The following is a 130,580-nucleotide window of genomic DNA, read 5'->3' on the forward strand; positions in this document are numbered from 1 at the left end:
TGGCAGCACTTTTGAAAATGGACTTTCTTAATATATGACTTTTTTTTTTCTTTCTCCAAGCACGGTGCGTACCGTCTCTCCAACAAAAGGAGCCTTTATTTTCTCTTCTCTTTATTTCCTCCGCTCTCTCTCCCCCAGTGGAGGGGAAAGTTTGAATCGAAGGAGGAGACAAAAGGCCCAAGCACACAGAGGCCACCCTGAACCACAGACAGGAAGAGGGATAATAATGGGAAGAGAAGTCTGGGGCACCTCGCCTGTGACAGTGCTCCGACAGACAGGCCGTTTCCTCTTTTTATTAGCCTTAATAAAAGCATTCAGAGATTTGACTCCCAGGGAGGAAGACGAAGGATTCGGAGGGAGGAACAACAGAGAATGTGAAGACAGGTGGAGATGTTGATGACAAAGAAACAGACATTCACGCAGCAGTGCATCCAATGCTGTGTTTTCTTAAGTGTACTGGTGTTACTATATTCTCTACTGTGGACAAATGTAATTACTTTCATGATAAATTTGTGTTATTAATAATAAAATGAATATACCTAATTATCTGCTGTGCTTATTAGCGCCACAATCAGTGAGGTACTCAAGAGAGCAGACAATGTAAGCATAAGTGGTGAGAAACAACAAAGGCTAGAGGCTGAGGAACCATTTAAAATGCTTCAAAACACATAGGCCTATAAAGCCCTGAATCAGAAGCTAAATGCTAAATTCAATATCTGGGGGAAAAAAATGAATTCATAAATAGAGGAAACATTTTCTTCTTTTGTAGGTCAAACTCTTTAACCTTCCTCTTGTAAACACTTTCAGTACACTTGTATTGAGATGCCGGGCAGTTTGATACAATTCAATTCAAACCACAACACACACCACACCGGCATATTGTTAAGATACAGTGCAAGACTATTAGACTACAAGGCCAGTTTAGGGGCACGACCTATGCAACAGTGAAGCAAAATACGATATCAGTTAACAGAACAGAGTTTAAAAAGTTTACACTTTGCCCTGACTCTTGAATTGGCCTTAGAGTTTCTGCTATATTCATCCCCGCCACCTTTTGTGCTCGCCGTGTCTTTAAGTATCCTCTACTGGCAAGTTTCTCAGTCCGGGAGAAACGACACCTTTGCCCAGGTACTGCAGACGAATAGACTCTTACGTTCCAGAGTGTGCTGTGCATGTGCAAATGTGGCATTTGAAAAATGGGATGGAGAGGGAATACGTAAATGAACCTTACATCTCAGCTGTAAAGAGAGAGAGAGAGATGGAGAGAGAGAGAGAGAGAGAGAGAGGAATGGAGAAAATGGAGAATGTGACAGTTGAGCTGCCTGGCAACAATGCCTTTTCTGTCTGAGCGCTCCCAGGAAAATCGTGGCATGTCGCCGGCAGACGACCCATTACTGAGCGAGAGTGGTTCAGTGAGTTAGGCTACATCAGAATTTCAGCTCCAGTAGATTCCCATTTAGATTGTAACACTAATACAGAAGATGCCCCATATGGTGCCTTTCAAGCATCATGAGTAGGTGAATATATGAACACAGGGAAGAATACATTCACTCACAGGCACACAGGTGGGTTGTGGTAGAACAGCAACCCGTAGATTTACAATCATTCTATTCAACATTCCTCTTATCTTTACTCTTTCTCTCTCTCTCTCTCTCTCACACACACACACACACACACACACACACACACACACACACACACACACACACACACACACACACACACACACACACACAGAGATCATTATCCAAGACATAAGTGTAGCAACATTCAGGTTCTGAAAATGCTGGTATACTAAGGGGGGGAAGGGAGCGTCTTTTTAGCTTTCCTTCCATTTTTTCCCACTCCACGGTTATTGTCTCTCATATTGGGGGTCTGTGACGACTGAGACAGGAGCAAGCTGCAATGTACGGAAACAAAACGCCTGTTAAGTCGGGAGGAGCCAGAGGGATTAAACGCTAACGCAATCAACTGCGCCACCCCGGGCTGCCACACTGTCACCGAGCCTGCGCTTTCATCCCAGACATCCGCCGCGTGTCCCTGTCAGCCGTCGAGCCACATCAGTGCAATCACACACCCTTCCCTATCCCACCCCAAACACATACATGACAGGCGGTGACAAATGTGCTGCGTGCTCACCAAAAAGTAAAAAAAATAAAAATCTTGGGGGTACTTACAAAGAAAGTTTGTTGCCACCTTTGAAGGGTGGCAGGTGTGTGATGCGTGCATTTTTTTTTTTTTGCACAATGTCCTCATCAGACGCCGCAGCCAAATATGGAGTCTCTGACAACAATGCTGGGATCACAGGCCTCACAAACACAAATATCTCAGCGGAAATGGAGTTGGCTGGAGTGGCTGGGCTGTTTGTCGACTAAACGCTCAGGGGTGAACTCGAGGGTGCTGCCTGTCACGTTCATACTATAATTTCACATGAACAACTCTCCACTAAGGCGTGCAGGAACTATAGCCGGTAAAAAGACAGGTCCCAAATGTGCCTTTTACTCCAAGATGTTATGAAGAGACAAAAAAACATTTGAATTACAGTGCAATGTCAGTGCCAATAAATAGCCTACATGTTGCAGAGTAAAATAGCCTACTAAAAGGATTTTCTTTTGCCACTATGTGTGCAGTTTGCCTTTATAAATTGTTTATTATACATTGTATTATTGTCAATTCATGAATATCTCTAAGTGGTAAAGTGGTAAGATTTGTCAAAAGTAAATTGATAGCACCAGCTATGCCAATATCTCTAGCGTGGAGCAAGTAAAACAATCCGGTGCTGCACCGCGATGTTAGAATAGTTTTGTCTGTGGTAGTGGTTAAAAGTTATCATGCATTATTTATTTCCCTTCTTAACTGTTGATGTGTTATGATATGCCTATGACTTAAGACTGCAATAGATGCATGCATAGGCTACAACCTGTCCCAAGCAGAGGCCGACATCTGTTCAGTAAGTAAAGTAAAGTATTTTATCCAACGATTTAGAAAACCAGTTCATTCTATAGCAGCCAACCAGGTAGATCAGTGATATCATGTGTGTTTTACTTTTACTTTCTGGACCTACCTTTCAGCAGCCCAGAATGGACAACAATGTGCAGGACTCTCCAAATAACCGTGACTAGCGCCTGTGTGATTTGCTGTAGAGTAGCCTACTGACACCAAGAACTCAAGTTTGTCACGGCCGGTAGCCTACATTAGGGTTATCAAATAGCCTAGCAGCTGAAGCTAGAATTAAACTGATGAACAGCTAAATGGGGCAGAGACCGATAAGATAACAATTACGGTAGCTAAAGAACCTAATATGTTTCCCCATGTATTCTCAGGTTAGGTGTGTAAGGTGGTAAGATAAAGGCATCCTATACGAGTTTTTACTTGATATAACAGCTTTGAAATCATTTTTGTCATGGTACTGTAAACAAACGCACCTATGCCAGCGCCCCAGTGACATGACATCTCGTGAAAATCGTTCAACATTAGGCCTACCTGGCTCTTTGGTGAGTGTCTTCTGCTAGTCCTCTCCCAAACAAATAGGCCTGCATGCCGGTGTCCAGGGGGGAAGGGCTCAATCTGTGAAAAGTAGTAGGCCTAGCCTACAGTATGGAAGGTAAAATATGAATACCCTGCGACTCTAGGGGGAGCGCGTTAAAAATAAATAATAATTAAAAAAAAAAAAAAAAAAAAAAAGCATTTGCTTTACAAATTATGCTACCAACAACAACAGTTAACTGTTAGCTATGTTAGCTGTATTTGCAAGAAAACAAGGTTGAATTCACAATGAGGAGGTCAGACTACTTAGGGACCAAAGATTTGCTGGTTGAATTGAGAAATGCTGGTTGTTGGATCTTGTTGACATTGTAGGCTATATGCAAGTCTTCTAGGCCTATATGCTCACAGCACAGCCCAGATGAATTTTGCAAATCAGTGTGCAAATCAGTGTGCTGCCTAATCTTTAATGTAAACTGCCAGCGGAGTAGGCCTAATACAATTTGGAGTTAATACCATTGCTAGTTAATACCATTGAATGGTGAACCCAGCAGGTTCCCCTGTGCTTTTCGGAAAGCCTTCTGGCATTTCAGGTCTTTCTAGTTTAATAAATAAATGATTGATTTTCTAATTATTTTTGTTTGATGTGTGCATTTTTCCTCTGCAGCCCTTAGTTATATGCTTGCTCCCTAAATTGGTACTTCGTCATCAAAACTTTTAGAGCCCCTGGTGTGAGGTAGGCTAACAACTACAGTACCTGCATGGACAAGAAATCACAAATGGTCTGTGAGTCTGAGTTATAATAACGAGGGATATGAAAAGAGGATCATTATTCTAGGTCTAGCTCATGGAGCTTGATCTTTATCATGATGGTGAATGGAATTCTACACTCATGGCCCTCCAGTGTGACTGACTTCACCAGCATGGCCAACTGCCTTCCATAGTCTAGCAATTTGAACAATTTGGTCATAATACTACAGTACAATCATCCTGACAGTCAACGTCCATTCGACATTTATAAAGATATTTATAAAGATATAAACACTTTTGAAGCATTTATGAAGCAAGTACTGAATAACTATTTAATACGCAACCGTATATGCATGAAAACACATTGTCAACATAACATGGTAAATGATTCATGAAATAATCAGCATTTCATTGACTCCTCAAATATATGCATGCTAGGCCTATACCCTTAACATCTTAGTCAGTACATATGCTACAAATAGCAGCCTACCCTCCAGATAAAATGTTACCACGTACAGTATCATTGCCACCTTCTTTTGAGAAGAGTGGCTTATGATAAATGGTAGGCTATGCCAAGGCCTTTCAATGTCTTTATACAGGAAATAAGAAGCATAACATTCTCACTAACATTGGGATATACTATTTTACTGTGCCCTCTTAAGATACAATCATCTCTTTAAGCATGTTTAATTTTTGACAAACTCTTCAATGCATCTTTAATGGGATTTGGGGCTTGCATTCAGTCTGATTTAACAGAATTGGCTTGATTTGTTCTTCAAATGTTTTTAACATTTGTAAATGGATGATGGAACATTTAACACTGTTCTCCTCTATGCTTAGATTAAAATGGGATTTGATTCTGTGCAATTGACAAAGGTGGGAATTTCTGCTAATTCAAAGGCTGTAAAAATGTATGGGGACTATGTAACATGCTGTAAAATGTTCCTTAAACCACTGGGATCACTTACAAATGAAAAAAAAAACACATTTGTAATTCTCTCTTGTGTCTGTCCACCTTCATGAATATCTGTAAAGCTATGCCTGATGATTAGGAAAAGAGGCTGTCGGAGGGTGGCTGTTTTGTAAACTATTATATTTGACATTCACTCAGTATTAATACAGTACAGTCACTCATGAATAAGCTTTAGACAGCAATGAGACATTTTGGATTTTAATTATTCCAGTAAGTTTTCTGCTTCAATGCACATATTTTTGAACTATTGCCTTCTGTTCAATCATATTATCCCCATGTAGCCATATTTCACCAACAAACTAACTTCTGGTGTGGCGAAACATTGCGAAATTAATGCAGATTACAGAAAAACATTATGAGCCAAGCATTTTGTTAATTACCATTCAATTAACTGACCCTTTTGTGAAGCGCAAACGATATTTGGCAAAAGTAAAAGAAAACGATTAAGAAAGTGCTGAACACAAAGGAAAGAAAACTCTACTGATTTAAAGGACGCATGGACTTATTGCAATTAACCCACTGAGTAACCCTTTCGTTTTTTTCACATGGCTACTCCCCTCCATGATCACTAATTACTTCCCCCTTAAGTCACATGGAGTAAGCTGTTGGTCATTACAGTGCAAACAAAAGGTGCTTTTGAAAATAGATTGTTGGCTTTTAATTAAGTATAGGTGAAAAAACGGACGACATGACTTTGACTTTGATTAGTACCACATTATGGAAGTATAAGTTTGGACTAATTGCTTAGTGCATCGTTTCCCAACTTAAGGGACCGGGACCCCATGTGGGTCGCTGGGAATTCAAATGGGGTGGGAATCTTACAATTTACCAGTGCATTACATTAGATCAAGTTGCGAAAAAATAAAGATGGCGTGCATTACATGTTTGATTGATGGGGTTATGCTTGACCAATGTGCGAAACAAAGCAGCACAACAACCATGCGCACAAGGACATTTGGGGAAAATCAAAGTGTCGCTTTCATCCGGATGTTACAGCAGAAATGAGTTGCACTCGCTCTCTCATGTGAATGATTGTGGGCTCTAACATATTGTGACATCAAAATAGAGTCACCTGCCAAAAAAGGTTGGGAGCCCTGGCTTAGTGCCTTCAGTTGTATGTGTTTTATTTTGTCATGCCATGTTTCATGGAACATGAAATCTACCCTGATGCAGCATATTACTCCATATTGGTACCCACATGACTGAAATATATGAGCAATGGCTTGAAATTCTGTAAATCTCTCACTTTTCACCAGGGGGTGTCATTAAGGACCTCTTGCAATGAATGAATTCCATGGCCTATAATGGAGTGTATTTCCACTCTCATGTGCCACTCACAATGATGGATACAAAGCCATCATCCAAGAGCAAGCATGAAAATGTGCTGGGAGCAGTTTTTCTCATTTGAAAGATGGCTTAGTTTAAATCTGTCATCTGCTTTGTAGATGCGTAGCCTGGGCTTATTATTATGAAAATTCCCAAAATGGTGATGGTTAACTGCAGCAGCAACTCAAGCTGCCAGTCCTGCTAACTTGTTCAGTCTTCCGGTGCTGTGGTAGGCCTAATAAATGTGTCCAATGTATCAAAGTCACTCAACCTCAGAGGAACTGCAATTATTGATTAGCTCAAGCAGATCAGTCAGTTGTTAATGGTTAGTGCAACTGAAGCCGTCACACTGTTGTCCACAGAGTAAAAATGCGCTTACCTTAGATAAACTGAGCAGTAATGGCTCCATCCAATTATTGCTTAACCATTTGCTCCGGGACCAAACCGCAACATGTGTCACTGTGTGGCAGATAGGGTCTGTGTGTGCTTTAATTACCAGGTTTCCTTTGATGTTTTCGCTTTGAAAGGCAAGGCTTGCTTAAGAAACAATCTCCAAGCCAATATCTGTTTCTGGTTCTACATGAATGAGCAACTTCAGTCTGCGTGTGAGATGGGAGACAGAGAGAGAAGATGAGGGAAATGTGGGGAAGAGGCAGAAGGGGGGAGGTCTGCATATATAAGCAGCAGAGGGAGGAAATAAATAAAGTGAGAGCATGCAATGCGGGCTCAGAGCTCCAGAGCTGGGGTGCATTTCCTTCACTTCTTGCCTTTTTTTAAAAAGCTGAAATCTACCCCCATCTACAACTGTTAACTGCATTCTCCACTCCATTCCCTATCTGACTGAGTCCCTGCACCATGCTGTCACAGAATGCACCGATTGGTAGCTGCTCGGGAGTTGCCCACAAGCGCGAGCCAGAAAGTACATGACTGCCACCTATAGAGCACAGCACGTACTGCGTACCCTCTGTCAAACATTAATTAGCCGTCTCTTCCTCTGCGCCTGCACAAACATTGCAACAACAAGCACAGTCGTCAGAACCAATTACTCTCACATCACAGACCCTAAAACTGTTCAATGATATCTAATTACCTGTAAACCCTCACAACTGGGGTGAATATTACAGACACAGAGTAATGGGAGCAACTGAACGTCATAAAAGATTTCCAACCTTGTGAGGATGAATGAGGGATGCTTCTCCCATACATTATTAAAAGGATGTTTGAAAAGGATATACTGCACATGGTGATAAAAAAGAGAAAAATATTAATACTATATCAGCCTCTAACTGAGTCTGTTTTGTCTGCACTATTCATTTCAAGGTCCTCTCATAAAAGTAAAAAGGTGATCTTAGTATAGCCTATTGGATGACCTCTGATACCCACAGTCTGGCTACCTGTCAGATTTTCTGTGAAGATAAAACACAATCATCTGACTGGACAATAACAAACTCTTCTTTTTACCAATAAGGCCTCTCCAGGCCCCCGTAATGAACTGTAATTTGAGGTCACTCTGGCATAGGTCTAATAAAGTGGTGCGAACAATTGGCTTATCACCAGATGGGAGCTGATTCTGGTGGTGGCTGGCTGGCTGACTGGCTGGCTCTTGAGGCCTTGAGGAAAGTGACAGATAGTGTTGAGGAAACACTCAGATAAGGATGGTTTGATTTTTATCTCACTACTGTCCCAGGTAGGAATGCACTCTCAGCAGTAAAAACATTATTTTTTTTATCGTGCATTATCATGGGCTCTCTAAATTTATATACCTAATCGGTGAAAAAAAACTAATCAGTCGTTGAACTCTTGAAAACAACTTCCGTCAGTGGAAGCAACTTCCGTCAGTATAGCCTGTGATTTTGCCACGGAGGAATGTACCTTAGGGCCATAGTAGCTTTATCTATGACGCCATGCCACCGTAGAAATTGAAATTAAAGCTGCATATCTTATCTCCTGTGGAAAATTACGATGGTGTTATGGCTTCCTCTTCATACAACCACATGCTGTGATGAGGCTATTTACAGATCGAGAGCTCTATTTCAATACGAGGTACCTTTGAGTGTATATGGGTTGGTTGAAGAGGAATATGAATAGAAGTGTATGGCCTATCAAAATCCTGCGTAGTCAGTCATAGACCTGGAGAGGACTCTTGCACAAAGTGTGGCAGTCTACATCCCTGGAGCCAAGGCTTGGAAAAAGACCAACAACTCTGTCATTTCTGTTTGACCTTTCGTCAAGTACAAATGGAAGCCAACAGGCCCATTGGATTATTGCAGTCAGCTTCTGTAAAGCCTCCCTAGAAGGAAGAAACATTTCCACCTCAATCCATATTACCGGTATCCTTTTGGCGGACTGCTTGCCTGCTACATGAAATTCAATTATGCTACCATGAATTATGATGCCTTTTCCATGTATCCACCTTCCTCTTCAAATAAAACGATAAACACATAATTTTCACCCTGGCAAAAGTTCAGCTTAAGTGTGAGGGCCTCGGGGAGGCATAAATATGTTGACATCGCATCATGTCGCCCCCCCCCCCACCATCCACCCCTCCATCCCACCCCTCCATCTCCATGGGTAATGAAGCACATCTGTGGTGCTCCACCAAACAGCGTCACGGCGGTCTCCTCATCTCCTTCAGAATCATCCCCCCGCTGTTGGATGTTTTCCTTTTTGGCAGATGCTGATGTCGAACATATGCACACACCCTTTCACTGTTGCCCGTGTGTTGCTTCTCTCCAGACACGGAGTATAGCTTTTCATCATTCCTTTAGTTGTTGTTTCCCCCCCCCCCCCCCCCTTGTTCTTGCCCCCAAACTCCCAGGATAGTGGTGATGATAGCAGCTTCTTAGAGTTTCATCAGAATGCTACACCTGCAGGTGTGACATGAAAGAATTGATCAAAGTTTTTTTGATCGCATAGTAGAAAAACTCAAAACCCACTATGTTCCTCCTCTATTCATGAGGTTACACAGATTCTTTATTGAAGTAAATGAAGATGTTTTAGGTAGAATTTTATGTGAGAAGGGCTGTAATTAACAACTTTTTCACGTCCAAGAACTTCCAGGAAGCATCAGCAAACATGAAGTATATTTTCAAATTAGAAGATTCAGTGAGTATATTCAAGTTATGTTTCAGTCTCATAAATTATTACATCGCTAGACTTGTCTCATTTCCTTGTTATTGGAAAACATGGTGGTTCTGCATATTTTCTCATTTTGACCACATACATTTATGCGATTAGAATTTGGAATAAAGCAAACTGATATAGTGCATCTGTTTTCTGTGTGTTTGTTTGTTTGTTTGTTTTGAAGATAGGGACAAACATGGGAATAGAATATCAACATGAGGAAAAATCAACAGTCAAGATTCTAAGATAAATGGTCTGTATGATGTCATCGGAATAAAGTAGCAGATACTACAAGTACATTGTTATTTCATTTAAAACAAATGTATGGCTAAAAATGTGGTAAAAGTTTATGACAAATCAATGATGGCACCATTAACGGTGCTCTAAGGGATGTCACACGGTTTCTAAGCTAAAACATTTTTTGTCACATATAGCAAACATCACCATCCGCTAGCTGCCTGTGCCCTAAATACACTGTAAGAATGCAGTCTCTGTAGACAGCCCAGCTCCAAAAACAACCTGGTCCAGCCTGGACCATAAAAACATAACAAATTGTTTCCGGCGAATCACCAACAAGATTCACGTTTAGGAGAGTTCCAATTGCATGGGAGGGAGGGGGAGGCAGTAGCAAGCTATAGCTCTGTGTTTTGTTTGAACTCTAACATCACTTAGAGTACCTTTAATTGGACTATTTTAAGCTGGAGCACCTGTCTTAAAAGACTCTCTTCTCTAATCCTATCAACAACAATGCAAGTGAGATAATTATGCAGATGAGCATTGTAGAGTGTGATCATGCAACCTATTTGTTTCTGTCCTGCAGCTGCTTATCCCTGAAAAAGTGTCAACCCAAACAGTTAAGCATGGTGCTGAGATGTGTGTTCTCAACACACATTCTCATGTTTTATTGTTTCTGCAGGATCGCAAATGGGGGAAGTGATGCTTGCAGAAAATCACACTCCATAGTAGATGTCATAAGTCAACAATCAACAAATAAACAAACATCAGTGGATGGCTTAACAAGTGCAAACAACGACTTGAGAACAAATTAAAGCTACAATATGACCTTAAATTAACCCCATCCAAAATCTGTAATGTGAAATCTCCTTTGTCAACAGACAGTTAACAGATAATTTGCTGATTGTGTGATGGTGTCCCAGTACATTATCTTTGTTACTAAAGCCTATAGCTTATCACAGATACGTGCGGTAGTATGAATGGATTACTACCTGACCAACACCCCACACAGCAAGTAGAAGCCTTCAAATGTTATACCACACTACTCTAATCCCCCAAAAAGAATGATAGGAATTGTATAGTATTTTGAGACAAAATATTATAGTAATGTTATAGGAATACTATAGACGTAGGAATATTTTAGTATACATTTTCTATTTGTAGTGTTTATAGTATATAGTATTTTGGGACATAGTGTAAGTACTATAAGATTGTACTATAGGAACACTATAGAGGTTATATTATCAAGGTCTTGCAGAGCATCATAGAAGTACTGTTTTCCGTAAAGGAAATCACTTCCTATAAGGCAGCTAAAAGTGTTTGAGAACATTTCATGAGATTCTTAAGTCAAAACAGAAGGTTAATGGTTTTGTCTCAGTAATGACAGTTCTTCATACCAAAACTAATCATCGCATCAGACACATCAGAGTGGTTCTGTGGTTTGTAAAGAAAAGCAGCAAAGAATTCAGCATCAAGGCTGATCAAATAAGCTATTAACACACACTTGCAAGTGATAAGTAAGGTACATGAACCCATTTATGAGGTCAAAAGTGTTTGACGTTGACCTTTGCCCTTTTGTGACGTTACCTAACTGCTGCAGATCAATGGTAACGGATTAGGGGCTTTTCCACTGCATGGCATCAGCTCGACTCGACTGGCAAAAACTGGTACCTGGTACTATTTTTGGTATCACGTCCGTTGAGGTTCCAAGCGAGCTAAGCCGGTACCAAAAGGTGATGTTAATGACATTACAGTTGTTTTCTTCAGCGTTGCTGTGGCAATCGGCTAGCTCATGGGGGTACTTTGTTGCAGTGGAAAACGAACACCCGGTACCAAAATCGAGTATAGAGTCCAGTCGAGTTGAGCTGTTACCATGCAGTGTAAAAGCTCCATATGATAAGTACAGTCCTGGGGCCTGTCACGTAGGCCCAATCAAGAGATGGGGAAGTGGAGCCATTCCATCAGTTGTGTTGGTTAAGCTTAGCTTTGTGCAATCACACACACACACACACAGGCACACCAACACACACAGACACACACAGACACACACACACACACACATACACACACACACACATACACACACACACACACACACACACACACACACACACACACACACACACACACATTACATTACCGCAAAGGCTTTGCACTGTATTGCTGAAGACATCAAAAAAGATTCTCCATGAACCAAAGATTGACCAAAGGGACTACTAAAAGACATGACCCTGGGCCAGGAGACAGGCAGAAAAAGAGAGGCTTCCATTCTGCCCCTCCATAACTTGACACGTCCCTGTAAATCTGCCCGATCGATACACCAGCACACGTGGCAGCATGCCCTAATAGAGCACAAAGGGCTAGCAGAGTGTGCAGCCACCTCCCAAAGCCCACTGCGGCCCTGTGCGCACCCACACAAACCCCCAACAGTCCAATCACTCACACACGCAATCGCACACACCATTACATACCCTTTTAAAGTACACACACACACACACACACACACACACACACCAATCACAAACATGCACAACAGACACCAAATTACACCAAATGGCCCGGGTGGGTGTTGAGGAGACAGGCATTTTTGCTTGATCCCCCTCGCCTGCCCGCCCCACCTCACACACCCGAGACCCATGTGTCACCTCGGCCAGACAGCTGTGTCCATTAAGCTCACCTCCATTGCCGGGCAGCAGGGAGCGAGCGAGACCGGGGAGAGAGAGAGAGAGATCGCGCTGCGTTCATACCGACAGTCAGTCGCCGGCAGCCCCCCCCCCCCTCCCCCCAACCCCCAGCCTCCCCCTGTATTAGCAAAGCCTGATGACCCGCCGCATGACGGACGGCTGCATAGAGGAACAGAGCTGATGTATTTCTGCACTTTTCCTACGCCCCCCCCTTTTCCCCGTCCCTCTCCCCCCCCTCCGCCCGATGCCACAGCGGAGAGATTTATGCCAGGAACATGAGTACATTGCCCCGGCAAAAGCGGGGCCCTGGAACGCCGCCACACAGCAGCGGGGGGCCATTTGTCTGCGGTTAGCTGTGCGGATTGTGGGAGAGGTTCGGCTCAGTGCATCAATACCTGTCGCCATGGCTATGACCCCGAGTCCCGGGCTTGCACCAATCAGATTAGTTAGGCGGCACAGTAGCAGGGCTCCATCATATGGTTTGTCTCAGTTTGGAGCTGGGTACTAAATCAGCGCTGACTGCTGCCCCCTAGGGGACAGCAAAACTCTTCAGAAAGTCCTTTGATGAGCGTTGACCCTCAATCTGGAATATTCCACACAGGTTGCTTAGGACGGTGGGTGACTGAGAAGAAAAGGTGTGACGTCGAGAGGGTGTGTCCACCTTCCAGGTCTCCTGCAGGTAGAGGGCTGCGTCTCATAAAGGGGCCGCAGACAGTCAGTCTGACATTTGGACTCGTACACAAACAGAGGTCACTCACGTTCCCCAACACACAGCCACAGCTCGAGATCAGACCAGCTCAACCATACAGAGATGCTGAAATCTTTCTGCTCGCAATCCCTGGTAAGTGTCTCTACTTTACGGGCCTGCTTCAAGGTTTTTCTGATAGAAGATTTTAGCTCAAAATGTTTTAAATAGTTTAAGACTAAGCCCACACCGTTCCAAACTGTAAGTCCTTCTTGTGAAATATAATTCCTAGATCACAATGATACTTTAATACAACTGTGTTATTAAAGTTACGATAAATAATAGGAGATATCAGTTGTAGATTCTGAAATATAAGATGTACAGTACATAGTGTTCAGTAATGGGATACAGCAGTTCTCTCTCTTTTACTTTTTCTATCTACGTGTGTCTTTGTCTGTGTGTGTGTGTGTGTGTGTGTGTGTGTGTGTGTGTGTGTGTGTGTGTGTGTGTGTGTGTGTGTGTGTGTGTGTGTGAATGTGTTTGTATGTGTTTGCTGGCGCGTGTGTGCGTGCGTATTTGCATTGAACTCTGCCCACAGCACTGTGGAGAGAAAATAGAGGTGTCCATGTTTTCTCCCGGTCTTTATTGCATACATGTACACACACTGACCCGCTCCTGTGATTTACAAAGACAACAGTGCAGAGCCTGGTAAATCCCCCAGCATGTGCAGTTGGCCTCAGGGGCTCCTGTTGAAACCCTGTTCCATTTTTTTGTATTGTGAGGTTTTTTTTTTGCTATTTGTCCCTTATTTACCAGATAAGAACAGATGGCGAAAAAAGCCTTAAATTAAGCCCAGCTTTAACGCCACGAATGATCAGATTAATGGAGGGGAAAACGCTCGTGACACTGATCCCTTGCTTGGCGTGGAGGGGAGATTCAAAGCCGCAGCCAAACTTGTAGATTTTGGGGCCTTGATACGGAGACGGTCTAATTGCTGATCTTCATTTGTTTCACAGTTGACTGTCTTTATCTTATACGCTTGCTTAGTGTTTTGTGTGGGGGGGAAGGGTTTGTGTGAGTAAGTGATAGCGGTGATTCCAGTGAAGTACTGTAAGTGGCCGTTTTATCTAAACAGATAATAGCCGGAGTAATGTTTGGTCTTCTTGAACCTGTGAGTACTCCACTGTCGCAGTACACAGATATTACTTCAGAAGACTTACTTCAAAGCAATGCATTAGATCAGATTGTTAGAACTCCTTCCAAGATGGTTGTCTCTCTCGTTCAGATTAGGGTGACACCGAGAAGTGTGATTAGATTGATAGATATGAATGCTACTTGATTGCTTGATCACATTAGCTGCTTTGATCACCTAATGAACCAGAGTGTGTGAACAGGATTAAGGGATTTGGTTTAGGCTATAGTAGGAGCACTGTGGGGACTCTGGGATAGAAGAGGGGCGTTTAGGTTTTGCTAATGTTCTTCTTTTGAGTTGTTAGTTCTTCTAAAAGTGTGCATACCAGGAGGAATAATGAAAGTGGGGTAATTAAACTCATAACAATGCAGTCGTGACTTCAGATTGTGTAAGTATCATGCAAAAAATGATTGGCCATTACTCATGGTGCCAGTCTAACAAAGGATGACTAATGTCTTGTCAAGTCTTGTGCTTAGTCATATTTCTTTCCCATGCCTTACAAATGCTGTTATACACAATGTTGCTGCCGACCCAGGTTTATCTATGGAAACAATTTTTGGACAACAATTAAAACAGAGTTTTAATTCTCATAGCGGCCATGTCGTGTGTGTGTGTGTGTGTGTGTGTGTGTGTGTGTGTGTGTGTGTGTGTGTGTGTGTGTGTGTGTGTGTGTGTGTTGGGGGTTCTGTTTCTGTTTCATAATGGGTTGTTCATTAGGGCATTTAAAGAGCACAATCCATCTGATAACTCTGTAGTCCTCCCCTGAGTAGACTCTCTCTCTCTCTCTCTCTCTCTCTCTCTCTCTCTCTCTCTCTCTCTCTCTCTCTCTCTCTCTCTCTCCGCTGATCTGTGTGAGCACAGCACAGCCAGAAGCACTAGGAGAAAGAATGGAGGCAACGCAAGTTCACTGGCAAGCATCCACCTCGCCATGTCAGCCTCCCGTCTGCTGCCAAGAGAGACATATTGTGGCTCTAAATGAGCTGGATTGCTGACTGTGTGATGGGCTGGAGCGTCTGTCTCTGTCCATCCATAACAGCCCCCCACCACTCCACTCTGTCTGCATGGCAAATGGGCAGCGCAGTTTGTGTAAATTTGCTCAGTATGGTGGTGTTTGCTGCCTGGGCGAGTAAGGTGTGTGTTTTGGGTGGGGGTGGGAGGTCTGTGTGTGTGTGTGTGTTTGGGGGGTTGGGTTGGTGGCGTCTCGCCAACCCTTAAACCTTTCCCTCCCACTTATACACTTCTCACTTATCCTCAAGCAGCCATTTTTACCGACGTGATTCACGATATGGATTATACGCTTGGACTGAGGAGGCCCTAATGTGCCCCAACAGAACGGTGTGTGAGGGGGCCGGTGAGAGAGATGGAGAGAGTGAGAGAGAGAGAGAGATCAGTTCATATAAGTGAAAAACAAAGCTTTGCTGCCGATCCATACTGGAGGCCATTTGCAAGCCGTTCCCCAAGGGGCCCACAAAGCACACAGCCCTGTACATTCAAAGCTGCGAGTGTTCACTGAAGGAGGGATTTATCTCTTATGGCTACATCCGCTTCAGGATCTCTGAAATCTACCCTCTCACACTCCCCCCTCCCGCTACCCTCGCCTTGCCCCCCGCCGCGGAGAGTTACAAACATGTCTCTCAGGGGTGATGGATGTGTGTTTTCTCTTTACTACTGGACCATAAAGGGAACAGACTCTCGCACAAACCCATTACTGGGTCCCCGCTGCAGTAGAGACCTCACAGGCAAATCAAGGGTATTAGCCGAAAGGTTTTAGGGCCTATCCCATTTCCTGGTACACAGACCTCCAGTGGCACGGGAGGAGGAGAGAAAAATCAAAACAGAGAGAAAGACAGACATAGAGAGAGATACAGAGAGAGAGAGAGAGAGAGGAACGAGGGAGTAGTCATCTTCCAGTTTTGGTCCACCCTGTTGTAACAGGTTAATTGCTCTGAATGCCACTGCAGGAGAGAGGGAGATTCTGGAGGGAGAAGATGAAACAGAGAAGCTGTGATTTTGAGTAATCGTTGTACCCTGGCTGCTAGGGCCTTCAATTCATCAAGCCTCTCCACACCTCCTGCCTTGTCTTTCAGGTCAACCTCTTCCGAGAGGTGAAGGCCCCGTCCTACAGGTTGGTCCGCGGGGACGACGATGACGACGACGATGACGACGAGGAGGACTTCCACATCCTGGAGCTGGATGACATGGAGAGGCTGCAGGGCTCCCTAGAGAGCGCCAGCTCCCCCTGGGACGCTGCCCCCCAGCCACCACGCCGGAACAGGGCCACCTCCTTTGAGATCACGGTGGCCGACCAGAGCCAGCTGTTCCGCATCGATCACGTCCAGCAGGTATACAGGCGTTATCGTAATTTCTCAACTATTAGCCGCAGCTTATGCATTGATTTTGTACAATTTCTTCAGCAATGAGGGTAATAAACAGGGGCAGTGAACATGGTATTAATATGTTTTTTTGACTGGCATAAAATACTGTCCTGCGGCTTATACACAATGCAGCTAATACACAGGAAATTGCTGTATAAACAACTTGAGGCATCGAGCATTGGCCCGACAGACAGGGTTGTGCTGATTCTGAACAGTCGTGGAACTCAGTGCAGAATGCCAGTGGCTCTTTGGATGTTGACTTTCTGGTTGTGGTGAGACCATTCAAGGCCATAGCTAAATGAGAGGGAAATCATTTGAAACAAATTGGTGGAATTGAAATCTGGATGTTTTTGAACTTTAAAGGTATCCAATGCAGTTTTTGAAGGGAGGGGGAGTTGCTTCTAGGCTCCCTCCGCAGTTGCGGAGAATTTGTAGTTCACACAACTGTTGTAAAATATCACTCATGGCTCATGCCCTTCCCCCGGGACACAGTACCGGCGGATTTGTTTACAAACCGTCAAAGATAATCTTCGAAGAGCCATATCGACTGAGAAGGTAACAGTAAACGATTTCATACAAATAAAAGGCTATTACAACTGCCATAAAGCAAGTTGTGATTCGAAGTGGCAGAAGGGCAAGTTGCAAGGCTGGTTCTCTGTAAACGGGAAGGGGTACGGCTGTGGAAGGCTCACAATCATGACTGTTGTTGTCTCTGTGTGACTCTGTGTGTTGTTGTCTCTGTGTGTCAGATCTCTAGACACCTTCCTGTGGCTCTGACGGTGTGCAAGTGGTCACTGGTCTACAGCACTTACAGACACGGTCGAAGTCTTGGCACGCTGTACAGGAACATGGCGAAGTGGGACTGCTGCATGCTGATCTTCATCAGGGACAACCGTGGACAGGTAGGACAGCAGACTACAGGTCCAGACTCTTGGTCAACTGCTTGGTTATGCTATGGCCTTATTACACATCGTTGTTCATACTTGTTGAATGTATGAATAAGTGTACAATTAGTGAGATAATTGTGTTTCTAACCCTCTCTCTCTCTCTCTGCGACCCCCCCTCCCTCTCTCTCCTGTGTGTGTGTGTGTGTGTGTGTGTGTGTGTGTGTGTGTGTGTGTGTGTGTGTGTGTGTGTGTGTGTGTGTGTGTGTGTGTGTGTGTGTGTGTGTGTGTGTGTGTGTGTGTGTGTGTGGCTGTGTGCTTCTTTCCCAGGTGTTTGGTGCTTTCTGCACGTCTCCTCTCAAAGTCAGCTCCTCCTTCTATGGCACAGGCCAAGGTTTCCTGTTCTCCTTTGGTCCACGCCTGCAGGTGATTCTCCCTAATTAGAGTTCTGTGACACAGCCTATGAGGTGGTGGAACTGTTCTCCCGCAAGGGACCACCTTAGAGGATGTCACGTTTTGTGACTTAATCAGATTGAAATGTGTGTTTTAAACGTTCATTTTATTTTCAACATAAAAGTTAAAAACCCTATGGAGCATTTGACTAAATTGCTTTTCCTTTTACAGGTTTACAGATGGACCTATGCCAACTCCTACTTTATAAACGGCGGCAAGGAATTCCTAGCATTTGGTGGAGGAGGGTGAGCCAGACATTGTCACACTGTGTTCTGATGTCTCAAAGAATCTGTGAAATATTGTCCACGGCTCTGCTGAGCGCCATGCCATTAGTGGCTCATTGTGAATAACGTTTTCGCATTTGTCTTTCTCAGGGGTCGCTTCGGTCTCTGGCTTTGCGGGGACTTGATCCGCGGACGGAGCCAGAGGTGCGAAACGTTCGATAATGATCTCCTGTCGTCCGCCGAAGACTTCTTTATTGATGAGCTCGAAGTCTGGGCCCTTGTCTGACCCCGACGGATGATGAAATGGCACAACAACGCGCCCGCCATGAGACGCTGGCGACGACGACGGGAGTCGGGAAGCAAAGCAGGCAGCATCAAGGCCTGCCGCTTTCAGACGGTGATTATGAGATTCGCCGCTTCCACTGATAAATGGAACGGCGCTCGCTGATAGATGGCTTTCTGCTGAATCCTCAGACATGTTAAATTTGCTGGGAAAGTAGTTTCACCTAAGCAAGCAAGCCAGTCTTGGCGAGACTAGTGAGGATGGAGAGCTTTGTGTGTGGGACAATACTGCCTCCTTCTGGTTTAAACTGAAAATGATCCATCAGCAGAGTAGGAGGCACTGGGAGAGTGAATCACCACTAGAGAGAGCCCTTATCTCATGCTAGGCATGAGGTGCGTGTGTGTGTGTGTGTGTGTGTGTGTGTGTGTGTGTGTGTGTGTGCGCGCATCTGGCTACTCTTGTGGCTCCTGTGCTCTGCTTCACTGTGATATTCTCTGGATCAACACCCACTCACACGAGGGGGCCTGAGGATTTGTCATTGTGCATTAATCCACTGTGGAGAGCTGAAGGCTCGACGCTTCGAACGAGTCAACACCACTATCATACACTCATACATAATAACCAGCATTACCGTACAAGCAGCACAAACATATATCATTATCTCTCCAACACCCATCTGTTTTTTTTTTATTTAAACACACATTCCTGCGTGCTTGCGCTTACGGATACTCTCACACACCCTCTCGATCTCGTACACACCACGCATGTCATCCAACTAGTGGCGTTAACCTAGGAGTTTTGTTGCCAGGGAAACCAAGCTGCAGTTACTGCATGTGCAGTCACAGTTAAGATTTTTTTTTTTTCTAAATGTCACATGGCAGGACTACAGCATGTTTACACTTTAAACAGAACAGTGTTTGCTTCCTTGCAATATGAGCAGATGGAGACCAACTGTAAACTGCCATTTTAGATTCTGTTCCTTGTTATGCTTACCATTTACGTATGTAAAGTACATAAATTGTGATTAAGGAAAGCAGATGGCTAAGACCGACTGCCCCAGGGGAAGCTATTATTCTAGGGCTAGCTAGGTTATATCATGTGAAAAGCTAAATACTGAGAGGTCAGAGATTTGAAGCATCTGTTGCTATAGATATTGTGAAGTGCCATGGATACACTCCGCAGAAGACATAGAGAGTGCACGAATGCATCACAAGCCTCAGATTTGCCCCTCTGAACATTGAGACCGCAGAGGGGTACTGAATTTCAGGGGAGGCCGTGCTCACGCCCAGTTTCTCTGCCTCTTCATTGCTATTGTAGATAGTGTAATCAATATGATTTGTTACATCCTCGATGAGAAGTCAATAAGGAGACTGTCCCTCTGTCAAGTTCATAAAACCTCCATCTGTAGGAGAATAAATTGCTGTCATAAAAAGCCTCGTATGGTGTGGAGAGGTACTTCTCTGAAATGAGCTGGAATGGCATTCAGAATTTAAACGGAGGACTATTCAAAATACAATGAGTATGTGCTGGTATATTCAAATAAAACTGGGTCCTGCGCCTATGTCAATATTTCCTGGTTAGTACGAGGCAAGTAAAAGCATAACACATCTTTTGCATTTATGTACACAAAAGGGAATGGTATGAGATAAGAGAGAATAATGTGAAGGAGCGAAAGAAGAAACAGAGTAAAGAGAGAAGGAGGAGAGGAAGAGATGGAATGCTGAGCACCATCCAATCTCATTGACTTGTTGTCCCTCTGCTGAAGCAAACCAGCCATGCAATACAATCTGCCGACAGGAATGTTTCATTTAGAGCCATGCACAGTACCATTTCTCTGAAAGATTTATTCAGGTGTGATAATTGTACAATCAGGTATTCTATTTTTACCTGCACAGAGGTAAACACACACACTCTCACACACACAGACACAGACACACACACACACACACACACACACACACACACACACACACACACACACACACACACACACGCTGACACTCACACACACACACACACACACACACACACACACACACACACACAGGGGGAAGCATTATTCCCATTTTAGTCAAGTGGCTTCCCTTTTTTCTAAACCTAGAGGTGCTGAGAAAAAAATATATCACTCTTGAACATACAAAAAGACTTGAATTAGTGGTAATTCTTAGAGTTAAAGTCCAATTAGCGTCACTGGTGATTAATTTGGTTCATTGTGTTATGATGTGCTCGTAAACACATGCTTTCACTGTGCCTAATCTCCAAAACATACTGTAAATTTACATGTTGACAAAACAAAAGGGAACATTATTGATTCCCTCAGAGAGTGTCCTAAGAGTTTAAAAGAGCAATACATTGTCTTCTGTCTGCAAACACAACAATACTATAATTCACTATGACTTGTAACAAGTGGCAATATTCCTGTGCATTGTGAATCCTACATCTTTCTGTATGTATGTATGTTTTAAAAAATATGTACTGGAAATAAAAAATACTCCAAGAATGCAAGAAAATATTGGTAAATTTGATCTTCTTCAAATGACATCATTATGGTTGCTCCCACTAGAGTTTCAATTATGAACCAAAAAAACAACACATCAAACCTTTACTCCCTTGTAACTCCCCAAAGAACACGCAATGAGCTCCTCCACTATCCCAGCTCATTATGAAGTTGTCTGCTCAGTCCTACACACCTCTCCGTGTCACACACACACACACACACACACACACACACACACACACACACACGCACACACACACACGCACAGACACACACACACAAACACACGCACTCTCACACACACACACACACACTCGAAACACAGGTTGAGGCTCCTTCTGTGGCTCTTCAACGTCACTGGTGCAGCTCGGGGAGTTGTTAGTGCCCCCCTCTCTCATTAACATTTCTCAGTGAGTGTGGATAACATGGCAGGTGAGCCACACCATGCCACACAGGATGCCCAGGGCCAACTGGTTTAGCGTGCCATGCGGGCCGCAAATGACTTTCACAGCATCATCTGAGAAGAGCACAGGCACAAGCATCTCTCCCCGCTGAGAGCGAGCTTTTCTATTTTGGACCAGATGTTTACTGACACCACCGTTATTTTAATTCATCCGAGGACAGCTCCGCGATATGATTAGCCTCCCGTTACAAGAGGTGTTTCATTTGAACAGCACATGACATCTATGGCATCTGTGTTTCCGAACTGCTACAAGCTGCAAGCCTGGCCTGAAGATTGTCAGGTTTTCTATTTAGCAGAGTACATGGTAAGTAACGTATGATGTGCTCACATGTTGTGGAATCTAACATCAAGCACATGCAACATTTGCTCAGTCACAAACCGATCTCTGAGAGCACATTAATGGAGAGTGCACATTAATACAAAAGTGAGGAAGAATGTCTGCATGTGTCCTGCGGGTCAGTGCTAGAGACCACGGTAACATGCGGCGCTGAGCCAGGGCATCTTTCACAACCAATGAAAAATTAGAAGACAAGATACGTTATTAATTAGTACTTGGAATGGATGGCTATAATTTAATGCCATTTCAGTGGTCTAACTTCAATATTCTCATAGAGTCCTCTCATTAATATGAAAGGACAGATTTCTGACAGGAGTGCGCAGCATGGTGATGCGATATGTCTCATCTTTTTAACCCAAATAGGAAGACTCTCCCCAGTCAGCCCCTATTAGAGCTTGTGCCAAGGAGATAGAAACACTATGGAAGAAGCTATTATTTTGGTTGTAATACTAGAGTTTGATCTCTCTGTTGTAGCAGGGTGCTGTCAATTAGCATATGGTACTGGCATTGGTACCATTTTTGTTTATATTATTATTTCAAAATGTAAATGCATGTACACTGATATACAACACACATGTTCACCCAGGACTGTATCTACCTTGTGTAAAATAAAGGGTATTTTGTTAAGAGTCCATGACATCTATTTGAGAGTAAAGAGTAGAGCATACATGCATATTGTCATGTATGCAAGGAAGAATACATTTGGCTTTTGGAAGAAAAGAAATACTGTCAAATATTCTGAATACAGCTTGATGCAAAGTATTTGGCTGTTTGTGTTCAGCTGTACATAGATTTCTATCTGTTTCTGTCGCTACATATGAAAAATATAGTAATATGTACAGTGCAGTATATAAAATATACAGTATGTACATACACATAGACATAAACACTAATGCAGTGAGCTATACGGACTTCCTGCGTGAGCGGGGGTACTCCCTGAAGCTGTGGGCGGGGGAGAGAGTACTACCTGGGGAAGAGAGCCCCGTGTTGTCCCTGGGGCTGGGGGTCCCACTCTGGATCCTGTAGGAGATGGAGTTGTAATAGACAGAGTTGATGTGTCCCCCCGTGTGCTCGTGCGGCGAGGGCAGGGGGCTGTCGCACGCCCCCAGCTTGTAGCACAGGCAGGAGCAGAGGGAGCCCAGGCCTGAGCGACTCCGGGCCCGCGGGAGAGTCAACGGCGGGGGCCGCGATGGCGTGTGGTGGTGGTGGAGGTGGTGGTGGTGGTGGTACAGGTGGAGGCGCTGGACGTGCTCGGCGTCGTCCTGCTCCTCGGCCGGAGAGGGGATGAGGTTGATCCGGCTGGTGCCCTCCTCCATGGGCAGGAAGAGGGTGCTGTGGCTGCGGGCGGCGTGTCCGTCCCGGCTGCCGCCTCCTCCTCCTCCGCCTCCGCTCCCCGCGGGGGGGCCCATGTCCCCCTGGCGGCCCCTCTTGAGGGAGGCGCGCTCCCTGGCGTCGCGGCGCTCGTCCTCGGTGTTCATGGTGAGGAAGCGCAGCACCACCAGGTTGAGGAAGGCCCCGATGACCGTCAGCCCCACCAGGATGTACATGAAGCTGAAGGCCACGTAGGGCGTCTTCTCCTGCAGGTCGCCCTTCTTCTGCAGCGCCACGAAGTCGCCGAAGCCGATGGTGGTCAGCGTGATGAAGCAGTAGTAGTAGGCGTGGAAGAAGGTCCAGCCCTCGAAGTAGGAGAAGGCGGCGGCGCCGAAACACAGCGTGCCCAGGCACGACAGGAAGCCCACGAACACCATGTTCTCCATGGAGACCTCGGTGCGGCGCAGGCCCAGGCAGCGCTTGAGCCGGCTCAGCAGGTAGCGCACGAAGGTGTTCATGCGCTCGCCCAGGCTCTGGAACATCACCAGGGTGAGCGGGATGCCCAGCACGGCGTAGAACATGCAGAAGACCTTCCCCGCGTCGGTGCCCGGGGCCGCGTGGCCGTAACCTGCAGAGAGATGGATCACCAAGGAAACAACGCGTTCAGCTCTCGCGCTTGGCTGGGGGCCACATGTCAAAAGCCAAGGGATCATGTATCAGACAAGCCAGTGAGACATCCTAGAAGGAGGGACCTCTTATGGACAGAGCAAGCATACCAATATGATTACAGTTGTTGTCGACGTAGAAACATATTTTCCCATTATCACATGCATAACACTTGTATTGCACAAAACATATGTTAATCGTTTACAGTAAGTAGGCCTACTTTATATTTATTGCCAATAACTGAAAAGTCAATGAATTGGACACATATGTTATATCATGATTGTGAACTGCTGTTAATTACATTACTTCAGTTAAAATAACCATTCAAAGAACACACTTGCCTATGGTTGTGATCACGGTTATAGCAAAATAAAAGGATCCAGCAAATTTCCACTGCCTGCCTGCGCGGTGAGGCTCAGCCTGCAGAACCACTCGTTCAATCTCCCGGTAGTCATCCTCGGAAAAGCGATACTTCCTCTTCATTTCGCTGCGTTTCTGTTCCAAGATACGCTTCCTGGAGCTCTCCGACTCGGACTCCAGCGCGTCGAACACCGCAGCCCCCACGAGCAGGTAAGAGAACATGCACAGGATCAAAGACAGGGTCCGAACGTTCTGCTTCTTCATCGTGCGCTCAGGGACGCTTGGAGTGCATGCGGAGAGGAGGAACGAAACAAATTTAAAACAAAAAGGCTGGAGTTATACTCGAAACAGGTGGTGCAATTCACTGCATCACTGCCCCTGACGCGTTCAAGCTGCCACGGGGACTACTCTCAGTGGCGTGGACAGGCGAGGAGAAGACACAGGTGATGTCAGAAAATAAGCAGCAAAACGGAATTCATTCTTACGCGATTTTCGGTGCCTAGGATGTCAGACAAAAAGACAAATGTCAGAGTTTAGAGCGAACTAACAGAAGGGGTGGTGATTTACGTTCAATCAGATATCATGGTGCAATGCCACTTGTTGTACTCACGCTGAACTACGCCACTCCTCCATGTAGTTGTCCCTTGTAGTGGTCTGAGAAGTAGCCTATCACAGACTGGTCCAATATCCGATGTTTTAAAAGCTAAACTTCAATTCGAGAAAGTACTGAGATTTTCCTTGTTTGCTACTCCTGTGAAATATAATAAGCGGAATCATTGTTCAAAAGAAGGATTACTTAGTTTTATGCAAAAACCTTACTGCACAAACCAGCTTCTTAATAGGGCTAGAAAAACACCCCCCTTTAGAACAAAGGTCTTGTTTGGTCCCCAGTTTTGGTCCCTTCCTTTTATTAACTCTTCCTTTTACATATCATCTAATTTTCCCAGCAATGCTACATAACTCATTAGATAATCGAGGCTAATTATCTAATGAGTTAATATCCACACAAGTAATATGCAAGAATGGTGTTTCTTAACGCTAGTCAACCTTTTCCAATGTCCACTCTATGTATTCGGATTGCACAAATACCGTTAAATATGCATTTCTAGTTAGTCAAGCTCATCCTTGTCTTCGTTTTTTGAACAGAAACATGTCAGACATTGCAGGTGGTGTCTGCAAAGCCAGTGCGCACCCGTGTGCTCAAGGCGACTGCGCGCCTTCATGTGTCGCTGACCATGGTGCTGATAATTCTCACATGGTGGGTTCGTCAATATTGAGTGCAAGCAGTCATGTGGCAGCTCATTAACTCAGCCTTTTTATGTATCGTGGTCGACTGAGGAGTTATGTAACTCTTTTCTCCGTGGATATTTAGGGTCACCTAAAGGCCAGCTGGGTTAACGACTGGTGAATGAATGTTTTAGTTTAGTTCTCAGGTTTGAAATGAAATAATATATTTTATCAGAGCAACAGTTGCTCACTTGGCCATATCATAGAACATGACTTTATTACTGAAAGAGAACTGTTGCTATAATTTTGCATGGTGTAGCTGACATGGTGGGCGACAAAGTCCTAGACATTTCTCTTCAAAATGTCTTTCAGAGGTAGAAATTGTAATCCTCTTAAACCTTACAAAAATCTCCATGCCTACCCCATCCTACTGACTCCAACACACATCAGTGGCAACCTACCATTAATCCTTTCTTTAAATGTACACATGGTGCCATGGATTTCCTTCAAATGTTAATCTGGCTCACCTATGAAAATTTGACAAGAGGCTCATTTATCTGCAAGGTGACACATTTTGCATGCCTTTATGTCAGGCTATGCCAACACTATTTATAAAATGGTGCAAATCAGCATTGAGATAGGATGAAACAGGTGGTTGAATCCTTTACCTTCTACTGTACCTCCTACTGTATATTGGGCTGAAAGTGAGTAATAGTTCACAGCCAAATGGATAGAAAGATGGGTAGAGATATGTAGTTCTACTCTGCAATATTGATGTAAGTTGTTAAAGATATTTTTCTCCACATGCTACTTTTTTAGATACTGAAACATTGAGTTAATATTTAAGGTGCTTGAAAGGTTGTTCCATTGCTCTCGTAGTTATATTATGATTTTGAACTAGTTTTCCATATAGGACAGACAACAAGTTACCTACACTGAGAGCCACTGGCAGTGCTATTTTAGAACTTGAGGACATCCTCATCATCCTACTTAAAGACAGGGTACAGAAATACTGAAAAAAAGTCTGTGAGAATAAAAATAGATTGTGCTAAAATTCAGAAAGACATGCTATGTCAAGCTTCAGTTTTAGCTTCATATCTGGGTCTCACAGCTAGTTACACACAGTCTCAAACACACACACACACACACACACACACACACACACACACACACACACACACACACACACACACACACACTACTTAGGAACCCATTGTTAACTGCAATATCTCTTTGTGGTGTCAATAATGAACTGGAGTGTAATGTTCACAGACCTAAGCTATCAGTGTCTGCTGTGTTGCCTAACCTTATAAAAAACAAGGTCTCTATCTTGAAATTGTCATTCAGAGGAAGTGCTAAATTTATATCCCAGCAGGCATTTTTGGCTAAGATAGATGTGGAAAAAAGTAAATGTAAGACTTCCATTATCGATAGATGTTAAATTGTTTTTGAAAATTGTCACCAGCTTTAATCCCTCGGCAAGGCTCTTCCAGGGAGATGGCATCTGGGATTGTTCTTCTGTCTCCTTTTGAGTACAGCTCTCGAGCACCGCCTAATCCTCTCCTGGGCTTTTTATGTTCCGTGCTTAAGTGCCTAATGATGAGCACTCGGGCCTGTGCCGTGATCCAAACCAGCGCCGACTAAATCAATTACATCTCGACTGATAACTGGCGCTACCTGCCACAGTAATGGCCATCCATCAATGCCCCCCTCCCCCCTTCCCCCCTTCCTCAATCCACTTCTGTGGGCCTGTGAACTGGATAGACAGAGCCGTAAGCGAGTGCGAATAAGAGCTCATCTGTCCACAGGCCAACAGGAGCACCGGAGAGAGAGAGTCGTGAGGAGGGAGGTTGTGTGGGGGCTGGAAGAATCAAAGTGTCATTAAAACAGAGACGCTCCATCAAACAGGCACAAAACCGAAGGGGCCTGCCAGCAGCCGCAAACCTGGACTGGTTGTGCTCGTGCCCCGTAAACGATCAAAAGCCAATCGATGGACTAACTGCGCCTGTTTGTTTAATGAGAAGCCAGGTAGAGGAAGAGCAACAGGAGAAGAAGAGGTTATTGTGCCCAGCCACAGGTAGAACAGAACACTTTGCACTCCCAGCGGGTCCAATAGATCCTTCCGCTGTTTTTGTATCATGCCTCATGGTCATCAGGCTTAGCTCAGATGCAGTTATTCAAACTTTAATAAAGCTTTCCTCACAGACAAGGACGCACAAAGTCTTTCCGTGCCATCCATTACATATGGATCACAACCAATCAAGTGCCTCCCTCAAGTTCCATTCTCTGAGTTGAAAACAGCAAAGACTGTGATGATGAACACACTCTATATAGTGGTCATTTATAAGTAAACACAATATGAATGTTTCACATTTAAAATCCTACCAAATTCAAACATTCATATCGGTATTATTTTTTTTAATTATGTGGTGCTATGTCTAAAACAATTACATTTCATGTTTTCATTTTGGAGATGAATTACAAAATGAGTTACTCTGCAGTATTTTCAGTGAATGCCCTCTGAAGGCACAGCTGATCCAGCGAATTGCAACACGTCATGCTTTCTCCCCTCAACCCACACACACACACACACACACACACACACACACACACACACACACACACACACACACACACACACACACAAGAGATAAGAGTCCATTGGCACCAGACACACAGGAGGGTGAGAAGCGCAGCATTATTTTCCTCCGAGCAAAGCTGATCCATCAACCTTGGATAGAAATGCAAATTTCACGCAGAAGAAAGTGCTTTGAAAATTAAGCCCCCTCAGAGCAGTCTACCCAAATTAGAATGTAGAGTGGAGGAGGATAGGTGGAATAGCCACATCTCACCAGAAAGAAAGAAAGGGAAAGCGAGAGAGAGAGAAACTGACAGAGAGAGAGAGAGGAGAGAGGAGAGAGAGAGTGTGTTATGGAGACACAGAGAGAGAGACAGAGGAGAGAACTCAGACCAAGCTGCTTTTGCACATGCCTCTTATGACTCATGTCCTGTAATTACCAGGTTCTACTAACATATCTGTCTCTCTCACACACACGTCCACCGCTGTGGCAGACTGAGGGGACTGTGGGGGGAGATGAGACGGCGTGTGGGCATATTGACTTTGATTTGTTATGACGTGTGTGTCGTTAAAACCAATAAGCCACGGGGCTGCTTTTGCCATTAGATGGCATTTTTAGCACCATCCGAGTCTTATGCAGAATAAACTCTTGACCTCATATTTATCTGGCGTGGCACATACAGCATGGTCACACTACACACCTTAGCACTGGGTGTCAAAAGGATGATGTGGTCAGGCAGAATCAGATGTGAACACATACTGTGTACACTCATAATTCTGAAGTTCCGCTTTATTCAAAGGAGCAACATTGTTCCTCAGACAAGCCACATTTTCCCTCTGTGACCACACAAAATAGACTGAGATCAGACTGGTTTACTGTGTTATACAACTGCAGGGTCATAAGTGTAGCCATACATGTTGCATTTTCCCAATCCTAGTTTTTTGCATTGCATTGGCCTCTATTCCTGAGGTACTGTAACACAAACTGTGGTCATCACTGCTGTCTCTGCCATGGGAGATAACTGAAATAGCAATCCCAAAATGTAATAAATATTTTAGATTTTTCTCATAGAGCCATATATTTGTCCTGAGGACTTGGAACACATTTTTCTGTGATTTGTAAAGGAGTTTAATTTAGCAGCTGTCATACTGGCAGAAAAGACCTCCCTGACGTGCACACACACACACACACACACACACACACACACACACACACACACACACACACACACACACACACACACACACACACACACACACACACACACACACAAGCTTTAACATGACAACTGCAAAGGGCATTAAAATAGCACTCACTTCACCTTTTGGTTGTGTGCCTATTCACACAGCCTATACTACGTAGGTAGTTATCTTTTATGCCATGGTCTTTGTAGTTTCTCCTCAGTTCAACTGAACCAGTACCCCTCTGGTTGCCATGGAGACCGAGAAATGTATAGTTTTAAGTCACATAAATGTCATTACACATGCTCTGGGTACAGATAAGGTTAATGAGCAGAGATTTCTGTGATGCTTTGGGATTTATTCTGTTCCAAGGCATAACTGACTTTGAGCAAGGCCTGTAATACATATATTACCCCTGAAACACTTTTTCAGTCTGTATTTAGTGAGTGCAGCTCTCAAATAGTGAAATATCACCATAATCAAACTGACCTTGCTTTGCCTCTGTAAACAGAGATTTTTTTTTTTTCTCCCAAAGAGCAGTTATTAGCTTATTGCACATTTGGGGATTGGTGTTACATTTTCCCTCAATAGCAATAGGCCTATAATAATCATCACTGATACATCATGAAAGGTCACATTAGATCATACATTCATGGTGGATGATATGAGTCTGCCATGATTCAGATTCAGATCCAGTAAACACCATCCTTTATATCCTTTCCATTTTTCAGCTCATAAGCTCATTTGCTTTATCTCACAGCATTTTGCTAAAGCTATCATTTATTTATATGGCAGTTTTCCACTTTCTGATTTTGCCAATATCTTTCATTTTTTGCGATCTCAGGCTGGACCCACTCAGGCCACCCTTTCTCATTTTCTTCCATCAGCAGCATTTTTTGTTTAGAAAGAAAAGGAGACTGTTTCATCTTCACTCTCGAGGGCAGGGGGAATCAAACTGTTCAGAGGCAGATCATGTAATCAGATCATGTAATCTCATCATTCAGTTGCACACAACTTCCATGGCATAACTTACTTTGAAGGTTTCCCAAAATATAGGTTTTTAAAAAATAGTGGAGTGCATGAGTCAGAAGAGTTTGCTGTAACTATATATACATATATATATATACAGTATATATATATGTGCAGTGTGTATACTTTGTAAGTCTTTTAACATAAAACGAACATGTTGATACTTTAGTGTGTGCAGTCTGTGTACACTCGAATGTGTTTGTAGCAGTTGTTCAAGACAACATCCAGAAAGTGATATTCATTGAAGTATGGTGAGTATGACCCTTCATTTGTTTTGTGTGTCCGCCAACCTGATGTTCAAGAGCAGTGTAGTCCTCCTCCTCAAGCCCAGTACTCTTGACAGGTATTAGCGGTGGTGTTAAAAGCCTTCTTGGAGCCCTCAGCCTTCCTCCCATAACCCTCGCCCTGCAACACCATTGGCTGCCCAACCAGGGTGGTATCCAGGGCATTCACACCCTCATGGCTCAAGAGTGAGCTGTATCATGTTGTCTGTGACTAACAAGGGAATGGAGAGTGGCTCAGTCTGTAAAACTGCAAAGCCCCCTTGAGAAAACAGTGTTTCAGCAGGGTGAGAGAGAAATTCCATTCCCAATCCCAACAGCAGAACAGGCTAATCATAAACAGATAACCAACACAAGAGAATCTTGAGAGAATTTTGGAGGCAGCATATATACATTATATATATATATATTATTTATTTATTCTATTTTTTTCAAATATATGCAAATGATGGAACAACTTGTGAAGCTTCTTTGCTCCAATGACAATGGGTGAAGTTGAAAGAGAGATCATCCTACCATGGTTAAGGAAACAGTGGGTTATGTTATTACTCTGACAGAGGGCAGAGGAATTTGGAGAAGAACAGTAAGAAGAGTCAAAGATGGAAGAGTGATGATGTCTCCTTAGAAAGGCAAATGTATTTAAAATGTAGGCTACTACTACTACCAGTAGCAGGGCAGGCTTATAGCTTAAAGAATAGGATACAGGCTACTAAATCATTAACAAGGCATCTTTGACAGCATCTCTTCACAAACGTGGGCAATAAAAAGTGAAAAAGATTGCAGGCCTCTTTAGACGTCTCTATTTCAATATGATCTGAAATATGAAATACCCAACTACGTAAACATACGATAAAAATGTTTACAAAATTGGAATACACAGCTTAAGTTGAAAAGGAACATACAGTTAAAACAGGTAAGGATCACTCTACCTTACGTGCCTTCATCCCCAACAGCTACAAAATATAGTCATCAGGATCCCAGTAACAGTGACGTTGACAGTCATTTAATCACATATAAATACTTACTTATTTTATTCTAAAGTGACATTTAAAGCAGTAGCTTCATGAAGTTACAGACTCTGCCAGAAGAAGCCCAGCTGCAGTGATGGTAAAATAAGCTCCTAAACAGTGAAGGCTGGTGCCCCCACCTCCTTACCCCACTGTTTCCACGGAAACTAGAGCTAAAAATAGAAATTGAAAGCAGGGGGGCATTCAACATCACAGTCCCCTTGATGCCGAATGATGCTATTTATAGCCTTTCATGGTTCAGCTGGCACATGTAACTTGAAACATGGATATACTTCCTCACCATCGAATTAATGTCACAACAATGGACAGAATGTATGCCTGTGTTCTGAGAGGAATCCAATTATATTCTAACACCATATTCTTTTTGGATAGCTCCACTTCAGCCCTCGGCCATTGAAGTGATATCTTCTAAATCCATTTGTTAACCTGTTTCTCAGTATACTGTAGCAGCCCCAAATACCGTCATCAGCAGAGTGTTGTCAGCTCAAAGTGCTTGCTACGCAGTCACTCAGATGCTGAAAGCCATGATGTGGGTTTTGACAGATTAAGCACCATGCATCATGCCTTGAGTGATATTCTGCTCCCTGTGGTGAGGGGCTGGTTTATGGGGAGTACAGTCAGAAGTTAGTGACGTAAGGCTGAAATAGCCCAAACTATCTTTGCTGAGAAAGAAGACAGAGCACAGATAAACTAAGTAAATCTTGGAATGCAGTGTTTTCCCTGAGGTAGGCCTATGCATTCATATTTGTGTTACAATATTACAGCTGGCTTGATAATGGGTGACTAACAAGATACAAAGATATGCAATAATAACTATAATGACTAATAACCTCAGAATAAAATGAAAGCTGTTCAATACAGAGAAAGTATACAGCAATAAAATGAGTCAATCATATAATAAATATCAGATGTTTCAGTAAAATTGCAGCATCCATGCCAGCTTCAGGAAATTAAGTTAGTAAACAGTAATAGTTGTAGTAGCACCAGGATAGGGTTTAGTTATCAATGTTCAAAGAAGAATTATCAGGAAGTGTCAAGGTATATGAGGATCAATGTTCAAGTTCATGTTAACTTGAATATTTTATGGCTCAACATAGAATAAATTCAATTTAATTAAATGCTTCTTTAATGTCACTTAAATGCTTCTTTAATGTCACTTAAATGTTGTCACTTCTCGTTATTTTAGAGTTTCTTTGGTGAAAGTAGGACTGAGATTCAATTTGGGACAATGATAAATTATTTATATTTTCTACGAAAACATATCTATTTATGTAAAAACCATTGCTTTGCATTGAGATCATTTTTGATTATTTATTTAAAATGATATTCATTATTGGCTTTACTTGGTCTTATATTGATGCATATGATCTGTAACATTAAGCTTTTTAAATTACACAAAGTTGTTGTTAAAGCAACTTTAGAACTGATTATGTTTTACACAACACAAAAGGCACCGATTCGGTGGAATAACCAGATGAATTTTTCGGCATGCACTCCACTTTAATTGAGCATTGCACCCACAGGTGTGTCAGTTAAAGAAATAGGTGTGGTCTGGTGCATAATCCAAAAATTGGTACCTTGCACCCTCTAAAAATTATTACGCCACTGACCAAGAAAACCTAGTCTAAACCTTAAGGCGCATAGAGCACAGCAGCAGCCCTTCTAAGTCCAACACGTCAGCAGAATAAAGATATAGGCCTAATTTTTATTCAATCATTCTGCCATTATTGGGTTGTTTTTTCTTCTTCTTCAATTGTAACCCCTTGTCAGTCAATAATGAAATTATTGTAGAACTGTTCAGTCATATTAGACCATAGTGAAGTTATTTCACTTTGCCTAGAGTTCAAATAATAGGAAAGTGCATGTAGCCTACTCTGCTTCACACACAGGTTAGTATAGCAAGGTTTGGTTGATCTCTGCGCACACGGTCTCACATGCAAGAATACTCCTTCAGCTGACTGTCAATAGACACCCTGTTTGATGTTGCTTGCTGTCAGATGCCACTCTCATTGGTTTAGGCTAAAAGGTGTATACTCACCATACTCTGCATGAAGCTGAAACTATAACTTCCATTTTTAGAGAAAGCAGGGGCCATCGAGCTAAGGGCTGCATGTGGCCCTGATCAGGCAGGTTTCCTAATTGGCCCCTAGGCCAACTGCAGTAATCTCTGGTAACTGCTCATCTCGTGGATGTGCAAATGCAGACTAATGATAATAATAATAATAACATTAATAATAATAAATAACGTTATCAGGCCTATAAGGGCTAAATGCTTTAATCTTTACATTTTGCACAATAATGAGCGAAAATACCTGGCCGTTGTGTTCAGCTAGTTTATGTGATATTGAAAACCGCCTAATGAATTCTACCTATTTGAGATGAAGGTCAGTCAGACTAGACGCTGCATTTACAATTGTACATCCTCTTTAAGAACCATGTGACAAGAGGGCACCACACTCTGGCCATGCTAGCGCTAACTTAGCAATCGTTAGCCACTGTCACAGGGCCCACGTTCTCTCCTGCATCACTTTCACTCTGTGCCCGTTTGGCTATGGAATTTTCGGGGATTTGTTGCAGAAGGACCGGGTGGTCATTTTTTGCCTTTAGAGCCAGGAGTGGATCGTGCAAAAGTTGATTTTGCGCGTACAAGCAAGTTATCTGAATTTGTACATACATTGCGCTCAGTGATGGAGGACGATTTGGTTTGCGAGTATGATTCGACCTGGGACACAGAGAGCGATGGAGATGACTTTGGAGAAAATACAACCCGGCGGTCAAGCCAGGACAAAACTAAAAAACCCAAGACGGGCTTTGTATGTCTTTCGATATTCTATGTTCATATTGATACGGTCTTTGGGTGGTAACTTGTGGAGGTTGTTATGAATTGTTGTGGTCATTGGTGTATTCTTAACGATAGCTCTTGGAGGTGTAAGTTATTTTTCACAAACCAATATTACCGCAAATGTGGACCACCTTGCCAGTTGAATTATTGTTTGTCAACTGAGAGGCTTGGTTATGCAGCTTTCTAGCTTGCTAGCTAGCCAGTTAGCTATCCAAATGCTAACTCGCTATCGAAACATTTTAGTTATTGTCTGGCCAGTCGGCATTTAAACGGGATCTTCTTTTTGTTAAATCAATGTTGCATCTTTAATTCATCATACAATGACTTGTTATCACGCACTGGTTAATTAGTCCTGTCTCAGTATCTGATCTGCTAGCACACTAGCAATTAGCCACCATTGCCACTGGGAGTTGGTGGCATTCATTACCGGAAGTGTTCAATCAGCCGAAAGCAAAGCTGCACGAAAAGACTTTGTTAATCATGCAGGATTCCCTGATTTGAATGTTTCACGCCTCACTTTGTTTTATGAGGAATTCCTCTGGCTTCTTTGGTAACGATTAGTGCATTCGTCTATCTAAAGCTGTGACTGTAAACCGCTGGCTAGTGAACTGTCCTTACATACACAGCATCCTACCAGGAACTGAATGAACAGATATCAAGCCATTTACACATCAAATATTTGTAATCTAGCATTTATGTTTATTCCGCATTGCAATCGGCATTCTGTTTTATTTGCAGCATTTTGACACCTTGTGTCAGTCAAATGACTCAATGCAGATGAATAAAATGGGAACGAATAAATGGAAGGGCTCTTATGGACTACGTCATGTGATATGCGCAACGCGCAAAGTAACGTCATGCACCATTTAGGACTACCTAGACCTAGTGCTTATGTATTAGTGTTAAACTATACATTAGCTTGTTGTGACAACTGTACTACAACTGTCAACTGCCTTGTTACTTGATCCGTGTGGGGTCAGAGAGGAAGACCGCAGGGCTTTCAGTTGATATTGGGATGGCAATGGAATGCCCTTTACCCCTGACTCTAGAGTCCATGCCAGAAAGACAAATGTAGCACTTCAAGAGGAGAATGATCGGTATGGGCAAATAGTGAGGAATTTAGTTAACTTCCTCTAAATGCAAACCACTGTGGGCTGGCCATTGGATTTACCATGAGATGTAACCTGGACAAAATATAATCTGACCATATGATAGTTTATTTATTTGTTTATTTATTATTATTATGTTGATGAAATGCAAATGTTGAGAACTAGTTGTGTTATTTATGTATTAATGTATTGTTTCCTCCACAGTGGTCTAATTCCTCCTCTAGAAACCTGAGGGCAGCTAAAGATATGCAGAACTACCGACATGGGTATCCAGTGAGTCACATATCTTTAAATCACTGTGTATATTGTCTCTGTTCACCTGTTCACCTGTCAACAATAGAATGGAAATGTCTGTCACCCCACTAATGTACTACAACTTGTTTATCCTTCCCTAGAACATTAATGATGATGAATGCCCAGAAGAAAGGATGACAAATTTGAAATTCTATCTAAATGAAATCCCCTCTTCTCCTGATGGTGGGTGCCTTTTGTTTGAGGATGTATTGCATTTTTGTAGTCGGGTGTTGGCAAAGTGATGAGCAAATGCTACTCTGATGTTTATTTTCAGATGTGTCAATAGAGATGTTTCATAAAGAATGGAAGACGGACTACAAGAGACTGGAAAGGGTGCATTCCTATATTCAGTGGTAAGGTCTCTCTGTCCTTAGTCCTTATGCCCTTGGATGCATCATTTGATCATGAAATTACAAGTGCAAATATTGTAGGCTAAATGAGTTTTACGGTATCTGGGTACTGTCTTACTGAAGACTAGAAGTCCCATTTGCAAGACCAGCGTTATGTTTTGTGTCTTGTCACCTTTGAGAACGTACTGTCATAGTAGGTGTGGATTGTTGCTAGGGCATACTCCGATGTGCCACAGTGGAGGCACTACAGAGCCAGCAGTGCTCTAGATATTCTCACACCACAATCAATCCTCTGTCCTTGCTCAGACAGACAATGAGTCAGTTTGTTGTGTCTAGCTGGATCAGTTTAACCTCTGCCCTGCTCTGAAGTGGGCATGTGGGTCTCCTGCTTAGATGGAAACTTTTAACATGTATACAAGACTTGACCTGAAAACACTGGTGCAGAGAAAAAGAAAAATGCTTTGGTTGTATCCTGATGAACTGCAGTGTTTTAAGCAACACTGTTGAATTATTGTATTATTGCAATGAGTAGTCACATTTTAGCTCTTCTTCTGCTATTCTTCTGCTATCCCCCCCAGGCTGTTTCCGTTGCGTGAACCCGGAGTTAATTATATGGCGTCAGAACTCACAAAGAAGGAAATTCAGGTGGGTGAAGTACCATACTAAAAGACATCAAGACTTTAGTTTCCACCCTGACTATGAAACACAAGCTCATTGAAAAGCAGAAGGAAGTTTGCATTTTTTGAATATCACATGCTTATTATTTACATACTTTATATATTATAAGTAATCTGATTGGGTTGCTAATTAATGAAAGGAATTGAGTGCATTTGTGTGTGATTTATGTGGGGCTGACTGAAATACCTTTTCTCCTCCACACACCCTCGCTCTTGGTGGCGATTTCCGCAGGCATTCAGGGAGAGCAAGGAAGCCAGAGACAGGCTGGTGGACTCGTACGAGCTCATGCTGGGCTTCTACGGCATCCAGCTGACGGACAAGACGCGTGGGGAGGTCAAGCGCGCCGACAACTGGAGAGAGAGATTTGCCAACCTTGAGCGGTTAGTCCTCATCCACTCCAACACTGTCACAATAAAGAGTAGGAGGACAAGGCTATAATTAATATGTGAATAGACACTCTAGCCTGGCAAGCCAAACTATACAGAAATGTATAGTCTGGAGTCAGACCATTCACAGAGCTGAAGCCTGTGGGTGGGATGAACCGGTGTCTTTCAAACTACCCTGCACGTAATAGGCCAGCACTTGTGACCAATCGTAGCTGGTCGGCAAAACGGCAAATACATCCTTCTTTAAAACGAATGACTTGAATGCTTCTTTCTGCTCAACCTTCAAAGAAAAGCCCAAGTCTAACTCTTTCAAAGCCAATTCAAACGAGCTCGCTTCGTTAGCCTCATCCATCTTTCGTTGTTCTCTATCATTGTTGCAACACGGTCTCACACCCAACTCGTCGAACGAGGACACATGGTCAAGCCCCTTGGCGTCAATATCGGAAGCTGAAGGTGCCTCGCTGCTCTGTCGTCACCGTGCTAAGACGGGCTCAAGGACTCTGTACACAGATAGAGCGTTCGGATTGGACAGGCTGGCCTGATGTCGAACGCAGGCTTGGCCTTTAACGGTGCGACCCTAGACCATCCCGCTAGGGTGCGTCTAGATTTAGTAGACACTGCAATCAAGGTCCTTTCAGATGCTCTGCTGTCGCACCATGTATGCAGCTGATGTGTGTCAGGCTGAGTTGTCACTAGGGACCTGCATCCACCACTTTTTAAGTTTGCAGGATGTCCTTAATCAGTTCTGCCTGCTCAAAGGTTCATTTTCATGCACTACTATGCTGACAGAAAGACATTAATTAATTAGTGGCTGCAAATGATGAGACTTTCAAATGCACGTTTGGAAGATCCTCCCACACATCTTTGTAGACTATGTCGGCTTTCCTTTTGCAAAAGAGATACCTGTGTACCTGTTAATAGACATGCCACAAGTCTTTGGCTGAAGTTGGCTTTGAATGCAGAAAGTAGGAAAATTGCTCTTCATTAAGGGTATCTGGCCTCTGTTGCTGCACACTGATATTTTCTTGCTGATGTTCATTTTAGACAAGAGAATTTTACGGAAATGCTTTTGGCATCATTAATTAAAGTAGTTCTTTCTCTTATTCTCCAGGAATATGCACAACAACTTGCGCATTACCCGCATCCTGAAGAGCCTCGGAGAGCTGGGATTTGAGCACTTCCAGCCCCATCTTGTTCACTTCTTCCTGGAGGAGACTTTGGTGAGGAAGAACTTGAGCAGCGTTAAGCGGAGTGTCCTCGACTACTTTGTGTTTGCTGTCCGGGATAAGCGCGAGCGCAAGAAGCTCCTTCGCTATGCCTACCAGCATTACGAACCAAAGGACAAGTTCGTCTGGTGTCCCCGAAAGGTCCAGAAGCTCTTCAAGAAGAAATCCGAGAAGCGACAAGAGTTGGCTGCAGGAAATGGAGAGAGTGCGGTGGTGGACGAAGGACGTTCAAAAGGGAAGGCGAAGGACACGGAGCCTGGAAGGGAAGGGAAGCCGATGGAGGACGCGCCGGACACTCAGAGTCAAATGGAAGAGGATAATTCGATGAGTGTGGATGCAGAGAGACCTTCGGAGGGGTCTCTGGCCGAGTCTGTTCCTGACAAGTCGTTGTCGGGGAGTCCTCTCGCCAATGGCATAAAGAACAGCAGCGAGAATGGCGAGATGGAGCAATCCAGCTCTTCTGATGCCAGTCCTGCAAAGGACAAGGAGAGCAAAGACGACGAGCTCAAAGACAGCGGCCAGCTGAAGGAGGCGCCCACAGAGACTAGCAAGAGCAAGCTCGACTCCCAGGAGGTTTCCGCGTCAGAGCCAGAGCTCGAGAAGCCGCCGAAGAAGAAAAGGGAGAGCGAAACAGTGGCGTCTGACAACGGGGTCACACCAGAACCGCCAAGCAGTCCCTGTCAGAGCAAAAGCCCCTCTGAGCCCGCAGACTCTCAGCCCAACCAGGGCGCCCAGTGTTTAGGGGAGGCCTCACCTGCCAAACGCGTCGGGAGGACTGTGGATGAACGTGCTGAAAAGCAGCCCAGGACAGACTTTAGCAGTACACCTAATGAAACAGACAATGGGGAAACGACCTCGAAAGTGAGCGTTGCGCCTGCGACGCACACATCTGACAAGGAGCCAGAAGTCAGCCATCAGACAAACGGAGCTGATTTGCGAAACAGCGAGGAGCCAATGGACGTTGAGGTGAGCGGGACTGCTGACGTGCAGAGCTCATGAGCGCTACTGAGGCTGACTGAGGACTCCATATGTACTGTATGCTCATGAGTTTACCTGGATGGACAACGTCACTGCTATTCTCATGGATTTAAAGAGAAGGCCTGCAGTATTTTTTTCCAGGTCTTATTTATTAATAGACTGCGTTGTAGTTGAACTGCTACATGTTAATGTATTTTGTTTCTTAATGTTCCACAAGCAATTGATGAACTTGAGTATAATGGGGGGTTTTTCTGTGTCAAGAATTAATCTGTGAATAATGCACCAAATTTACAGAACGTTATGATTTTTCTTGCTGTGTTTGGGTACCTCGGTTGATTCTGCCTTTGGACATCATGGAAAAAATGCTCTTTAAATCGGAAGGCAGTGTATACCTTAATGCCATGAACATGGCTGTGGTACATGACGACATGATTTCTGTTTTGGTCCAGTGGTAGACTCCCCGTGGGAGAGTCAGTGACCCCTCACTAAGCGCTTCTTTCAAGTCAGTAGTGCTTAATGATGCATTTCCTCCAAACAATTCAAGTCTAAAGTAAGGGACAGGAGGCTGTTCATGCCTGGGCAGTCAACTGTGAAGAAATATGCCATTTTAGGGAAGTGTAGATACTGAAGGCCAAGGCAAGTTCAGCACAATGCGTTTTAACATTTCTTTGTTTCACCATGGAACCCATTGGTGTTGAGTTCTTTTGGTCTGTAAAAGTATAATGAAATTGCTGTAAAGAGAACTTAGTCTTACTAAACCCATTTTTGTAGATAATTCTGTAAGATAATACAATGAATTGTATTTTGATGGTTTTGTTTGAATAGAGTTGCACAACTTGAAATTGATTTTGGTACTAGGTTGTACACATGGAGACAGCCATGCCAAAATTAGAGACTCATTGATTGTATTGAGAGTACACAGTATTGAGTGAGGGGTGATCTCTCAATCAAGGATTAGTTATGGTCAGGGTGGATCTTTTGAGTTACATACTGTATATTGATGGAGTTAGGGCTCTTTAGCAGCCTAACATAGTTGATCCTTTTGAAAGAGACCACCTCAAGCTTTATAGAACAGAAATATATTATTGAACAACTTAAGCATTGTGATTCAACATGTTGCTTATAAAATGAGGGGAGGTAGGGTTGGTATTTAATTAAATATTTTTATATTATAATTGTTGTTCTCAGCATGACTTTTTTTCTTTTTTTCTTTTTTAAACTTTCACGTTGATAGCCATTAGCCAAAGTGAAATCCCCACTGACTTTAGCTCGTTCTCAGGAACGAATTAATAACTTCTTAACTTCTGTTGCCATTGTTGTATTTTTGTTCTTTTTCTTCCCACGCAGTTAATAGATTTACCTTGAAAGGAATGAAGTCACAATGATGCTTTCTGCATAACGTGAAGTCTGGTGTCCCCAGTAAGAGTTTGGGAGATGGGGATTCCTGTGCACAGCTCCTGTTTCAAAATCTGAAACATGTTCTACGACAAACAATAAAGAGTGTGCCAACAGTTGAGATTTGTTTGTGTTGTGAGTAGTGACAGTTCTCACAAATCCTGTGAGCAACTTCTAATTGACAGATGTGGACAGTTACTAAGTGCATTTACCTGATTACTCTACTTAAGTATGATTTTTGACTATCTGTACTTGAGTATTAATTATTTTTGGAAGCTTGTGACTTACTCCACTACATTTGAAAGACATACTGTACTTTTGAAATATGAGTATTAACTACTTGTGACTTTTTAACAACGTTAAATTCTTAAAATGCAACAATACGATAGGCCATCTTAAAGTTAATTTTGTCAACAGTTCAATTGGAACTTGGCTGAATCAGCTATGGTTATGATGGTGACAACAGCAGAATTCTTCATCAGAATATCCTCCATGTAGTCTGGGAGAACCCAGACAAACCTGTTAGCAATTGATATTTGAGAAGTGGTCTGGTTTTAACCAGGCTATCCTCCATGATCATTGTGAAATTGGAATGAAATTAGACATGACATTCACCACATAGCTAGATCTTTTGTCCTCCAATATCAAACAAACAAACAAACCCTGATGAAAACAGAACCTCCTTTACTTGGTGCAGGTAGTAATAACGATTTAAACATAGAAATTTAACTCCAAGGAATTACCAGTAGGCTACAAAAATAATTACTATGGTGTTGCTAAGGTAGACATGTTGATTGCTATCCTAAATAATGTGGTTGCTATAATAGTTGTTAGTGAGCATGACTGTTGAGAGTGATTGGTAAGTTACGATAGTAATTGCTAGTTTGTTTCTAAGGTAACTTAAATGGATGCTATGCTACGCTGCTGCTAGGATAGGATAGATGTGGTGGCTATGCAAAATACAACAGCTGCTATGTTGATTGCTAGGGGAATCATGTTAGTGGGTGGTAGTGTAGTGGTTAAGGGGCTGGACTAGCGTGCAGTAGTCTGAAAGTTGTCAGTTCAATTCCCAGCTACCAGCTACCACCATTGTGCCCCTGAGCAAGGTACTTAACCCCAAGTTGCTCTGGGGACACTGTAACAATAGCCTGGCTAGTGCCCACTTCTCAAATGAGACGTGGCAACCAGACGTTCATTTTCTCGTATCTGAAAAAATGCCCAAATCCGTTCATTGGGCACATGTCTATCACGTGTCTGTGCATAGCTCATCATCGCCTTGCTTTCCCCCATTCTGTGATTGGTCTAGCCTAGATATCTAGACGCCCCTAGCGGCAGCAAATGTAATTTGGCCGATGGGGCAGTCTAGGCACGATCCATAGAGCTTAGGATAGGAGCTGAGAACTGGAAATCAAGCGGGCCAATCACAGCGTGTATAAAGTCGGTGGGCGGGCTTAACATAATGGTGACTGACATGCGACCAGAAGTTGCGACGGTAAATGCGCAACCTGCTACCTGCTAAGAAGATAATTCGTTTAGCGTTATCCTATTGCAAAGAGGGAATTTGAAAGACAACTGTTTATCCCACCCCTCCGATTGAGCCCTGACGGTGAGTTCCCAGACCCTACATCTTGATGTGGGTCTGGCTCGTCAAGCTATGATTGGTCCCCTATCTCAGGCAAAAATGAGGGCGGTAGTTTCCAGACTGCCTTAGCAGCGTGAATCAAATCACCGCGCAAGGCAGGATGGGAACGCCTAGGCTACTGTAACAATGTAATCCCTTGTAATATAGTTGACATATGTAAGTCACTTTGGACTAAAAAGGTGTCTGCTATAAGTGTAATGTAATAATAATGGTTACTAGGGTAATTGTGATGGTTGCTATGGTGGTAGGCCTACTAGGCAAGTCAAGTCACATGTGTTTATAAAGCACATTTTTATATACACAAACATAAACAGACATATTAATATATAATTGACAATAAACACAAACAAAATGCTGGACGGAGAGGCGTGATTCGCCAGTGTACCTGTACACAGACATTTAGACAGTAAACAAATGAACAAGTCACCTCACATAGTCAAACAAAAATGCTCAATATGTCCAAAAGGCAATGCTTGCCTGACATGAACGGTCCCACCAGGCTGCTAGATCTAAAGAGCTCAGGTCGTTTGATCTGAGCGGCTTCTCCTATCCTGGCAAACGCAAAATTCATCAACTGTGCAAGCAACAGTCCTGTTAGCTAGCATTCATAGGGGGCGTACCTACAGTTCCCCGGGTCCTATGTTCCCCACTTTGTATGGGACTGGGGAACATAGGACCCTTTTTTCTTAGATTTTAGAAGGGGTCCTATGTGCCCCGCTTTTAAAAAAAAAAGGTCCTATGTTTCCCGATATGTATTGTGACCGGGGAACATAGGACTCTTTTTGGGAAAACCGGGGAACTTAGGACCCAGGGAACATAGGGATGACCCCCATTCTGCACAGATCGTCATCTAGACACTGATCGATCGGGGCAGGCAGTTTGGCAGCTCTTCGGTTACACAGAGTTTAGAGCTGTACCCATTGAGGTCCCTGACCAGATGCTGCTCACTTAGTGCATTCATGAAGGCCGCTATCGACACAGGTGAGCCAGTCCAGAATCTTCTGACAGTTGGCTTTGGTGTTGCAGGCCAGACTTTAAAAAGAGTGATAGATTAGTTACAAAACGCATTGAAAAAAGTGCTTCCAAATGTCGGTGGCATTCCAGTTCAACATTAGATTCAAAGATGGAACAAAACATAACATCAACACAAAAGAAAACATGAGCGAGAGGCTAGACGGACCAGCATGACTCGCCAGCGTACGCATCTAGACTACTAGGGAAGATATAGTGGCTATGCTAAATAGGTTGCTATGCTGGTTGCTAAGGTAATCATGTAGGTTGCTATGGAAGTTGCTAGGTTAGCATTATGGTAATGGTTGCCAATTAAGGTGGTTGTTGGTTGCTGCTACAGTGGATATGGTGGTTGCTATGCTGGTTGCTAGGGTAATCATGTTGGCATGGTTTAATCAGAGACACTCATATGAGGAGACACTGCACTGGAAAAATCGCCCATTGAAATGCATGGGGTAACTTCGTAACGCAAAGATGGCGGGTATTTACACCGGTTTGCACATGTCCCGCCTCTTCCAGTGCCGTTGCTCCAATCATTTTGCCGAACCTTGGCGTTCACGCTTTTTGAAAACTGCGTTGTGAAGAATTGCGCATGTGCAGTCCAAGATTACCAGTAAGAAAGAGGCTTTTTAAGTGTTAATTTGATACAAAACTAAACCTTTTCAGCGATTTTAGTCTGATTTTCATCGTGATTTCAAACATGTGCTTTTTATGTCCCTTACACCTCAGAACATGGAAATCCAGCTCTCTCCGCATCCATTTAGATAGGGCCTGGTCTTGTTCCGGTCAAAGTCGCTGCCCAACCCCATGGCCAATATGGCTGCCGAGTGACGTGACTTGCCTTAAAAGGACTTTGGTTTAATGTTGATAGACAGATGTAATGAATGTGTTATACAATGAATGTGTATAGGTAGATAGTTTAATGGATGAATGCATGGTTTGATGTGGATGGATGACAGAAAGTTGGATAGAAAGTGCCTTGTATTCTTACTGAATGGAGAGAGACAGAGAAATGGAGCCTATGAGCAGATGGAAGTTGGAGCAGTTGCAAATCACTGTTAACAGACCTTTATGATGCGATGATGATCACCTATGCATAGAAAAAGTTAAAAGCTATACCAACCTGGTCCATCAGAAGATATGCTGCAAATGTAAGACCAACCAAAGGATACTCTATTAATGACCAAATATACATTACATTTATAGGCCTACTTCAATTTCAATAAACATCTTTTTATTTAGTAATTTTCACTTGTATTGGGGTAATATCTGACATGGTGTATAGGCTACTTACAATTCAGTAAAATAATTGTGTACTTTGTCCACCTCTGCTAATTGATTATCATTAATTGATACAGGACTATTTTTCTCATTGCCAGTCCTGCTGCATATGCCATTTAGAGGTGATGCCTTAGCGGTAGCCCCTGCATCTATTAGGCCTATGTGTTGTGGTTTTCAATGTGGCAAGTTGCTAGCTATCCGAGGTAGAAGATTTTTCTTACAGGTCTGGAAGTAATGTTTTAATTTATGCATGAATATATTTGGGGGTTCTGAGAGATCCAGTACTCCCAATCGTCTCTGGTTTCACTCATCCTATTCGTTAGTCGGCTGTGACCATCATCCCCTGTCCTCGAGCGCGTCCTACTTTTCACTGGTCTGTGTAGTCCTACACCCTCCGCCTGACTTTCCCCCTCAGTTCCTTTCCCCATCCTCACCCACCCCCCCCCCAATCTCCCATCGACCAGGTAGTGCCCGACTGAGTTCAGCCCCTTCGGCTGGAGGCTCGGGTTTATCTGGAATCAACGTGAAACTCATTCAGGAGCCGCACGCCGTGAGGAGAAGGAGCGGTCCCGTCACAAAAAGCCGGGGGGGACAGATTGCGAATAGGACGGGCCGACTTTTTCACCATAAATCGGAGCTGAGGGGAGGACGGGAGCCATGGCTATGTTCTCAGCTCTGGGATTGTTTTTACTATGCCAGCTTTTGACATCATCCCTTGCCCAGGTGGGTGACGGCCTTTGGAGCCCACAGTACTGTTCTGCGACGGATTGAGCATAGCTGATTGATAAATCTGACATGGTTTTTGGAATTACGCAGAAGTAGCGCACATCTTTTGAATTATTGTTAACAAGCGCGCGTTGCAATAGTGAATTATGTGTTGCCCTGTGTCATCTTCAAAGTTTGGAAGACCTTCAAGCGGATTATCAATGAGCATATTTGCCAATTTAACGAGTATTAAGTTTGATAGTATTGGCACTCTGAAAGTTTGGTTGTGAATCATGTGCGGTTGGTTTATCTCGCTGTATTGCTTGTTTACCATCTAATTTCGCTTTTATTCTGGTGTATTCTTGATATGTGGTAGTGCAAACGGATTTGAGGAATGTTGTGTGCAGGAGGTTGTTGGCCTCCTACAATGACACCTTTGTTCCCTCAACCTTCCGCCAGGAATGTGCAGGGAAACACCAAAGCTATACAAATGTTATCGCAATTTCATTAAGCCTTACCAAAATTCTTATTCATAACAAGAAAAAGAAATAGTGTAAAACTTCAGGGTCAGCAACAATTTTGTTACCTTTTGTAGTTGGTGCGTGCGTAATTTGGCAACCTTTGGCATCACCGCTGAGGTTTTACTCTTAAAACGGTTGAGTCTTATCTTCTATCCTAATTGACGTCCATTATTTATTTACACCAGTGCTGTCGCCAAACATGTTTTTTTTGTTCATAAACAATTTAGTGTACCACTGATTTCAACACACAGTCGTCTGTGCTCTGGTTATTTTATGTATTTTGGCAATTCTACTTAAATTCGAATTTGTCGAGCAGATTTTTTTCCTACACGTTTTAGTATGTGCTCATGAAGTTGGAAAATAAGAGAAAGTTTCTACTGTCCTAGCGGTTATTAATAGTAAATATTGCCAATTGTTGTGAAATTTCTTTTTTTTTTTTAAATGAGAATTTGCCATAATTATTTGTATGTTTTTGTATTTTGTTTTTCAGAGACCTGGACCCCGAGGGCCAGGAGGACCCCCAGGGCCTCCAGGAGTCCCAGGGAAAGACGGCATAGACGTGAGTGGCCAGGGAGAGCCTTGTACAGGGCTGGGGAGAAAGTGCTAGAACAGTCTGCCATTGTCTGTGATGCCCCCTGTGGAAACATTTTAGAAGTCAATCAGCGTTAGATAGGAGATTGACTTTATTAAATGCACCCACAAACCCTAAGAGAGAGAGAGAGAGAGAGAGAGAGAGAGAGAGAGAGAGAGAGAGAGAGAGAGAGAGAGAGAGAGAGAGAGAGAGAGACAATTATCTTGATCAGATGGCTGCCAATATCCTTGGTTTCTAATTACGTATTTTTTTTATTAGCTTATTATATTAAAAAACTGAGCACCAGCGTCGGATGAAAATTCATTCTAATCTGTAATGTCCAGTTACTATGCGGAGAGTTACAGGCAGTTAGACACAATTATTTCTCTGGTGTGGGTGATCTGGTCAAATGGACTGCAGTAGGTCCAATTTTATCCAGTCCAGTGCTCCTCCTTTCTCAGAACTCATAATGCTCCACCCCCACCCCCACCTGAGGCCCCATGCCATGGCAACCTCATCAAAGACTGTTACTGTTGATTGGTGCAAGAGGTGAATCGAATCAGTTGTAGTGCTGGTTTTACAGTAGGCTAGGATGAAAAAAAAGTCAAAACATCCAAAGAGGTGTGGGAATTACAGTTAATTTGGTTATGTTAATTAGTGCTGAACTGATTATCACATATCCTTGTTTGCTTTTGTTAAAGGAGTATCATACCAAGGATTTAACTTTCAAAAGTTGGCGAATGGCGAATATTTTTTTTTTCTACTTCTTTCAATAAGACTAGTATGACTAGAATTGGAGACATACTGGGGAATCCATAAAGAAAACACAGTTGGTGTTGGTCCAGCAAATTAAAACCATTTCACCCAAATGTGAATGCCTGGACTGACAGAGGGCTCATTCATGCGGCCCTGAAAGCCAAACGGGGGCCTTCTTAAATTTCCACCCCCACCTTCCCTGCCTCCCCTCCTCTCCTCTCTCCCCTCCTCTCCTGTCCCAGCCCCTGCTCAGCACTGCAGGTTGGCTGCTGCACTGTTTGCTTTCCCCTACAGCCAGCCTTTTTTTAGAGCACTTTAGAACCCAAGCCCTTCCACTTTGTGTGTGTCCAAGCTCTCCTCAGGGTTGCGCTTGTGCATTATCAGCAATATACAGGTGTGTTAGTGAATGTATAATTTATTATTGCATTGTACTTGTTGTTCACCATTTCATCCTGGCCAGACTGAAATTTGGTTTTCATTTATACTGTACATGAGGTGATGTTTAGGATACCAGGTAGCCTTTGTCTGAGGTCACTGTTATTGTCAGGGAGGGATGCTTAAAGAGTAGGAAAAGTAGGCACTCAAGCTCTCAAGATGGAAAATAGAAAAATAGCAAACTTCAATACATCAAAGGATGAAAGACAACATCATCTATTGAGATTCTCAAATGGCATGTTTTAAAGATACCTGTCTTTTCTTCTGCATCCTGATAACAGGGCAAACCTGGTCCAGCTGGGCTTGCTGGAAAGCCTGTGAGTATCCTCATCTTAGCTTTTAGTTCTTCAGACGTTTTCTCAAGAAGAACATGTATTATATTTTGGAGGAAGAAAGTGCTACAGCATCTATCTATTTACCTATTCACACCAAATGATGCAATAATTATATATAAACAATGCTAGTGTAATAGCTTAGTGCATTTCCATCATAATATAAATTGAACCCTTTCAATCTGAACTGTTTCCAAGGGGCCTAAAGGTCAACCTGGAAAGCCAGGGACAGCTGGAAGCCCTGGACTGCCTGGCCTGCCTGGAGTGGATGTAAGTGATCGTGAGAAACAGATTAACATGTGACAAACTCTGCATGACAGTAAGGAGGATCAGCCAAGAAGGAAAGAAAGGAACACACACACACACACACACACACACACACACACACACAGAGAGAGAGAGAGACCATGTACATAAACATAAACTGTCATTTTTACAGTTAGATCAGTCACATGCCCACAGTAACTATCAAGTAGCTGTGATCTCATTGTGCCATATGTTATTAGCTCTGCCATATGTAGAGTCTAATTTGAGTATACTAATGTTCCAACTCATTCTGTTGAATGTTTGCAGGGATTGACTGGAGCTGATGGCCTTGCTGGCATAGATGGACCTCCTGGAGTAGTAGTAAGTTTCTCCCAGTCTCATTACGTCTATCATTGATCCACTTTTGAGGCACTGTGGCTTATGATAAGTCTGTCTGCTATCTGCTGCATGCAAGCTGTGTGTGACACACACACACACACACACACACACACCCACACACACACACACACCCACACACACCTATTGCCATTAATGTCAGATATGAGTGATTACATACAGTACATACATTAATACATACACACACGTACCCACACATTTGCATGGTCCTACCCTTTCTCATATAATAACTGTAAACCAGTGTAGGCCGTGACTGGCCTCCTTATGAGAAGGGCAAATGTTTCTGCATTAACCTCAGAAGCACAGACTCTCCTTTATATCTCTTAAGTGTAGTCTGTATGGAGGATTTTCTGAGGTCTTCTGAAGGTTTGCTCCTTGAGTCACACAGTAAGGCTGGGTTGTTGAACACTTTTTTTGTGTGGCAGTTGTGTTTTTCATTCAGTCTGTCAGACTGGATTTGTCGAGCTTCTCTGGGCCCTTTGTAGGGCATGCTTTTAATGAGGAAGCGTGTGACTTTTTTAGTCGGATTGATCTTGCACTGGAAACAGCGCTCCATAATCTTGTATGGAATGCTGAAGCTTCCCTGCATGAAGCTAAGCTTGAGCTGTAGAAGCCAAGGCAAGGCATCGCTTATGAGGAGTGTGGAAATATTATCCCATGAGGATGAGATGAAGGAGGCGATTTAGATGATAATGTATCTGTCTGCAAGGGAGGATAAGGGAGCAGGTGGATTCCTTTACCTTGTTGACAGATAATATTCTAATCCCTTTGCTTTCGAAATGCAACCATTTCAGTTCAATGCCTCACTTGTTAGATACGGTAACATCTCAGAAGAGCAAACAACACATTAACAAAAAATGGTGGATATTTTTGCTGTTCCAATTTAAGGTCAGCAGGGAACAGACATCATACAGGGGCTAAAACTCTCCGAGAGAGGGTCTGATTAGGGAATGAGTGTTTACGTGCACTCTTAATTAGCTGGATTAAATTCTCCTAGCACAATTAAACTGAATCAGTTTGATACCTCTTGGCTGGCATTCAGGTTCTTATAAGGTGGGTATTAAGGGACAGGCCTACCCTTTGACACAGATTTTAGACGGGAAAGTAGTTTGGTAGAGGTAAACACAACAAAAGTGTTTTAGGAAAAACACAGAAAACATGAAGTTTATCTTTTTTTAAGTGTGTGTGTGTGTGTGTGTGTGTGTGTGTGTGTGTCTCTCTCTCTCTCTCTCTCTCTCTCTCTCTCTCTCTCTCTCTCTCTCTCTCTCTCTGTGTGTCAGGGTTGTTTGTGTTTGTGTGTGTGCCTGCTGCTTGCTCATTCCTCAGTTAACACTCCAAGGACAGGGGCAGAGGTTGCCGTGGCACTTCTGTGTTATGTGCCTGAGCGGGTCTTTCTTCCTCTCACCACACAGCCACTCCAAACACAGCTGACAGCACAGCAGGGTGGGGGGGTATGGGGGTGGGGAGGAGGCCAGGCCTAGGGCCACCTCTGAAATACACCTCTCATCACAACCACTCCATTCTCAGCTCATTCAATTAAAAGAGGCACCAAATCAAATAAAGTCTAAAATTACTATTTTCAGTATTCAGCAATGATGAAAACTAGTGTTATTCAGGCAAGGCAGCTTTGATTTTACTGTCACAAGTGGTCTACATCACTTTAATGCGCTTGTAAGAGGATTGCAATCTTGTCATGCATTATGTATGATCATTTATCATATTGTTTGATGTAGTAAACAACAATAGTATATGAAAGAAGAGGAATGCCGGTGCAACATAGATGTCTTCTTTAGGATTTATTTAAAAGGTGCAAAACATGACTAACGTTTCGACGTTACAAACGTCTTCATCAGAGTCCGCAACAATAGTATATACCTTTGCCATTTTACTATTGGTAGTGTATATTCCTCTGAAGTACTGCAAACAGACCAACTGCAGTCAATAGTATTATCACTGTCATTGAAATACTAGACTGTAGTGTGCATTACAACAATGCACTGTTACACCACAAAATACTCACTAGTCACTATTTCACTCATACTGTCTGTCGGTGTCTTTAATTAAGCTTGAAGGTCATCAGTGTTGAGCATGAAAACATTTGCATGTTTGGCCTTATATTCTGCTATGCTTCAATGTGGACTATGGCCGGTAACTGTGGATCGTATAATATCCCTGTCTATGTGCTTTTTTTTAATAGTGAGTTTGCATGCATTTTATCACTGTTCAGTGTGCGGTGGCCCAGTAAGCTTCTTCACCTGGTTCATGTCAGGTCACTGCAGCATTACGCACCATCGGGTCATTTTCATCAAATGGGCAGCCAGTGAAAGGACGGGCAATCACAAAACGAGTGCATCATCAGCCAATGAAAAAAAGAAAAGAAAAACTGTGTATGACTCGGGATGCCTCAAAAAGATCAGTGTGCTAGAGGAAACACTGTTGTGTTATTTGTGTGTGGTTTGGATGGCCATTGAAATCCTATAATTCAACCCAAATTGAGGTTCATGCAAACAAATTGACTTGATGCAAATTCTTTGACCAATTCTACTCACTCTTGTGCACTGCACATTTTTCTAAACGGATTGTTTGTATTTTTTGTTTTTCTAGGGGGAAGCCGGACCTCCAGGACCAGCTGGACCACCTGTAAGTAACCGCTCATTTGGACCTTCAGTCAAATGTTGAATGCAGTGTTATCCCTGCACAATACCTCCCCAAGCATTGCGGATGTAGAGTACATGTTTAGGTCATCTCTATCAAAGCCATCTGACCCCCAACTGTATCTGTTGAGCTCCTCTAATGTCTCTCTCCACAATGGAATTTTCATTTTGGTCCATTTTTCAGGCCATGCACACAATATCATGGATGCATTCATTGTTATTCATTGTTATGACAGGGAACACCACGTCAACGTTACGACAGCTCTGTAATCTGCTTTGATTTGAATGCTTATAGTAGATGCCTCATGCATTTTCAACACTGTATATAGTGATATCACTTAACGGTGGAAAGGAGATCACGGGGTTGCTATCCAATCATAATACTACCCAAACAAAACAAAAAAACATTTTACCTCCTTACACAAAGCTTTATTTGTAAAACTCACTTTTCCAAAGTGTTTCGGTCGGAAAACTCTTGCTTTGAAAAACTTTTTCAAGTCCAGCTCATGTTGGCCTTAATGTTTTTCTCATGACCCTTCCCATGTCTTCCGTAGGGCAGGGGGAGATCAGGAGCCCCAGTGAGTATGCACTCGTCACTTCAGTGCACCAGAATGCCATTACTTTGGTAAACAATTGAGATTATGGTTTGATCAGGGATGGCTTTGATATTGTGTGTTTGTATACTGTATGTGTGTGTGTGTGTGTGTGTGTGTGTGTGTGTGTGTGTGTGTGTATGTGTGTGTGTGTGTGTGTGTGTTTCCATCTCTCAATTAAAATGTTTAGGGACCACCAGGAGCTAATGGATTGCTAGGCGGAGTAGGACCACAAGGGCCAGCAGTAAGTACCTGAGTTTTGATTTAAACAGCTCTGTGATGCTGTCTGGTGCTCTCTCTCTCTCTCTGAAAACTGAAAGTTATTCATCAGATATGTGATGGGCTTTATACACTGCACAACCAATGCCTGGGCTGATCATGTCAGTTTGAAACAACACCGCCATGTTTTTTTTTTTTTTTTTTTTTTTTTAATGACTACATTTTAAACATTTGTTGACAAGAAAGAAAGTGTCTGCAGCTTGGAAATTGTTAAATAAAGGTGTAACACCCCAACTCAAGGTTCATTTTACCACTGGTTACACCACTTGAAAAGTCGAAAGTGAATAGGTTAGCTAGTGTTATAATTATAATCAAACTCATCAAAACCCTATTAGTTGTTTTTTGCAGTGACCTTAGTTAACAATATCTAGGGGTGTGAATCTCTCCCTTTTAAGACGATTCGTATCGATTCATAAAGCTACGATAGGATTCACAGACGATGCGGTTTAATACAGAACGATTCAGTGCGATTCGATACGATGTGATACAATTCAATATAGTTCTTAATCTCATTTTATTTTGCTACTTTAAATGGCATGAGAAAAGTTACAATTGCATGTCATTATATTTGTCGTTATATTTTTTTCCAAAAGACTTGATTGACTGGATTGAAAGACTGAACAAATATTTTGATAATAAGAACGTGGCCAAATGCGTCTAAACGAATTCACTCGGCCAATTAACAGAGATACATTCATATCACCCTATACTCTGCTGAACATTTTGAACGTTCCGAATGATTTCTTATACGTATCGGTTAATCGTCACACGGGTGTAATAATGCAATTGACTACAGAACGATGCTGTTGATTTCATTGTGGCGTCGGTGTGCTGTATGCACATCATTCACACTGCGCTCTAGTGACACCCTAAGGCAAGTGTCTGTTGCAGAAGTGGGGTTTCAGCTTCCTCGTGTCTAGACTTAACCTGATTGAGGAGCAGTCATCCCTCCTCCGTAAAAGACGGACACTGAACAATCACAGGAGCTTAAATATTCCATGAGTGCGCTGGCATACAGTCATGGTTGTAAAGTGAGGGAGGGAAAGTCCCCCTCTGAGAGTCAGGGCTGAGGGTCCTGAGTGACCTCTTTGCATGATTTCACTTGAAGCCCTTTCATCAAAATGCAGAGGAGAGGAGTTCAAAGGGGAGGAATCAGCTTTGATTTGGCATGATTCCCTCTTCTGTACTCTTGTGAAGCATAGGCGTGTGATTTGCATTCATTATTCATACTGGAAGTCATTTTAATGTTACTATGTGTAGATGTTTAATGGATCACATAAAAGAGCAGGCTATTGATACCTGTTGTTTGTTATTTGAGTGGTGAATCAGTATGAAAGTACTTTCATTGTCAATGGCTTTTAAAAAACAGAAAAAAAAACACATATATCAGGAGGAGGGTTTATTTTTTTATTTATCAACATTCGGCAATATAATTAGACAATCTCACAACATAGTCATGCAAAGACCGACACAGTTGCACCACACACACACACACACACACACACACACACACACACACACACACACACACACACACACACACACACACACAGTTGCACACACACACACACACACACACACACACACACACACACACACACACACACACACACACACTCGTGGTGTGTTATATGAGATTTTAAGACATTATTGTCTGTTTTCTTTTAGGGACCTGAGGGTCTGCCAGGACTTCCCGGCGCACCTGGGCTTGATGGACCCCCAGTAAGTGTCAGGCAGATGCCATTTTTTCTGTTACCATAGCACTGAGCAACACGTTTGAGTGTACACTGTTTCCAGAAGACACACAGAGTGGCAACGGTTTTATGATGACATAATCCCAGTTAATACATTGTTCTACCTTATTGAAAATATGTCTGACTCCACTCTGGTACTGCCATCTTGTGGATAAAGATCATATTTCAATCCAGGTGAAGTTAGCCATGCTCAGTTTGGTGTGAACTAAAAGGCAATCTGGGGTAGGCACTGTTCAATATTCCTCAATTCCAAACATCTCGTTTGCAGGGTCTTCCAGGGGCTCTTCCCGATGGTAGCGGTGATCTTTTGGTGAGTTGTTTTGTATGATGATCTGATTCAACTGCAAGCTAAATGCCAAGTTGGTTTCTCCACATCACACTGGGAGTGACCGTGGGCACACAGACATGGATAAAATGCAGTAGATCTATGGTCTATTCTAGCCCATAGATTAGCCTAATTACTGTAGTCTACTATTTTGAGTCATTGTGGATAAAAGTGTCTGCTAGATTAATGTAAATGTAGATCACATGGACCTGTTACCCTCACTTTGCATTGTTTGATTAATTTCTCTTCTTTCTCTCCTCTGCCCATCCTCTCCTCTTTCTCCTCCTATCTCTTCCTCCTCTGTCCATCCTCTCCTCATCTCTTCTTCCTCTCCTCTGCCCATCATGTCCTCTCTCTCTCCTCTCATCTCTTCCTCCTCTCCTCTATTCTTCCTGTCCTCTCTTCTTCTTCTCTGCCCATCCTCTCCTCTTTCTCCTCCTATCTCTTCCTCCTCTGTCCATCCTCTCCTCATCTCTTCTTCCTCTCCTCTGCCCATCCTGTCCACTCTCTCTCTCCTCTCATCTCTTCCTCCTCTCCTCTGTTCTTCCTGTCCTCTCTTCTTCCTCTCCTCTGCCCATCCTCTCCTCTCTTCCTCCTCTCATCTCTTTGTCCTCTCCTCAGTGTCCAGCCATTTGTCCCCCTGGCCCATCTGGTCCTCCCGGAATGCCAGGGTTCAAGGTACCTCTCCACTCTCATGCGCGCTCATCCTCATTACAGTCAAAAAGCAGACACCAGTGATGAGTCCACTGTTATCAGCCGGATGAAGTGACCTTTCTGTTTGCCTCCTGCAGGGCCACACCGGTCACAAGGGAGACAAGGGAGAGCTTGGAAAAGACGGAGAGAAGGTGAGATTGCCGAGGTCTGGAGATGAGTGAAATCACCAGGGGGATGTGAGGGACATAAGGGACTATTCAGCTTCATGAGAAACTCCTCTGGCCCCTGGATCTATGGACAATCCCCCTTCAGCCTGCTGCAGTGCCCAGACTGTTTGCACAAACGGCACATGAACCCAGTCAAAGGACATTTCAGCTCAGCAATATCATTCAGTTGGCACACACGGGATATTGCCTCTCGATTGGTTGGAATTATATGTGACCCGTGGTGACCGCTGAACAGCAGTTGTATCTACAGCCCCATGCCACCCTGGACAGCCTCCAATGGAACACAAAGGATATAACCACACTTCCTCTTCCTCACACTCTGTTGTGTGCTGGTCATTTCAGGAGAATATGACACGTAGAGAGGCACGCCTCTGTGCCATGCCCCCCTCTGACAAATGAAAGGGGAAGGGAAAGCGTGTCGAGGGTCTGGCAAACCAAAAAAAGAGGTGTCCTAGAGCTGGACTTGATATTTTCTGGATACAGTCACTCCATAATCTCACTGGACTCATCAACAACAACCTTGCTGTTTTCAAACACAATATTTGTCTTCTGTTCCAAAATAGGACAACCTTTTGCCAAGAGATGAATGATTTGTATTCAAAATCTATAATTATTTTTGTCCCAGTGTCCCAATTTGAAGATAAATTGCATTTGGTGAGGAAGGCACATAATCATAGCTAGACTGATGTTTATTAGCACACATAGGTTGTGTGTATATCGGTACGTATTTACCGAAATACATTCATACGGTAGTGCTGTATCAAAACAATGGGCCATTATTTATTTATTATTTTGCCATGCAAATATCTTGTCTACACAAAGTAATTATTGTAATTCTTCACATTCTAGGATAAATGAATGCTCACATTAATTCCATTCAGTGCCTCCCTCTTTGTCAAGATTTTGTGGCACCAGAGGATTTCACATTTAGTCTACCATGATCTTTTTCTCAATTCTCCTTCTATTTTAAACAATGCTCGTCATCACCTCTCTCCTCACAGGGTGATTCCGGCCCTCCTGGTCCTCCAGGTATTCCAGGCACAGTGGGTCTCCAGGTATTATTCTTTTTTTGTCTCTCTCTCTCTCTCTCTCCCTCTCTCTCCTTCTCTTTACTTCTCTCTCACACTTTCCCCTTCCCTTCATTGTCCTCTTGCTCTTCAATGACAATAAATGCCAGTGCTGCCCTTCAGCCAGAGCTCTGTTATTCTCTGTAGAGCCTGTCTAGACGGCACAATCCACAGGTGTTCTCAGCTCAGATGCAATGCGCCATGCACTCACCTACGCACGATGAGTGGAATGACAGGACCGTCGTGGGCAGGCCTGTCGAGAACACTTTCGGTGGCCTCTATCATTATCTTCAGACATGGCTTTTTAACGGCTCCGTGTTCTGCTCAGAAAAATCCAGACAGATTTATCGGTTTTGATTTTTTTTGTGATAAAGCTCAAAAACCTCACGTCTTGTCATTCCAGGGTCCAAGAGGTCTGAGGGGACTGCAGGGCGCGGTGGGGGCCGTTGGAGACAGGGTGAGTTCAGATCCGCAATATGGCTCCTCATCATTTGCCATAACATAACATTCCAGTGATCCCTTCACACATCCCTTTGACCGCCATATTTCCATATACTGTGATGCTATAAAAGGTCAGTGTAAAGGTCACACTTGTAGTGTATCTTTTGACTGGGATGTGTCATCATGACACGAGGGTTGAACTGTGTATGTGCCTTGCTTTTTTCATAGGGATATCCTGGCTTCAGAGGCAAACATGGCCCTCCTGGAATCATCGGGAAAACAGTGAGTGTTTGCTTGTGTTTGCTATTAGTATTTGAGTGCTTTGTTTTTCATAGAGTAACATAATGGCTCACAATGGACGTTAATGTCTCACAGTGGTTAATAGTTACGTCACGTTGCATCAAGTTTTGCGAAGGTTTTGCTTACTCTCAGCAATAAAAAGCATTGGGTCTGTCATTTGATGATTCCAGGGAGATCCCGGTGAGAGAGGACCAGAGGGTTTCAAAGGACCGAAAGGAGAGATTGTAAGCATATCAAATGGATTATTTGAGTCCAATTGCATTTATCTAATTTTGTACAATCAAAATCCTGTAATGATAAAGCTTCTAAACATCCCTCTCTTGTTCCCCTTTTCAGGGTAAAATTGGGCCTAAGGGAGTTCCAGGGCCAGCAGGACCCAAGGGGGAGCCTGTAAGAACCTCCAAACCTTTCAGTTACTTAAAGCGTAAACAAAAATACAAACAAACAAACGGTAAGCCGTTTCCTGTCCGCAGAGAATAAGGACGTTCTCTTGCCCCCCTCCCCCTTTTCTGTCTTCAGGGCATTCCCGGCAGAGATGGCAAGGACGGCACACAGGGATTAGATGGAGAGAAGGTAAGCTGCGCATTTTTCCGCCTTGATGGAGATGCAGTTCAAATCCTCTGTTGTGTTTCCCAGTGGAGTCTACTTGATATAACAATCACAGCGCTTCTTCTGTGCGTTGCCAGGGAGATGCCGGAAGACATGGGGTGCCTGGTGAGAAAGGCCCCAACGGCCTGCCTGTAAGTACACCTAACTATATTTTCACCACAACTCCCCTCCAAAAAACAACAAACATTACATATTTAAGGCTGATGGTTAAAGGTATTTTTTTGAAAAACACTGGCATGACATGGACAAAAAATGTATCTCTTATATGATGGCATCTTTAAGGATGTCTCTGTGTGTCTTTGTATGTATGTGACGTATTGCTATTGTATATTACAGGGTTTACAAGGAAGGGCTGGAACAAAGGGAGCCAAAGGAGGAGTTGTGAGTTGCGATCAGGAATATCATTTGGTCATGTGTGGATAATCACTGTCAATGAGTGCACAGAAACAAGAGAAGCCTTGATATTTGAGACATCACTTTGTGATAGTCGCCACAGTACCATTCCTAATGGAACAATTATGTGTGATCTTGCTCTTACTGAAACCTTTGAATGTCTCTTAGCAAATAACAAGCTGGAAACAATTGTATAAAACTCAATTTCATGAAGATATCTATAAATCAATATATATATAAAGAGTGGCAATTTATAATTTATTTATGATAATGATAATAATAATAGTAATACTAATAATAAAAAGAAGAAGAAGAAGAAGAATATTCATGGTAAAGTAATGATTGAAATTACATTATACATTATGAAAGGCATTATGCTCAGAGATGCTTTTGTCCCATAACTGCTTCAGATGATAGTGTGAATGAACATTCATGCTTTAGGTAAATGATAAGTAAGAATTCAGTCAGGAGCATTACAGACTAAGAGATGTCGCAGTGTCAGTGAAACATCACTATCAGATATGACCAAAACTAACCGTGAAATTTAGCACATTTTATACACCACAATATGGCCACAAAAATGACACTAGTGTACTGATGCTGCTACAACATGGAGACAGATGAGACAGAGGAGATAGCCAGAAGTATAAATAAGTGGTTGTGAGACTGAAGTATCACTAGAGTCGTGCGGATGCGGGTGCGGATGCGGCTGCTGAGTCTAACCCCATCATCTTCCTTTGTGGCAGGGTGTCTCCGGAGAGATGGGAGAAGCAGGACCCTCTGGAGAGCCAGGTATTCCTGTATGTATCTGATGCTGTAGGCGGTGTGGGGTTTTAATCTATGTGAATGGCTCATTTGTATTGATCTCTGTCATGATATCATTTTCAATGTACCCTGTCTCTTTAAGCCTGTAATTCGTTAAACTGTGTTTTATAAAAACTACCCAGAAACAGTAAGATTCACCAAGCCACAAAATGTTTCTTATCTGTCAGTATATTGATATGCTAATTCTTCCCACAGGGTGACATTGGAGTTCCAGGAGAGAGGGGAGAGGCTGGACCCAGAGGTGTGGTGGTAAGTATGCACAGAAGCCAAACACTCCAGTCACAACATCCACAGTGAGCCCGAGGCTATAGCTGCAAAGATAACCACCATATATAGCCTCATTATGGAAATGTGAGGTCCAAGAAGCTTTCACTAGTATATGGACCGCTCTCTTTAGACCTTTGAAGTGTGCACACTAGTTTGTGTCCTGTTTCCATAAGAGTGCAATCGATGTCATGAAATTGTATAATGCACACAGTATGCTGAGAGGTCATGGGGTCGTTTTTTGTCTGGGCTGGTATGTATTTTCTGCTTTTAGATTCAGTGCTATCACTTATCTACTCTTCCATTATTGTTTACGGATGCGTTTATGCTGCGTCATCATATGGACTGAAATCTTCAAGCCTCGCTAGAGTATCTTCAACCTATTGGATTATGCTCTTGGGTGAAATTGGGCTGCTGAACTGAAAGTCTGACCATTAGTCAATGTCTAAACAGTGCAAAAATAAATAGATAAATAAATAGATAAGATAAGATCGACCATTAAAACATGATTCATTCTGCCATAGAATCATGTATTTTCAGCATTTCTCATTTATCAATTAAGTGACTCTATTGTAGATTTTCACAACACCATAGAATAATAATCCAACAGTAAAGATCCAATAGGCCGCTGCAAATACTGCTGTACGGTGCTGCCGAATAAGAGTGTGCCTTGCTTGCACTGTGCAGCTTACTGCACACAGCAGTTACAAGACAACAAGGATTCAATATTTAGCAGGTCAGGAACTGCATAATTGAACTGAACACTTCTTGTCTCTATGGTAAGATCTTAACCCTGTTCAAATATATATACCGGTACTCATACATATACCATCAAAATGCTGCACAAATGAAACAATGGATTCCATAGTTTTCAACTATGGATTGCATAGTTTTCAACTATGGATTTCCTCCATTCCTTTATGATGCCAAAAGTTTTGCGTTCTCATGTTTATATTACATTTTCAGCAATGCTGCAATGTAGGGGTGAATTGGCAAAAATATCTATATTTTCCCCGCCACTACTGCACTGATGACATACGTTTCAGTGGTGATCAGTTTCTCTATGTTTAAGATAAGCTTGAGTGCTTGAACGTTATTTTTCTGTTCATTGACGTTTTCCCATGTCACTGAATTAAGTTTCAAGCCTTTTTTTTAATCAAAGATGTTCAATTGACTTGCACTCATCTACAAGTATTAAAGTCTTAATCATTCTTCTTTGTCTCTACCATCTTTGCCGACAAAAGAATAGTGTGTGCTGTTGCAAGATGGGACGGGATTCATCTATGATTAGTTTGTTGTCACCGTAAATAAAGGACTATTGGAACTCAGCCCAACCAGAGAGACAATTAGTCTTGATTAGCTTCACAAAAACTTCAGTCATAAGATGGGTATGAACTTAAATTGTTGCCTAGCAACACATGAATATGATCACATTCTTAGGAGTGCTTAGTGCTGTCCCCTAGCACATTCATGTACCGCACCACACCACACCACACCACACCACACCTCACATGCTCCATCACTCTCAGACACACACACACACACACACACACACACACACACACACACACACACACACACACACAAACACACACACACACACACACACACAGGGAGAGAACTGAGGAGGCAGTCAGATGAAGATAAAAACACTTCAGAGGCGGCTGTTCACACAGTGGGAACCAGCAGTGCAGCCGCTGGTGCGTTGTGTTGACATTCTCAGACAGAGCAAGTCTTCCATCCGTATATGCCCCCTTATCTCATTTCAGCACTAGGCTTCCATTATCATAAGTAACTAAGCCATGCCACATGCAACATGCTGATGATAGGACCTTGCTGGGTAATAAAATCACCTGGCATACAGTACGAAAGGCTGTTCTTTTATTAGACGCACTGCGTCACATGGACCAGTAAATTATAGTGGTTAAGCAAAGCTGTTATGAGCGAGCTGTTGGATGTGAGGATGCATCCACATGGAGACAGTCAAAGAACCACTTTTGATAATTTGTCTTTCATCCTGCCAGCCCATTTGTGAGAGGCGGAATGATGAAAAGAGAATTAGCTGGCAGCAGAGAGAGAAACGTCAGATGCCTGGAAGGGTGGCGTGAGTTAATGACGGAAAAGTGGTTGATGTCTCCCTCTGTCCGTCCATGAGTAGACCTCATAGATACGCCTCATCTGTCTTGCAGGGTGGCCTTGGACCAGTGGGAAATGTGGGACCTGAAGGATCAAAAGGATACCAGGTAAAGCCAATTAGCTGTGACACATAATTACCATCTGGTTAGCATGCATTACACACCGTCCTGTTTTAATGCTACCAGGTAAAGTCAATCAGCTAGCATGACACATCAGACCGTCGTGTTTAATGCTATAAAGTCAATCAGCTAGCATGACACATCCCACCATCCTGTTTAATGCTACCAGGTAAAGTCAATCAGCTAGCATGACACATCAGACCGTCGTGTTTAATGCTATAAAGTCAATCAGCTAGCATGACACATCCCACCATCCTGTTTAATGCTACCAGGTAAAGTCAATTAGCATGACACATCCCACCATACTGTTTAATGCTACCAGGTAAAGTCAATTAGCATGACACATCCCACCATACTGTTTAATATTATGACCTGTGTTGGTGGGGAAGTCAGGTGTCCTCTTGTGGTGGTGTTCAAATGACACAACTGCAATGCATAATAAAGCCACTGTAGCAGAGTTCATTTGAAGGCTATGGCTAATACAGTATGGGCATGTCTCGTCATTTTCTCATGACCTTACTGGTCATCTTACATATTCCTCCTCTTCTTGGATGGAACATAATGCTCCAACTAGCTTCCTCCAACTTGCACTAATCTTATAGTTGAGTTTTTTTCTTTTCTTTTTGTATTACTCTTTGAAATAACATTTAGTTCTCCACAGGGTGTTAAAGGAGCCCTTGGAGACCCTGGCCTTCCAGGGCCAACAGGAATCAGAGGAGGATTTGGTGAGCGGGTGAGTTGCCAACTGTTTTGGATCTGTGATAAGTCGTCATAATTTACATATATTTACAGTATACGTCACATATGTACGTACACACACATACACACACACATGTATTGCACTAGCAATACAACAGTAATGCAGCAGTTTTGTTATCATGAGTGTAAGAAATACAGACAAAATATTTGTATCAACTAGAAAAGCATTTTGAGAGTGCAGACCTCCGCCAAGCGAACACATAACCGCCTCCTGCATCCAGATGGTGATACAGACCACTCCCAATTTAATCGTTTCTTCCTTGAGTCATTTCAGACCTTCCCTGAAAATGTCATCAAAATCCATCCATAACGAGTTATCTTGCAAACAAACAGACAGACAAACAAACAAACCAACAAACAAACAAACAAACAAACCAACAAACCCGGATGATAACATAACTTCCTTAGTGGAGGTAATAAATGTTTTCGACGTAGGTTTGAATGCTTCCTACTCAACAACAAACCATGTCATGGCCAGACAAACAGCCAAAAATTCTTCACAAAGCACAAGATTCAGAAATGTGAGGATCCCACATGAAGAATCAACTGTGAACTGGCACACAGTTAATGATTGATAGATTTTAATGGTAAGATAAAGACATTTTGATATCATTTATATCCTGCTAGCAAGCAAATTTTCTAAAGAAATGAACATTATGACATATTGTTCTGACACATGCGTGAGTAACACTGACATGTCAGAGAGAAGTATACTTGTATAAACATTTTATGATGTTCAATTCAGTGGGTATGCTAATATATTCATTATCCACGCAGGCACTAATTAGTGTTGTGCCAATCAACCACTGTGCTGACAACAAACCTTTAATGTTCCTCCACTCATCTTACCAGTCAATTACTGTAGCTTCCCTCCCAAAGCACTTTACAGGACTGAAAGGAGCTTTGTGAAATCATCATTAGATATTTAATTGGCCACATTTTAGCAGCAGCATACATTTCACACAGCTGTGTGTTTAGAAGTATAGTCTTATTCTTCAAATAGTGTAAATATAGATCAAGTATACATAAAAATTTTTCCCTGCCAAAATACAAAAAGGTAAAAATTATCAGAGGACAATATGATCTCAAACAGATAAGAAGTCTTTACCTTAATGAGGAAATTGAATCACCACAGCCACACAGTGTGTAATGTCTGCATCCTGAATATTATAAATGCTGTAGTTCTTCAGATTTTGTAGAATATGACCTGCACAACAAATGTTTGTCTTCCCTGAGCTCTGTGGTATTCAGGTTGTGTGCCATTTTTTTTTTTTTAAATCAAAGACATTGCTGTGGAAATGCACTAGTCTTCTTATTTATAGCAAAACCCTCGCAATCGTGCGTTGAGTGTCTGATACTTGATATAGAGAACACGACAGAATGAAAAAAAGATAGCATTCATCCACATAAATAACTACTGCAGCAGATATACCCAGACTCAGACAAACATGGCAGCTCAACCAGAGATCCAAGACACAATGGCAGTGATAACATATCACACATAGAGTGCAGAATAGACACAAAGTAAAAAAAAGACGAGCGCCTCATCTTCCTCACCCCCTCCCTCACCCTTTCAACCCCCCCAGCCCCCCCACCCCCGTCCAGTCCCCCCACCCCCGTCCAGTCGTGTACCCTGAGTTGTGTTTTCATAAAGCGCTCTGAGGAGAGGTAGCCTTCTCTCCACAAAGCCTCCTCCTGTTCAGGGAGCTGGGTCACGAACAAAGCCCACCTTTATACGGGCTGCTTCAGGGCTCCAGGGCCGCCGCGCTCCCCTCTCCACACACACACGGAACACAACCGGCCCGACCACCACCACCATGAGCAGCCGCATGTCTGGCTCAAATGTGTTCACTCTTTATTCTCTCTCCCTCTCTCTAACACCTAAAGGGTCCTGTGGGAGCATCTGGCCCTAAAGGAGATATGGTGAGAAGTTTTTTTTTATATTTATTAGGATTTTTTGTGGTTGACCTCTGTCTGACCTTGAAGTGAATTTTCTGTGAAGTTAGTTTGTATGAACCAGGGACGGTTGATCAACCCTCTGGTCTAAAGGATTCACAGACGTTGTATGAACTTGTATGTGTGAAATCTGTTTTCCTGTTTCAGGGTGTGGCCGGAAGTGATGGTTTGCCAGGAGAAAATGGCGAGCCTGTAAGTCAGACATTTGTTTTCTCTGATCAACTGGAATTTTGGATTGAATTTTGGCTAATGTTATTCGTTGAAGGCAATGAGTGGTTTAACCAAAGCAGATATGCTGCATTAAAACTTTAATTTCTCACTATTTCAGGGTCCATTTGGCCCGGTTGGACAAAAAGGAGAGGTACGTTTTTCACTCATGTACACATCTCTCTCTCTCTCACACACACACACACACACACACACACACACACACACACACACTTACACTTATAATCTCAAGCCCCTTAGTCTCAGAAACACACCCATGTGCTCTCTCCTAGTACACAGTACACCTACAGTAAACACAGCAGCCCCATTTAATGGAATATTAAATTACCCTCAAACGTGTAGAAATTTAACAGGCTCCCAGCCTCTTTCCGTCTCTTCAAGCCCCTACTTTGGGAAGTCATTCCCAGAGATTCCGGGCCACATTCCAGGTTTAACTGGATTAAATGATCCTAATGGATTGCGTCTTCAGCTTTCTTAACACAATTTCATCAAGGCCCGTCAGTTGAGCGAAGCGAGAGAGAAGAGGAGGGTGGGGGGGGACAGGGGGGATCATACAACATGGCAGCGAAGCTTTCTGCTCAATTAGTGTAATTACAACGAGCTCTCTGATGTGTCTCGCTCGCTTCTTTGCTCTGTCTCGCATTGTTATTGTTCACCTAATTATTCTGTGAGAAGTGCTGCGCGTGGCCGCCCACTGCTGTGCCGAGGGGCCGCGGCGCGACTCGCTCATGGGCTTCCTGTGACGCTCCCCCCGCTCCTTCTACTCTGCCAAACAAGTTCCTCTCCTGTGGAGCTTCAGTATGAGAGGGCCCAATCAAGCAGCTGCTGCTCCGACGCTTGGCAATGTGTCCGAGATATAACATGACGTCCAGGAATAAAAACAAAAAAAACAATGAACCCCAAAAACAGCCACATTTCATATTTCACATATAGTCACATTTCATATGACACATATTTACTTGTTTTTGGTCTGCTTTGAGTGGGGTTGAAGAAGGAGGGTTTGTGATGTTGTGGTGTCATCTGATTGGCAGTCTGGGAAGCGTGGTGAGCTGGGGCCGAAGGGCGTGACTGGACCCCAGGGGGAGATGGGCGCCAGAGGACCTCCGGGAAAGACTGGCCTGATGGGACTGCAGGGAGAGCAGGGTCTGAGTGGCATCGCTGGAAAGTCAGGCGTGCCCGTGAGTTATCCAATCTCAACCAGCATCATTTTGTGCCAATCCAGTTTTTTTTCTCTGCTCACTGCTGACTGTGTAGGTGTAGAACTGAAATGATCGCAATTCATGTTCATTTCATAACTTACCAGGTATGTCAAAATAGGGGTTATAGAAATCGATACCCTGTTCTTCTGATTAACCATTGCCTTGCCAATTACACACACATTTTTCTAACTAGCTGTATGTCTTAAGAAGAGAGACAAGACTTAGAAGAAAGATAGATCGCCATAAATTCCTTTAAGACTATAGAGCAAACTCATTCCTTTTACCTCATGTCCTCCTCTTCCAGGGAAAGCTGGCCAGTGAGCAGCACATCAGAGAGCTCTGTGGATCAATGATTGATGGTGAGAACCCTGCATTGTTCTCCAGCAGCTGAGGAACTCTTGTCTGCTCAAACAGCAGCTCACCTCCTCACACAGACTGACTGTTTGGTTCGGCTCTCTTTCTCTCTCTCAGATCAGATTGCGCAGTTGGCTGCCAACCTGAGGAGGCCACTTGCACCAGGAGCAGTGGGCCGCCCCGGCCCAGCCGGTCTCCCAGGAAAACCAGGAGAGGTTGGATCCGTAGGACACCCAGGCGCCCGTGGAGCCCCAGGATACAGAGGCCTTCCCGGAGAGCTGGGCGACCCCGGCCCCAGAGGTGACCTAAAATATGGAGCCAAAGCACAACAGGCCTAAAGACTAACCAAAATGCTCACAAGCATTCAGTGTAGCCTCATGCAACTGAGAATAATTACATAATCACATACAATCACTTAAAACACATTCCTGGGTTCAATAATATTCATGTAGTGGTGATTTTCTGGCTTAACATAACTTGGTAACTTTGACTCCTGTGACATTCACAGGTTCTGTTGGAGAGCAAGGAGACAAGGGAACAATTGGCAAGGCAATTGATGGGCCACCTGGTGACCAAGGAGAGGAAGGTTTGTCAATGGCCTCTGTCTTTTCATGACGAACACCAACATAAAACGCTACCTAACCTAGAAATGATAGAAAAATATTGTTTATAGGGACCAGATCTTTTAGTAGATTAATAGATTATCACAGCATCAGTTGAGTTTAACAGGCAATGTAGCAAGTATTTTGTTTTGGATGGGTATTTATGAACTTATTCCTCCTGCTATGGCAATCATCAGATGTAATGTAGCAAGTATTTGTTTTGGATGGGCATTCATGAACTTATCTGTTGTGCCTTGTGTTCAGGTTTGCCAGGAGTGCATGGAATTGTTAAAGATGGCCGCGATGGCGCCCCTGGAGACCCGGGAGAGCCAGGAGAACCAGGCCGAACGGGCCGCACCGGACACCAGGGCCCACCCGGCATCTGTGACACGTCCGCCTGCCATGGGGCATCCGTGGCCGGGAAGAGCCACAATACCAAGAACCATTAGACAAATACTCGACCTCACCCCACCCCAGCCTGGAGGCGGCCTATCCCCCTTTTGGGAGTGGAGAAAGCTGAGTGAGCAAGATCGAGAAGAAAGACAAGAGGTCACTTCGAATTTTTTTGTGATTTTCTTTTTTTTTTTAGCCAAACAGGAACAATAAAAGAGGAGATGAGAGAAATTATTTTTAGAATGTATTTTTAAAACAAAATGAGAGAGGGAGAAGATCATGGAAGAGCAAACATCATGGCAGTTGGAAAGAACAGGCCTGGAAAAGTGAGACTTGAAATGGAGACTCCATCGAAGAATAGGACAAAAAAGGTAGTCCATCACATCAGCGGGGCGAGAGTCCATCAGCTATGCTCTGAGTGACAGCACAAGTTTACTCCACACAGAAAAGACAACTCTGCAAACTGGAGAAGTGGTTACTAACCATTCCAAACCCATCACCGTGTATATGTATGTGTAAAAAAAAAAAGCAAAACCTGAAAAAAAGATTACTTTATTCCCTTCATCTTATTCTGCCCCAAGTCCATCTAAAGCTCCTTTGGACTTCATAGCTGTGATTGTTGGCAGACTAACTCTTCACCACGGTGCTATGAAAGTAAACACATGCTTCAAAGGTTTTTTCACTTCAACCAGAAGAGTTTACCTCAAAGCATGGGCAAATACACAGAAACTGGTCAAACATAAGAGAAAATGTGCAACACGTACATTAATGAGCCCTGCTTTGTGTAAGAATATGAAGAAATAAGTGTTCAGATATTTTGTATATTACTGCACCCACCATATTTTTCATTGAGTTAGTTTAGTTTTTTAATGAAACAAAACTTAAAAGTGTTTTTTTTTTGTCATTGTTGTGTTTTTGTTTTCTTTGAAACATGTTTGAACAAACAACCCCCCTTTCAAAATGGTTCCAAAATAAAACAAGGAAGTGTCTTTGCAGACGCTTCAGAATCTGTAAGTACTGTAAGTCATTGGCGAATCGTGGGCTTTTTCACAATTTCTGGCAATTTTCACCATCTCCACTATGTACTGGTGCTGTAACTATTAAATATACATGATTTTAAATACTATTTATTATTTGTGGGTGACTTGTATGTACAGTAAGACGCTATAGCACCATGTTGTAAGAAATATTGAATAAAGCCACTTTTCAGTAAAACAGTACTCTCCTCAAGTAATCAAGTCTATCAGCTGAACTGTATCCATCAACAGAAATACTCTAGTTTTTGACACACAGATGACTAAAAGAGATTTATTTTCAGTTGTGAACACAACAACGCAAATAACATGTATGTATGAAACATTGAATAATAAACAGAAGGAACAACTGCTTGAATAGAAGAGAGCTTATCCTTGTGGATATAAATACTAACACATCATTCAAACTATTTACAGACAGTTGGGGCATGTTTCTACAAGAATATGTGCACTCTTATTAAAAGATGCATTTCACAAATTGGATCAATGAATTCAGAATATACAGGTTCATAAATTAGGATAAAAAAATATGATTTCAGAGAGTAACGATACCAGTTTCTTTTTAGCCACAGGAGCTCCTCCATCACAGAGGAAAAGAAAAAAAGAATTTCTATGGAGAAATACTGCCATCTATAGATGTTTTTAAGAATTGTCTTATCTTCTACAAAAGTCTTACAAAGTTGAGTAAAAAAAATATGGAAGCCTGTGGACAAATTCACAATCATGTACATACATATAAAAATGACAGCTGTCTCCTCCTTCCACACAGAGCTTGATCGTTACAAGTGTTTTTGAGTGCATAAAACTGGACAGGAGAGGCATTTTAAATAACAGACCACATTTAACCACAAACAATATTGCCACAATACCTCTAAGTCTGCCCAGAAGAAATTAAGACTTGATACTCCTTACAAGTTAGAGTAGTAGAGCACATACGAATAGATTGCTGGGCAACAAATAAATTACAAATAAATTATATACAAATAAGGGAATTAAATGTTAGGGTCAGATAAGTTAAGTCTATACAAATCATTGGCCAGAATTGTTAGGTAACTTCATGTTGGTAGACGATGCAGCTGCTGCATTTTGAAGCAGTCATTCCTGTGTGGGTGCGCTGTGGTGCTCTGCCACAGTATCAATAAGCTGGGTGTGCAGGACTGTGGTGGTAGCACTGGGCTTGATCCGCAGTCCTGTCTTACCACAGAAGGTGCTCTGGAAGTCCTGAGAGACCAAGGGTGACAGATGGACATGAGCTTTGTTGTGTCACTTGAAGTTACTAACTGTACCAATTTTCTATATGCTGAATACCTTATTATTATTATTATCATCATTATTATTATTATTATTATTATTATTATTATTATTATTAAGAATTGAAACACTTAACTAAGTGAAATTAAAACTACTGACAGAAAGTATGCGATTCTAGGAAGTATTATATTTAAGATGCTCTCGGGTCGTATCACAGAAACTTACTATCTAAAGTCTTAAGTTAAGACAGGAAGAGTACCGTATACGATTTTTTCCCTTCTTGATTTCATATTACAGAAGCAGATCCTAACTAACTACAAGAATCCTATCTTATCTTAGCTTAGGATGTGCTAGGTTGCAGATAAATGTTACTGTCTATCACCAAGTTCTCAAACACATAGCCTAGGAGGTTATAACATTATTATGTGGTGGAGGTGAGAGATGAATGGCTATCCTAAAGTCAGGAGCATTTACTTAAAGGAACACTTCACCGTTTTTTCATATTAAACTATGTTATTCCCTTAATTTTGGGAGGTTAGGGTGCTTCTGTAATACATATTTCTTTTCTAAAGTTGGGATAAGAAAATTTACTTAGGAATGGTTCTTCTGTGATGGCTTCTTAAATCAGATCCTAAACCAGGTCACTACAGTTATCAAATAGTTAAGATAGGATTTTCAAGTTAGGAGGTTTCTGTAATATGGCCCTTGGACAGTAAGTCTATTCAATAAATAAGACAGACAAGTTTTCAAAAATATGAGTCACTTGTATGTTTTTGAACAGATGAAGTACTACAAATATTACTTAAATACTACTCAACCGAGCAGTTTGTGACCTTAACTGTGCGGGTATGCTATACCTGTTTAAGTGAATCACCATAGATCTCTCTGATGTATTTGAGGAAGGCAGTGGTCCACTGGAGGGTGGTGGCTTTGTCTGTCTCAGAGGAGCAGAATGGCACCAGCAGATTGAGCTCATCACAGCAGACACGGATCCTTCTCCTATGGATCAGAAAAAATACATAATTCGCTGAAAAACACAGGGCAGGTATAAACATATAAATATTTTACTCGTGTTGTGTAAAGTGTTGCACATGTATGTATTGAGGAAAGCATATAAGATAAGGTATATTTTCAGCACTAAGTACAGTATATGTTTAAAATAGTATTCCCATGCATGACTTATGCCCCGCTACCTGCGGTCCCTCTCCTTGCTGTTATGACGCTCCCTGCGCTGAGTGCTCTCCATGGGGGGGCCTGTCCTCCTTCCAGGCTTGCCTGGAGCCACAACCCTGGGGTCTGCAGTGTGCTGGATGATGCCTGGGACATGGGCACGGGAACCACGGGTTCTCGCCCGCTTGAGAGTGTATTGCTTACCCACTGTGCCATCTGCATTGACATTTAACGGAGAAAAATATGACATTTGAAGAAGACAGCTGACAATCAAATGTTGCTATCGAAGACAGGACCACAGCTTTGTAGACATACTTTCAGGCTTGACACAAAGTTGGGCATCTGAGGCATCTGTACGAACAAAGCATGGGGCCTTTGCTGTGGCATCAGTTCCTCTTTCATGTCGATAACTGAAGGTGAAGTTCTTGGGGATGATCAGCTCTGAGTGCTTATTACCATCATGCATGTGTGGGAGGCCTCCAAGACCCTGTCGAATGAGCAAAACTCAATTACAGTTGTATTTCTTTACACGTCTTATTGCTTGAATGACAATCACCATGACCCACCACCCTAATTTTTTTTTTACCTGACCACGGGTATTTCCCACCGCATTGAAAAAATTCCCTCCGTATGGGTAGGGACACTCAATGGTGGGATTCCGATCTGATTTAATCCACTTGTCTGCCTGTGAGTGCATGGCTATTCCAGTAGCTTCAGAAGAATGCTGCAGCATTGTCAAAAGCCTTGAGAGACACAATGTCAATTAGGTCGTTGGTTGTTACAAGAAAGAATTAACTAAAAATGAATTCAGATATTCAATGAACTTACGTGTTCAGAGCTGCTGAGTCCTGCTGTCTGGAAACATCACATGGACTGCAATTGAACCTTTTCTCCAGGCGGACTCGCGCAGGTGGATTAGGTCTAGATTCCAGCACTGGAGCACTTCTGTGGTCACATGTCTCAACATGGTCTCTGGATGCCTCCATAGCACATCTTACTTTAGCTAGGACAGAGCCTGGGACTTCCCCACAGCTGGTTGGTGTCCTCTCTCCAGTGTTAACATCATCATCAACAGGATCACTGACCAAAACCATTTTGATCTCTTGAATGTCCATTCCTCCTTCTTGAGATATTCCTGAGATGGTATATCGTACATCAGAAGATGACGGCTGCGTGCTAGCCTGACACATTACTGCTGGGCTGGATGGTGGAGAGTTGGCTGTGTAATCAGTCTCGCTGTGATGATGGCTGGAAGCCCTGCCTTCACTGTAAATGGCTGAATTTGTCCTGATCTCACCAGATGCCTCCTGCTCAGCTGCTTGCGCTTCTATATGAGACTGAATGATGTGCTGAAGGTGTGTATACTCCACTTCTGTCATTTCCAAGAGGCTGAATTCAGAGCTCAAAACTTGGCCTTGCTCGTTGGAAACACATCCATTTTGGCTGACAATTACACTGACAGGGTCAGAGGAGTACTGGCCACTAGGTGATACATGAAGTGCTTTGCAAGCCACAGATGTGGTCATTCTGCGAAGGAGCAATAGAAACACATAGGTCAACTTGAGAAAGACAAGAAACGTCATACAATCGATCATGCAAAGCTAGCCTGTAAAAAACTGAAAATGCTTCCACTGGTCAACTGGTTAACGTCGTCAACCGTAACGTTGAAGTTAGTTATAAAGTTAAATAATGCACTAATTTAGGATTATTGTGATCCTGAGCCAACAGTTCCCATTTCGGACATTAATTTAGCTAACGGTTATTAGTTTTTAGCAGGAAATGGTCTGAGGGATTAATTTGAATCTTGAGGGATCTGTGAACATTGACTTACGTGAAATTAACATTAGTTATTCATTAGAGATGAAAATGTCAACATTAGGCAGCCAGCCGACAGTACATTAATGCTAAATCCCTGATTAAGATTAACGTCAAAGTTTGATCATTTACTTAGACAGTAAGTTTAACATTAAAGGTCAACCAAAGCTTGACGTTAACTTAGCTGGTTAACGTTACTGTTAGCTGCTAGCTGCTAGTGAAGGTCAATTTAGTAGCATCTAAGTTAGTCACCAATCCTCTCAGGTCTGACTATTCATTTTTCGATAGATCTTAATGAACTGATCGTTGACCCTTGCTATCTGACCAAGTTGGATTTATTTATCTCTTCAAATGAATTTTCCCGCTCCACACAAGGAGCCTCGCGCTAAAGAAGCTAACCTAGGAAAATCAGCCGAGGTCGAGTCAACACGAGCATCAAGCTGGAAGTTCACCAGACAAGAAAATTCTTACTTATTGAATAACATTAACATTACATCCACCAATCTATACGTGCAGGCACTGTAACGTTAATTGAACTAACTTATACCAAATCAGCCGTATAAACAGGACAACCAGAATGAACGTTACACTTCAACTGTACAAATTGTTAGCAATACAGCCATTATTAGCAGCAGCAACACATTTGGCAATGCTCTCTGTTAAATTGAGCTATGATGGGTGTGTTTGTAAACAGAATTTAAATGAAACTTGAGAACCAATCGTTAATGCCTACATGAAAGCCTTACCTGACAGACACTTTTGGTCGGAATAAATAAATCGGGATGAATTCAATTCATGAACAGCAACAACAATCGAGGTGTTTGTTAGTAGTCCGCTATCCGTTTACCTTCGATGAAAATCACCAACTGTCACTTCACTTGTTGCTGAGGCAAAAGGAGTAGTGAGTGAGTGACATGAGTAGTGTGAGGTGATGACGTGATTGTTACTTTCAGAGTTCTGAATCTTGCAGTAGGTTATACACATTATTTGATACAAAGAATCAATGTTTAATAAATACTTAGAAAACAGATGTACGAATTTACAGTTTGAGTTCACAATGTAATCAAACAATTTAATGTTAATTGTATAAGCTTACTTCATCAGGTGTAGTCTACCGCTTTTGTCCAAAGGGACATAAACAACAATAGGCTACAATAGTTAAATTCAACAGTGAAGAAGTTGGTAATATTAAGGAGAATAGCAATACTAAACAACAATATCGATTCACTCAATAGCCTAATGGAAATAACAAAATACTCTAATATGTAAAGTGCATGCCTTTAGACCCCTCTTTAAAGACCCAAAACTGAATAGGGAGCGCTCTGGGCAACTCATTCCCCAACAAGGAACCACTTTGGAAAAGTGTCTCGAATTTGACTTAGCGTTTATGCATGCAAAATGTGTAGGCCTAGATAAGAAGAAGGTGGACAGAGGCCATTAATCATTTATTTTATTATTTTTTAATCATCTTTCAGCAATTGCAGTTCTCTGATTTCTCAGTGGTACAGAGGACACAACGCATAATTTTCAAAAGCATAATTTTCAAACTAGTAATGTTTTGGCTCCCTATAAAACTATTTTTCATGAACCATATGAACTACAGTATCCAATACACAAAATGCTTTTAAACAACCAAATTAAACCAGTATGGTTTATAACACTTCCTCATAGAAAGTACAAATAAAACATGTACTTTTGCTTAGTTTGAAAATTGACTATGAAGATGAAGAACAGAACAAAATAGTCTGCAAATTACACAGAAATGGTAAACATAAAAGGTAAAAGGATTCTGTATGCACAGTAAAAAAAATCTGTATGCACATTAACAGTTTAATTTTGAATCTTGCATATTGCAGTGCACAATAGTTTGGTGCTGCTAAATTCTTTTCACAAATGCATTATTATTGCAACTTGTCTGACACAAAACAGGCATCTTCACAGAATCAATGTTATGACATGTGCACACAAGAGGTGAAGAACTCAAGAGGTATCAACTGATATTTAAATGTATACAATGCTCTTCTGTTTTATCTTGACTTCTCCCATGATCTGTCTTTGTAACTCAGGATCTTTATCTATTTCTCTCTCTACCTCTGCCCCTTTTTCTACCAAAGGCCTTAAACCCTCCATCTTTTTGTCCTCTCCTTCCTGTTCTCTCATGGAAAGATTGGTTCCTGTCCTCTTGACTACTACTGTGAGAATCTCTGTCGTGGTCCTGGTGCCTGTTTCTTATTCTCGCTCTCTTGGCGTAATCTCGATCTTGTCCACCCTTTGGCCTCCTTGCTTCACCCTCACTCTCTCCTGTGTCTCCTCCTTTGCCTTTATCAAACCCCCTCCCTCTAGAGAGAGACCTTTTCCAGCCTTGCTCCCTAGGCCAAGGCCTCCTGCCTCTCTGTCTAGGAAAGCCGCCATCAGACATCCTCCTCTCTTCTGACTGCTCTCTGGTGTATTCATGCGAGTGGTAGGGTGAGGGGTCCTTATTCTCTCTGAGATTTTTTGTATTATCTGATCCTGAAGTGTCTCTGTCAAAATCTCTGTCAAAATCTGTTCCTCCAGGTGGATTTTGTGGTGGCCAAGGGTTTTCTACGTTTTGAGGAGGATGTTGCATTGTGGGATTAAATGGTCCAGTGGGACCCCCTGGAGGGGTCGGTAGCAAAGGGCCAGAGTGTCGTCGAGGCAGTGCATCAGACTGACAATTTGGCTTGTCCAAACACAAGCCTGGTTGGCCTTTATTCCCTAAAAATGGTCCTGAAGTGGGATCTCTTGGTCTGGGAAATGGGGGGCAGTCTCTTGGGCTGTAGTGATCAAGGTGATGAGGACTTTGCTCTTCGAAGGTTTGTGTGAACTGAGGTGAACCGGATTTGGGAAAATGATGCAAAGGTGCTCTTGGATCTACTGACATATCATGGGGACCAGGGAAAACAGCACTCCTGTTCTTAATCATTTCTCTGTTTCTGTAGTTGTCACTTGGGCCTGGTCCGCAAAACCCTGGCCCGATCCTTTCAGGAGTATTACGTCCATGCTGCTGGTCAAATCTGTTTGGAGTCAAATGTGTTCTCTGCTTGCCCCATTCTAAATCTCCACCCCTATGCATTTCAGGGTGCTCAGTGGGGGCACCACCGAAAGAAAATTCTCCATGATTATCTCTAAACATGTGTGGGGGAGCAGGTATGTCATTATCATGAAAAGGGTGACAATCATTAAAGTCACTGACACTGTTATTGTTTGATCTCCATGGAGCATCAACATTAGGCATCCTGGGACCATGGCTGACATTAAACTGCCTGTTTGGAGGCCCTGGTGGTCCAGGTCCTGGAGGTCTGGGGCCTCTGTTTTCAAGCAGTCCTTGAGGAGGTTGTCCAAATGGGCCTCTTGGTCCTGGACGACACATTGGTGGATGAGGTCCATCATACTGGTTTGAGTTAAATGGTCTATCCCAAGTGTGCTGTGTTCGACAATCAGGGTCACTAAACTGTCTTGAAGGTGGACCTCTTGGTTGTGTGTTTTGACTTGAACCTTGTTCCTTGAACTTATCCTCTGGTGGATGAGGTGCATCACACTGGTTTGAGTTAAATGGTCTATCCAAAGTGTGCTGTGTTCGACAATCAGGGTCACTAAACTGTCTTGAAGGTGGACCTCTTGGTCGTGTGTTTTGACTTGAACCTTGTTCCTTGAACTTATCCTCTGGTGGATGAGGTGCATCACACTGGTTCGAGTTAAATGGTCTATCCAAAGTGTGCTGTGTTCGACAATCAGGGTCACTAAACTGTCTTGAAGGTGGACCTCTTGGTCGTGTGTTTTGACTTGAACCTTGTTCCTTGAACTTATCCTCTGGGGCAGAAAAGGTTGCACCTCTTTGTGCCATGTCTGAAATTGTCTCACATTCTCTCGGTCCTTCCCATCTCTGTTGCCTTCTACTTGTTTGTTTACTCAATGAATCTTGTTCCTTGAACTTATCCTCTGGGGCAGAAAAGGTTGCACCTCTTTGTGCCATGTCTGAAATTGTCTCAGATTCTCTCGGCCCTTCCCATCTCTGTTGCCTTCTACTTGTTTGTTTGCTCAATGGAACTTGTTCCTTGAACTTATCCTCTGAGGCAGAAAAGGTGGCACCTCTTTGTGCCATGTCTGAAATTGTCTCAGATTCTCTCGGCCCTTCCCATCTCTGTTGCCTTCTACTTGTTTGTTTGCTCAATGGAACTTGTTCCTTGAACTTATCCTCTGAGGCAGAAAAGGTGGCACCTCTTTGTGCCATGTCTGAAATTGTCTCACATTCTCTTGGTCCTTCCCATCTCTGTTGCCTTCTACTTGTTTGTTTGCTCAATGAAATGTTCGAACCTCTGTGCTCAAACCGTTCTCGGTCATGATGCTTGTTATTTTCACTTTGTTTGACACTGACTGATGATGGTTGGGAGGGCTTGACTTCATGACTATCACCTGATCGTTGCCTTTTCCTTGGTGATACATCTTTTCTCTCTCCTTGGGATGTTCGGCGTGATTCATGGCGAGACCTATGATGATGTGAATGACGAGAAGCATCACCAGATTGCTCTCGTGTCTCTGTTTTGAGCCTACTTGCTTTTTTATGTGTATCTGTCTTTGTAAACTCTCTTTTGTCAGCTCTAACTTTTTCATCTACTTTCTCAGTAGATGACATTTTTGTTTTTGTTTTCTCTGTGCTTGTTTTGTTCTCAGGAGATGCTGGACTCTCAGTCCCTTGTTTAGCTGTCTGTATATCAGTTGTTAATGGGTGCTTCTCTGGTTGAATGGTTTCTGACTTTGAAGATCCTAAAGTGGTATTTTTGTTACCATGCTCACTCTCAACTGGCTTGTTATCTACACACTTTGATTCTCTTCTCTGCCGTGGGTCCCTCCTCTGATTAATAACTGGCCTATCAACAGTATCTATGGTCTGCTTTTCTGCAAGTTGTAATAAATCACAGTTTGACAGATAGGAAGTTCTAGGAGGAGAAAGTAAAGCATCTGAGACAGAAAAGTGAGCCATTGACATCCCTGCTGCTGCTCTTTGCCGAGACAATGCTTCTTCTTGTTCCTCCAGCTGACGTTTTTGCTCCTCAATCTGCTTGTTCAAATCCAGCAGCATTCTCTGCTGGTCAGATAATACCACTGTGCCATTGCCTGCATTTCCACCAAGGTCAGCTTGCATCTCTTCAAAGAAAGTGCTATCCTCAGGGTCATAGGCAACATCATCCTCGATTGTGGGCTGCTGTACTACAGTTTTATCTTCAAATGCTTTGACTGGAGTTTTGGAGTTATCATAACCCACTGCTGGATCATACTCCTCTGGGTCATAAGGTCGATCATCCTCATTATCTATCTCCTTCATCACTGGGATTGTGCTGGTCTGATTTAACATCCCATACTCAACTTCTGGATCATACTCAACTTCTGGCTCATACTCCTCTTCTGGATCATATGGTCTATCGTCATCTTTGCTTATCTCAATATTCTCTACTGGTGTATCTGTAGAAATGTCTGTATGTCCATACTTTTGAACAATCAGATCAACCTCTGCAGTATTTGGGGCTGGGGATTTGATGTCTACTGAGGAGCTTTGTTTAGGTGAATCCATTGCATTAACAGAGGGTTCCTCCTTCTTCCCAAACAATGTTTTAAGAATGGTTTGCAGGGGATTTTTGCCAGCTGACACAGAGGGATCTGAGGCACTGATTGGTTTAGAACTAGCAGCAGTAGGTGCTTTAATGATTGACAGAACAGTATGGGCTAAATCAGACGGAGAGGACACAGAACCCGAGGAGGAAGAGTCTGGAGATCCAGGGGGCGTTGTGCTAATTGGGATCTCTGGATCATAGGGTTGCCAATCATTTGGTGTCACACTAGCGGTGGCTGTTTTTGCAGTAGGAAAACCACCATCAGATGATTCTGAAGCAATCTGAGTTTTAACTCTTGTTTCATTAGCCTCTTCTTTCAAAGCCTCAGGAAGCTTTGGTTTCTGACATACAGCTAGACCAAGCAGCAGATTTGGACGCTTCTGCTCAAAACCTGTGGAAACAAAACAACATTTAAAATGTGCTGTTGTTGCTAAACACAGCTCTTGTCAATTACAGTGAAAAACAAGGATGAAAGTCTAAATTGAGAGATGATCTAATTCAGTGTCTACCTGGTCCTTCAAGTGGCAGAAGTAGCGAGGGGACAGATTCATGAGCTCCAAGAGGAATGAGGTAGAAGTCCTTGATGTACTTGCAGTGGTTGGAAACCACACCAAAACGCCTTCGACTGTTGAAATACGAAAAAAGAGACACATATGCCACTTCCTCCTCATCCGTCGCTGGTTGGAAACGGATCAAACACAAATCCTGAGAGGAGAGCGTGAGGAGAGCGTGTTACAACAGTGTTTAGAAAGTGTTGATGAAAACAGCTAGAGAGCAGAAATTAGTGTACTTACTTTAGAGGGAGATGCCTTTACTCTCTCCACATACTCCCACACTGTTTGAGGCAATATCCGACCCCCGATGTGAATAGTGTCGGGTATGTCCTAAATAACAGGAAATTGAGTCCATAAAGTATACTTTCTAGAGATAAATATACTGACATTAAAATGTAACAACTATTTTGTGTAATCTCGTCAATCTAAATTGTATTAATCAATTTCAATTGAACATATCAGTTATGTTGAATTTTCCAAGTGAAAAAAAGAAAAACCTTCAAATTAATGAAATCAACAAATGAAATAATAAATTGTGGTCTAACCTCATTCAGGTATTTTGAGGATCCTGAAACCAGGTAACCCTTTGTGACAAATTTAGCAACTGTTTGCATGTTCAGAAATCCTTTCCATATAGTCTCCTGCTTTAGTAGAAAATGACGCGTGTCTTTGTCCGGAGGAGGTTGAGAAGACACCACACTGATAAAAAGAAAAATGGAAACAAGGAAGATCACAAACATTGCTTAAAAGAGTGAAAGGGACCATACAGTATTTTGCTAATGATACACTTTTAGATTTTGTTATGAAGAGAGTAAGTGAGGACAAACACCTTGCGGGTGTCCGGGAGGTAGAGTACAATCTGATAGATGATCCAGTGGGTTTCATCAGGATAGATTTCGGGACAATAGGTGGAGGTGGAGGAAGTGGTGGTTTGACTGGTTTGGGCGCACTGATTACAGGTGTGGTGGGAGGGGATGGAGTGATTGGTGGTTGGTGTACGCGGGGTTTAACAGCAGGATGGAATCCAGCGGTGCGCGGATCTTGTCTAGTGATGGACACAATGGACACCTCAGGTATAACAATGGGAGTGAAGTCTGACGACTCCTCTCCGGTGTCCGGAGTGTCCTCTGGTACAGGTGACGCTGGGGATTCCATAACTGGCGATTTGACACGTGGCACGATGGGTGCTGCTGTCCTCTTCTCTGTGCCACGGCTCATCTTAGGAGGCCTCTCTTTGTGTGATGTCTCCTGCTTCTCCTCTGGTTCAGATTTCTTCAGTCTCTTAGCTCCAGGCTCATCATTATCGTCAGCTGATATCTGACCTATACATGGCCAATAAAAACACATGAAAGGGGTGTATTGTTTGTAAAATCAGCAACATTTAAATTATTCTTGATTTTTGGATTGTTTTCTTACCTGTGCATATCCTGCATTTCAGATCAAAGAGATGGGTTTTGTGCTCTGATGTTGTATCCTTCAGCATGCTGCTGATGAAGTCTGGAACTGACGGCATTTTGGTTGGTTGATTTAGCTTGATTCCAGAATGCTGCTGTTAAAAACAAACAGAAAACATGTAATACAGTATTTACAGAAGAACTGAATCAAAAGAGTAGGAGAGAGAGAGAGAGAGAGAAATGCTCACAGAGGTTGTGGAGGGTGATGGTGAGTCCTCTGACTTGCGTGCTGCTACAGAAGACAATTGTGTAGTTTTCTCTGTTACACCACCAGGGGGCGACTCCTCTTTCACGTCTTGCTTCATCTGCGCCATGGCTGGACTGCTCTGGGGAGCCTAGCAATCAACGGTGAGAGATCATAATCAAAGGCAAGGCCATCACCAGCCGAACAAAGTTTTTCCTCTAAGGCTGGCAATTTACCTCAGGCGGTTTACTGATGTTTGGAGATGATTGTTCCCTGGCCTGTAACTCATCTTGAGTTAGTCTGATTAGCTTTGATGGTGAGATTTCTCCTTTGATCACCTGATAGAACAGCACCTGAAAATTAAAATGAATGTCTTTTCAGTGATAATGAAACACTTTGTCTACACCTAAACAAGCATTTGTATTCTACAAAATGTTTCTTTTTAAATATTACATTCCCTGTCATGTTCCAGTTACAAGGCCCTAGCTGTGTTAACATAACACAGTTCATTGTTTAGCAAACAAAATATAAACAAAAGTGATACTGAACTTACCTTATTTTTGGGATCTTTCAGGTTGAATAAGATCAACCTGTACTTGTTCTTGTATTTACCATCAGTTGAGAGGTACATACTGTACATCGCCTTCTCAATGTTCACAGCCAAATTCCCAACTTCACCTTCTGACAATGCTAAATCATCACTGTCATTTACCCTGATGAAAGCAATATGAAGGAAGTTCAATTGTATCAAGATTCTACTGATTACTGCAATGTTCATTGGGTTTGACCAAGAAATCAGATCATGGAATCATATGCATTCAGTTACAGTACTGACTTTACCTAGTGTATATGTATAATGTGCTGGTAGTATACTTTGACAACATGACTATTCTGATGTTGTTTTTTTTATTTCCATGTTAAAGTGTCATCGCAACATTGAAAGATAGACAGGTGAAGAATAGCACATTTTATATGTTTTCAGAGTTCTTACCTTTTCCAGAGAATCTCAGTGAGGGACCGGCGGATATTTAGCCTAATCTGATTGTTAGGCTTCGGCTTTTGCTCTGATGGCATTTGAGGGGCCTGAGGTCCCTGCTGAGACTTGGAGGCTGTGACTGAGGCAGATGTAGGGGAGGAGGCAGATGAGGAGGGAGGTGACTGTTCAGGTGATTTTTTGGGCAGTAGAGGCAAAGACTCGCTGATGCCGTGTGCAGCCGTAGTTTGTTGTCTGGACGCAGTCGAGTCTGAAGCCAACTGTACTGTTGGTTTGGAATTAAGAGGCAGCAGATTGAAATCTGACTGTACAGTCCTGCTTGCAGGCAGAGGTGCGTTGTGTCCAGGTTTGACAGTCACCTCTGAGGGTGATTGGGATCTCCCAAGGTCATCTCTTTCTGTTTTACTGTCTACATTCTGAGCTGCTTTTTTATCTGTTGGAAAATAAAAGGAAACCTCATGGCACCACAAAACACCAAATTCAGATTTACTGCTTTGTGATATTTAAAAGTAATTAATGCATTAATTTCAACAATGTGAACACCTAATTAAGAGTGAGTGTGTATCCTCTAATCCATTTAAAAATACAAACTATCAATTGGAATCAGATATTAAAAATGATTAATTCTGTATCAGAAGTATCTGTTCAAACATGTTGTTCAATAAAAACATTAAGGCAATACATTATTTCCTGCTCCCATTCTTCATGAGTTGAAATAAATTATTAGGGATCTTCTTCCATAACACCCCCCCCCCACACACACACACACACACACCCCAGTAGCACTGCATTGTGTCATAAAACTGCATACAACCAGGCCAAAGCACAAGACTACCCTGACAGACTAAAACTTGGACTTGTATAAGTTCAATACTTGAATATATTCGCAAGAAGCTTAAAGATCAACTTAAATTCAATTTCACTAGTGGTTTTGTCCCTTTTAAATCAAAAGGGAACAGAGAGTGTCCAGACCTATTTTCAACTGAGAACAGGTTAGGAGTAGGCCAGGATAGGGGTCAGACCCAATCAGGGGTAGAGTCTTCTACTTCTGGTTCCCCACCCCTGGTTGAGCACCTGCTCAAGGCATTAAAAAAGTTCTACCGTGACCTCAAACATTTTATAAGTGTTCTAAAGATGATCTGTTTTAGTTCATAGTAAAAACACATCACACTACTCAACTGTTGCTGGTGCAGATGACCTCTGCCTTCACAGTTACTTCTTTACTTTAAGGAGTAGCACTCATAATAGCGTAAGCCAAAAGAAATGTGCGGAAACTCCCCATTCATATTTCTCTAACTGATATAACTATGCAGCCCCTATGAAATCATGCTAGGCCAGCCACTATGGGCAATGGCCAAATAAGCAGTGGCCATAGCAGTAGCAGTAAGTCTTTTCAGCAGTTTTTGCTGATTCAAGAAACTGTAGATAAATGCATTCAAGAATGAAAAGAAATATTGAAAATTAGACAGTACAAGTTATGCACAGAAGTGTATGATTTGCTGTCACCATGTGTTATGCATCACAGAAGGGGATTTATGGGTAGGTCTCTGAATAGGTTTGCACTTTGTGTGTAGTTATGGGTATGACATTTTGTTGCTCCAGTGGCCGTTACCTGACTACAGACACAGGGAGAAAAGCTATTTAAATCACACAGGTATTCTGGCATGTCCCAGTATTTACACAGATGTCCTGTCCTAAGCTTATTGTTCCTTTATGTTCCTTTAATCATGATTCTTGTTGGTCTACCCTTCGACTTTATTAGCAAATTCCGCTTCTCCAAGTGTCACGTGATTTCAAAATAAATAAACAAGAAAAGAAAATAACCGCTGTGTACAGAAAAGGTTGGATTAAGCATTTTTGCTTGGTAGTGCTTCTGTAAAAATCCATACAAAATGTGATATTAAATAAGCTATGATAATGCTGATAATCTTCAATACTAGGGACCTAAAAAAACTATATAATTTAACAAATGTTAAGCTTTACGTGGGGACCGTTGAATTCACTGACTTATACGCAGAGGAAAAAGTCTGATACTTTGTTTAAAATATTAGCTTTTTGGGTCTGAGGCAAAAAAAAAAAACGGCAATAGGTGACCAAAAAATGGCCCATTTCATATGTGATTTACCCACATAAGCCAGGCTGGCAAATGTTATGAACTTCCACATTCCCAAGAGGTTGTTCCAACACTGGACACTAGGTGGCAATCACGAATAATGATTGAATGAAATTCTATGGCCCTTGAATTGTATCTGAAGGGTGTTCCTGCAGTTGGTGAGAAGTAATCAAAACAATGAATGTAACGCCAGTGTCGGTGCATGTTGGTTTGACAAAACACAACAAAGTTTCTCACAGTGTGCGTGTGTACACATAGATCTGGTTTGTGTGTGTGTGCGGGGGAACATGTTTGTGTGCACAAATTCATGTGTATGGAATTCTAGGCACAAGCTCTCTCTGGTATGAAGTTTGGAAATCATCTCATCTTTCTGAAGAAATCACTGTCAAAGGTGTCCTCATGAGACACTGACATCTGGTGACATTCCACATGTGCAGGCCAGGCTCAACTGGCAATGACTGTGTGCATTCCAGGGAAATTCAGTTGTGTGCGTTGTCACCCACTTGTTTGATCCTGTGGGGGTTTCGTGGGCATTTTCACCTAAGCCAAAGACATTCCTACTTCATGGGATCACTCAACCTGATACTTTAGACCTACAACTGACCCTAAGCCTTTTAAGTCAGTTTTGCTTCTCCATTTCCTTTGTGGCATATGTATGTAATTCTTCAGAGTATTCCTTTTCTTTTCGTTTCACAGGGGTCCAACAGGTCGGCTCTCTTTTGTATCCGGCAACGTTCCAGGCCTCGACTGTGTTTCCCAACATGACGTCCACGTTGGGGAAGTTGGTCAAACTGTGTGTCAGTGCTAGAATTAATGATTTGCTTTTAAACTAGCCTCCTATTGACAATAATTGTGTGGATAGTGTAAATAATGGCCAAGGTGCAATGGATTTTGATCCATGTTCACAGCAAATTCCTTACTCTCTTCAGTCAGCTGTTGTCAGTGTACCTCCAACATGTCAGTCACAATTACTGCTTGCAATGTCTGTGACACAGGTAAGGGTTTCTCTTGTTTTGCTTTCCTGCTCATCCACACAAAAACTGGCAGATTTACCCCCCCCCCCCCCCCCCCCCCCCCCAAAAGTATGTGTGATGAATGAAAAAATGTGTGATCACTACTGATACGTGCTCTTATAAAACTACCTACATTTTACCGTACAACGTTTTTGCCGTTATTTCCACAAAAAACCTATTCATATAAAATCTTGAGGGCATTTTGTGTAGATCTACAATGCAACTGGGGGAAGAGAATAAACTTTGAGGCACACTAGATAAAGTCCAGCAGTCCACAGCATGAGAAAACTGATGTTTCGATGCAAACCATGGCATAGATGAAATAAACTTAGATCGTGTGCAAGGAAAACTAGGGAAAGAAATACTGATGGCTGCAGACTTGATGCCAACTACCTTAAAAACCTAGTAACCAAGGATTCAAAAGAGTAAAAAAAAAAAGGAGTAGAGATTTAAAAAAAAAAAAAAAAAAAAAAAGTTGAGAATAGATGAGACATCTCTACCACAATCGGCACGAGGACACAGCTTGATTCTGGCCAGAGGTCATTGGCTGAACCCACTCCCCATCTCTCTCATTTCCTGCCATCTCTTCACTATCCTGTCAGGTGACCGGTGAAAAAAGGCAAAAAAATGGCCTGGCTTTATAGGATGACAGGACAACTGGCACCACTTGGTGTATGGTATGAGCATGAGTGTCGAAACCTTCTCAATTCAGATTTGGTTCCCGGTCCCCCAAACAAAAAAAAACAGACACACCGATTTTGACCTATTTTGATATAAAGAGGTCGAGTCTTAGATTTTGATGATGCGTATGGCGATGACTGTGCTCAATATTGACCATTATAGCACTGAGCGGCTACTCGGCCACATTATCCAAAACATAAATAAAAGGTTCCCAAAGTTCCAAGACCACATTTCCTTTAAATTCCTATTCTATGGTATCTAATGAGGCAGTGGTCTGTCACTATATGACACACGGGTGATGTAGAAAATACAAGACGATAATGATAGATGATAATGGACTAAATTGTTACATCACATAGAAATTATTCAAAGAAGAGCTTCTAAATGTAAGCATTTCAAAAACATTCCAGATTCTGAAATGTCCCTGACTTTTGTCTAAGCAGTACTGTCAGTGGAAGAAATCATGCAAGGGCTAATGCACAAGAGAGTGTACATAGTGTGTCAAAATAAAAGACGAGGTGAGGGTAAGAAACCTAAGGCACCATAGATTCAGCTTTCTTCTGTGTAGAATAGCCAGACTTTAAATACTTTTTTTAACAGACATTTGTTTGGAATGACTTACCACTTTGCATTTTCCATGTTAGTTAGCGAGACTTAAACACTGAACCCAGAATTTTGATCATGTGTTGGTCACATGGTCTTAGTTCAATGTTATTTTGAACTGCGTTAAGTAGTTGCACTTATGTGATTTTATCTACTCTAATGATTTATTATTAATTTCATCTTGTCATATGAATTGACTATACACTTATGGGATACAGTCATGTCACGCCATGGCACACCATGGCACGATATATCTGTGAGAGCAAGCCAACAAACCAATAGCATAGTTATTGATGGCATTCATCGCTACTTTTGATATTGCAGTTTTGACAGAATCCAGTACAATTCTGTCAGAAGATACTGATATCTAAAATTGTCCCATTAGGATATCACCCCATTAACGTGTAATGCACAAAATAGCCCGTTAGGGTGAAGATTGCTATTTGCTAGCCAATACAGAACTGATATTGTAGGGGGCTTTGCCAGTTGTTGAATTAACTTGTGACGCTTATTGATATGAATTATGAAAGGTAAAATTGTAACTAACTTATTGGCATGAATTCGGAAAGATAAACGTGTTTATCACATTTGAAAGAAAACAAAACTGTGAAAGCAAACTGTCCTTTTACCAAAGGTAGAAAGCCATAATAATGTGGCATATTTGATCATGCACATTCATATTAGTAGCAATCTGCAGGACATAAATAAAAGATGCCCTCAATCCACTGCATCACAGGGAGGATAGATGATCTTTTCAAATTCAAAATGTACATATTTTTTATTGCCACAAAGCCAAGGCTGGTGGTTTGTGTATCTGAGTACTTGACAAGACAGTCCATTATCAAGCTTTAATAAATACTTACCTGAGGAGTTAAAATGTATAATAGACAGCCTGCCAGAGTACTTACCTGTTTTTGTTTGTTTTTGTATGCAGTGTTTTGTTATGGGTGGATGTGTATTTTCATATGACCTTACTTCCAGAGATGTAAGGGCCATTTGCCTTTGTTGTGAATTTTAAGTGGTGTGTGACTACATAATGAGTTTGTCATATGAAATCAAACAACTGTAGTTTAGAGCGGTCAAATAACATGTGAGTGATTTTGACAGAAAACATCTGTAAGTGTGTGGTTTGAGAACCGTTTGGTGATACGTACTGGACTTGTAAAAAACTGACGAATCTATGGCAGAAGTCTGCTGTGCCCTCACTGCCTCAGTTTGGGTGCTGGGCAGCACAGCAGCCTCTTTTTCCTTATCTGCACCATGATCCTCCCCCTCTCCTTGCTGTCCTCCAGATGACCTTTTCCTGGCCACCTTGCCGAGAAGAGGCTTCATCTGCGCCTGGAAGCAAGCGTGGAGAGTCATCAACACAAAAGCAACAACATGTGTGGTCCATTTCACGTCATAACTGAAAGAGTGATTCAGAAAAGCAACTACCTGCAAGACAATCATACATTCCTAAAATTAAGAAACAAGATGCAACCCCAGTCACCCTAAACAACAGGACTATAGATTACCTTCAACGCTGAGAGAATGGTAGGTTTACTGAGTGCTTTAGGTGTGGGGTTAGCCTGTGGTGGTAGAGGCTCCAGTTTGGGCGTTTTTTGCTCAGAGAGAGACTTCATGGTTACCGCAGCATGGCGGAGGATGCATTCATGGCCGCAGTACACAGAGTCAGGTAGAGCACTCTTAGTGCAGCCAGGCCCAATGCATTTTGGGAGAGCCTGTTCCTCCTCCACAACAGCACTCGTCACTCCCTGTTAGGAAACTTATCTAGTTATTTTCCAACCCATGGAAAAAACATGAACTCATACAAAAAATATTTTGAAACAATCTGTTTTTACGAAAGTAACATGATACTGAGGAAAGAGACAACATTTTCTTCTCCTTTTCTCATAATTCACTACACACTGCCATTTACCTCTACCAGGTGACATTTGTAAAACAAACACCAAGAGAATAGTAACAGTTTTACCGGCTGGAATATTTTAAATTTCTTCTTCGTTCCTTCGCTGCTAGCTTTTCTAATTTTTCCCTTGATGCCTTCATCTTCACTTGGTCTATCTTCACAAGCAGGTGGTGACATGAGACTCTCAGAGGAAGACATCATCCCAGTAGCAGAGAGAGCAGTCTGCACTGTCTGGACAGGCACAGGGCTTGCACAGGGGCTACAGTTTGGGCAGATGTAGTCCTCCCTATTCATCTCCATTAGCCGCCCGCGCTTCTCTGAGATGCCGACACAGTCACCATGAAACCACTCTTCACAGCGATCACAGCAGATCATGAACCTAAATGCACACCATGAGTTCAGGAAATAAGCAGGAATTGTAATGCCTCATTCATTCAGTATTGGGCTAACTAACATTAACATCCAACTTCTGTCATATTTCATATCTGTAAAACAAACCACAGTGAAATGTACTAACAAAAATTACATAGCATAATGCCTCAATCAGATGACAAACTGGCGTACGCATTCTTTGAAGAAAGGGGAAAAAAGCCATGGTAGAAGGCCTCTTGCGTCAGGTGACGGGTAAATATCCAGGCTACACGAAGGAATGCTATCATAGCTCTCTCTTGTTCTGTATAAAAGTGACCGAAGGCTAGGCTATTTTACTCCTTTTACACAGGAATTGCTAGGTAAGTTATGGGTGTGTTAGTTAATTGCCACTCTGAGCACACTCAAACGTTTTAAACGTGCGCTATTCTATTTTCAAATTGAATTTATGAATTCACCCATAACCAACACATGAATTCCCCGTCAGCCCAGTGTAACAGGCATGAGCTGGACAACCCCTACAATTTTGACATCAATCACTGCTGTCGGTAAAATCCAACAGGCCGCTAGTTGAATAGCCCTGCCATAGGTAAATGTCAAGTGTACCAGTTCTTGTGAACTTATTTTAGAATTTTGATTCTCCACCCATGTCTTACTCCAATCCAGAGTCTTTAACCAAAATAGCCTCCATTCTATTTTCTGACCCTAGGTTAAAGGCCATATAAAGCAGGGTCTGATTTGTGCTTACTCTTCAACGCTTACTAAGTGACAACAACAGGTTGTGGCTTCATAGCCTCTCTTCCCGGTCCATCTCCTCTTCATAGTATAATGAGACACTACAAAACACTGCAACCTTTGCTATTACAAACTGTTACTGTTAGTACCACATATGAGTTGAGCTAGAACTTCTTTTTTTTCACCCCATGATCATAATGGTAGGCAGATCATTTCATTGGAAGTGACTGAGTGACAGTCTTGAAGACACAAATTGTCAGAAATACATAACCAACACAGGAGACCATTGGTTCAAAGACATACCATTGATTCATACATACCTTTTGTTATGTTTCTGTCGACAGAGGCAATACACAGCATCTGGGTCTGTGTCCTCACTCTCACATCCTTCTGGTGATTCTTCACCCTCCGTGTCATCCTCCTTCCTCTCTCCCTCCTCATCCTCAGTGTCTGGAAACTTGGACGCAGATCTGTGCACGCCTCTGGCTGGTTTCTGTCTCCTTTTGATCAGCATACCATCTTCGCTGTCTGCACAGATAGGGTGTGACGATCCGGCACTGCTCAGAGACCTTGGTGGTGGCTTACCTGTTTCTCTAACTGCTACCTCCTCCTCCTCTGTCGATGTTTCAATCTGTATAACCTCTATAACTTTTGCACCATTTGCTTTGGGCTTTGCTTCTGCTTCTGCCTTAGCAGCAGTCTTTTTGCCCTCCAGCAGCTTGCGTCTTTTCAGCCTCTCTGCATACTCTTTCAGACTTATCTCCTCGCTGTCTGTTGTCCCCTCACTCAAAGGCTGGTTCTCAGTAGGCACCGTCTTTACAGGCCCAACTTCACACACATCTGATGACTCTAAGCGTGCAACCTCACTGTCTGCCTCAGTAGTGGTCTCAGCACTGACAGATGCGAGAGAGGCATTTGGCAAACTCTTCCTGCTCCCCCTGCCCCGCTTACTCGCCGGTGTTGGTGTGGTCTCAGTAGCTTGTTTAGCCCGGCCCCTTCCCCTCGGTTGGCGACCACCACGGCGACTGGGCACTGGTTTGGCGTCTTCCAAAAGCTCTCCAACCTCTTCCAGGAACTCCCGACGGGCAAGAGTGGTGCGCCGAAAACCCCAGGTCTTAGTGCGTCCTGTCCTGGACCCATCCTGACTCTCCTCCATTTTCAGGTCTGACAGCTACAGACAAAGAAAGAAATCCATAAATTCTGGGCTGCCACAAAGTTCCAGTGAATTCCTTAGTTTACAACAACATCAGGTGAATGCATGTTTGTGTGTATGTATGAAAGGTGTAGAGCAATTATATGCATACCTTTCACACAGCTGTCATTAGGACTGTAAGAACTAGCAAGTTCTGTCTGAGGGAAGAGAAACAAGGAGATAATAAATTCTGTTAATGTTGTGTCTAACTGTGCAAGAGTATAAATGCAAGCATAGCATTGATAGCAAGCAAGTGACATTTATAAGTTCTTTGCAACACAATGTGAAAACATGGTAACAACAATATTACAACATCACAAAGATTACAAAATGTGATTCCCTTTAGCTTAGACCAGAGTAAAATTGCAGCAAAGGCTCCATCTGCATACACTCCAAAACATAATCCCAGTGCTGTGCATCTGTTAAGCAGTGTTTGTGTTATGTTTTAGAGATTATTTAAATTCTATCATTTCATATAAATAAGAGAGATTAGATGAAACATCAGAAATGCCTTTTTGGCCAAATTATCAGACACAATTAGCTTTTGCACAATACCTCCCATGGCACACACAAAGTATATTCTCCACAAACACCACCGGACATAGTTAATGCAAAATGTATGCAGAAAACCCCTAGCAATATAACGGGACATTCAGCTGCCTTGATAGTTGATTCTGATACTGGTCACCCGTCCTACACACTAAAACAATAATCAAAGCAAAGATAAAGCTTGAATGCTAAATCTCTCTCCCTTTTCAGACTGTCAACAGTAAAGTCTACACAGTTCACATTACCCGAGGTCATCAACTAACTGAGAATGTTGCTATTATTCAAGACAATGGCATTTGTTGAATAATTAATTCCTGGCCTGATTTGATCAAGAGCACGGTTTGCTTAATTTCTATTAATGCATGGTCAAAGATTTATGTGCACTCAAGCTCATGGTCTAATACAATCAAACGTCGTATTATGAACTTGGCTGCAAGTCGATTTCTTTCAATGTATTCATTGTTGCATGAAAGAGGTGGGCGAACATGTAAAAGAGATTAGAGGGCAAATCGATTCAAAGATGACATCCTTGCACCATTCGATCTATTGCATTGATACCGGTTGTTTTGATAAACCTGGCAAATCATTATAATCTGCTTTTCGCCTCTTATGCAAGGCCTATTTCTGTCTGCACGATTCTACATTTCGACTTGAGGAACCAACGTTATGAATTATTCTGAAAGTGTTGATTAAACTAAGAACACAAAGCAGGCAAGAGCCAAACGCATGCCGACGCGACGACAGAAACTACTGATCTGCGCTTGCATTCCATTGCATGTTCAGGATGGCATCTGATTTAGCTGGCTTAGCATAGACACAACAACACATAGCATCTAGCAGAGACCCGTGAGTTAGCTTCCTCAAACAGCTAGCTAACAGCTAATCAGACATATATGCACGTTGAGCGGTTTATATGGTTAAATGTCTGACTGTGACGAAGGATTGTAAAATATACCAATTAAACAACGGAATTGACAAATGATTTAAGTATGAAATAAAAGATTTTGGATTATAACATTAGTACCGTTACCCGGCCAGCTAACTCAGCTAAATTAGCTAAGAACAAGTGGGACACTCCACCAAACATTTCAGTTTCGTGGTCAGAGACAAAGCATTGCACTCGCGTGCTCCACGTGGGAAGAAAAAGTGTGTTTGCTTGTGTGTTGTAATATATTTGAAGTCGACTTACTTTTATTATTTGAAACGTTTCTGTACTTCATGCGGAGAGTTACGTTAAGTTACTTTATCATCAGCCCTCCATGTTGTTTGTCCAGCAGGTAGGCGTGGTTACAAAAAACTGCGCGGGAGCGACACTGAAGGCGTGGAGGAACTGGACTCGCTCCTGAGGGCAGGCCCTATGGGGCAGGCTGCCCTGGAAAAATGTCAATCTTTTTCCAGTGGGTTTAATTTGGATTGCTCTGAAATTGGCCACTAACATACAATCAGTGTTGGGGAGTAACGAGATACATGTAATTGCGTTACGTAATTCAATTACAAAATAAATGTAACTAACAGTAGCCTAATAATACATTACAGTTAGGCCTACTGGAGATGTGTAGGCCTAATTCAATTACAGTAACCTACTTTTTAAATTTGAATTATATTGTCAGCAAAACCTTGCAAAGAATATTGTAGGCTATGTAAAAATAACTGTTTCCCTCCACAGTCATAGTTTGATACGGGACCTTCTGATAGGCTCTATCACATCTACAGAGGCCATCAGCGTAGGCTACATGCCTGCCTGTGCATGCAGTGATCTGAATTTCAGTTTGCCAGCAATGTAATATGCAATGCATTTCATAGCTAGAAATGTAGAAAACATTTCTTATGTCACGGAAAATGGCATTGAATTAAAGGGATAATCCGGAGTGAAATGCAATTTAGATCAAATTGTCGGACTATTGGGAGTACATACGTTGAGTTGACACCAAAATCATGTCATTCGGATGTATTTTGAGAAAGTTCGAGTTCACCGTTTTTAGCCAAAACTCGTTAGCCTGTAAGTGACCGGGGCAAGTCCTTTCGCCACTACAAAACGCTATTTTTATACCTCTTCTACTGTTCCAAACAACACTACACTTACGTGGTAGTGAGTAGAGGGTCCCTAAAGCCAAACCGAAGTATCCCCACGTCTTTATGTGGTCGGATAGAGAGTCCAGAATGAATTTAATCGAGTCAGTAGCCTACCTTCCGGAAATGTTGCTGCTGCAGCGGCGCAACGCTTCAACAACACTTTACTAACATTTCCGGAAAGGTCCTGACTCGATTAAATTCATTCTTGACTCTCTATCCGACCACATAAAGACGTGGGGATACTTCGGTTTGGCTTTAGGGACCCTCTACTCACTACCACGTAAGTGTAGTGTTGTTTGGAACAGTAGAAGAGGTATAAAAATAGCGTTCTGTAGTGGTGAAAGGACATGCCCCGGTCACTTCCAGGCTAACGAGTTTTGGCTAAAAACGGTGAACTCGAACTTTCTCAAAATACATCCGAATGACATGATTTTGGTGTCAACTCAACGTATGTACTCCCAATAGTCCGAAAAATTGATCTAAAGTGCATTTCACTCCGGATTATCCCTTTAAGATTGATTTTACAGTAAAAGGCTTGAAGTCTGACCTTGTGGTGGTTATCATTATTTATCCTCATAAAACATGTGATGCTAATTCATGTATTAAAAGGGGCTCAATATAGCCTGGGAATACCCATGTATGCTGCCTTGTGGGGTTGTACCGAACTGCTCAGCAGCTTGGAGACCAAAGCCGAAATCTTTGCATGGATTTGGGGACTATAGCCTACATCATTAAACAATCAGAAAAGTAATCAAAAAGTAATCAAGTTATGTTACTCAGGCAAAGTAATTCAAATAGTTACACTACTAAATAGTTTTTTAAACAGGGTAACTTGTAACACACTACATTTCTAAAGTAACCTTCCCAACACTGCATACAATTGCAGTCTTGTCAAAGTTTAAAGAAACGCCATACATAAAATTGTCAATCATGGTGACATTGACAAAATGTGATGAGATACTTAGCCCTACATACTCCAGTAGCTAGATATATTGCATTTTAATAGGAGTACATTTTTGTAAGCCTACCCTCCAGAAAGGAAACATAGAATTTAGACTATTTGCCCTTGAGTCTGCTTTATTTCAGGCATAGGCCTATAGGCTACAAGTCTGGTTTTCACCATAAGCTCAATCTTTTAAGATTGAACATTAGTCTGGAGAGGCTGCGCTTTGTTTCTACACTTCGCGTCGCTGAAGTTTCGTTATCGTCACGTCACGTCACCGGCCAATAGCGTGCCAGGACTAGAGTATGGCCGTTTCTGATTGGAGCCAAAGGTTCTGGCAGTAAGCAGAGGGAAATGATCTGCTGGTTTCCAGCCTGAGCTGCCAGGCGAAATTAAAATTCCCTGGAAGTTCAGGCAGGGTTCACCCAACCTAATAGGCTACTAAATGCACTGCAAAATGTAATGTAATAGTTGGTCTCTCTCTCTCTGTGTGTCTGTGTGTCTGTGCCACCAAAATAAACAATTTTGCAACAGTTGTGTAATCTTGTCCCTTTTGCTATATTAGATGCATCATTTGTTTATGATAAGATCAAATAGGCTAAATAAAATAATTTGTGAGAACAGTACCAATACCATTCACATAATAATTTAAACCCAGTAGACCTACAATAAGCTAGACTATAAGGCAAACACACAACAACTTTGCATATGATTATGTTTCAGCAACACTATGCAATTGGTCTCTTTTTGGACTGGGCCTATCAGAGAACTAGCTTATCACCTGCAAATTAGTCCGATTTTTTATTGTATGGTGATATGAAGGTGTTACCATTAGACAGGATATGCATTATGCAATTTTGTATTTTGGGCTGCTCAAAGCTTACTCTGTATTGCCTCTGTCAACTCTCAATGACTTTCTGAGAAAACAACAGACTTTCTTTAATGACACACAGTAGGCTACCTCCACTCAGCCACTTCAAGACATTATAAAGCATTATTGAGATGTTAAGCTACACTAGGCTTTTCCCATTTCCCCCCATGTAAACAGAGTAAAAGATATGGCCAGAGATATACATATATTCATAACTAGACAATCTTTGGTATGGCCAGAGCCCGTCTCTGATGGCTCTGTTGCTGCCATAGGGTTGCTGCTATCTTTTACTGTCTATGGTTGCTGCCATAGACAGTAAAAGATAGGTTGCTGCTCTGTTGTGAACATGAGGAAGTCGGAAGTTGCGTTAACAGAATGCGCCTTGACGTCAAAATAAAGTAGGAGGCAAGTCAGCTTGGACAGCTCTCTTCTAATAAACAATCCTGAAAACAAGTTTGGATGTAAAATATACAATATTGAGAAAGCAGTTCTTCGAGTTGTTTTAGATAACAGTTACCGCTACATATCGAAATCTGTTATTTAGGCAAGCTAACATACTGACAAAGTATCATCGCTAGGGTTAAGTATGCTAATGTTGTTTAGCTAACATCCGCTTAGTTATAGTTAAACGAATTACACCGGAGGGTTTCTTTGTTATTAGAGATGGCATGCACATTAGAAAAGGTACTTGGTGATGCTCGTACCCTACTGGAGCGGCTGAAAGATCATGACACAGCGGCGGAGAGTTTAATCGAGCAGTCGGGAGCACTTAGCCAAAGGGTCCATAGCATGAAGGAAGTCAGTAACACACTCCCAGATAAGGTAAACTCTTAATTCTCACAGTCGTTTTTAAGACGGTTCTGTGGTTTTGTCCGTGCAATATGCAAAGCATGAGCTACGATGTTGACTGACCACTTCTTCGTCTTGTGTTGCTTCTGTGTGGCGAAAAAAAGTTTCACTACGCGAAGTTGTATGTTCTCACATTCATTTTCTTGTACACATCAATCAACTATTGAGGGTGGGGGTATTCCTTGAAGTCACAAGTCCCATAGAGTAGGCTACAACAGTTTTAATTAATTTCCTAAGCATTCCTTGAGTGCTTTATTTATTAAGTATAAGTATAATGATGTATTAACATCATCTATCAAAACTTGGGAAACAAAACAAACACAGATGTCCGCATCAAATGAAAGGTGCAGAAATGAATACAAGTGGAAATCCCAACAGTAGCCCAGGCAGCTGGTCTGGTAAAATACAATGTGTGTGTGTGTGTGTGTGTGTGTGTGTGTGTGTGTGTGTGTGTGTGTGTGATACAATTCCAAAATTCCCCAAATTGTCATTCAATGGTGCCAGTTTTATTTTATAGTTTGGCTATACCATTAAATAAACAAGTAAAGAAGCAAGTAAAATATGTTTATTTTCTTGACTTCTGGAAAGCACAATGCTAGACTTTTTTAGCTTTCTCATTTCAAGTCATGTAGTGCTAAAGTGAGTGTTGTTAAATCATATCAAAAATGGATAGTCATAGTCAAAATAACCCTTGAAGACCTATGTGGTGCTGTAGCAAGTTGAATTGATCTCTGTCAAATATTTCACCATTTCCTACTGTGGCAGCTTGAGTTACAAGAGTGTACGTAATTCAGAGAAATGGCAGAAGACACGTATTATTATTATTATTATTATTATTATTGAAAAATTACAAGATTAAGTATAGGATATGCTGCAAATAATTGCACAAACAGAAAATAAATGCAGACCAATAAGATTGGCCAGAGATGCTAGCAATGGAGTGAGTCAATTATTGAGGATCACTGTCATCAGAATTATACAGTAGCCTACGGATATTTCTGCTGGAACAGTCTCAACTCCCTATGTCACATTTTCAAGAGAGACCCATTCTCAACTAAATACTCATCCTTATGACATGTGGTTTCTGAAAGTATTAATCATTTATAACAAAGAGGTTATGTTACACTGACTCGTGTGAAACATTAATGTTGAGATTGTTTAGCAATCAGGAATTTGTTTCACACTACCTCTGTCTTTCGCTCAGGACGCTAATAATGATGTAATGGTATAGTTGTACTATTTGTTTGGTATAATTGCATTATTTTAATGCCATAGTTGTATTCTTATTTTTGATGTTTGAAAACTTTTTGCGTTTGACCCTGGTGGAGATAAACAAAATGTAAACAAAGCAGAGCTAGCATTTTCCCACTACTTTTGCTCACAAATACAGCTTGTAATCTACTTCTATTCATGTGTAATGACTCTGGTATTGTCAGTCATGGGTCTTTTGGTTGCAGCCAGCTATCAGATGATAATGCATGAGTACAGAACTGTTGGTCTTGGTCTTGTTTCAGTACATAGAGGAGACTTCAGAGTTGCAGGAGTTGTCAAGATACAAGCCACATGTACTTCTTGCTCAGGAAAACACTCAAATCAAAGAGCTTCAGCAGGAGAATAGAGGTATGATGTGGCTCTTGTGCTCTTGTCCTGCTTACATCCTTTTTGTGGTAGAACGTTCTGTTTAATGTGAACTGTGCTTGTTGTGTGCTGCCGTTTTACTACGAATTCTCTCATTAACCAACATGTTCCAGTACTAACCAGTAGCCTTGTGTAGCTCTGCTCAATTATGCCTAAAATCATCGTCATTATCATACATCTTCAAATGTTAAATTGAATTTTAAATGTAATCCTGCAGAAAAGAAATACATGCAAAAAAGATAATGCACTTAACAATTAATTTGATTAATTGTACAGTCACAGTCTTGTGTGAAAGCTGGAAAATCCTTTTTTTTCCTGTACTTGGTACTGTACCCTAGTTATTCTTAACGGCAACTTTTATTTTTTATGCTTTTCTCTCCATTTCCAACAGAGCTTTGGCTTTCTTTGGAGGAACACCAGTATGCACTGGAACTTATCATGGGTCGATATCGCAAACAAATGCTTCAACTGATGATGGGGAAGAAAAAACTTGATACAAAACCTGTCTTAAGTCTTCATGAGGACCATGCTAAGGTCAGTCCGTGCTCCTTCCATCTTGTTTAACCAATTCAGTTCAACTATGTCGTAACCGCACCGGTGTATAAACTGCAGTGCCTAATAGCCCAAGGAATCAGAAAAGAAATGCAGTCCCATGTATTCCGGGTGGGAAATTATGGTAGTTCAATCAATTCAATCATGCAATTGTCATTTTGATTTCAGGAGGTGCAAGGTCAGCTGGAGCGGATTTGTGAGATGGGCCAAGTGATGAGAAAAGCTGTTCATGTGGATGACCAGCACTACTGCTCTGTGCAAGAAAGACTCGCACAGCTTGAGGTAAAACATCTGCCTAGTAGTACTCTCAAAGTAAATAAACAAATCATGGACTTGTGTTAAGTTGCTTGTGGTAAATGCCAAGGAGGTACCTATGTGGCAAAATGGCCAAGTGCTAACTTATTGCAGGAGCCATAATGTAACAGTTTCCCTTTTATGATTTCTTTTATCTTCCAGATTGAGAATAAGGAACTAAGAGACCTCCTGTCCATCAGTAAGAGTTCTGTCAAACCACAGAGAGAAGAGGAGGATCATCCAGAGCCTGGGCCCAGTCCCTCTGCCCAGTAGAGGTTACACACAGCTCATTTCTGTGGAGGCAGAATTCCAACTGCCTAAAAAAAACCTGCTTTGACTAGAATTCCAGGTTAGAATCCATCCACCACAGATCTGAATTGTAATGTGTTTGGATGTTTGTTTCTCACGCCTTAGTGCTGTTCCGTTTGGATTTGAGGTACTGGTACATGTCTGACATTTTTGTTTCTCAGGAAATTAAATCTCATTCTTGATGGTCAAACCACTGACCTTTGGCCAATGTTGATACAAATGCATTGTTCTTTGTCTAGGTGTTTTGTACTCTGTTTTGACTTAAGTTATCCCCATGCTGGTGTACTGTTAGTACCAACATCTTCTTGAACCTAAGATTGCTTTACAAAAACATTCACTTGTAGCCTGAAGTTGCTTTGACAGATGATTTACAAGACTGCCACTCAACGTCACATTTAAAACAAAGAACGCCACTGAATCAGTGTGTTTATAGATGTAATATACTTGTAAGTACAGAGCCACCTGGCCAAAAGATTGATGATTGTAAACATGTAGACAAAAAATGTTTCTCAGTACTTTGAATCAAGCATATCAATGTGTTGTGTAAAGCCTACAGTTTTTTACATCTGTGTTATATCCAGGATAGTTGTGTGTACTGTTTTTTGATAGACAAATGGATGAAAGTGATGTATGTCTCATCTCAGGAATGCTGATATCATTCACAACATTAACTGCTTGTGTGGTATTATGAATAATTTTAGTTAATGTGCAGTTAAAGTGCATTAATCATAGTAACCAGGACAGCATATTAAAGGTGAAAGCAAAAATACACAAGGCGTTACACGTGTGTTGTACATTATGATTCAAATAAACGTATTGATTGACACAACGGATTATGTTTCTTAAAGCAACTCTAAAGAGTTTTTTGTACCTTAAAATAATGTTTCTAAAATCATTTCAGTGGTTCATCAACTTGTATCAGGGTGAACGGCACTTATGCATTCACTTTGTGGGTGGCCCTCTTATCACCTGTATCTGCACTATGTCATTTTACCAGATCGGGTAGTGAATCTGAAGTTGGATGGAATGAGACAAAAAAACTACAAATTTAACTTTTCCATGTCGCAATACATCAGACTTTCACAAAATCATGCAACATACTCTACCTTGTCTGTGGACATCGTTATTTGCTGGATAAACCAATAGCGTACATGCGACAGGAAAAGTGCTTTAGCGTTGCTTTAAATGTGACTGGTTCCTGTACTCACAATCTGACAAGCAAAATTATCTCAATCTCTTTGAAGCAGAGAGTAATATACAATACAAATAGATCACTGGATGTTCCTAAACCAAAGGTAATCTCCCCGACAGATGACACAATGACAAAAGAGATTTGACAGTCTGGTTTTTGACCTCATTTTAAATGGAAATGGATTGACCTATGAGGTGCTCACACCACGGCAATAAGGCTGTTTTTGTTATGTGTAAGGTAGCTTGATTTGAATATGTTGATAGCCAATGATTAAACAGATGATTTGAGAAAAACACAACACCTCTCCCTCTCCCTCCCAAATGTTTTAAAATGGACATTCTGCGACTAACAAATTCCAAATCTTTCAACAGTCATCCAGGCAAACTGTTTTGTTTATATCGGAAGAAAAGGATTAACCTTTTTCTGTACTGTGGAGTAAACTTATTGAGCTTATTGACAAGCATTATATTCAATTTCATTCAATTTTGTGCAGGCAATTTAAACTGCATACATAAACATGTTAACCTCCAGGCAGTTGATGCCAAACCACATTTGCTGAGGTTAAAAAAGAGAGGTTTTAAAAAAAAAAAAAGCTCAACTGCACAGAACACATTTTTACCATCAGGCACTGCAGTACCATCTAGTGTTAGACAGGTGTAGCAGGGTTGTGCGTCATTGTACCTGATCAGGACTCCAGTAGCTTGACCTACTAATGAGAACAAATCAGAGACATCAATTGGAAAGTACTCCTGATTAGCACGAGATCTGAAGCACGAGTTGGCAGACAAAAAAAAAAAAAAAGCTCTTCTGAGAGTACCTCTCCTATCACCACTAACAACCAAACACACTTAAACTTGCACTTACCTTCACCTTCTCCATCCTGTCTATCCCTTACTTACATCCCTTGACTAAACTCAACTCTGAACGGTCATTCTGTTTCTTGCCAGGTAGTTATTACTCAAGGTAGTTATTATTCTCCTATTCACAGTGCACCTTGATCTGTTTGTGGCTTAGGACAAAAGCGTCAGCTAAATGAATAAATGTTACTGTAAATCAATGTCTTCAGTGCCAGTGTTTTTCTCTGGGCAATTGTGGATACACACAGCTGCACGTGATTCTGTGGGGACTGTTTTCCTTTCCTTGAACTGTTCATGCTTCACAGGGACTTAAACAATGTTCCACTGTGTCATGGTGAAACTTTCCAGACAAAGAGGCATTAGGCTCATCACCTCCCGCGGAATCAGGGCGCTAATAGCACTGCATCGCTGTTAGAGCGGAGCACTGGGGTTTTAATCAGCTTGGAGGATTAGCATCGAAACACTTAAGACAAACCTGAGGTTATATCAGGTCTCCTCCTGGAGTGAAAGTATGTATGGAGAACATACACAACCAATCAGTTAACCGCATCCCATACACTGCATGTTGTTTAGTCTGTTGCATTCAAAGGAAGAGTATAACTAGTTGTTGGAACATTGCGTTCTTATTTACTATGGCTGTTTGCTGCCAAGATGGAAACTATAAAACCTCCTTACACCACCACCCAATCTCAACGTTCCCCCAGTGCACGGTTAATCCCTAATGTCTTCATTATGGAGCGGTGAGCAGGATGGCTAGGGACATTAAAAGTTAACACAGGTGCCAAGACCTCAGGTCATGAGCGCAATAAAAAAAATAAAAACATAAAAAAAAAAAGTTAAATGAAAGTTTGACCAATGTGTTTTTATTCAACCACTGGTTAAATATGCATTTTTCTGTAAAAGAACTATTGATGCTGCTCACAAACAAAACATAAAAATGACCTTGATTAACTTATAGGAAACGAAACCAGTTAATCGTTTAGTTGAACTCTTGATCTATGTAGGAGCTATCAACTCCAACATGATGTGGTGAGTGTGTACATGTATGATAGCAAGCAGAGTGAGACCCTTATTTTAGCATCCTATTCTAAAGGTCCACAGGTAAAGTGGTCAAAACATTGACATTTACCACTGATAGAAGGACAAACAGAGACGGAAATAAGAGACAGCAACTGGTAACAATAATGATAACAATAATTTAGTTAACTTAAATGTTCCATATTTTCAGATACCTATTATTTCTCTTTCTGTACAACTATGTAGTAGTTTCTTGTCCACATGGATAATTTACACTCTGATGTACCATATTCACTCTTTACAAACTTCATTTCTCGCAAAGTCCTTCCAGATGTATGTGTGTCTCACCAGTAACATCTGATCGTATGCATCCATTAAAATAAAATATAATGATACAAAAAAGAAGGCTTAAAAAGTCTTTGGGAAGCCACTCAAGCCTACATCCCACTCAAGCAAAAAAGAAAGCCTGTTACAACAGGATGTACATTCAGGCCACCTCATCTGCAAAGTCTACAGTCTCTGGCTTGTTCCCCTTGTCTGGTCCAGGGCCCTGGGGAAAGAGGGGTGGAGGGGTTGGGGGCCTGGGGTGTTAAGGGCAGGGGTAGGATGGCGGGAGATTGGCCCTCAGTTGGACGACTCCTTTAGCAGGTAGACAATGAGCTCGTAAGTGGACAGCGTGATGGCTGTGTTGGGGATCTGTCGGATGAGCTGTGGAATGAGTCCCCTGTAAAAGGCAGCGTAACCCTCCTCCACTGCCACCAGACGCGCCGTCTGGAAAAAGTACTTGTACTTGCTGCCCTCTTCACGTAGTCTCGTTCGGATGACCTCTGTGAGCAGGGCAGAAAAAAAGGATGACCGTTTAATCTTTTGGTGAAAAACATAAAAACTAAACCACAAAATAGTTTTGTTTTCTAAAATGGGCAGTGACTAAAGCTGGTTTTATTCCACTGATAGACGATCTGCTTTAGTAGTTCACCTTAATTTGAATATGTTTGAGACTATCCAGCCACCGTCCATTTACAAGTCAATTTACATGTATTCATTTAACACACATTTCCATCCAAGGCCACATGCAAATGAGTGGTGCTTTCATTAGGTCATTTCTCCATGGACAGAAAAAAAACAGGAGCACTGACAAGCAACTGACAAGACATGTTGGGCACAAATCCTAGTGGAGCAGAGATGACACTTGGCCTGAGAGCATAAGCGTACCGTGTGGATATGCTATGCAGGAGGCACAGCCCTTGGCGAAGGCTGCTGCTGCCATGAGGCCCAAGAAGTCCGACACGCCCTTGCTGGCCTCGGTATTGGCCACGGTCATGCGCTGCTCTTCCATGTTCTTCTTCAGGGACTCGTAGATGAGGAAGCAGATCATGGTTTCGGAGATGCCGGCGTACGACGCCGTCAGGCCCCGGTAGAAGCCGCGCACCCCCTCAGTCTGATAAACGTAGCGCGCACACTGCAGCGCGTTCATCTTCCTCTCTCCTTTTGCTCTGTGGGGGAAGGGCAGCAAAGCGTTAGAATAAAATACTTGTTCGGACATGCTCTCTTTCGGAAACTAGCTACTCTAGTTGGCAAGTTTACACAAACCTCTAGTCATACCTTTACTGCTTATGGCTAGTGGAGGGGCTATTCTAGAACACAGAGGGAGGGTGCTATACGGGAAGCCATATCTTTGAACACAGATCTGCTGCAGGCCTGACATACTTTCGCTGCAAGGGCCTAACGACCTCTGCACTTTCCTGTATAAATATAGATTGCCCGGCAAGGCTCTTGCCTGGTTCAAGGTGGGTATTTATATAGCTACGGCACTCATCACATGCTAATGATGATGCAAGTTGTACAAGGGAGGGACAGTCCTAATAGGTTTAGCACAAGCCAATCGTCGTCAAAGGGTAAGGTTACATGGGGCTGAGGTTAATCTGCACGTAGGCGCAGACTCAGGTGTGAAGCCAAAGGGAACAGTTGATAAATATTTGGTTTCCCTCCCCTGACTGTAACATGACACAGTGCAACGGCAGTAAGCAAAGACAAGATTCCTTCCTGGAAAAAAAAAAAAAAAAAAGAGAAAAAAAAAACAGCCCTACGTCCGAATGAGAATGTCACAATGGGTGTCTACTTACTTTTTCTCCAGCTGCATTCGTGTCTTGACCATCCAAAGAGGGTTCATAAGGGTGTTTGTGATGAAAGCTGTATTGGGGGGGAAGGGAATAAGAGGACTATTTAATGCTTTCCTGAATTTTTGGCGATTAAATGTAGGTTTGGAGATGGAAACAGAAACAGTCAAGAGAATTCACACAACATTGCCGCTCACCTGCGAATCCTGCTGAGGACATATGTACAACTCCACTGTTAGGCACAAAGATGCCATTGAAAGTCTCTTTCGACTTGGAATAGGCGGCAAAATACACAGCTCTGAAAATAAACCACAAAGAGAAGATACAAAGTCAAATAAGAGACAACGTCCAAAACCAGACACCAGTTGGTCATTGCCTTGCCTTCATCCATTTAATTCAATTTAGGGGGGGGGGGGGGGGGGGGGTTAGTTAGTTTTCTGAATCACGGCCATGTTTACACAATTGTCCTTGTGGTCAAGGGATACAGTGTCCAGAGCTGTCTGTTCCACACTGCTGCCCTCCTTTTGATGTGCTTCTGGAACAGCCTTCTGGTGTTTCATCACCAGAATGAGCTGAATAAGCAGCTGGATCTAGATATGCCCATGTAGTCTCTCTGAACAGCCGTGGAAGCTGAAGGACACAGCAATAAAACGGCCAAAAAAAAAGAAAGAGAGAGAGAGAGAGAGAGAGAGAGAGAGAGAGAGAGAGAGAGAGAGAGAGAGAGAGAGAGAGAGAGAGAGAGAACCAGCCACAAAAACAGCCCTTGTTACAGTGTAGCTCCACACCAGAGAGGGTCAGTGATGAAGGATCTTTGTCCACACTGCTGCTCTGCTCTCACACAGCTGTGGTCATTTCCTCATTCCACTCTGCTGAAATGGCTGTTTGCTTGAATGACTGAAAGGTCGCCATGCTGACCAGTGACTGTGCTCGAGAAGGCAAACATTTTCTTTCCATGGAACTTCCTATTGTTGTTTTGTCATTCGAGGCGTTCTGAAGAGAGAGCAGGTTAAAGTCTCAACTGTGACTTGACAATTTTTATCTAATCTGAAAGTTCAATGGTTCACAAATTGTGACTGTTCTTTGACAGTGTTTAGGTGGGGTGCTTGGTGAACTTGTAGCTCCGTGTTCTCAAGAAGGAAGTCACCCATATGACATCAGTGCGTTTCCTCAGGGTTGCCTTAAGCAATGCGCCTATTGCTCACGTGGCGTGTTTGGCATACTGGGACAGACAGTCACGCTATGGGTATTCATAGTGCATCATGGGGCCGTGGTTTTCCTAATAACCGTCTGGTGTATTCCATTTCAAAAGACCCCAAAGAACAAAAGGACAAGTGCCAAGAAGCTATTTATAGCCGGTGGACACATTTCATGCACGTCACATGTGGTTCACATTTTTAAAGCACATGAATAGGGGTGTCAATATATAAACAGATTGTTTTTAGTTACCTTGAAGGTGCAACTCCAACGAGGTTTGGACCTAGTCCCCTGAAGAGTGATCTCGATCCCTCTTTTTCAAGAATTGACCTAAACACAGGAAAACAGACACACAAACCATCAGACAGGTTCCCTAATGACAGGGCTGTATCAGAATGGCATTTCCTCCCTGTGGAACATCACTTCTCTGCAGTTTCATCTGAAACCACAGGCCATCTCCTTATCATTTCCTTTTTACTGCATGGCAGACACACGTGCTGTACATTTTCCCTGTGCTCAGCAAGAACTCTTCCAACTGCTGAAGTCCTTTTTTGCTTTTTTATTTCCTTGCTGGTGATCTCCCTGGCTAAGCCCCACGACACCCCAGCCCCCCCCCCTAACCCACCCCCCGGCCCAAACATCCAGCGCTGGCCGACTCATCAGCCTGCTATTTCGGACAGGACAAAACCGGTTGCTCTGCCCGAGGACTGAGTCCATGAACTCTCTGCACTCTGCACTACCTCGCAGCCAAGCCTGTAATTATTACTCGTCAGAAGTGCCCTTCATTCCCCTTACTGCGCAGCGAGAGAGAGAGAGAGAGAGAGAGACAGACAGACTGAAAGACAGAGAGAAAGGGAGAAAAAGAGAGAGAGACTTCAAGCCACACCATGAAAACACACCTCTCCACAAGGATTTGATTTACCATGTAGTATTTTATGCTGTTAGACATGGGACAACTGAGATACTTATAACACTATACACTACATCCTAACCAATTAATAATAGACAAGTCACAAAAAAATGTTGTTGATGTGGCATGAAATGTATCAAGCATAAACTCTGCAAGGAAGAGGCCCTAGCTGTGTCATGAATACAATGTTTACAAATTCACAAGCAGACAAACCAAGAGAGTAACCAAAGTACCCCATTTGTGGTTAAGCCAAGGTGTCTGCAAAACAACAGCAAAAGCTGTGACTTATATTTTAGCTTTAGGTCAATCATCTCCCACACATTCAAATGTGCCAATACATACGGAACACCAGCTTGAAGCGACAATAAGAAACAATTGTAGCATTTTAACGAGACAGTTGGATGCACTGGGCAACATGTTAACTACTGTCCGTGATAAAGTAACAAAAAGGAACAGACTACTCAAAACAAAAACATTTACACATTAAGTCCAGAGACCCAGCCATTCTCAGCCTCCCAATGACAAAACGCAAAGGGGAAAACAACACACAGGACTCCGCTCATTCTACTGTCTGAATGTCCTGCAGCCCTGAGCTGAGACGTAAGCACAGGGACATCCTGTTCTGGCCTGGCCCAGGCGAAAACTGACACTGCGCCAGGCTGCTGCAGGAGTCACTTCAGAGCACAGACAGTAGCGAGGGCGGCGCTGGCGGCGGTTTCCTTCTTCACATGATCCGCCTCGCACTGATCTGCATGATGGCGTGCTTCAGCGCGCACACTACCCAAAATAGGCACCCTCCAATGACAGGGGCCCTAACCTTGCTCCTCCGGCAGCGCTGGTGCTTTATGTAACACTGTCGCAGTCTCCCACGGGAGAGAGAACATCTCTGTCAGCGTCAGCTGTCTCCCTGCACCATGCACGTGTGTGTGTGTGTGTGTGTGTGTGTGTGTGTGTGTGTGTGTAGGGGGCTCTTAGTGCCAAAGGAAGGGCTTAATCTCTGCTTTTTAATGCAAGAGATTAATGCTGCCCTGGATGTTGGACAACCATGTTGATACACTTTCTTGAACATCATTTTGAAACACAGTTTCAACTACAGGTATCAATGCAATGTTATTTCTGCTCCAATCCACTATAGCATCTAAAATGGACTTCGGAAGCAGCTGGATTCAGACACTTGCAACACCGATGCACAAATTTCAGTGACATAAACAGCACTCGGAGACATAATAAGGACTTCCGTCTTTCAAGCACTGTGCCAAGTCTGCGATGCCACTACATCTTCTCCTCACTCATTGCGTGTGCTTACCTTAAGACCTGTAGCAGGCTCGGCGTGACTGCACCTGGCCGGATGACGCCTGCTCCACTGACTGTACCCAGCTGCACTTGGAAGACAGGCCTGAGCGCCAGGCCCGAGGACTGCAGCCGCGTCTTCAGCACCTCCAGGGGGCAGGTGACGATGGCACCAACCGTACCGCCACACCTGCGCAAAACAAATCAATACAATTTAGCGCCAGTACTTCAAACCACAAGCCATGTCATCAACTGACAGCTACTGTTGTATTTTGAATAGCTTTTTTAAAATATAATTTTGTATATGCTATATCAGAAGTGAGTGATGCTTAAATAATGTGAACCCTGTGTTAAATATGCTTCTTGCCTATTGTGATACTACTAGCATGAAACATTTGGGTTTAATGGCTTTAAAATGTTGCTTTGTGGATATGATCTATGATAATCAAAATCTAATTTCTCACTGCTATAGATGGAAAAGATCCCAACACGGCTATGCTCACTCAAAATGTCTTATTAGGATCCATTCTACAGGATCCATTAATAAACAGTAGTAAGTAATCCAATCCACGCACGGCATTAAAACAATAAATACGGCCCGTTACATAACAATAACAAAACATGCCTACCACTGTTGGCACAACAAATAGGCCTAACGGTTTGTGCTGCTATCAGAACAGATACAACCTCTTCCATGAAAAACTGAATCCTTTTCGAGAACCACATGGTTTAAGGACAATTTAAACAAGTTAAACTGACATGATGTTATGCATGGCCAAGGCAGCTCAGTAGCTTTTCACCTGCAATGTTGCATCACAGATGTCAAGGAGAGTAAACTATGGTGTTACAAATGTCCAAGAGCTGACGTACACGGACAAAAATCAATGAGATCTACAGACAACAGTTTAGCCAATTTCCAAAGGAAAACAAACAGCATGGTCTATTTTGTAATTCAAAGTACCAGGCAGTTCATTCATTTTGTGGACAAAAAAAAAACAAACCCCCTCCAACCCAGTGTCTGAACACATGACATTTTTGAGCTCAGCAGACACAAACAGTGATCCCAACAGAGGATGAAGTCGCAGCCCAAATCAGTCTGAGAGGTGCTTAACATAATTGGCTGAATATTCGACCTGAAGGGCAATCCTAATACAGAGTCAAGAGGAACTCTCCATCTAGAATGACTTCAATTAAGGTCAGATTGTTCCTCATCTGTAAATGCTTAAAAGAAATGTCCAGTTTCACAAGACCTGTCCCCATGTAGTCCATTGCTTATGTGATTGTGTGAAACAGACAAGTATAGCAAATATGCTGATTCAGGTGGTGTGGGAAATGAGGATGAACCACTGCCAAAAACGCTTGTGGAAAGACGCTGTGCTGCAGCATTCATGCAAGTGACTTGCATGACCTCGGCAATTGCCTCGCACAAGATGAAGCCATACTGCTGAAACAGGAAAACCGTAGACCAATCTAAACCTATAGTCACTCTAGCCTAGCTCAATTCAATGATGGCAAATAATAATAATAAAAAAAAACATCTTCAGACACAGCCATCTTTGCATTCAATATGTCCTTTATATTCAATGTCTTTAATGTTCAATGTCTGTCTGCCAGACTAAAGACAGCTGCACTAAGCCTGTGTCAAGACTTGGGTAACCCCCAAATACCCTCAAGATATCCAGCCCTTCTTAATAATAAATTATGACAACTCTGACAGAATTATACAGAATGTAAGTGCAGGTCAGCAAAAATATTTTGTTTAGACCTGTAATAAGTAGCTATGAAAATAAACAGCACTGTCTACCTGGTGCATCAGCAATGTTCTGTTAGGCAAGAATTAACTAAATGAGATATGGACAAAATTAGTTCACATGACAGCTACATTCACTATAAAAACTAATCCCTTCATTCTGAATTCAAAATGCCATTTCAAGACCTTAGTAGTGTCAGGGGGTGACCTTGAACATCCTTATGAAAGATTACCTAACCTTCCCATTGCACATGAGGCACTTAGCTCGTCCTGTTGTGACCCTACACAGTAATGATTCAACCCCTGATACTAAAATATTCATTGTGGGGGGACTGTTACACATGCAAGGGGGAGAATGAGAATGCAGTCATACTACTAGTTCTTTGTTGCATTGGGTCATCTAAGTGCAAGAAAGATATAGCCGTTTATCTCAGAAAAATAACAAATATATTGCCTGTAGCTTGTACATAAGGGATATAAAACCATAAAACCCTAATGTACAATCTATATCAAATCAAATGTAGCGGATATGATTACGTAAACCGTCACGTGAATTTTGCGGCCGTCTAGAACAAAATGGTCGCTGACTCGCTGGCGTTAGCCCCATAGGTTAGCCCACCTGACAACATATCTGTGAGGATGTAACGTTGCCGATCCCACACGCCGTGTGGCAAGGCAACAACTGTCACTGATCTTGAAATGAAACTTTACTTTGCCATTTCAAATTCTTAAAAAATAATTTACAAATGACTAATCTACTGCTAAGCAGTTAGCTGATACTGACGTTTTACTAGCCTATATCATGTTATCTTACCGACAACGTAAAGCGCACAGAACCAAGGCTCCGACTGTCTACAATGTTATGTAATGGCAACAAGGGAAGCATAATAATGGATGTTACTGCAATTCTTCAACGTATATTTTCAGATAAACATCAAATGTAACGCTTCCATGACAGTGTAAGCTCGGCAGCCGGTAATATTGTAACCTGCCATCTAGATATTGTACCCGGACATTTCATATAGCAACGTTAACATTGGCCTGCCTAGCTTCACAAGCTAAAAGTATGCAACGTTAACGTAAACGTTATTGCTAACGTAAACTGTATTAACGCAAGTGACATAACAAGAGCAGACAAATAAGTAAATTGGCTTGGGCAATGTTGTGGTGTAGCAGCTACTATACTGCAAGAATTGTGTTAAGGTTATGACACGAATATCAGTTCAGACCTCAGACGCTACGTTAGCATACGTTACAGCTAGCTAACCTGCTAATGCATAGCAATACGTTAACGTCCTTGAATAACCTGGCCAGGGTAACGTTAACGAAGAGGCACTTTAAAATCTGTCTAAAATTACGGTCGCATTGGTAATCGCAAAAGGGTGTTTAAAATTGTTGGTCCGTACTTTTGTGAAACGCGCAAGACTAACAACCTCGTGTTAGATAACGTTCACGCTACTTGTAAATTGTTGTCAAGTCTAGTGCAGGTTGTGTCTCATCAAGGAGCTGTAGTCTCGGTGAAAAAAGATAAACGTTAGTTGAAAGTTCGGAAAATTAAGATTGCTAAGCGATCACGTACACGTTATGGTTAATGTAGGCTACTATTACACAGAGATACATTTCTACAATAAGTTAACTTACCCCCCAGCAAAGAGATGTAAAAATGTGTCCCTCTGTGCCATTTTCATATCTTCATTATAATTTGCGACAAAATATGCACAGGAAAGTTATGTTATTTTGTCTATCAGGCCGAGCTGACAGCCAAGCTTCTCGATTCCAACCCGGCTTGATCTGCTCAGATCACAAGCTTGCGCAGAATCGAGAGACGAGCTGAAGCTCATGAATAAATCGACGTCAGGGAGGTTGGCCAGGGGTGTTGTCCATGACGTAGGTTTCTGTGTACCAGCGAGCAATCAACAGCATTTGAAATAGCATAGGCAGCAGCCTACACAAATGTTTCCGTCATACTGCAAACCAATAAAATACGACATTGATAATTTAGTATCATAATTGGCCATTGGAAACATACAGACAATAGGCCAACCACATGCAATCCAGATAGACTACATGACATTTTTAAATAATAGCCTACATTTACATAGGCTATTAATTAACTGATGCCAAAGTCATGTAGCCTATGCGTAGGCCTACAGTTGTTTTGCATGAAGCATGCACCTGAAAGTAGCCTACATGCATCCCATTTTGACTCCCAGTTGTGCACATTAAAGGAACACTTTTTTGATATTAAACGTTATTCACTTAATTAATACGAGTGGATATAGGCCTAGGCTACCTCTCACGTTTTAATGTGTGCACTCACTGGCTCTGGCGCGCGGCGCAACTTTGATAACACTAGCTATAGCCCAATGCATTCATTAGGATCCAAACAGAGATGAAGTTAGAAGTGACCAAACACCTCCATGTTTTCCCTATTAAAATACAGTTACACGAGTAGTCACACGACCAAGTGGTGTGACAAAATAAAATGTGGTGCATTTCTAAGCAGGTAAAAGGGATAACTAGGCTATAGCCTATTGTGTGGCGGAATGATATTGGGAGCACTTCAGACTCTGCACAGTAGGCTAATATCCTCACGCCAAAGTGAAACTGAAAGTGCAAGAGTGAGGATATTACTGCTCCACACAATATAGTTATCCCTCTTACCTGCTTAGAAATGCACCACGTTTTATTTTGTCTCACCATAGCCTACTTGGTCGTGTGACTATCGTGTAACTGTATTTTAATAGGGAAAACATGGAGGTGTTTGGTCGCTTCTAACTTCATCTCTGTTTGGATCCTAATGAATGCATAGGCCAGCTAAGTGCTATCAAAGTTGCGCCACGCGCCAGAGCCAGTGCACAAATTGAAATGTGAGAGGTATGTATCAACTTGTCTTAATTAGGGGAATAACGTAGTTTAATATGAAAAAAACAGTGAAGTGTTCCTTTAAACCCGTTAACCCATCTTTGCAGAAATTTAATTCTCAAATGAGCACTGTGACCCACACCCACTTTCTGGGAAGCAAACAAAGTTTGTGTGAAGCAGAACATGACTAATAGGCTATTTGAAGAGTTTGATTCCAAAACACTAGGCTACATCTTCATTTTTAAACACATTAACAAGTCATTAATTGTGTATTTAAGGTATTATCAATGAAATTGCCATGAACTGTTTGAGGAAAGCTAAATCAAATGACCTATAGGCCTAGTAATTCAATTTGACCAAGATTGCCTGAAAACAAGCAACAACAACAACAACAAATATTGAAATGAAGGATACAGCATTTTGGAAGAAAACTGAATAAATCACCCAAAGTAGGCTGTATTTATTTCCATTAGTCCATTGCATGTTGTTTTAATTGGCATCAGTAAAGGATGCTGTTTCCAAAATAGACCTAGCCTACATGGGCCATGAAATAATTGGTTATGGTTATGGCTATTGCTATTGCTATATGACAGACACCTTTGTCCAACACGACATACAAATAAAAAACAATAGGTCTAGAATAATCAATTTATAGTGAACAATTTCAAAAGTAGGGAGAATAGCAATGTAGAAAAGAAAGAATATAACTTCAAGCAATAGCCTAATGAAAATAAACAATTAATATATAAGAATAGCAATTAAACAATCTAGACATTCAATCAATCATTTATGATAATTAGGCTAGTTTACATGTAGGCTAGCTAGGTTTATATAATAATAAGAATAATAATAGTAATGACAATAATAACAAAAACTCTGATGCCCTTTCTATAAGCACAAGGTCGCCATAACATGTCATGTCAAGGATATTTAAAAAAAAAAAAAAGGAGGCAGAACAGCCAGTTGGTCAGGTCTGAATGTGACACCATGACAACGCACTGAAGAGGCATCTGGAGAGACCGTCACATGATTCGAGTAGGTATGTACAGAGCAGCCTATTGGGAGTGGGGGTGTGTGACAAGTGGGTGGGAACGGAATTGCAGATTCAGATGACAGAGATAACTGGGAACAGTGACTGATAGCTGCTATTCCACTTCCATACTAACTTGTTTACCTGAAGACCTGCTTTTGTCAAGGGTCAACTGAGAATTTATGTCAGGAGTCCATTTTTCAGTTTTCATGACCTGAAACAATCTGTAGGCCTAATAGCATGCAACAGAAAGTGAATTTGTTTTTATTGGTTATGATTTCAGATTTAGTGTTTGACAATAAGGTTACAGTGTTAAATAAAATGGTTAGGTATGCTCCACTAAACCTAGCAGAAGATTGGGTACAACACATGTTTTGTTATGTTCAGAGATGTAAAACAATGTGCCCTACTGTAAAAAAAAAAAAAAAAACAGCACACGATGTAATAGCATGGAATGAAAGTGAAAGAACAGTAAGGACAGTACCCTTACTGAGCCTATTTGTAATTATTACTTGATGACAAGTTGTGAAGATCAAAAGATCATACTGTGATAGTGCTGCCAACTCCATGTGACTTGTGAGGTAGTAGAGGTCAGCATAGTAACAAAAACAGTCTCGGCACGAAAGTTAATTTATATCTATATTATGCAACAGTTCATAGACCCTTCACACCCTCTACAGACTGATACAACACCATCCTGAGTAGGGCTTTGAAATAGTCTGTAGTAAGTTACCAGACTGCTGTGTATAGCCTTGAGGCCAATTTATGATCAGCATTGATGCGAGTAAGAAAATATCTTGATTGACAGCTATTACAAAGGTGATATTAAGGCTTGTTATTAAAAAGGAACTATGCAGGATTGGCGATTTCATCTCTGGTTTCGGTTTCGTTGTTCTTTTTCGCTCGTTTTATGCTTGCATTTTCTCTGCAGAGCTTCCCCGACCGCTTTAGCGTGTATATTTATACATGTATAGGCTATATTTAAATATATAAATTGCAAGCGTGGTTCTTCGTCTCAGACTTCCAGATGTAAACAAGGAGCGATCGTCTCCTGCAGAAAGTTGCATAGGGTCTCTTTAACAATAAAATAAAACAAGAGTTTGTATAGTGTTTATTCATTAAATGTTCATGAAGTTTCCTTTAAAGGACATGACTCACCTTACAAGAGTCCTCAGTCAGACCAGATTGCAGAGAAAGCTATCACATTATACCTCATGCACTGATCACATTGGAAAGCTTAGATCTAGATAATTATAATTCATAGTCAACCTGATTTAGAGCGGGGTGGGCATGCGTCAATGTTGACATACAGAGCCGTGACAGAGAATCTGATACTCACTGCCCTAATGAAACTCTCTGGAGGACAGACAGTGTGTACATGGAGCTTGGACAAGAGCTAAAAGTGTCCAGGAACTTTCAGGAGCGGGGAAGTCAGTCGCACCAGATGGCCAACCTCTTAGAGAAATCATGTGTAGCCTCCAAAGAGCCATATTACATAAGGCCAGAATCACAAAAAACATATTTGGATTCAGAATATGGCATTTTACCGGAAATTTATTTTCGTGTTTCACACAAATGCGATAAATATAACTAATTTTCATTTTTCATTTCAATTTGTGTGTGTGTGTGTGTGTGTGTGTGTGTTTGTGTGTGTGCACGTGCGCGTGCATGTGTGTGTTTTTGTGTGTGTGTGTCTGTGCCACCAAAATAAACAATTTTGCAATAGTTGTTTAATCTTCTTGTCCTTTTTAGATATATTAGGTCCACCATTTGTTTATTTAAATGATAAGATCAAATAAGTGATAAAATAAAATAATTTGTGCAGAGAACAGTACCATTCACATAATAATTTAAACCCAGTAGACCTGGAATCCCGACGGAATTACGGATCACTCCCAAAATGTAATTGTTTCTTCCTTGGGTCATGCCTGACATTCGCTGAAAATTTAATCGAAATCCATCCATTACTTTTTGAGTTAATTGCTAACAAACAGACAAACAGACAGACAGACAAACAAACAGACAGACAAACAAACGCCGGTCCCCGATGAAAACATAACCAGATTGGTGGAGGTAATAATAATTAACTGAACAATTAAAAAAGTTGGTCAGACTACAGGAGATTAGAAATATTTATCTTCTGTATCTCTCTTTAAAGAGACCCTATGCAACTTTCTGCAGGAGACGATCACTCCTTGTTTACATCTGGAAGTCTGAGACGAAGAACCACGCTTGCAATTTATATATTTAAATATAGCCTATACATAGCCTATACGGGGAAGCTCTGCAGAGAAAATGCAAGCATAAAACGAGCGAAAACGAAAAACGGAACCGAAACCAGAGATGAAATCGCCAATCCTGCATAGTTCCTCTTTAAAGACTCACTCATATCTATCCACTCAGTCACTTTAAGACATTACAAAGCATTTTTAAGATGTTTTTACAGCTTTTATCAAGGCAAGGTTTCCACCTGTAACATATGTAGGCTACAACTAAACAAAGACATTTCTGAACTAGCCCATGGCTTCTAAAAACTATAGTTTATTAATGGCTTCTAATATTCTAATAATAACTATTAAAACTATTAATAGTTTTTAGGATATTTTTTGATAGTGTTTTAGATAGCCTAACGCTATGCCTCAAATGGGTGGATATGGGATGTCTTGACTTGGCCCCTGTAGACTAACATACAAAAGTAATTTGTCCATCTTAGACCCTATACGATTCTTGATACAATATTCACAGAAAACTGACATCTATGTGTAGTCTACACATATTAATTTATTGCATGGCCTCCCCATAAATGGAATTCCACTAAACTTAACATGCATTCAGAGGGTATCAAATGGATCCTCATCAAATGTCATGCAGTTTTTTGAACATGATGTCAGCCAAAGTTACCTGTGATTACAACGTCTTGCTTCTGCTTTTTCATATTTAACTAGGTGGCGCTATAGCTCAATTGAGTGGATATGCGATGAGTTGATGGAGTTGATTGATAGCCCCTTGAGACCAACATCAGAAAATCAATGGTCAGCATCATCCTTGAGGGGCTACTTTCCCACCAAGGTATTTTCCTGCCGGTATTGTTAAAATGTGAAAGCAGTAAGACACCCAGCGATTTCGTGTAAACGTAGCCAAAGTTTCATGCAGCCTGGTCAGTGTTCCGAGAATCGTTGACAAAAAAAACACACAAAATAACTTAGGAAAAAAAAGAGAAAAAAATATGGAAGAAATAAAACGGACTTAACCTACATGACCACTGCTTTGTTTTGGTGGCAGTTATAACAAACTGCAAACTACAGCAGCCATGTTTCAAGATAAAAAATACTTTGCAAATCATCCATATTTGTCTTTAATCTGGGCTATTCTAAAAGTGTTGGTTTTACCAAAAATATTATAATAAATATAATATAATAATAAATAATAACAGCAGTATTGTTGAGCTACAAAAGAACACATATACAAAATATGCAGCCATTTTCTTCAACCCAGTGAAATGTAAATTACACAATACCATTTTGTATTTGAAATACTTAATTTAAATGTATCATAAGCACTCCCATTCTTGCATCCTTAAGACAACAGTTAGTTATTCATGTGCTAAAGGACATGCAGGTCAGTTAATGGTATACAGTATCAGAGAAAGTAGGCAAGGTGTACAGACAAATGTGAGGTGGAGTAAGGCCTGACCTTAGTATATTTGCTGTAATATATGGAGCCCAGAAGTTGACTTTGTGAGATTTGTTTGTATATTGAGAGAGAACCATATGCTTACAGTATTTCACAGAATCGTTTGTTTACAAAAAGCATCGGGCTTGTTTAAGTAATTGCTCTACTGAAAGAGCAGCCACATAGCCCACACTCATTCTGACAGGCAGCTACACATTTTAAGCCATTTGTCCAGTTCTTAGGGTTTGATTTTGTTTTCTTAGGTTGTAGCTTGTTGTCTACCATGGCTATGTTTCAAAAGAGATATTGTTTGTCTTTAACAATGACTTACCGACTTACAGTAAGAGAAACTGTGTGTGCTGCACAGTAGTTCAAGTTTGACTGTTGTGCAGGGGGGTATTCCAAGTATGTGGTTTAGTGACAAACCTGGGTAATTGAACTCAGAGTAAGTGGTAAACACATGACTTCATTCTCCTAAACAATGCCATAGGGCTCTTGTATAGGCAATTTACCACTAGCCCTGATTTATTATTAAACCACGTACTTGGAATACTCCCCTGGCCCAGGTCCTGTGAGTATGGGAACAATATCATTCAACAGAGCGCACAATTTAATAATAATAAAAAAAAGCACATGATCAGCACAAACTTTAATCAAACAAGCACGTTTTTGTAAAATGAGTAATTTAGTCAAATGAGCACATATTTGGGCTCTAACATGTCTCAACAACAATGATCAAGGTCTAAAATGTTAACAAATTTGAGTGTGTGCTATAGATGATACAAATGGTTTAGTGACATATAGAGCTCCTATAAGAGTGGTATGGCTTCAACAGAACAATGCCTTGGACTCTTGGTTTACCACTCACTCTGAGTTATCCAGGTTTATCACTCACACACCTTTAAGAAGTCAATCAGGAATTTTCAGAGAATAGTGAAACAAGCAGTAAAATTATGTTGAAAATGTTTTTTGGGAGTACGGAAAATGTATTTGTTTTTGTGATAGATTTTTTCTTAAATTGTTGTAGCTGTTTTCGCCTTAAGGCATTCTTAATTGTAGAAATATATTAAAAGTAATTTTGGCAAATCCCTATGCTCAGGTCTTCATTGGAATGGACTGTTTTTACAGTAACGTCAATAAAATGCATTTATCTTCTGACAGGGATGTCATCATCCTGGTCAGGTTCTAGTAGATTGGTTACATTCATATTCAGGCAAAACAACTGAGAAAGCAAGAGATAAAAGCTGTGGAGCAGGGGTCAACACACACTATCATGCAGGCTGAACTATGAGGCAACGCTCATTTCTGTTAGGAGGTGAGGGACTGATCATGCTTCTGGAATTTGAAAACGTATATTGAGTCAATGTCAGTATTGTTGTCAGCTCAAAGGCGCTAAACAGGTTTGTGGTTAGAAACATACGTATTGTATAGGTCAATGTAGAGCACAAAAGTCCAGCTTTCCAGCAAAAACACAAATATAGCACAGTGTGTCCACCAGAGGGCCACACATCCACCTGAGGCCAAAAAGCAAGACAAGACAGGTTACATTGCATACATATAATATGTTATATACAGTGTTTGCTCACTTGCCTTGACTCACATGTCAACTTCAGTCACATCCGTTTCTTAATCATAGGGGTTAATATGACATTGGTCTGCCCTTTGCAGCTATAACAGCTTCAACTCTTCTGGGAAGTGTTTATGGTAATGTTTGACCATTCTTTTAGAGGTGCATTTGTGAGGTCACACACTGATATTGGACGAGGCGATTGGCTCTTAGTCTCCACTCTAATTCATCCCAAAGGTATTCCAAGGGTGGACCGACATCGTATTAAACCATATGGATTAAGAATGGATCACCGAAGTTCATATGTGCCTCAAGGCAGGTGAGCAAATATTTTTGGCAATTAGTGTATAAATAGGCCTACACACACACACACACACACACACACACACACACACACACACACACACACACAGCCTGATCTTTTCCTCCAAAAAATCTTGTTTTTGTTGTTCTTATTCTTAATATCGATTCTGTAAGTTACAGGAAGCCAGTATGGGAGATACAGTATGATCTTTTGGCTTTTATGACTTTCGCTGCTGCCTGTTGTACAACTTGAAGCCACAATGTCTTTTTTGGAAGGCCTAAAAAGCATATTGCAGTATTGGAGATAAAATCGTGGATATTTATAAGTCATTTTGTGTCATAAGATATTTAGTCTTGCCTATGTTTTAAGGTGATAAAATGCTGATTTGATTACTTTAATGTGACTTTCAAAATTTAAATCACTGTCAATTATGACACCAAGATTTAACAAAGCACTCAAGAAGAGTGCAGACTCTAAAGTCTTTCATCCTTTTGTGGAATGTGATTACTTTGATCTTATCCTCGTTTGGCTGGAGAAAATGTTGAAGCAGTTGTTGACTTGGTCAGTGCATTGAGAGAGTTAAGCCCATTGGTGCCTGTTTCCAAAAACACAGGATCCGATCACAATCACTTATCCAGCATGGAGTTGGCTTTATATAATGACAGATAGAGCAGTGCATTCAATACAACCAATGACTGTGTTTATGGTGACAAGGTTAATAAGTTATGGACATACGTTTTCCTTGGAATTGAGTAAACCACAGCATTTAAAACATTCGATCACAAGAAAGATATGATTGCACTTCTGAAATGATAAAGCCTTTCCAAACCCATTGACAATCTCAATTTTTATTTAAAAAGTGATCAGTGTTAATGAAGGCTATGGATTCCATACTTTATTGTAACTTCTAGAATGTTACACCACCTACTGCTAATTTCAAATGGTCTGTCAACTCATCGAGGCTTAATGGGGCTAGTTTATAAATCAAACCCAACAAAACAAACCCATTTTATACCACAAAACAAAACGGAGTTCTTTATTTTGTAACAGAAGGTTGAAATGACTGTAAGAAATCAATTGACCACTAGGTGTCTGCCTCGTCTTTCTGTAGAAATGAGAGAAATGAGACCAAACATCAAAGGCATTCCACAAAGTGGTGATGGGCCCCTTTAACTGTATTTCTTCAAATGTGAACTGAGGTCATTTTTGAGTTCGTGTAAAGGGCATGCAATCTTAATAAATGCAAAACTTTGAAAGTAACATCAAGGAAATTATAGTAAAAGTACATTTAATTAATGAACTGTTACAGTGTTCTTTTCCATTTCTGTCATGAAACATGAGACTGAGAGAGTGTGTTTAGAGGACATCTCTGGGTAAAGTTTAGTGGTATCTAATAATGCTGATATGCATTAACATGTCCACAAGTTTGGAACAAACTTTTAGATATTTGTGGATATACAATGCTCACCTGGGGCAAGCTGTGACAGTCTGGACACTGGTCAAGAATGCTGTCTGCAACCCAGTATAAGTCACATAAATCACTGAGACAGAGCAAATATGGTGCGCACATTCATTTTATTCGTCTTGGAACCGTGTGTTTATTGACAGTGGAAGCAGTTTAGACAGTGGGGAGAACCTGTCGAGAAATCCATTGCCATCATCTAGTCCAACCCCCTCTCCCCTCCCAAACCCCCTCTTCTGAAAAGCTCCATATTCAGCAGTTTTATGTGGCCCTCGGAGTTGTTCTTGGTCATCGAACACAGGGAGGATTAATGTCATCACCAGGATGCAGGACATCCCTGCGCGCCGCCGCCGGCTGGCCTGTCAAGCCTGTGCAGCTGGCGAGGTGTGAGGTTGGCGGCTCTGAATCATCCCTTGGAGCCACAACCTATAGGCCTCTGGTGGACTTCTTGTAAATTTCGGTTTCATCAACACCCCCCTCTCCTCCTGCTACAGCCCCACGGCCCATAGCCCACCGCCGCCACCGCCACCCCCCTCTGTACAAACACAGCTTGAGATGAAGGCCCACAGTTACAGACCTCCCTTGTCAGCACTACCGTGATGACCTAAGCTGACGACAGCGAGGGGAGAACAAACCCAGTGTGACTCTATGATTCCCGCCACCCGACGGACACATTTTGGGCAGTAAATTCACTGAGCCGTTTGTCCAGAAACATTTTGGTTCAACTGCATTTAAAAAAAAAAAAAAAAGAACGAAAACCAAATAAAGACACTCAGATAGTTAACCAAGATCCAAATGTACATGCATGGGACACAGTGCTGCCCTGCGCTGCTTGTGCTATACTGTTTGTGAATTCTATACATTCCAGTGGTTATGTAACATCCTCTGCTGGCCCTTTCACAAAGGGATTGGGGCTATCACATATGATCCAGCACAGTGCACCATGTGCTGATGTGGTCCCTGCTCTTGATGTGGACACAACACTCAGTCCCTTCAGGATCAAGGTTTGTTAGACTATACAGCCAAACGTTACCAATTGTTACCAGTTACCAGTTGTTAATCAATCACTTGCAAATAATGCATATAATGCAAAAAAATGCATTCTATGGCTGTGGTGCATTTGTTTAGTGCGAATGCTGTGCTGCCAGAAGAAAATTGCATAAATCCTGACAATTAAGTGAATTTGTCAAATCACAGGATCACAAAAATATGGAGGAACTTAACAGCTTGGTGCATTATTTTCATACAGTAGTGTGTGCATCCTCTGGGGTGAATGTATGGTTGGTAGGGTTAGTGTGTGTGTGTGTGTGTGTGTGTGTGTGTGTGTGTGTGTGTGTGTGTGTGTTTGACAGAGGCAGAAAGAGATGTAGATAAGGTTTTTAAACGAGCTTTGTGGGAAGGGATTATTTTAGGGGGAGAATATGAACAAGTAATGAGCTTGCCAGCTTTGAGAGGACACTGAGCAGCCGGCTGAGCAGGTGGAGATGACTGTGAGAGGATCCGCCGGCACGCTCCCTTTTCTGTGGCTGTCAGACAGCGGTGGCTCTTTAATCTAAAGCATCAATCCCACTCGCACTCCTCTCATCTGCTGCCATTCACAGGCTCTTTTGTTCTTCTGTCCCCACTTTAAAAAGCTCCACAGCAGCTTGGCCTTTGGATTACTCTCTCTCTCTCTCTCTCTCTCTCTCTCTCTCTCTCTCTCTCTCTCTCTCTCTCTCTCTCTCTCTCTCTCTCTCTCTCTCCTATGACTTCCCCTCTGTCTGGCTGTAGTCAGATGTCATCTCTGGCTCTGAATGTTACCCTAAATCATGCCAAAAACATTCAGATATCTTGAACTTAATTTTAGTGAATACTTGTTTTAATTATTCCTATAATTGACTTCTTTTTTATCTTCAGCATCACTGTTCAGATATCAGAGGTTGTTTCATCATCCCTATCCTCAACCACAGCCTGAAAAGACAGACAAAAGGTATGTCACTGAGACTTTGACATTTGGATGAGAGCTCATCAACAGGGTACAGAGATATAATCACATTGAAATGCACACAGCTATTGAGAACAATGTGATGTGGAAGCCCTCTCCAAAATCGGCCATTATTATCCATGTTGCATAGTGATTAAAAAGAAAGGAGAGAGAACAGAACAGCAATCATGTTTTCAGGGTAATAATAAGTGGGCCACGCTGTGGCAGTAACTAGTGAATATGGGCCTCATTAGTACCCTCTATCTGAATCACCTAGCTTAATTATGTCCCTTTATCTGCACAGAGTACATTACAGAATAATTATAAATAAATGCTAAACCTTATGTCACAGTTCAACTAAGTGGCCATTATTGGCTAATTAATCATTGTGTTTGACTGAAAATGTCAGCAAGGGCTCTTTGTATAAAGGGTTCATACTGATGGAAATGTTTCGCCAACACATATTTCAAAGGACATTGTCACAAAAAGATTAGAGGATTAGAAAAAAGGCTGCACACATGTTGTGCACTGCAAATGGAGAAGATAGATTTGTATGTTGACACTTCTGGTGACAAGAAACCCAATCTCCTGTTGAGCTGTCAAATCCTCTATTAAAAAATCCTACGGATTAGGAGGCATCCTCTTAGAATTCCTTCTTCCAATTATCCTCTTCAAAATTGGTCATAACATTTTCTACAAAAAGTGATCTTATGACATTTTTGGCTGGCCCTTTTTGCAAGCTTCCTCTATTTCAGGCAGCAGTGAGCAATGTCTGCCTTGGTGGTGCTACAGAGGACAGCCTTTCCCTCTCTGATGTAGTCACCATATAGAGTCTACACACACACACACGCACGCACGCACGCACGCACGCACGCACGCACGCACGCACGCACGCACGCACGCACACACACACACACAGACACACACACACACACACACACACACACCAGTATACTTTGGAAAAGCTTTACCATTCAGAGGGAGAACAGAGTGATGCAGTATGGGTAAGCATTCTGTGTCACAGAGACAGCTCTGACACGCTGGCAGGGTGTTCCGCATTAGACAAGGCCCTTCCACACAGAGACAGGACCACAGCTGGCAGCACTGGAACACTGGGATGTCACAACGACTCATTTCTACTAGTCCACAAGTTCTTCATGATAGTTGTCGAGTCGACTAGTTGTTATGTATCGGTACAGTGCTAGTGTTAACATGACTGCCAATGCTAGCTGTTGGAAGTGGCTATTTCTTTCAGTTATCCATAACAGATGTGTTCTATCATACTTTACCGCTGTATACAACTTACATGTCACGGGGTGGAACAGGTCTCATTCAGTGAAGTATATACTTCCATAAATGAATGTCTCATTTCTCATTTAGCCTTTACTATTTTTATAGTACTCACTAAATTGACTAGTTGGTTGGTTGATGAAACCCCTACTGTGAGCTTCACACATATAATTACCATGATGCCCAGATTCCCTCGAGCTCGAGCAGATCTGGCATGGGCCCATTTAGCCCATTTCCTGTACTAGGGTCAGACTAGGGACAGACCTGTGTCCAAGTTGACTGGTGTCTGGGTAAGGTTAGATCAGTTAGAAAAGTGAGTGGGTATGTTTTAGAACATTGCTAACGTTCTCTCTCTCTCTCTCTCTCTCTCTCTCTCACACACACACACACACACACACACACACACACACACGCGCACGCATGCACATACTCTCTCTCTCTCTCTCTCTCTCTCTCTCTCCCCCTCTCCCTCTCTCTCTGGTGCAAATAGACGCTGGAAAATGAGGAATTGCTCTGAAATATAAAAAACATGTCTCTGAACATCGTACGTGAAGTATGCAGACTGGACCCGCTGCCAAAGTCCTGACCTCCAACAGGAAAATACATCATATTTTTACAGCGTCAGAGGTCTCTTTGAAGTAAATGAACCCAGAGTTACTGAGGAAGGGTTTTAACTGAGCTCCTGTTAAAACAATATGTACAATATGCTGAAAAGCCTTGCACAAAGAGTGGGTCTGCTTAAGCTTAGATTTAACACTTGCTATAATTGAATCATCAGTCAAATGTGGTGAGGTGAATAAAAAGTCCATCCATTTCAGTCTTAGCAATCTGTCATAGAACAGGCAATGCATTATGCCCACTGCATAGGGTGTTCTATGTCCTTCATCAGAGGCAAGCCCTACTCTAAAAGCCACACTAAGAAACTGTGAATCGACGCTGAAGTCCAATGAAAACCTCAGCTCTGGATAATGTTATGAAATATGAATGTCTGACTATTCTCAAGCTGACACCGGAATAGTCATTTCATTGTTTTGAGCAAAACAAAAGGATTAACTCTGCCGTGGGGAAAATGATCAGTCTGTGTGCTTGCGGAGCAAACATTTGTGGTGAGGGTACAATGTTGTGAGTTCCAGACTCTGAGACACCTGAGGTGTTATTAACATGTCTGTTCAATCTAATCTAGCCTGCTACTGACACTCTGTTTTGACACGGTGATGATGTGTTCCAATGCATAATCTGATCATGCAGTCTAACACTCAGTGGAGGGTCCATGGAAACATCTGCATCTAGATCTGTCACTGACCAAATGATGTATACAGAGTAACGAATGCATGTTCTGCAGCTGTTCTTCTCCCATGAGATAAGAATATGAAAGGTTTATTGGACTGTCACTTCCCATTGATCTTTTAACCTTCAACCGTGCAGTGTTGTATGCCTGAGCATCTGTGTCCTCTGGTATCCAAGGTTTTTAATATAAAGTCGGACTCACCCCTATAGTATCAGTCCATGACATTGTCTTAACAAAATGTACAGTACAGCGCATGTGTCGGGGGACAGATGCAGAGCCCCCTTGATACTGTTCAGGAACAGCGGTGAGCTCTGCGCCAGCCAGCTCCAGCCATTAGCTCATGAGAACCTGATGCGGTGGATGCAGTGCTTCATTATAGACGGAGGAGAACAAAATGTCCAACAGCTGCATCTTCAGACGGGTTTCACTGCTCCAAGGGAGGGAGAGACTCAACACGGGCATGGACTCAGTATGGAAGGACGGGGATTTCTGGTCTCCTACCTCCCCCAACGTCCCCAGGTCATGATCAACGGTTCTGAGTGATATGTAAGTAATCTCTCTCTCTCTCTCTCTCTCTCTCTCTCTCTCTCTCTCTCTCTCTCTCTCTTTCTCCTCCTTTCTTTACTGCCTCCATCTAGATCCACTTAAACAAGCTTTACTTGTATTTCAGTTAATGAATGCTTTGGATAACTAATACATTTTGTGGAGCAATGTTTGTGAGGGCTGATTGATAGGCCTTCCGTGCCCATTGCCTCCTCTCATCTTCCTCTCTTCAGTGGCTCACCCTATCATTCCTGATTTATGACCCAAAAAAACAGCGCTCTCGTCTGATGACCTGCTAAAGGCATTACTGGCTTGTGTCAACACAGTGTGCTTTCACACATCATTTCACATGAAACCAACAGGCTGTCCAGGCCTAACGGCCACATAAGGACAGGGGACAGGAAGAATGTTCTCGGAAGACCTTTTCCTCACCAGAATGATAACCGTTCCCCATAATCTCTTGTCACCTCCTGCTCCCCCGAACTCTCAAACAAGCACAGCTGGAATCAGGATCAGAGACCACACCAAGACAGTAACTCATGACAGTGAGGCTTATTCACAGTAAAATAATTGTTTTTTAAAAAGTGACTCCAAATATAGGTGTCTATTTGTTAGGCATGCCTCTAAAAATACAGCAATAAAATATACCTCTCAATTCTCATTCCTCAAAAATGCAGTTATTGGCAAGAATTGTCCATGTCCCTTAAAAAGGGGATGTCTTGTGCACAGCATTAAGAAGAAGGGCAGGGAATATTGTGGTGGATCTGGACTCTGGAATGGATTCAGTGAGCTCTTAGCTCAGTGTCAGAGTGTCCCAGACAGTTTCCAAGTGTGGTAATCCCCATTTGAAATGGACGGCTGTTTTATAACGGCTGCATTATTTATTTATCCAAGAATGTAGCCATGGCCATTTGGTGAGCGACGCTCGTTGCCCCGGCGACGCACTGTGAGACAAACAGAATGGGGCTTGCATGAGCGATTTGAGCACGAGACTTTTGACCACCTGCTTGTTAAAGATAGTTTGGTTGACAGCCCTCTAGAGTTTTGTCTGTACGCAGACAAATGTTTCCAGCCATCGGTGGACCATGTAGTTATAATGCCGACCGCAGACAAGAAAACACCAGAGGAGCGGCCAGATGTATGACCTGTGTGGAGAGTCCCTCTCAAATGTTTTAGCGCATTTAAAAGTGGCTATGTACAGACAGTGAATTGCGATGCTTTCATTTCTACTCCAGTCCGTCATCACAGAAAACAGTTGCAAGGGAGAGGCCTCACCATGTGTGGTGCACAGCTTGAGGTGTTTTGTGAAGGCAGTTGTTGCAAAGCTTAAAAGGAGCTTGTTATAGAGACTACATTATTTCACAGTAGGGACACACTGGAGGCATTATCACACTAAGTGTGTAAATTGAACTTAATTATTTGGTTGTTCTCTGTAGTTTACATGCTGTGAAGTGAAATGCTAGACAATGTAATTAAATCTTTTTACAGTAAATGAAACTGAAAGATATGCTTGCTTGCAATGACTTATACAAGCAGACTCAGTCAGATCCACGTTTTCCAGACACTGTGTAACATCTAAAGAAATAAGGGTCTTCTTGTCTATAACGTTTGTTGGAAGGTTAAGGGGTCGTTGAACATACACCACAAGCAGCACTGAGAAAAAGGAAACCCCAGCTGTTTCTCACAGACTGCCGCCAACCCACAGCAGGCCTTCTGGGAAACAGCTCTCCCAAAAGAAACCCCAGATTTCTCATAAATGTGTTCACAATGTTGCATTTTTTCACAAAACTGTGTTGACTGCTCAGTTCCTTTGCTGTCTTCATCAAGTGTTGTGTTGGACAGCAAAAGTCATAATTGAAGCTAGGTATGCACATATTTTTGTTAGATATTAGGGGTGCTGAGGGCCAAGGCTGAGATGATTTCATGGAATGAAACCGTTCCCACTGAAAAACTGGGACAATGAGTATTTGTAGGTGGTGTTCCACTTGGCAAATTGAATATGAATAGAGGGCATATTTTCATTGAACTATTAAACTTGAAAATAACAACATAGTTGTGCTGTGTGTGTGTGTGTGTGTGTGTGTGTGTGTGTGTCTGTGTGTCTCCAGTCTAGTACTGAGGATGCATTGCTAGCATTGCACATTAAAAGTAGGGTTAGTGATGCTGGATGATGTTGCATTGAGGTAACTTACTCTCACTTACAAATAAGCAATTTTTCCATGTTCTATTGTGTTATTGTATGACTATTCAGTGGTATTCAGAGGGTTGTCATCAGAAGTATGGTGGCTCACATGGTAAACTTAGCCATTATCACGCTGTTAAGAATTTACATCATGCTAAATATGGTATTTCGTTTTCATGGCAGAGGTTTACTGTAAAGCTCTCTTAAGGTTTCATTGACTTGACTCTCAGGTGGAGCCATGACGTGGCACTTGACATGCCAAATGGATCTCAGCTGCATAATAGACCGAACAGGCTTGGCCTGTGTAACTCCTCTGTGCACCACCATGGACAAGCCTTGAACTGGGGAGGCAGTCGAGACCCATGATTAAAGCGCAAACACGGTCTCATATGTCATGCGGACATGCTGTTGTTTTTTGTGCCTTGCCAGGCAGGTGCACTTTTGAAGGAAACCAAAGGTAGATGGGAGTGCATTACATCATGATGCTGGCAGCAGAGAGGCTGACATTTACAGCTAATGTCACAAAGCCAACTTTGCCTTAAACACCTGGTGCACTGAAGTAATTTTGCCACTACACTGACCTTAATGACGTAAGCCACACACTCTAATGCTCTCTGTCTTTTACACCTTCTTGTACATTCATTGGGCTATAAACTGAAGGAGTCAAACCTGTCGAAACCTGTCAGGCTGAAAGACTAGTTTTCACATTTAATTTCATAGGGCTGTGTCGATATGTTTTTAGATAATCAGAAAAGCTCTTTGTATGCATGTCTCTTACTGTGGACCACAAAGAACACACAGCTCTGTGCACAGTCTTGCAATGAAGTTCATGCAAATCTATGGGACTTTCCCCCGAATTCTTCACCACAGCCATATTCTTATGACAAACTGTCTCAAGTTTAACCATCATCAATAGACTCTTGGGTATCAATGGACCCATACAGTATGGCATTTGTTTTCTCACAAATGAGATACTATACAGCCACCATGGCTTCCTGATGTCTTGGCTAACAATGACAATGGCCTTCATTCGTAAATGTTTTGGCTCCTCTATATTTTTCAGCGTCGACGTTCCATAGAGCTGCTTTTGTCCGGCCTGTGTGAGTGTAAACCGCTGGCCCTGTGGACACACATTCATGTGGCTTCCATCGGCAAACAACTGGCCATTGTGCGTCGCGATAGCACGACTCATAGGGAAAGTGGAAGTGGAAGGAGCCCCACACCGCCACAGTGGAGAAGTTGACTGAGGTTTCGCTGTTTCACCGAGCTGCAGAGACTGACCGCAGGACTGCAATTGGAGAAGGGCCTCTGCGCGTTCACACCCTCCCTGTATATCCCCACCCCCACCACCACGCCCCCAGAATTCCCCACCCTATCCCACCTCCCCCCACCCCCCTGGCTGATGTCTCAGCCTCAGATCCATGCGTGTGTGCCTCTATTGTGCGTCTCTTGGTAAGAGCAATTGAGTCTGTTGTCCCAGCCCTTGCCAGTGGTCACTGATTGGGTTAAGTTGTTTTCTATAACGCCTGTCAAAGGCCAAACAGAGCATGTCTTATTCGCCTTATTTACCCCTGGCCTCCCTCCGCTGCTGAACATTTAACTTGTTTACCATCCTCCGACCAATTGCCAGAGCAGTTCTCTGATTTCATCCCAAACGTATGATATTCCGTCATTTGTTTTTTAGCCTGATGTAGGTCAGAGATAGTTAAAAATTGATTACACATGATAGGCTTCCTATTGACCGGAATGTTTTATTTGGGGTAAATGGATTTGCTGGTGCCTGCCACATACAGTAAGGTTTGAGGTGGAAAGTTCATCAAGTCCGTGAGGGGTCCTATCAAATCCATGCAGTCATCAGATATCTTAAAAGAGAAACAAACAGTCCTCCGTCAAGGTCACTCAGGATGAGATTTGATCCAAATTGAGAATATCAGGGACAAGTCCCTGAGACAGTGTGCTGCCTTGTGGGTGATCAGGAGCCAGCCTCTCACCGCTAACAACACAGTTTACATCTCACCAGAGAGAGAGGGACAAATTTAGTGTGTTTTTAGTTTTCCTCAAGTTGTCCCATATCATCAGTCCTGTTGTTATTCACCCCAACTGCACATGGTCGGCGCAACGACAGCATCTCTGTTTACAGGATGCATGTTTATGCTGCTGTCAATAGATGCAGCACCATGTGACAATCAGATGGTGCTGCTTAGAACTATCCTTTCTTAGAACAGATTATACTGTCTCTGGCTATAGGTCTGTTGAGTCAGACTGTGGAGCCAGTAAGTAAGGGATAATCAACGACGCGCCGTGCGTTTATAGGAAAATAATGCACGTTCGAAGTGGTAATAAGGACCCGACGCCGCAGGCGGAGGGGACTTTACACTTCGATAAGTGCATTATTTTCCTATAAACGCACAGGGCGCGGAGTTGATTATCCCGCTTATACCACTGCTACTATCACTTTCGTTTATATTGCCGCTGTCTTAGATACAACGTTGTTGTTTTTACCGTTACATTGACATTGGCGAATTAATATTCAAGTGTAATAAGCCCAAAAGTAGGGAACTACTTCATAGCCGTGCGGTATATAGAAAATTATACAACAATTGGGTTCTAAGAAGCTGTTTCTTTGTTTCTGATTGGCCGAGAGACGTTCCATGAGTTGAAATATCCCACGATAATCCACTCGGACTTTTCACAGCTAATAATAAATCACTCCGCGATACAATGTCAAGTTGTGAAGTGTAAAACGAACTGTCACGTTGCATCCAAGCTGAAATACAGACGCTCAGAACGTAGAATATGACAGAGGTGGATATTAGCTAGTTGGATGGCATGTAGGCTAAGCAAAATAGTGATGTTTCAAAGCTAAAAGCATGTCCTAACCAGACGCAATGCGAGCTAACGTTTATTGCTTGACAACGGGAGAGATAGAACTAACGACTGGCTTTTGGCCATAGCAACGTGCTTTTAGAACTAACGACTGGCCTTTGGCCATAGCAACCATCCATTTAGAACTAGTAACGGCAGTTTGTCCCGCAAGTAGCCTAATAGAAATTTGTGGCGGAGAGAAGTAGTTCTACAAACAAGACAGTTTTAGCGATTTAAACGTTTACATTATAATGGGAAATTAGCGCAAAAAACAAGTGGTAGAATTGTTGTATAAAAGCAATATAGCACTCGTGGTCGTGGGTTGTTGCTGGATATTCCCACGGGTGTTGTTGCCTGCGCCACTCGGCCTCCGGCCTCGAGGCTACGGCCGAACAACACCCGTGGGAATATCCAGCAACAACCCACTCCCACTCGTGCTATATTGCTTAAATAATGCACGTTCCAAATAGCGCATCACAATAGGAAATTTGACCAAGCAGTGGTATAATGGACGATAATTTGACTCGATAATTTATCATTCCTTTTTATCTATTGGTCATTCCCAAATATAATCTGAAATTGCTCTCAGAAACCACAAAGTCTGAAATACTTATGCTTCATTTGCGGCCAAGTAAGGGTAAGAATTCTTTTGACAGGAATGTTCTTCATAATTTTCTCAGAAATCTCAATCTCAATCATTTAATGAAAAGAGAGGTTTCATGGTGCTCTTCCTTCTCCATTAGCCTTTCATTTAAAGCTGACAGGCTGAGAATATTGGTGACCCAGTTAGGCTATCATAATTAGATTCAGCACTAAAGACAACACATTGTTTACTGTGAATCAGAGGTTTGTTAAGGACAGTGTGTGATCACTATCTCTTGAACAACAACTATTTAGCTCCAAGAAGCCCTCCTGCGTGTTACACAACAGTTAGCAGTGCCTCAGAAGGTTCATCTGACTTAATAATGAAGTTAAATATAAGTCTGTGAGGCACCATGCTTATTTTGTTTTTCTTCAGACCAGTTTGCAGTAGGCTACAGTGATCAGATAATTGTCCTGTTATGTCACACAAATATAAAAATAAGATTATGATCCGAGACGTCAAGGTTAATTTCCAGTCTTTTTTTCCAAGAGGTACTGTTCCATGAATAGGAATTCCTCTAAACAATTATCTGTTTCAATATAGAGCATGACAAATGGAAAAACCATGCAAAATGTGCCATCCCAGTCTGATGGAAATGTTATGTGGTGTGATCTGAGCTCTGCATTTGAAATAAATAAAAAAAGAGGATAAAACTTGTTCTCCATGGCCTTTTCCTGAAATGATTTCCCCTACATTATCATTTTCAAATGCATATTGCAATTATCAATAGTACCAGTGGCCTACTTTTTTGAAGGTCTACCATATCAATTGGGAGATCAAGTTAGATTTGGATTTCCCATATACTGTATCTCAGTCTTAAAGGAGGATTCCATGAGTGAACAGGCGCAATGTCCAGAGAGATAAAGGAA

General features: G+C 42.1%; 8 protein-coding genes and 1 long non-coding RNA gene across 12 annotated transcripts; 5 read left to right on the forward strand and 4 right to left on the reverse strand.

Moving 5' to 3' along the window:
- The first annotated feature begins 13,307 nt into the window (after window positions 1-13,307).
- Window positions 13,308-21,162, forward strand: LOC134087919 (TLD domain-containing protein 2-like). The gene is made up of 6 exons (XM_062541766.1): window positions 13,308-13,414; window positions 16,538-16,792; window positions 17,575-17,727; window positions 18,040-18,135; window positions 18,334-18,407; window positions 18,537-21,162. The coding sequence occupies exons 1-6, from the start codon at window positions 13,385-13,387 to the stop codon at window positions 18,670-18,672; spliced, it is 744 nt and encodes a 247-aa protein (XP_062397750.1). The 5' UTR covers window positions 13,308-13,384; the 3' UTR covers window positions 18,673-21,162.
- Window positions 21,163-22,868: 1,706 nt separating this feature from the next.
- Window positions 22,869-24,567, reverse strand: kcnk15 (potassium channel, subfamily K, member 15). The gene is made up of 2 exons (XM_062542049.1): window positions 24,285-24,567; window positions 22,869-23,905 (listed from the first exon to the last, which is right to left on the reverse strand). The coding sequence occupies exons 1-2, from the start codon at window positions 24,565-24,567 to the stop codon at window positions 22,869-22,871; spliced, it is 1,320 nt and encodes a 439-aa protein (XP_062398033.1).
- Window positions 24,568-34,112: 9,545 nt separating this feature from the next.
- Window positions 34,113-41,005, forward strand: ogfr (opioid growth factor receptor). Its single transcript, XM_062541763.1, has 7 exons — window positions 34,113-34,441; window positions 35,784-35,852; window positions 35,975-36,056; window positions 36,148-36,226; window positions 36,802-36,868; window positions 37,133-37,281; window positions 38,399-41,005. The coding sequence occupies exons 1-7, from the start codon at window positions 34,316-34,318 to the stop codon at window positions 39,510-39,512; spliced, it is 1,686 nt and encodes a 561-aa protein (XP_062397747.1). The 5' UTR covers window positions 34,113-34,315; the 3' UTR covers window positions 39,513-41,005.
- Window positions 41,006-45,383: 4,378 nt separating this feature from the next.
- Window positions 45,384-67,009, forward strand: col9a3 (collagen, type IX, alpha 3). Its single transcript, XM_062541762.1, has 32 exons — window positions 45,384-45,543; window positions 46,537-46,605; window positions 48,090-48,125; window positions 48,339-48,410; window positions 48,714-48,767; window positions 51,408-51,443; window positions 52,012-52,035; window positions 52,241-52,294; window positions 53,998-54,051; window positions 54,352-54,393; window positions 55,030-55,086; window positions 55,200-55,253; window positions 56,291-56,344; window positions 56,760-56,813; window positions 57,026-57,079; window positions 57,268-57,321; window positions 57,434-57,487; window positions 57,617-57,670; window positions 57,784-57,837; window positions 58,043-58,087; window positions 58,846-58,899; window positions 59,120-59,173; window positions 61,378-61,431; window positions 62,105-62,176; window positions 64,090-64,125; window positions 64,306-64,350; window positions 64,487-64,519; window positions 65,418-65,564; window positions 65,890-65,944; window positions 66,057-66,239; window positions 66,448-66,525; window positions 66,806-67,009. Exons 1-32 carry the CDS (start codon window positions 45,478-45,480, stop codon window positions 66,988-66,990), a joined length of 2,037 nt encoding a protein of 678 aa, XP_062397746.1. The 5' UTR covers window positions 45,384-45,477; the 3' UTR covers window positions 66,991-67,009.
- Window positions 67,010-68,228: 1,219 nt separating this feature from the next.
- Window positions 68,229-73,078, reverse strand: LOC134087918 (transcription factor-like 5 protein). 2 transcript variants are annotated; one of them, XM_062541764.1, is made up of 7 exons: window positions 72,951-73,078; window positions 71,218-71,916; window positions 70,976-71,132; window positions 70,705-70,876; window positions 70,413-70,605; window positions 70,077-70,218; window positions 68,229-69,189 (listed from the first exon to the last, which is right to left on the reverse strand). In XM_062541764.1, exons 2-7 carry the CDS (start codon window positions 71,913-71,915, stop codon window positions 69,064-69,066), a joined length of 1,488 nt encoding a protein of 495 aa, XP_062397748.1. In that variant the 5' UTR covers window position 71,916; window positions 72,951-73,078; the 3' UTR covers window positions 68,229-69,063. The 2 variants fall into 2 exon arrangements, with proteins under 2 accessions (XP_062397748.1, XP_062397749.1); XM_062541765.1 differs by lacking the exon at window positions 72,951-73,078 and adding an exon at window positions 72,604-72,747.
- A 641-nt stretch (window positions 73,079-73,719) lies between these two features.
- On the reverse strand, window positions 73,720-91,473 carry LOC134087915 (death-inducer obliterator 1-like). 3 transcript variants are annotated; one of them, XM_062541760.1, is made up of 16 exons: window positions 91,371-91,473; window positions 89,745-89,790; window positions 88,761-89,611; window positions 87,403-87,715; window positions 86,945-87,184; window positions 86,585-86,768; window positions 81,018-81,453; window positions 80,580-80,739; window positions 80,263-80,379; window positions 80,031-80,177; window positions 79,805-79,934; window positions 79,218-79,710; window positions 78,934-79,087; window positions 78,629-78,718; window positions 78,344-78,539; window positions 73,720-78,225 (listed from the first exon to the last, which is right to left on the reverse strand). In XM_062541760.1, the coding sequence occupies exons 3-16, from the start codon at window positions 89,594-89,596 to the stop codon at window positions 74,276-74,278; spliced, it is 7,446 nt and encodes a 2,481-aa protein (XP_062397744.1). In that variant the 5' UTR covers window positions 89,597-89,611; window positions 89,745-89,790; window positions 91,371-91,473; the 3' UTR covers window positions 73,720-74,275. The 3 variants fall into 3 exon arrangements, with proteins under 3 accessions (XP_062397744.1, XP_062397742.1, XP_062397745.1); XM_062541758.1 differs by having other exon boundaries at window positions 79,805-79,937; XM_062541761.1 differs by lacking the exons at window positions 73,720-78,225; window positions 78,344-78,539; window positions 78,629-78,718; ... (5 more) ...; window positions 80,580-80,739; window positions 81,018-81,453 and having other exon boundaries at window positions 86,200-86,768.
- Window positions 91,474-94,447: 2,974 nt separating this feature from the next.
- Window positions 94,448-98,557, forward strand: sike1 (suppressor of IKBKE 1). Its single transcript, XM_062541768.1, has 5 exons — window positions 94,448-94,890; window positions 96,432-96,537; window positions 96,947-97,089; window positions 97,276-97,389; window positions 97,564-98,557. The coding sequence occupies exons 1-5, from the start codon at window positions 94,732-94,734 to the stop codon at window positions 97,672-97,674; spliced, it is 633 nt and encodes a 210-aa protein (XP_062397752.1). The 5' UTR covers window positions 94,448-94,731; the 3' UTR covers window positions 97,675-98,557.
- Window positions 98,558-100,589: 2,032 nt separating this feature from the next.
- Window positions 100,590-109,857, reverse strand: slc25a33 (solute carrier family 25 member 33). Its single transcript, XM_062541769.1, has 7 exons — window positions 109,679-109,857; window positions 106,304-106,477; window positions 104,340-104,417; window positions 103,091-103,191; window positions 102,900-102,966; window positions 101,989-102,269; window positions 100,590-101,603 (listed from the first exon to the last, which is right to left on the reverse strand). Exons 1-7 carry the CDS (start codon window positions 109,723-109,725, stop codon window positions 101,401-101,403), a joined length of 951 nt encoding a protein of 316 aa, XP_062397753.1. The 5' UTR covers window positions 109,726-109,857; the 3' UTR covers window positions 100,590-101,400.
- LOC134087924 (uncharacterized) lies at window positions 107,357-121,634 on the forward strand. The gene is made up of 4 exons (XR_009939866.1): window positions 107,357-107,482; window positions 114,878-115,001; window positions 117,409-117,490; window positions 120,834-121,634. It is a non-coding gene; the product is annotated as an uncharacterized LOC134087924 (long non-coding RNA).
- The last annotated feature ends 8,946 nt before the right edge of the window (window positions 121,635-130,580 follow it).

The sequence above is a fragment of the Sardina pilchardus genome, chromosome 7 (assembly GCF_963854185.1).
Source record: "Sardina pilchardus chromosome 7, fSarPil1.1, whole genome shotgun sequence".
Lineage (NCBI taxonomy): Eukaryota > Metazoa > Chordata > Actinopteri > Clupeiformes > Clupeidae > Sardina > Sardina pilchardus.

Coding starts and splice junctions, on each gene's coding strand:
- LOC134087919 (XM_062541766.1), top strand. CDS start 13,385: ATGCTGAAATCTTTCTGCTCGCAATCCCTG. Junction 16,793..17,574: donor GCATCGATCACGTCCAGCAG/GTATACAGGCGT, acceptor TCTGTGTGTCAG/ATCTCTAGACACCTTCCTGT. Junction 18,408..18,536: donor CTAGCATTTGGTGGAGGAGG/GTGAGCCAGACA, acceptor TGTCTTTCTCAG/GGGTCGCTTCGGTCTCTGGC.
- kcnk15 (XM_062542049.1), bottom strand. CDS start 24,567: ATGAAGAAGCAGAACGTTCGGACCCTGTCTTTGATCCTGTGCATGTTC. Junction 23,906..24,284: donor AACCGTGATCACAACCATAG/GCAAGTGTGTTC, acceptor ATCTCTCTGCAG/GTTACGGCCACGCGGCCCCG.
- ogfr (XM_062541763.1), top strand. CDS start 34,316: ATGGAGGACGATTTGGTTTGCGAGTATGATTCGACCTGGGACACAGAG. Junction 34,442..35,783: donor AAAAACCCAAGACGGGCTTT/GTATGTCTTTCG, acceptor TTTCCTCCACAG/TGGTCTAATTCCTCCTCTAG. Junction 36,869..37,132: donor TCACAAAGAAGGAAATTCAG/GTGGGTGAAGTA, acceptor CGATTTCCGCAG/GCATTCAGGGAGAGCAAGGA.
- col9a3 (XM_062541762.1), top strand. CDS start 45,478: ATGGCTATGTTCTCAGCTCTGGGATTGTTTTTACTATGCCAGCTTTTG. Junction 52,295..53,997: donor TAGGACCACAAGGGCCAGCA/GTAAGTACCTGA, acceptor GTTTTCTTTTAG/GGACCTGAGGGTCTGCCAGG. Junction 59,174..61,377: donor CTGGACCCAGAGGTGTGGTG/GTAAGTATGCAC, acceptor TCTGTCTTGCAG/GGTGGCCTTGGACCAGTGGG.
- LOC134087918 (XM_062541764.1), bottom strand. CDS start 71,915: ATGACCACATCTGTGGCTTGCAAAGCACTTCATGTATCACCTAGTGGC. Junction 70,606..70,704: donor ACTTTGTGTCAAGCCTGAAA/GTATGTCTACAA, acceptor ATGTCAATGCAG/ATGGCACAGTGGGTAAGCAA. Junction 69,190..70,076: donor ATGGTGATTCACTTAAACAG/GTATAGCATACC, acceptor TTGGTCTCTCAG/GACTTCCAGAGCACCTTCTG.
- LOC134087915 (XM_062541758.1), bottom strand. CDS start 89,596: ATGGAGGAGAGTCAGGATGGGTCCAGGACAGGACGCACTAAGACCTGG. Junction 79,938..80,030: donor CATCACCCTCCACAACCTCT/GTGAGCATTTCT, acceptor TGTTTTTAACAG/CAGCATTCTGGAATCAAGCT. Junction 78,226..78,343: donor TCTGCCACTTGAAGGACCAG/GTAGACACTGAA, acceptor TTGTTTCCACAG/GTTTTGAGCAGAAGCGTCCA.
- sike1 (XM_062541768.1), top strand. CDS start 94,732: ATGGCATGCACATTAGAAAAGGTACTTGGTGATGCTCGTACCCTACTG. Junction 94,891..96,431: donor GTAACACACTCCCAGATAAG/GTAAACTCTTAA, acceptor GTCTTGTTTCAG/TACATAGAGGAGACTTCAGA. Junction 97,390..97,563: donor AAAGACTCGCACAGCTTGAG/GTAAAACATCTG, acceptor TTTATCTTCCAG/ATTGAGAATAAGGAACTAAG.
- slc25a33 (XM_062541769.1), bottom strand. CDS start 109,725: ATGAAAATGGCACAGAGGGACACATTTTTACATCTCTTTGCTGGGGG. Junction 106,478..109,678: donor TTACATCTCTTTGCTGGGGG/GTAAGTTAACTT, acceptor TGTTTTGCGCAG/GTGTGGCGGTACGGTTGGTG. Junction 102,967..103,090: donor GTCCTCAGCAGGATTCGCAG/GTGAGCGGCAAT, acceptor CCCCCAATACAG/CTTTCATCACAAACACCCTT.